The 135,891-nt window shown below is 51.8% G+C and overlaps 40 protein-coding genes across 40 annotated transcripts in view; 16 read left to right on the top strand and 24 right to left on the bottom strand.

Moving 5' to 3' along the window:
* The window catches only part of CLAFUR5_10804 (uncharacterized protein), a gene marked incomplete at both ends in the record, with an annotated part of 708 nt that extends 198 nt beyond the window's left edge, over positions 1-510 (bottom strand). The window contains one exon of the mRNA XM_047909952.1: positions 1-510. This exon is cut by the window's left edge and continues 198 nt beyond it. Coding sequence (XP_047765406.1) covers positions 1-510 — 510 coding nt within the window.
* Positions 511-974: 464 nt separating this feature from the next.
* CLAFUR5_10803 (uncharacterized protein) lies at positions 975-1,638 on the bottom strand (the record flags this gene model as incomplete). Its single annotated transcript, XM_047909951.1, has 2 exons — positions 975-1,394; positions 1,441-1,638. The coding sequence occupies 2 exons, from the start codon at positions 1,636-1,638 to the stop codon at positions 975-977; spliced, it is 618 nt and encodes a 205-aa protein (XP_047765400.1).
* A 364-nt stretch (positions 1,639-2,002) lies between these two features.
* On the bottom strand, positions 2,003-2,642 carry CLAFUR5_10802 (uncharacterized protein; the record flags this gene model as incomplete). The annotated part of the gene is made up of 2 exons (XM_047909950.1): positions 2,003-2,162; positions 2,233-2,642. The coding sequence occupies 2 exons, from the start codon at positions 2,640-2,642 to the stop codon at positions 2,003-2,005; spliced, it is 570 nt and encodes a 189-aa protein (XP_047765332.1).
* Positions 2,643-3,076: 434 nt separating this feature from the next.
* On the bottom strand, positions 3,077-3,875 carry CLAFUR5_10801 (Vesicle-associated membrane protein; the record flags this gene model as incomplete). Its single annotated transcript, XM_047909949.1, has 2 exons — positions 3,077-3,099; positions 3,152-3,875. The coding sequence occupies 2 exons, from the start codon at positions 3,873-3,875 to the stop codon at positions 3,077-3,079; spliced, it is 747 nt and encodes a 248-aa protein (XP_047765401.1).
* Positions 3,876-4,695: 820 nt separating this feature from the next.
* Positions 4,696-5,865, top strand: CLAFUR5_10800 (uncharacterized protein; the record flags this gene model as incomplete). The annotated part of the gene is made up of 2 exons (XM_047909948.1): positions 4,696-5,613; positions 5,665-5,865. The coding sequence occupies 2 exons, from the start codon at positions 4,696-4,698 to the stop codon at positions 5,863-5,865; spliced, it is 1,119 nt and encodes a 372-aa protein (XP_047765402.1).
* Positions 5,866-7,108: 1,243 nt separating this feature from the next.
* CLAFUR5_10799 (Notoamide biosynthesis cluster protein) lies at positions 7,109-8,606 on the bottom strand (the record flags this gene model as incomplete). The annotated part of the gene is made up of 2 exons (XM_047909947.1): positions 7,109-7,700; positions 7,771-8,606. 2 exons carry the CDS (start codon positions 8,604-8,606, stop codon positions 7,109-7,111), a joined length of 1,428 nt encoding a protein of 475 aa, XP_047765202.1.
* A 1,461-nt stretch (positions 8,607-10,067) lies between these two features.
* Positions 10,068-11,621, top strand: CLAFUR5_10798 (Xylooligosaccharide oxidase; the record flags this gene model as incomplete). The annotated part of the gene is made up of 1 exon (XM_047909946.1): positions 10,068-11,621. One exon carries the CDS (start codon positions 10,068-10,070, stop codon positions 11,619-11,621), a length of 1,554 nt encoding a protein of 517 aa, XP_047765203.1.
* Positions 11,622-12,113: 492 nt separating this feature from the next.
* On the top strand, positions 12,114-13,483 carry CLAFUR5_10797 (Oxidoreductase; the record flags this gene model as incomplete). The annotated part of the gene is made up of 2 exons (XM_047909945.1): positions 12,114-12,306; positions 12,363-13,483. The coding sequence occupies 2 exons, from the start codon at positions 12,114-12,116 to the stop codon at positions 13,481-13,483; spliced, it is 1,314 nt and encodes a 437-aa protein (XP_047765198.1).
* Positions 13,484-14,628: 1,145 nt separating this feature from the next.
* On the bottom strand, positions 14,629-15,912 carry CLAFUR5_10796 (uncharacterized protein; the record flags this gene model as incomplete). The annotated part of the gene is made up of 2 exons (XM_047909944.1): positions 14,629-15,074; positions 15,126-15,912. 2 exons carry the CDS (start codon positions 15,910-15,912, stop codon positions 14,629-14,631), a joined length of 1,233 nt encoding a protein of 410 aa, XP_047765199.1.
* Positions 15,913-16,238: 326 nt separating this feature from the next.
* On the bottom strand, positions 16,239-21,458 carry CLAFUR5_10795 (Polyphosphoinositide phosphatase; the record flags this gene model as incomplete). Its single annotated transcript, XM_047909943.1, has 2 exons — positions 16,239-19,375; positions 19,790-21,458. The coding sequence occupies 2 exons, from the start codon at positions 21,456-21,458 to the stop codon at positions 16,239-16,241; spliced, it is 4,806 nt and encodes a 1,601-aa protein (XP_047765200.1).
* A 1,275-nt stretch (positions 21,459-22,733) lies between these two features.
* CLAFUR5_10794 (Transcription factor) lies at positions 22,734-25,143 on the top strand (the record flags this gene model as incomplete). Its single annotated transcript, XM_047909942.1, has 2 exons — positions 22,734-24,538; positions 24,588-25,143. 2 exons carry the CDS (start codon positions 22,734-22,736, stop codon positions 25,141-25,143), a joined length of 2,361 nt encoding a protein of 786 aa, XP_047765201.1.
* A 583-nt stretch (positions 25,144-25,726) lies between these two features.
* On the top strand, positions 25,727-28,132 carry CLAFUR5_10793 (Glycerol-3-phosphate acyltransferase; the record flags this gene model as incomplete). The annotated part of the gene is made up of 1 exon (XM_047909941.1): positions 25,727-28,132. One exon carries the CDS (start codon positions 25,727-25,729, stop codon positions 28,130-28,132), a length of 2,406 nt encoding a protein of 801 aa, XP_047765194.1.
* Positions 28,133-29,147: 1,015 nt separating this feature from the next.
* On the top strand, positions 29,148-32,388 carry CLAFUR5_10792 (Ubiquitin-activating enzyme E1 1; the record flags this gene model as incomplete). The annotated part of the gene is made up of 2 exons (XM_047909940.1): positions 29,148-32,194; positions 32,250-32,388. The coding sequence occupies 2 exons, from the start codon at positions 29,148-29,150 to the stop codon at positions 32,386-32,388; spliced, it is 3,186 nt and encodes a 1,061-aa protein (XP_047765195.1).
* Positions 32,389-33,961: 1,573 nt separating this feature from the next.
* CLAFUR5_10791 (Transcription factor) lies at positions 33,962-36,079 on the top strand (the record flags this gene model as incomplete). The annotated part of the gene is made up of 3 exons (XM_047909939.1): positions 33,962-33,968; positions 34,080-34,798; positions 34,850-36,079. The coding sequence occupies 3 exons, from the start codon at positions 33,962-33,964 to the stop codon at positions 36,077-36,079; spliced, it is 1,956 nt and encodes a 651-aa protein (XP_047765196.1).
* A 192-nt stretch (positions 36,080-36,271) lies between these two features.
* On the bottom strand, positions 36,272-37,025 carry CLAFUR5_10790 (uncharacterized protein; the record flags this gene model as incomplete). The annotated part of the gene is made up of 2 exons (XM_047909938.1): positions 36,272-36,553; positions 36,609-37,025. 2 exons carry the CDS (start codon positions 37,023-37,025, stop codon positions 36,272-36,274), a joined length of 699 nt encoding a protein of 232 aa, XP_047765197.1.
* A 40-nt stretch (positions 37,026-37,065) lies between these two features.
* On the top strand, positions 37,066-38,877 carry CLAFUR5_10789 (Lariat debranching enzyme; the record flags this gene model as incomplete). Its single annotated transcript, XM_047909937.1, has 1 exon — positions 37,066-38,877. The coding sequence occupies one exon, from the start codon at positions 37,066-37,068 to the stop codon at positions 38,875-38,877; it is 1,812 nt and encodes a 603-aa protein (XP_047765504.1).
* Positions 38,878-39,129: 252 nt separating this feature from the next.
* Positions 39,130-40,050, bottom strand: CLAFUR5_10788 (uncharacterized protein; the record flags this gene model as incomplete). Its single annotated transcript, XM_047909936.1, has 3 exons — positions 39,130-39,747; positions 39,815-39,941; positions 39,989-40,050. 3 exons carry the CDS (start codon positions 40,048-40,050, stop codon positions 39,130-39,132), a joined length of 807 nt encoding a protein of 268 aa, XP_047765671.1.
* An 865-nt stretch (positions 40,051-40,915) lies between these two features.
* Positions 40,916-41,953, bottom strand: CLAFUR5_10787 (5'-hydroxyaverantin dehydrogenase; the record flags this gene model as incomplete). Its single annotated transcript, XM_047909935.1, has 1 exon — positions 40,916-41,953. One exon carries the CDS (start codon positions 41,951-41,953, stop codon positions 40,916-40,918), a length of 1,038 nt encoding a protein of 345 aa, XP_047765675.1.
* Positions 41,954-42,140: 187 nt separating this feature from the next.
* Positions 42,141-43,121, bottom strand: CLAFUR5_10786 (Thiohydrolase; the record flags this gene model as incomplete). Its single annotated transcript, XM_047909934.1, has 2 exons — positions 42,141-42,938; positions 42,993-43,121. 2 exons carry the CDS (start codon positions 43,119-43,121, stop codon positions 42,141-42,143), a joined length of 927 nt encoding a protein of 308 aa, XP_047765674.1.
* A 928-nt stretch (positions 43,122-44,049) lies between these two features.
* CLAFUR5_10785 (Cytochrome P450 monooxygenase) lies at positions 44,050-45,672 on the bottom strand (the record flags this gene model as incomplete). The annotated part of the gene is made up of 2 exons (XM_047909933.1): positions 44,050-44,492; positions 44,553-45,672. 2 exons carry the CDS (start codon positions 45,670-45,672, stop codon positions 44,050-44,052), a joined length of 1,563 nt encoding a protein of 520 aa, XP_047765673.1.
* Positions 45,673-70,535: 24,863 nt separating this feature from the next.
* Positions 70,536-73,670, bottom strand: CLAFUR5_10784 (ABC multidrug transporter I; the record flags this gene model as incomplete). Its single annotated transcript, XM_047909932.1, has 4 exons — positions 70,536-70,605; positions 70,667-70,933; positions 70,993-73,053; positions 73,123-73,670. 4 exons carry the CDS (start codon positions 73,668-73,670, stop codon positions 70,536-70,538), a joined length of 2,946 nt encoding a protein of 981 aa, XP_047765672.1.
* Positions 73,671-75,489: 1,819 nt separating this feature from the next.
* CLAFUR5_10783 (Epoxide hydrolase) lies at positions 75,490-76,715 on the top strand (the record flags this gene model as incomplete). Its single annotated transcript, XM_047909931.1, has 5 exons — positions 75,490-75,561; positions 75,628-76,140; positions 76,217-76,268; positions 76,356-76,401; positions 76,472-76,715. The coding sequence occupies 5 exons, from the start codon at positions 75,490-75,492 to the stop codon at positions 76,713-76,715; spliced, it is 927 nt and encodes a 308-aa protein (XP_047765505.1).
* A 253-nt stretch (positions 76,716-76,968) lies between these two features.
* CLAFUR5_10782 (Short-chain dehydrogenase/reductase) lies at positions 76,969-77,562 on the top strand (the record flags this gene model as incomplete). The annotated part of the gene is made up of 2 exons (XM_047909930.1): positions 76,969-77,472; positions 77,533-77,562. The coding sequence occupies 2 exons, from the start codon at positions 76,969-76,971 to the stop codon at positions 77,560-77,562; spliced, it is 534 nt and encodes a 177-aa protein (XP_047764984.1).
* Positions 77,563-77,733: 171 nt separating this feature from the next.
* Positions 77,734-78,951, bottom strand: CLAFUR5_10781 (Alpha-ketoglutarate-dependent dioxygenase; the record flags this gene model as incomplete). The annotated part of the gene is made up of 2 exons (XM_047909929.1): positions 77,734-78,681; positions 78,751-78,951. The coding sequence occupies 2 exons, from the start codon at positions 78,949-78,951 to the stop codon at positions 77,734-77,736; spliced, it is 1,149 nt and encodes a 382-aa protein (XP_047764983.1).
* Positions 78,952-79,279: 328 nt separating this feature from the next.
* On the top strand, positions 79,280-86,561 carry CLAFUR5_10780 (Highly reducing polyketide synthase; the record flags this gene model as incomplete). The annotated part of the gene is made up of 7 exons (XM_047909928.1): positions 79,280-79,475; positions 79,529-80,094; positions 80,156-80,363; positions 80,426-80,524; positions 80,581-81,449; positions 81,486-82,545; positions 82,606-86,561. 7 exons carry the CDS (start codon positions 79,280-79,282, stop codon positions 86,559-86,561), a joined length of 6,954 nt encoding a protein of 2,317 aa, XP_047765676.1.
* A 482-nt stretch (positions 86,562-87,043) lies between these two features.
* Positions 87,044-87,883, bottom strand: CLAFUR5_10779 (High-affinity methionine permease; the record flags this gene model as incomplete). The annotated part of the gene is made up of 2 exons (XM_047909927.1): positions 87,044-87,179; positions 87,228-87,883. 2 exons carry the CDS (start codon positions 87,881-87,883, stop codon positions 87,044-87,046), a joined length of 792 nt encoding a protein of 263 aa, XP_047765095.1.
* Positions 87,884-89,103: 1,220 nt separating this feature from the next.
* CLAFUR5_10778 (uncharacterized protein) lies at positions 89,104-89,572 on the bottom strand (the record flags this gene model as incomplete). The annotated part of the gene is made up of 2 exons (XM_047909926.1): positions 89,104-89,147; positions 89,224-89,572. The coding sequence occupies 2 exons, from the start codon at positions 89,570-89,572 to the stop codon at positions 89,104-89,106; spliced, it is 393 nt and encodes a 130-aa protein (XP_047765096.1).
* Positions 89,573-90,158: 586 nt separating this feature from the next.
* On the bottom strand, positions 90,159-94,688 carry CLAFUR5_10777 (Nonribisomal peptide synthetase; the record flags this gene model as incomplete). Its single annotated transcript, XM_047909925.1, has 5 exons — positions 90,159-91,112; positions 91,174-91,881; positions 91,929-92,003; positions 92,959-93,353; positions 94,364-94,688. The coding sequence occupies 5 exons, from the start codon at positions 94,686-94,688 to the stop codon at positions 90,159-90,161; spliced, it is 2,457 nt and encodes an 818-aa protein (XP_047765093.1).
* Positions 94,689-94,761: 73 nt separating this feature from the next.
* On the bottom strand, positions 94,762-95,169 carry CLAFUR5_10776 (Nonribisomal peptide synthetase; the record flags this gene model as incomplete). Its single annotated transcript, XM_047909924.1, has 1 exon — positions 94,762-95,169. The coding sequence occupies one exon, from the start codon at positions 95,167-95,169 to the stop codon at positions 94,762-94,764; it is 408 nt and encodes a 135-aa protein (XP_047765094.1).
* Positions 95,170-98,615: 3,446 nt separating this feature from the next.
* CLAFUR5_10775 (Nonribisomal peptide synthetase) lies at positions 98,616-99,249 on the bottom strand (the record flags this gene model as incomplete). The annotated part of the gene is made up of 2 exons (XM_047909923.1): positions 98,616-98,751; positions 98,807-99,249. The coding sequence occupies 2 exons, from the start codon at positions 99,247-99,249 to the stop codon at positions 98,616-98,618; spliced, it is 579 nt and encodes a 192-aa protein (XP_047765091.1).
* Positions 99,250-99,875: 626 nt separating this feature from the next.
* Positions 99,876-100,384, top strand: CLAFUR5_10774 (Highly reducing polyketide synthase; the record flags this gene model as incomplete). Its single annotated transcript, XM_047909922.1, has 4 exons — positions 99,876-99,928; positions 99,981-100,001; positions 100,059-100,154; positions 100,219-100,384. 4 exons carry the CDS (start codon positions 99,876-99,878, stop codon positions 100,382-100,384), a joined length of 336 nt encoding a protein of 111 aa, XP_047765092.1.
* A 3,283-nt stretch (positions 100,385-103,667) lies between these two features.
* CLAFUR5_10773 (Cytochrome P450 monooxygenase) lies at positions 103,668-105,191 on the bottom strand (the record flags this gene model as incomplete). Its single annotated transcript, XM_047909921.1, has 1 exon — positions 103,668-105,191. One exon carries the CDS (start codon positions 105,189-105,191, stop codon positions 103,668-103,670), a length of 1,524 nt encoding a protein of 507 aa, XP_047765089.1.
* Positions 105,192-105,931: 740 nt separating this feature from the next.
* CLAFUR5_10772 (Cytochrome P450 monooxygenase) lies at positions 105,932-107,569 on the top strand (the record flags this gene model as incomplete). The annotated part of the gene is made up of 2 exons (XM_047909920.1): positions 105,932-106,881; positions 106,942-107,569. 2 exons carry the CDS (start codon positions 105,932-105,934, stop codon positions 107,567-107,569), a joined length of 1,578 nt encoding a protein of 525 aa, XP_047765090.1.
* A 9-nt stretch (positions 107,570-107,578) lies between these two features.
* CLAFUR5_10771 (Cytochrome P450 monooxygenase) lies at positions 107,579-109,341 on the bottom strand (the record flags this gene model as incomplete). The annotated part of the gene is made up of 4 exons (XM_047909919.1): positions 107,579-107,705; positions 107,761-108,071; positions 108,128-109,141; positions 109,207-109,341. The coding sequence occupies 4 exons, from the start codon at positions 109,339-109,341 to the stop codon at positions 107,579-107,581; spliced, it is 1,587 nt and encodes a 528-aa protein (XP_047765087.1).
* A 573-nt stretch (positions 109,342-109,914) lies between these two features.
* CLAFUR5_10770 (Terpene cyclase) lies at positions 109,915-111,108 on the top strand (the record flags this gene model as incomplete). The annotated part of the gene is made up of 2 exons (XM_047909918.1): positions 109,915-110,270; positions 110,334-111,108. 2 exons carry the CDS (start codon positions 109,915-109,917, stop codon positions 111,106-111,108), a joined length of 1,131 nt encoding a protein of 376 aa, XP_047765088.1.
* Positions 111,109-111,627: 519 nt separating this feature from the next.
* CLAFUR5_10769 (Short-chain dehydrogenase reductase 3a) lies at positions 111,628-111,981 on the bottom strand (the record flags this gene model as incomplete). The annotated part of the gene is made up of 1 exon (XM_047909917.1): positions 111,628-111,981. One exon carries the CDS (start codon positions 111,979-111,981, stop codon positions 111,628-111,630), a length of 354 nt encoding a protein of 117 aa, XP_047765567.1.
* A 980-nt stretch (positions 111,982-112,961) lies between these two features.
* On the bottom strand, positions 112,962-114,731 carry CLAFUR5_10768 (Alpha-glucosidase; the record flags this gene model as incomplete). The annotated part of the gene is made up of 1 exon (XM_047909916.1): positions 112,962-114,731. One exon carries the CDS (start codon positions 114,729-114,731, stop codon positions 112,962-112,964), a length of 1,770 nt encoding a protein of 589 aa, XP_047765566.1.
* Positions 114,732-115,372: 641 nt separating this feature from the next.
* On the top strand, positions 115,373-116,246 carry CLAFUR5_10767 (Hydrolase FUB4; the record flags this gene model as incomplete). The annotated part of the gene is made up of 2 exons (XM_047909915.1): positions 115,373-115,377; positions 115,418-116,246. 2 exons carry the CDS (start codon positions 115,373-115,375, stop codon positions 116,244-116,246), a joined length of 834 nt encoding a protein of 277 aa, XP_047765563.1.
* Positions 116,247-116,372: 126 nt separating this feature from the next.
* On the bottom strand, positions 116,373-120,279 carry CLAFUR5_10766 (ABC multidrug transporter; the record flags this gene model as incomplete). Its single annotated transcript, XM_047909914.1, has 3 exons — positions 116,373-116,545; positions 116,605-119,271; positions 119,334-120,279. 3 exons carry the CDS (start codon positions 120,277-120,279, stop codon positions 116,373-116,375), a joined length of 3,786 nt encoding a protein of 1,261 aa, XP_047765562.1.
* An 800-nt stretch (positions 120,280-121,079) lies between these two features.
* On the top strand, positions 121,080-129,314 carry CLAFUR5_10765 (6-hydroxymellein synthase; the record flags this gene model as incomplete). The annotated part of the gene is made up of 7 exons (XM_047909913.1): positions 121,080-121,272; positions 121,349-122,234; positions 122,299-127,106; positions 127,160-127,503; positions 127,562-127,693; positions 127,748-128,407; positions 128,460-129,314. The coding sequence occupies 7 exons, from the start codon at positions 121,080-121,082 to the stop codon at positions 129,312-129,314; spliced, it is 7,878 nt and encodes a 2,625-aa protein (XP_047765565.1).
* Between the last annotated feature and the right edge of the window lie 6,577 nt (positions 129,315-135,891).

The raw sequence follows: 135,891 nt of genomic DNA, 5'->3' as shown, positions 1-135,891 counted from the left end.
TTCCATCTGAAACACAGCATGGTAACAATTCCAAGACATCGCAGCTGGAGACAGGTACTGCAGAAGGTACATTCGGTGCCAGCTTGGTTTGGGCCCACCATCCAGCTCGGTCATCTCCCCAAACGGTCCAAAAATATCGCCCCAATAGTCACGCGTGCGAACACGGAAGTTCAGGCGAAGCTCGTTGGGCTTGAACTGCTCGTAGGAGAATGTCACGACGAAGGTGTCATTGTAGTAGACGAGCGGTCGTGAGAAAGAGCTATCCAGGCTGACGAAACTGTTCTCACCACCGTGACCATGGTAGATGTTTCTGTGTGTCGTCTGAAGCCGGGAAAACAAGGCTTCTTGCAGCATGGACGAGTCTGCGATGGTGTCCTTCCATTGCTTCGAGACGCGCTGGGCTAGGAGCAGAGTCTGCATGTCCAGATCTGACAGGATCTGCTCCAGCAGCTCGGTGACACCGAAGGTGCGAAGTGCGGCGGTGTTGCTTGGAGTCGTGGTGGTGGCCATGATGTGGTGCTGGTGGTGATGTCAGTAGTGGTACGTGTATGCGTTGCGAAAGCTGTCTTACACGGTATGGAAATGGTGTGTGACGTTCGGTTGTGGTGTACGACGAGCAGTGATGGTAAACCTGGAAGTTGTTGTTTGCTGTTGGTTGTGTAAGTTCAAGACGCGCAAAGTGAAGCATGAGACAAGCGAGCGCCGCGACAGCCGTTGCCAAGCCGTCCCTGTGAACAAAAAGGCAGGGACGCCATTGTACGGTATGCTATCGGGATGATATTCCTCATTGACCCATTCTTCACAGACAACCAGCTCGACTGATGCTCACCTATAGACGTACCTTGTCCTTCTGTGAACCGTAACATGTGCAGGAGGCTCTACAAACATTGAATGTGTCCGCGACATGCGCCTCGACGTGCGTCCAGCCTGTTGCAGACCGTGATCAGACCCATGTAGGTCGTGCATCCTCAATGTCATCTACACCCAATGTGTATCGCTAGCATCTCTTCAGCTACGCCAGCGACCAAAGTCTCGCAGATCTGGCCTATGGTCTTGCTCTCCAAATCGAACACGGGCGATAAGCTGCCGATGTAGCTTTCAGCCTTGGTGGGTTCGCCTTGTTCGTTCAGAAAATCAAAATAGAAGTCGTATGTGAGCTCGGCAGGCGGTTGCACAAGGTACATGTAGTACCATGACGGCCGATAGTGGCACCACCGGAATTCATTCATGGGTCTGATGGAGAGGTTGATGGCGTATTCGTCGTCGGAGTCACCATGTTGAGGATGGAGGACGATTTTGCATTGTAGGGCAAACCCGTCGTGGCACAGCTGGCTCTGCTGAGCAGGGATCATCTCCAAGCTGATAGCCAAGCTGTTGAAGCCGTCGGTACCAAGCTGGCGACCATCTCCTTGGACTTGACGGAAGTATAGCGCCTCCTACAGCTTCTTGAATCCAGCGATGGTGTTTCTTGATATGAGTGGAGACTTGTTGAGCGCGGAGGATGCTGCGCATGTCGAGCCGCAGAAGCACGTTCTCAAGAAGCTCTGGGGTGTTGAAGACCTGGGCGGCGGCTGATGCAGTAGGTGCGGCGGCGTTGGTCGCGCCTGCGGTTGGTAGAGCAGCGGCGGGTGTAGACATGTGATGGCGCTGTTCGTGGTCAGTCTAGCTTTTCATTGATCAAATCTTTTCGGCGATGGTACCTTGTGCGTGATGTGGTGTTGTCTGTGGAGTGTTGCGTGGTGTACTGTCGCTTCTCTGTGGAAGTATCGTAGCGAGGAGAGTACAAAGAGAAAAGAAAAGAGAGCGAACTATATAACCACAGAGGAGTGAGGAAAGCTCACTTGCCAAGCAGCTCGGGTGAAGAAGCAAGCCAAAAGCATGATGAGCCTGAACCTCACTTGGCACAATGCGAAACGCCAATTGCTGACCAATGGCCCTCTCTGCTTCATACCACAGTCAATTCACTCAAACTTGTCCGGAACTTCCCACTCACAGACCTCACCTAAGCACTATCCCCCCAACCCAGCGCCTCCTCCAACTTCTCCTTCGTACTCTTCCCCGCCCCATTCATCATGCCCCTCTGCTCCACCTCCTCCACCATTTCCTTGAACTCCTCATCACTCTCCGCCTTCATCTTGAACTCGTCCCAGTTATCCTTTATCCTGCAAGCACGTAGTCAGCTCAAGTCTTCACATTCCTTGCACACTTGTGTGCAATGCCCGAAACACTCACCACTGCACATCCCCACCCGCCGGCGGAATCATGAAACCCGCCTCATACCCTCCAATAATCCCCCCAAGCAGAATACAACTCCTCAACGTATGATCCTCATCCGGCGCACTCCTCTTGACCTTCGGCATGGGCACAATGCGATTCCACTCGCTCATAATCTCGTGGCACAGGCTATCCCAATCTTTCTGCGTGCGACTCGGTCCTGCACGAACGTTTGCGATGATGTGGTTTCCCTGCCGACGCTTGCCGCCGACGTAGGTGATGTGGGAGGTGGCATCGGTGAATTTTACATTGACGAACATCTTTGGGGTGGTGAACTTTGTGCTGTGGATGCGGGTTATGGCGAGGGCGAGGTCGTCTTGTTGGGAGGGGGTTAGGGGGCAGATGTGTTGGATTTCGTAGAGGGGCATGGTGGTGACTGTGTGAGATGGTGTTTTGCTGTGGTGATGTTGGTGGTTGTGGGATTTGGTCTCGCTCTGTCGATGTTGCAATTGGGTCGTGGTATTCCTCGGCACTGTTCCTGTAGGTATAAGTACATGTAGTGCTAGAGAGGAAGTGTAGTTCAGTAATCAGAGCTCATCGAGTTGGAGCTGGAAGGGAATTCGGCACATGCAGTATGACGAAAGCTGGGGAGAGCTTCAGAGAAGCTTCCTGGTACCCAAACTCGAAAGCTTCCATGAGAGGTGGTACCAGTCTGTAGAGGGTTACCTTTCAGTATACAATATCAGTACATGCCGAACCATTAGAAAGCAATGCTGTTCAGTAACCCAACTCCGCGCCTTTTTCATGCTAACGTCGTCTTGTGTCAAATCGTGATATCATCGCTCGGCTCAAAGCATCTGCATCAACCGATGCACCTGCCCCATGCTGTTTCGTTGTCAGTCAGTATCCCCTCTGGGAGAGAGAATGTATCACTTACCAGGCAGACCACATCCAAACCCAACAAAAAGATACACCAAAAACACAATGACCACCGCCAGCAGCACCATCAACCTAACGTTCTTCCACCACATCTTCCTCCTCAACCCACGACTCCTCACCCTGAAGTCCGCAGCACTGCCTCCCAGTCTGTCCGTCTTATCAACCAAAAGATCAATCCTCTCGCCTCTTTCAAGTACCCTCTCGATGTTCTCCGTCATGATGCCCCTGACATTATCAATCTCGCTCTGCACATTCTTGAACGCATCAGCCTGCCCTGCCTTCGTCGTGCCATAATGCACCATAATCTCCTTCAGCGTCGCATTGAACGCCGCTGCGCCATAGCTCGGAAGGCTGGAGAAGTTCGTTCGCTCAGGATCAAATTCCTTCAAGAAGCGCTTCTTGATCTCGACGAGGTAGCCGAATGGTACACGTCGTCCAAGATCTGCGCGTGCGACTACGAGATATGTGAGGCCATCGGCAGACAGTGAGTCGGGATTTGAGCTCGAGGGCGAGGCGTCGGCGATGTAGTGGATGAAGGTATCGTTGGTCTTGTCGGTGAAGGTGAGCTTTTGGGGTGAGTCGTGAGAGATCTTGGGGAGCACGACGGAGGCGACGTTCGAGGTCTTCGAGGCTGCTGCGGTCGTGTGCTCGGCGAGGACGGTGTTGTGGTAGGCGATGCAGCTGTAGAGGAGTGGCGTTGCTGGCATTGAGCCGGAGGCCATGATTGCTGATTAACTCTTCGTTGGGTATTGTTCGTCCCGATTCGATATCGCTATGGTGCTGAAGTGGTTGCGTGGTGGTTGTTGTTCGATCTCGAAACTGGAAGCCTCGAACACCGCCCGATCCATGCATGTGCTTGGCGATCAGCTCACGTGGCGTGACATCACCTCGGATCTTTCTTGGGTCTCACTTTCCCTTTCTCTTCGTCCTCTCACATACATCTTGGGTGTTGCTCTCACGACGCCTCCCCCTTGCCTCGGTAGCAGCAACAACGACGATAGAAGCTCACACTTCGCGAGAACGAAGAGCGTCAGCGCGACGCATGCGCTTTGTCTTCATCAATGTTCGGGAATCCGAGAGACCTAGATCGTGCTATGTTAATGGCTCCAGCTATCGTTCTCTGGCAATCTGGCGGCCGCCTCCTTCCTCCATAGCCATTACTGCCTGCTCGCGGATGCCAACATACGATGGAACCTCGATCTCAAGAGATCTCTTCTGGATGACAGACTTGGGTTGACTAACCATGTAGGATACACCCAAAGTCTCAGATAAGCTGATACGGTCTTTGCTATTTTCCTGTGAAAAATGAAGCAGACACCGAGAGTATATTGACCTAGACACACAGGTGACCTTCGATGTCTGAGACTTCATACCGTGCACTGATCCACCAGGTCTCGAATGGTCCGGCTTGGTGTCAGCTAGCTGTACACATAAAGCATGAAGAACGACAGCCACAACATAAACCCAAGACTCAACACTGTCATTTTCCATCGGATTTTCTCTTGACTCACTCCTCGGCCCATATCTTGCAAGTCAGCAGCAATGCCCAAGCGCACCGCCAGCGAAGTGGGAACCGAAGATATTCGCGACCACATCAGTAAGCTGAGAGAGCGCAATGTGGACTGTGGCGGACATGATCGATTCCATCTCGGTGCTGGCTTCTACTTGAGTACAGCGAAACCCAAAATCGATACGGTAAGCCAATACCAAGATCGCATCCTCGCTGCCGCCAAAAAAGCGCCACGCTTTCTATTTCGATTCTGGAACAAGGACTCTGGTGGACCGGGTACTTTCAACACCGCGGAGGCCGTCACGCCTCGTGCTTTCGCGGGCGGCAGACATGACCACCTGCTGTTCGACATGCAGCAGACCGAGTTCGACAAAATCGCCACTGACCACTTTGCGGGACGCGATACGGAGACAGTCTTCTCCTCCTGGTCACAAGCGTTATCAATCGTGCTGCAAATCGCTTCTTCTGGCCGCCGAGAAGAGGTAAGGATCGCTATTCTCGACACAAAGTTGCTTGGACCACACAACGTAGTGATGAGCACCAGGACTGCGAACGAAGTATGCCGTTTCGTCGACATCTACGACTGTGAGCTTCCGATATTTGGCGTCATTGATGGGCCAGCATATCAGGCGTGGCCGCTCTTACCACTTGAAGAGGACGGGATATGGACTTTCATCACTCGGTCCGGCAGCCCACGATGCAGCTCTTTGGAAGACTGCATAAGGGATGCCTGGGCTCTTGCGAGCGGAATCGAGCCTTCACACTTCCAGGTCCCTTTCGCAGCCCATATAATGGCTCTACATCCTCGAGAGCATCCAGGCCCTTGCAAACGAAAGGAAGACGAGCAAGAAATATTGAGATTCCTCTCATGCTTGAAAAACAACACGCTACACCATTTCATCGAGGATGCCACTATCATGACACCCGGGTATGCAAACAACTACGCCTATGTAGAGGCAGATCGAGCTCATACGTAAATGCGTGACCTCGTTTTCCTTCAGTTTGGCACAGACAGGGTCAATGCATTGCAGCAGATTGCTACGCCAGCTGATGAGACACCCTACGAACGAGAGGAGAGATACAAAGCGGCCCAAGGAGGCAGCAAGGGTAACGTCACCACTTCGACAGCCACTGACAGTAGCCCACGCGCCGATGGCGACAGTCTCTTCGCAAGTTTGCTCAAGTACATTGGGTTCAAGTAGCCAGATGGACATAGCTCGTAAGCATGATCCCCTGATATAAAACCCGCACAAGCTCCGTTCCATCTCGATACAGTATCTTGATTCTTACTTTCTTTTCCATCATCTGACATACATGCACCAATTTCCATCAGCAAAAGATGACTAGTTACATATCATTCCTCTTTGGTGAAGACGTATCTGCCGCAGCAGGACGACTGCTCGCAACGCGATGGCGCTGAAGCGTGCCTCTCTCTACAACAATGCATGGATCAACCGCAGACGGCGCGGGCCTATGTTGGACAGCCCCTCATCACTACTGCGCCTTGAAGCGCGACGGCAATCTGCATCATGTCGAGTTATCACGATAGGGGACTTCAAACTTTCGGTTGAGACTCAGTAGTGATGATCGTGGTGAGAGCCGCCATACGGGGCACAGGTAACAGGACACGTTTCGATCTCGTCCGCGAGCATAGTCGTGAAGAAGGAAGATCGTGCTATCTAGCGAAGCTTTCGATCCTACAACCCTAGTAAACAGCCTTTCGTTCTCCATATTGACTTTGTGCTGCACCTTCGATCCCTTCGTCCGTCAATGAACCATGACAAACACTAGGACTCTGCTTGAGAAGCTCCCTCAAGAGCTTTACGACATGATCTACGAGTTCTTCCTCTCAATGAATGCAGGCGAGGTCTACATCAACAACCGCTACCTTCCCCCAGTGCTGCTGCGGCTGAATGCTAGTATACGAGCAGCCTCCGCCAGCCTCTACTACAGCCGTATGACTTTCGTGGCTGACGACATCGGGTGCCTAGTTGCCTGGTTGAAAAGGTTGCATGTCAGCCACGTTGCTATGCTGACTTCTCTTCGCCTGGATGGCTCTCCACTGCGATATCGAAATCCGAGCGAAGCATGGAGAAAGTTCAACAGTGACGCAGGGTATGCACTGGCCATACTAGTCAATGGGCTTGACATGCGTACCGGTCGTTCTGTGTTCAACCGACTAGAGTGCAATGCGATACGGCCAGTGCCGGGCGGGCGTATGGAGGTAGTCTGGGTGCCGGCTGTGGTGTCGAGCGCGGACGGTATACGAATGCTGGATGATGGTGGGAGTTTTGAGGTAAGAACTCGTCTGTAAGAGAAACAACAGAATGTCAAGACTTGTCATATGATCACGTTGGACAGTATATTTGCCATCGATAAAGTGTTCAAAGCCCAGGCCATCAACGATCGTTCGGGCGGTCCGGATTGATCTCATGCTCACCCACCTCAGCTGCTGCCGGGTACTTCTCTGTCTCGACTGGTACATGGTTCCTCATCGCTAGCCAAGTAGGCACGACAGCAATAGCTGCGAGAAGAATCAGTCATTGACCATGTTGAGTGCTTCGTGTTACTTGACCAGCAAAATAGTGTTGACCGCCAACGGCACTCTCCCGCCTGTCCACTCGTATTGAAACCAAAGGACACTGCCTGAGCGAAACTCTCCTGCCCTCTAAGCACACCCGAGAATCGTGCCAACTCCGAGCTGTTATCGGTACTTGTCGACAAGAAGTAGTAAAGCCAGTTCTGCAGTGCTTGCTGAGCGAACTGCCAAAGCAACAGCACGAAGAAGCCTTCGACGAAACCTTTGTCGACCCAGTCGAAGACAGGCTTGGTACGGGTGTACTTTTCCTGGATGACCCAGCCGTAGACCCAGGCAATGATGTGGATGACCACAACATAGTAGTAGCCGATTGTGATGCGCTTCTTGACGGTAAATCCTTTGTAGTCCAGTAGGGTGCTGATGATCTGGGAGGACAAGAGGGTGCCGAAGTTGCTGACGAAGCCGATGAGAGCTCTCGCTCGGACGCCAAAGTAGTATCTACACGATTGGGTGTTAGCCATGCTCGAAAAACACATGGTGGTGACTCGTGATTGTTGCTGAGACGCACGTTTGGAGGGTGCCACTGTACTGATTGGAGTACGCCGCCCGAAATACCGGCAGCAGCAGTAAGATCTCCTTCCTCTTCGTCACCTGCCACAATGCATAGAACTCCGCCTTGAAGCTCTTCTCAGCCCGCACGACGACTCTGCTGCCATCAGCTCTCTGCACCTTCTCCGGCGGGCTGAGCAATAGTGCGATGGGCACAGCCAAGCACTGCAGCGCGATGAACACCAGATACGTCTGGTAGCCAACCTTTCCCTTCGTCTTGGCTCCAACATCACTGTTCAGACCCAGCACAATCGCACCACCAAGGATCGGCCCTCCAGTGCGGAACCACAGCCAGATGTTCATGTATCTGCCACGCTTGCCAGGCTCAGGATATCCCAAAGCAACGGCACCCTCGCTGGCCCAGAAGAGACCAGCAGACAAGCCACACGTCACTGCACCGACCAGTACCAACCAGACGTTGCCATAGCGGTTGTTGCAGTAAAGGCCAGCAGAGTAGATAGGATAGCCGACAGCCCCAAGCAGCAAAGTCTTGTTCAGCCCAATCCGATTGGCGATTGGACCGCCGAAGAGGCATAGAAATCCCATCAGGCCGAAGACAAGAGCGTTCGCGGCGTTGACAAGGTATGGCGACTGTGCTCCTCCAGCTCCGAGAGAGTTCATGGCATTCCATAGACCTGGAGCGATGAAGCCGACTGCACCGATGACGAAGGCATTGAAGAGAGTCGTCCGATAGCAAGTCCGCTTGACAGGCTTGATCGGTTCATCGAAGGGCAGTACTGGGTCTGCCACTGTTGTCGTGATCGTAGGGACCTTTGCAGGTACTAAGTCTGCCATGGTGGAGGATTGCCAGGAGTTCGAACAGCATCAACTCGCAAGGTAACGCCATGATAAATCAAGTCGCAACCCTCCGTCTCGTGGGCTTCTTACGCCATGTGTTGAGCCGTACTGTTGCATTAGATCAATCGCTTAAGTTCGATTTTGCACGGGTGAAGTTGCGAATCTCAAAGGGCGATGTCGCCATGTTCCTGGTAGGTCCACATCGTGCCTTGGCAATGCAACGCTGTGATTTGTAGGATCCGCCATCGTGCATACCATGGTCGGCGGCACCCGTTGTTGCAGACTGATCTTCTGAAAAGGCTCCATGTCCTTTTCTCGTTTCCGTGCTCATTGTTGCCGTTGTAGACTCTTCCCAATCTCCTCCACCTGCACGGCAGCATCCACGGAGCACGACCTCGACCGAGAATTGCCAGAGCAGACCATACCGCGGTCTTCGCCTCTTGCCATTGGCTTCATGCCAGCTGCCTTGGTCCCACGGCCAATCGGACTCGACGAGCGATGAGCTCAAAAATCAAGAGGTAGAAGAAGAACGCAACAGCTGCCAGGACCATAATCGCCACCGGTAAGCATACATCGCTCATAAAGAGCTGTTCCAGCGTCGCACCAGACAGCACCATGCTGAGTGGGAGAATACCAGGCGTGATGCTCTGGAGCTGCGCAGATCGGCATACAGCTCTCGAAGTTGGTCACAGAGCTTCTCGAAAGCCTTGAGCGTCGTGCCTTGTCCAGACCTTCAGTGCGGGGGAACGATTTGGTTAGTTGCACACTTTCGCCACGTGTGGTCGTGCTGTTACAGATGCTGCATGGCTTCCACGTTGTGTCAACTCGACGACCTCTTCGCGTCACGCGCTCCTAGGAGCAACCTCCGCGGGCAGCCGCAATTGACTTTGAGCCTTGCAAGGTCCAGGTATCAGACCAAGACAGCTCGTATGCCGTCGATCCGTGGTTTGCCATTCGTAGACCAACTTGCCTGAAATTTGAGAAGTGATATCTACTTCTAGTAAGAAGTAGTCGCTCAACGACGACTTCAAGTTGCAAAGCATGGCAGCGTCGTTACATATATGCAAGGCTGAGCGCATACCGGAGGCCACGTTGTTCCGAGCATTGTCCAAAGAAGACATCGTGACACGCTGCCAAGCCACAGCTCAGCCGCTATACAAGATCATAAGCCGGGAACTCCTGTTAGAACGATTGTCGAGCGACTCGGAAGATTTCCTCGCAGGCTATTCGAGTCTTGTCTTACTCGGAATAGACTGCCCATCGCTCGAATCCGAGGCATCTGCTGTAATGCGTGACCTAACTTCGTCACGCGATCGAGGCAAACCGAAGTTCTAAGCCACAGCAAACGCAGTAGTGAATGCATGTGAAAGAGACGTCTGTGCTCAAATACGCACTTCAACAAATTCTTTTCCTGGCTTCCGCAACCTTCCAAAACATCCACCAAACACAACCGCCAACATGGCATTCAAGTCGCTCGTTCGAGGAAGCATCCTGCTCAGCTTAGCATCTAACACACTATCAGCAGAGTCAGCAGCATCAGACTCACTACAAGACTGCCTGCAGAACGCACAAGCAACAGTCTTCTACCCACAATCGACAGGTTACAACGACACAGCCAAATCACAGAACACCAACTACAACTACCAACCAGCCGCGATCCTACAACCCAACTCGACCGAAGAGACTGCCGCCATCGTCAAGTGTGTCGTCGCAGAGCAGGGCGCCACCAAGTTGTCGAGTTTCGGCGGAGGACATGGCTACGCATCTTACGCACTCGGCGGCACTGATGGCTTCGTGGTCATCGACGCGAGCAAGCTCCAGGACATTGAGATCGACGAGGCCGGAAGCACTGTTACTGTCGGCGCAGGTACCAAGATCGGACCAGTCGCAGCGCGCATTGGTGAGAAGGGCTTCGGTCTTCCACATGGCACCTGCTCCAGCGTCGGCGTCGTCGGCCATTCTCTTGGAGGTGGTTGGGGCTTCTCGAGTCGCAAGTGGGGATGGCTCTTGGACCACATTGTCTTCCTAACCATTGTTGACGCCAAGGGCGAGATCAGAGATGTTCTCCCATCTTCCACCGGCGCTGATGCGGACCTCTGGTGGGCGATGCGCGGCGCTGGAGCCAACAACTTCGGCGTTGTCACATCCATCACCTTCAATGTGGAGAAAGCACCAGCAAAGTCCGTCAACTACAAGGCTATCTTCCAGACCAACGACGAGTGCGCTGAGGCATTGGTCGGCTTCCAAGAGTTGAGTCTTTACCCTGCCGATGACAATGGTCTTTCCTCGAAGCTGGGTGCCCAGCTTCTTCTGTATGGCGAAGGAGGAAGTGATCCGGGTGCATGCCGATTCCTTGGACAGTATCTTGGTCCACTCGAGGAGTTCCTGGAGATCAAGAAGAGAATTGTGGACAACTTTGAGGGTAGAGGTATCAAGATTGGCGAGTTCAACAACACCGAATCTGACAGCTGGGTGAAGACTCTGACAGACCTGATGGGTGACCTCAACGCCCCACCAACCAAGGTCCCGTACTACGCGCAGTCGCTGATGGACGATGGCTCACCTGGATACTCCAAGGAGAGTGCTTTAGCCATCACTCAAGCTGTCCAGAGGACTGTCGGCCTCCATGGCATTGGCACATCAATCGCCTTCGACCTGAACGGCGTCGGCTCCGGTACCAACGCCGAGCAGCCTCACGGTGACTCTGCATTCGCTGTTGCCGGTCATCGCAAAGCACTCTTCCTCAGCCAGATCTATGTCAACGGCTACCCAGGCTTCGACAAGCCACAGGAGCAGGAGGAAGTGAACCGAGCAGTGGATGGCGTGGTTGGCGCAGTCAAGGCTGCGAATCCTTACGACACCTGGCAGGCGTACGTCAACTACGTTGACCCTCGTCTGCAGGATTGGGCACAGCAGTACTATGGCCAGGCTTTGGCTCGTCTGAAGTCCATCAAGAAGGCCGAGGACCCGAACACTGTGTTCGACTATGCCCAGGGCTTGGCTCACGCATAGTGTGCGTCCGACGAAGCGGCTGACGCCGGATGAAGGATGCCAGGGCCTCGATCGTCTGTACAGTTGGATCCAGAAAGTTGGACACAGGAGTTCTCCATGCGTCTAGGCGAAAGCAATGCAATCAAACTCCATGGTCAGAACATTTCCCTCCCTCTTCATCTCTGATCCTGGCCGTGCCCGTGAAGTCGTTGCCTGAGTTCGTATGTCCTCGGCCCTTCATTGTGCTCCGATTCTCCAAGTGATGCTGCTGAAGTCGAACGCTGGCGGAACGAACCATTCGCGAACATGAACCCGAATCATGTGATACCAAAACACCACAACGCGTCCAACGCGAAGGAGCAGCGACATCGGCTTGTACGTAACATCTTCGCACCCACCCCAGCAAAATCGTCCCACATCTGTCTCAGCTTGGCAGATCTGATAAAACGAAAGCCCGAGTTATCAGATGTCTCCTCTTCCAGCAAATCCCATACATAAATTCCAAAATCCACCATGTCTTGCTACGTTACACCTATCAAAGTTCTGGTCGCTGGCTGCTCATATGGCGGTATTGCGGCTGTCGTCAATCTCCTGGATCTATGTGCTGCAAGGCCGGCGAGAGGAGCGCCGGATAAGGTGCCGCACGAGGTTGCGTCGAGGGGTGTGCCGGTTGAGATTCATGTTGTTGATGAGAGGGATGGATACTGTGAGTGTTTTCGATCTGTGGAAGTGGTATGGCATGTGATACTGATGTGATGATAGTACATCTGATCGGCTGCCCGCTGGCCTTCGCTTCGAATGAACATGCCCCAAAGATGTGGGTGAAGTTCGGAGACATTCCTGCACTGCAGGATTCGCGGGTACGGTGGACTCAAGGAAGCCTGATGAAAGTTGACCCCGAAACAAAAGTGGCGAATGTCAAGATTGCAAAGTCCGGAGAGGTGTTTGAAGAGTCGTACGACTTCTTCCTCGCCGCAACCGGGCTGCAGAGGAACTACCCGGTTGTGCCCCAGAAGCTGTCGAGAGATCAGTACCTCCTGGAGACCGCGGATCATGTCGACTCGATCAAAGCCGCCGATACTGGCATCGTAGTCATCGGTGGAGGTGCTGTTGGCATCGAGATGGCAGCAGAGCTGAAAGTCGCTGAGCCATCGACGAAAGTGACCCTAATCCAATCGCGAGACAAACTCCTCTCCGCCGAGCCTCTCCCAGATGCATTCCGCGAAGTCGCCCTCTCGGCTCTCACGGACATCGACGTCGAAGTCATCCTTGGCCGTGGCCGCGTCATCGCCACGGAAACAATCCCAGCAGAGAACGGCAAGACAATGCAACGACTCACCTTCCCAGACGGCTCCCACATCGACGCAGCACATGTCATCAACGCCGTCTCCACCCAGATCCCTACAACATCCTATCTCCCACCATCAACATTAAACGACGAAGGTCTCGTCATAATCAACAACCTCCTCCGCTTCGGTGACTCTCCTCGCCATTACGCCGTCGGCGACATAGCAGCATGGTCCGGCATAAAGCGCTGCGGCGCAGCAATCCACATGGGTTATCTCGCAGCCGAAGGGATGCATCAGCAGATGATGCACGAACTGCATGCTATTGAGCCGAACTTCACGATATGGCCGGAAGTGGTGCCCATGATCGCATTGGCAATCGGGAAGAAGGCTGCGACGTATTCACCAGACGGCGGTGTGGCATGTAGTGAGGAGCTGATGAGGTTGTTCTTCTCTGATGATCTGGGTTTCAGTGGGTGTTGGAACCATATGAAGCTGTCGGAGCCACCGGCTAGCGAGGCAGTAGGGAAGTACAGTGTTTTGCCGCAGTCTGCGCCGTATAGAGAGATGCGAGGGTCGAATGCGATAGCGGCGTAGATGTCTAGGGCACTGGAAGTCGCAGATAGCTGCTTTTATAACTACTCTCTAAGCAAGCTCGGTCGTTCGTCTTCGTTCTTGCAGATAAGCTCGCGTATCCTTTGCACGACGCTCAATCTCGAGCGAACTAGTCGCCTCCAAGCCCTGCTCTTCGCATCCTTGCGGCCTTGGAACAAAGGAGCAAGACTATTTCATGCCACCTGGCTCTTCCCGGCAGCAGATGTCATGATGATAACGAAAAAGACGGTCGAAAGCAGTGCCAAGGACGCCAGATGGGCTATCTACTGTAAGGCCAGCTGGCTAGTATATGGATCTCATTGGACAGTGGCTCCAGCATGGAGTCGGTGTTGTTCTGGCTCACACGCAGGCGTTCCGCCATGCTATCAGCCACGATTCCCAGAGTCCGTGGAAACTCGCCATCGTTAGTGCTGTGCAGCTCCTGAGTCAGACCCGTGGAGCGTGACTTCTCATGGTGCCCAGAGCTTGCCTGGAGGCATCGCATCTGGTATTCACCACGACTGACAGTGTTTCCTGATCCTCTACCACACAGCATATGCAGTGGGCGAGTGACATTCTTTTCTTTCGGCCCTATTACGCACTCATGAATGAAGAATTTGACAGGCCATGCTCCGCCAGTGTCGCATCTGGTGGCAACGGTGGCCTATGACCACCAGCACCCTCCACTATTTCAGAGCCATCGGTTTCATGGCCAGCATTCAGGTACGGGACAAGAGCGAGAGAGTCTTACAACAGGGACAGGTAATTCCACTGCTCGGTGAGGAAGTTCAAGTCTCGCAAAGCTACCTTTTGCAGGAGGCCACCAAACGCTGTGCGCCTGCATGGCCCAAAGTCGACGGTTATGGATATACCCGCCACGGTGACCTACCTTGTCGCGGAAAGCAGACATCATGCCCGCGAAAAATAAGATATCGCAGGTCGGTACACATAGCCCGACCGATCCGTTCCTGAGATGGAAATAGTCATATCCGCGAATATCCAAGCGGATGTCCGGGTCAATGACTATGCCATAGCCGATTAATTGATACATCGACGTCGTCGGATCTTTGCATCTCAGGACCATAGTTGATGGCATTTCATAAGACCCGCTTGGAAATACCGGGTTGTCGAAGATCAGATCGCCAGGTCTAGTGTCTGCGCATAGCCACGCGAGGGTAGCGGCCGGAAAACAGGGGCTGTGGTGGGACCCTTTCTCGGGCGGCTGTGATGGGGACGTCTTCCAAACCGATAATACTCTTCAAGTGATCGGGATACAGAGGCTGGATTCTCGCGTTACGTGCTGCAAGGTTTGGAATGACCAGGCAGCCTGACGAATCGACGTGAACACTGCCAAAGAACCGCGGCTTTTCGCTAGAATTCCACAGAGGACGAGCAAGGCGCAGATGCGGTTCTGGATGCGGACTCTCTGCCTCCGTCGTGTTGCGCTCGGACCTTGCGTTCAACACGGCCTGCATCTCATTATAAGAGTCCTCGAGTCCCAGGGTATGGATCAATGGAGGAAGCGAAGAAAGTGGCAGCCAGGAGCACATCTCCAGTGCGAGATCCCAAGGAGACTTGTTGTAATCCGGACGAACTGCTAGATTGCTAATGGATAAGTTTCCAAGCCTGATCAGTGCATACACACGATCAAGAATATTGCTGCACTCGAAGCCGTCGAAACGCTTGACAGCATCGGCGAGCTCTATGGGATTCGCGCAGACAAGGGTTATTTGACGTATAGTCTGCTTCTTGGGATCGGGGTAATCTTGCTCTTCGTCAAGGGTTACTGCTCGTGATGCGCCCGCCACGACAAGGCGCCAAGGCAATAGCATATGTCCACAGAGAACCTGCACGTTCTCCTCGTTGCGACGAGCTGCTGCTACAATCTCTTGCACGATCCACAGTCTTCTCCAATAGCGTCGCCGAGCAAATGAACGCCAGGCCTCGCCATGAGTATCGGAGTAGGGGATTACAGAACACGTGGAGTCCGGGTCCATAGTCGTAGAAGCTAGCATTTCACTCCCGTTCGCATGTGGACCAACGCACGCGAGGACCTTTGCAGCAGTTCCATAGATCTCAAACCTCATAGCGACTTGGTGACTTTTCTCCGCAAGGTCAGATTGGTTGATGCATATAGACCCGATCCATAGCCTACAGCCCGGATAGTGATATCGCACCTGTGATAGCGCATACCAGCAATTCCATCGTACGGGCCATCTCGAACCATTGACCGAGACGTGCGCTGGGATACTCTCCTTGCCCCATGTGTACGAAATCGCAAAGTATTCTGGAGCCTCCGTGAGCTGATATCGCTCGACTGATAGCTCGATCACGTCGGATCCGGTTCCAGGCTCGAGCCGAAGCAAGCGAGTCTGCTTTTCCGCATCATCGAGAGATGTATGCACGACCGTGTTGTTAGGCCTCGACTCCATGCTTCGGTATCGTGGTTGGGAGTCATACCGGCAGTCGAGCAACACGAGTTCGACGCAACAGCTTCTCAGCTGCACTGGCTGCGCCACCACTAAAATTAGTCGAAGTCGCACAAGTATGCGCGCAACTGAGGATCCACACCGCGTCATGGTCAAGCGGGCACAGAGGTCGACCAGGGAGTCCCGACTATGGCGGATGCTATGACATGGCACCCGGCCATCTTTCAGAGTGCCTGGACGCCGTTGCTGTCCTCCGTTTGCCTGACTCTAGCCAGAAGAGCGTCGAAAGTGAGATAGATGGTGACGAACCAACTGCATCTGCTGGATCACTAAGCACCCTCCTTCACAAACTCCGGATCCATCTTCGCCTGCTTAAACAAACTCTTCCCTCTCAACCACTGCCGATACGCCTTATACCTCTTCTTCGGCAAATCATCCACCATAACAGTCAGCGGATCCACCTTCTCCTTAACAAAGTCTGCATAATCCTCCAGATCAGCAGCCCCTACGCCGCCGCCGAACATGCTTGCTTCTTCGTCATCAAAGTCGTCGAATGTGCTGCCGCCGGCTTTGTTGACGTATTCGAGGTAGTCTATGTTGGCATCGGAGGGGAGGTCTGTCGATGTGACGAGTGGCAGGTTCTGAGGGTGTCGGATGTAGAAGTTGTATTCATCGATCTCCTTCTCCGAGACGTGGGGGTTGAGGGACTGCGTGTGGAACTGGTTGAGAGTCCAATTGTGCATCTGCTCTTTGTCGGCGGGTTGGAAGGCCTTAGTGCCTGAAGACGTGATCGCTTCTTCTGGTTTCAGTGGTGGGAGAATCTTCTCATACACGGTCTCACGCAAGATGCTAGGCTTCTCTTCACCAGCCGTCAACGGTCGAGGACCACAATCAGCTGACGGTGGTGGTTCCTCAGGAGGCTGCTCATGTGGATCCACGATCTTCACACCTTTGCGTGGTGGCTTCTGTTTCTCAGGCGAATCGTGATGGCGGTGTGGATCAGCTCGTCGCACGAATGGGCTGAAGTCCCATTTGTTGTCGCCGTATGGTCGTTCCGGTAGGTAGTTTTGAGTCGAAGTCATGCGGTATGAGTAGACTTTCTGCAGAGAGGATAGCGCGGCTGGTCTGTAGCATTCTCGCCAGTAGTCATCGAACGCGCTGACGCCTTCGACAGACAAATCGTTGATGGGACACGCCAATCGAGCTGGCATGACTCGTGGCCGAAGATGCTCTGGGGTGTACCAGTATATATAGTTTCTGCGCGTTCGCTCCAGCCAGGCCTTCGGGTCACTGTGGTGCAGATGGTAGTCCGTGGCCAGATCCCACAGCATCGGCTGACCTTGGGCCCAGATGTAGTTACCAAGGAACAAGTTGTACGCCTCTTGCCGCTGGCTGTCGAGGAATGAATTGTGGTAGTATCGCTTGAAGCTCTCGACCATGTCTCGGGAAGAGCTTTGCCAGTGGCTTAGCTTCCGATAGGTAGCCATCGTGTTGACAAGATGCGAGCCTCCATACTGCATGGCGATATTATCGCCGTGGTCGTGGAACATCGAAGTGAACAAGTTGACAGCATCTGTATCATATTCGAGCTCTTCCTTGTCGATGACACCCAGCACTTTGAGCTGAAGTGCGAAGGCATGCTTGCCGATCACGAACTGTGCCGCATTCGTACGATCAAGACAGTCGATACAATTCGTTCTTGCAATTCCGTTCTGTATCTGTGGCTCCTGGCAGCTATCGCCGCCGTTGTGGAAGAAGCCAGTCTTCTCAAGAATCTCCTTGGCGATGACTTCCAGCCCACCTATCACGTTGCTGTTCCTCGTCTTTGCTGCTCTTGCCATATCGTACGCCTTGTACATGATCCTGCCATCTTCTGGCAATGACTGATTCAGGTACTCGATACAGCTCTTGAATTCGTGCAACAGCTTAGACTCACGAGGTACCTTCTCACGAGCTTTGATGAGGTTCAACACATAGAGCGGACAACCGTATCTTTCGAACAGGTGATCAAAGTGCAGTGCAGCGGGCTGATAGAATGGATCGGCCAGGTTGACTTCAATGCCCGGCTTCGGCGTCACCCCACTGTTGTCCTGTGTCCAGTAAAGCGGTATGCTGCCTCTGTTATGCAGGTAGGAAGTGTACGTAGGGTTTGAGTATAGTCTTGGTCCCGGTGCATGGAAGGACGTGGTAAGCTTTTCCGCCACGATCTGCTCAGTCTCAACATCGTTGGCTACATAACCTAGGTCGTTGACTCCTCGCTTCAGAAAACGGGCGCCTGCGAAATGGCGGGATCGTCGGCCAATGATAGTTACGTACACAGTACGCCCAAAGATGTCGAGTGCCGCTTGATCCAGAAATCCATGAATGATTGGCAGACACCAGTCGTAAGGGTGTTTCAGTGCTGCGACTGCTGGCTTAAGCAGGTGGTGGTTCCACACAAACATGCCATTGTAGTCATGTAAAGCCAAAGCACGACCTTCATTGAGTGCTTCCCTCTGCCTGATGATATTGGTCTGCAACGCATGTGTGATGTCATACGAGTAGCTGAAGTAGAACGACTTGGTCAGATCGAGGTTGTTCAATATGCTCAAAAATCGTGCCTCTTCCGGGTTACGGTCTCGAAGGAAAGAGCTACTAGCTCCTGTCGTCAACGGTACCAACTCGGTACCTTCAATCTGGTACAGATAATGACCACCAACCATGGCAACTTGTCTTCTCTTCGTGATGATGAGCATGTAATATGCTTCTGTGAATCTGATGAAGCCAAGCAGACCCCAGAAGCTGTACTTCAATCGCAGACCATTGGTAGTTTTATTGCCCTGGTCGATGGTGTTGAGCACATCATTCATCTGCTTCCGATCGTAAACTGTTTCATCTTCGAACAGCATGATCTGTCCCGGTGGCGAGTTGCGGTCGATCCTCAAAAGACGATAGTATTTGTCTGTAATGTCGGCACCAGTGATCCAGTACCGAGTATTCGTCTCATACAAAGTGAACTTGTACATCCTGTGTGGCCTCGACTCCTGGTCCTGGACCGGCTTGCTCTCTTCATCTTCCTTCATGTGCATGTCGTCGCCCACACAGACCTCGCCCGCAAGTTCCTCCGCAGTAGCGCCAATTCGAGGATACAATGGCGGGTCAGCATACGAAGCGCTATCGTCCTCTGGAGTCCTCTGCCCATTTGTCTTCACACTTTCAGCAGTAGTGGTCTCCTCGGGCTTGTTCTTCCTCCGGACAGAAGGGCTGCGGAAGCCAGAAGGCGTTCGCGAAGGTGCGCGACCCTGCCGTGGCCGCGATTGAGCACGATCCTGCGGTACCCGTGACAGAGCCCTCTCCAGCCGTGGCCCCGACGCAGCTCTCTCCTGCCGTGGCCGTGGCCCTGACGCAGCTCTCTCCAGCCGTGGCGAATACGCCCGCCCGCCATCGTCGTAATCACCGCTGCCCGCGGGACCTGCATCAACGTCGCCTAGATCCATGGTAGGCTACATGTACACAGGCTACCGTGTGCATGTCATGTCATGCATGCGTTGTTCGCCGGTAAAGCAGTGAGCGGGCGTACCAGATTGCTGGAACGAGGTGACACGCATGACCGGCCGGCTTCAGCTTCAGCCCCGCTTGGTGGTGCTTGCTACGGCACGTGTTGGGTATCTGCAGTGGTGTACACTGTGTACCGGTGACGGTGTAGAATCGTGGGGAGATTTGAAGGTTTGATGGCAAGGTGATGGACAAACACAGCAGCAGAGTTGGAAGTAGCTACCGCCAAGAAAACTAACCAATGTTTGGTACAGCAAGTATACTGTACGCGAGAGACTAAGTTCAAGAACAATTGCTTGACGCGACATCATCTATTGTATCTAAGTCATGTACACGAAGTGACTACCAGGCGCATGCTGTGCGCCCTTCCATCCCCAATTCCTGTTCTCTCTGATGAGCACGACTCGTAGCACAAATGCCAGGACCGCCACCATCGCCATCGCGACAGCACAGATGGTCATGCCTTTCACGAAGTAGGGCCCATCACTATCTGGATACAACCTTGTCCCGAGAAATGGGCCGCATTGTCCGATCATGTTCAAGACTGCCATACCTGTACCTTTGGCTTCGTCGGAGGGCTGGTTGTTGACTGTCCAGGTGATTACGATCGTGACGGCTGAGAAGAACCCAACGCAGATCGGCAAGACGGCTAGGTATCGTAGAGTATGCCCAAACTCAAAGTAGCCTGCAATGGCCAAGATCACATAGCCGCTCATCGCCAGCAAGGCATGCAAGATCATGGGTATGCTCCTTGACTTGACCCTGTCCGAGACGAATGCGGTAATCAAGACACCGAAGAAAGCGCAAAAGAATGGTATTGCCGAGAGCCCTTGCGCGGCATGTTTCGTATAGCCCATGGAGTTGAGTATGGTCGGTAGAAACACAGGCATACTGCTGAAAGCCACATTGCAGCAGAAGAACATGCCGGCCGTGAGGTATGACTTTGGATCTGTGAGCACAGTCTCGACCTCGTTCCACTTGAACTTCTGCTTGTGACGTGGCTTGTTCGTCTGCGAGGAGCTTGACTTGCCTGCTTTGGCATTGATGGTCGACTCTTTGCGCATACGTAGAGTAGCGATCCTCCGCTCACGAAGGGTGAGCCAACGTGCAGTAGCGGGTGAGTCGGGCAGCCAGTACCAGGTCCATACTGCAACTATAGTCGCTGGAAACGCCTCGAGAAGGAAGAGCAGTCGCCAGCTTGCGATGCCAGCAATGTCGCCCAGGCTTACTATGCCGTAAGCGAGAGTGCTAGCGAAAGTCGTTGCCAGAGGTGCGGCAGCAATGAAGATCCCGATACGGAATGCTAGCTCCTCCCGCCGGAAGAAGAACGATAGATAGAAAGGCATGCCAACGAAGGCTGCCTCGCCGATCCCTAGCATGATTCGAAGGACCAGCATGAATGGGAAGCTTGTAGCCAGGGCTTGCAGCGATGCGAGTACGCCCCATGCGAAGACGCATACGCTGACATAGATGTGGGGTGGGAAGATCTTGTAGCATATGGTCATCCACTCAAACAGGACGTAAGAAGTGTAAAATGCTTCGAGGATCCAGCTGAATTGATCGTCGGAAAGGTGAAGGTCGTGTGACAGGCCAGCGACTTTCGCGTTGCCAATGTTCGATCGATCGAGGAATGCCATCATGTATAGCAGTGCAACGAAGAGGACCAGCCTGGTGTCGAGTTTGCTCTTCACCGCGCGCTCTTCGTCGGGTGTATACAGCTCGAATGACTGTGCGCTCGACCGACGCCGTCTACGATGACCACCAGCCAACGGCACCTGATCGTCTTCGCTATCCTGATCATCGTCCTCGGCAGCGCCAGCTCTTGCCTGCTCGTAGCCATCACCATGGTGGCTGGGATCTATTGTTCTGAGCTCATAGCCATCTTCGGCTTCGAGCTCGTTCAGTGCAACGTCATCATCCGAGTCTGAGTCTGGTGTCAGCCTGGTGGAGGTGGACGACTCGTCGATCGGTTTGTCGTCCTTGCCGTCGATGGGCGCGTACTGGGATGCAGACATGGCATTGGGGCGGAGTCGATGGTTGATAGCGATAGCCTCTGCGGGCCGGAAGTCGATATCCTCAGTGCATCGTCGGAGATAGCGTTGGTTCTCACATACGGCTGTGGGTAGTCAATAGCTTCGCGACCAAGATGCGAGATCCAACGGTATGATTCAAGACGTGGAGAGTGAGATGTGGGATGAGAGAACGAGCACACCCACGGGGCACGTGCGGGGTTCTTAAGTAAGATAACTCTCACAAGGTGGAGTGCGCATCTCGCTGCTGCCACGACGAAATCAAATCACGACTTCGGCATGTGCATACATGTATCCGAACGGAAGATGCGCTTGTTTGCTGACGACGGCGGCGCCCTGCCTCAGCGTATGAGACGTGAGGAAGCGGCCTTTTCATATGCAGCTTCAAGCAGGACAGTCCATCTTCGGCGCCGTGTCTCCATGCATCTGGCACGCCGCGAAGCCACACTCGCATTGTCGTTCTACCGAGGAGACAGGAAGTTAGTGCAGGCGACTCTTCGCTGCACCTCCGTTTTCTCTCCCACCACCTGCTGCCGTATCACTTGCATAGCATACTGCATCTATTCTCGACCTTTTACTCCATGTGCTAGCTCCATGTGCCACGCTATCAGCGCCCCTCACGTTTCCCAACTGCCAGGACGTCAGCCTTGACCCGAGCATTCCTACGAACAGGGATCCGCGACACTCCACACTCGATCGGTGCTGCTGCTTGACAGCACTCTGTCTCGCATTGACAGCAGCAGAGCGAAGTAGGGCGGTGGTTCATTGTGTTTGCTCTTATACTTGCTCTCTACCGTGCAGCGTGCGAAGTCGACGTCTTTGTCCCTCGCACAGACACTTCCGGCCGAGCAGACAAAGCGTTTCTGATCGACCTGGTCCAGACGAGGTCTAGGCCCAAGGGAAACGGCCAAGGTCGTTGCATATCCACCTGCCCTCGACGTTGCTATTCCACTCTGCGTAGGGCAGACGTGCAGGTTCCACAGCAGCCGCCGAGGACTTTCGCGACAACAAGCCACAACGACGCGACCACCGAGCGTCCCGACTCCCATCCCTAGGAAACCCGGCATACACTGAAACACTCACATACGGTATCTCACGCGACGATCATCAGCGTCTACCATATGCGCCGCGACATCCGAAGCCAACAGCGATTCGCCTCGGCAGGCCTTCGGGCCACACATCCATACGCTGGCCGGCATAGTGGACCAGACTGCGTACCTGCAGCCTGGATATGAATATGCGGCCTACAACAGTGCGGAGATGTCTCCGACTGCCGTGCACCCCGCCATGAGTCTCCCACGGACGAACAGTGATTCTCCTAATCAGAAACGGAAAGAGCCACCCAATCCATCAGGTGTCAAGCCTGTGAAGAAGGTAAAAAGAGTTGGGCCCAGGTCAGACAGTGTACCGAATGGCGACGCTGACAAGGACGGCGAGGGTGCAGCCAAGCCGAAGCGGGTGCGCACAGGATGTCTGACCTGTCGAGAACGACATCTGAAGTGTGATGAGGGCATGCCACACTGCAACAATTGCAAGAAGAGCAACAGAACATGTCGGCGTGGCGTGAGGTTGAACTTTATCGATACTTGGGCAGAGAGGCCTCCTACACTCGTGACTACCTACGGCACTCATGACTGGAGAGTAGAGTTCCTGGACGAGTCGCGAGAGATCGCTAGTGAGTACCAGGGAGGAATACAGCGCTACAAACACATCAAGGCGCCTGACCCGAATCCCAGTTCAGCTCAGCCATTGGACTCGGCTGTGGCATTCGAATTTCCTAATCATGGAGCGCAGGTGCCTGGCATGATTGAGCAACCTCTATCACCGATCCAAGGCATGATGGCGGATGGATATACAGATCAGCAAGCTCAGGCTCAGGCTCATCAGGCGAACATGAACAGCCTGTACGATGTGCAACCGAAGCAGGATCCCAGCCCGTACCACAGCCAGCAAGTCCAGCAGATCCAGCAACAACCACTGTCAGGGACGACGCAACATTCAGCTTACCCGGATTCTGGCACGAACAATCATAGCGGTTCTGTGGCAAGCTTCAGCAACTTGGATGCTAGTATGCTAGAGCAGGAACCAGAGAAGGAGAGGAAAGAGTTTCTTGACAATCAAGAGGAGACCTTGTTCATGCAAGTGTTCGTGGAAGAGGTAGGCCTCTGGATGGATAGCATGGACTCGCAGAAGCACTTTTCGAGGCTCCTGCCTTTCCACTCGCTGAGCGAGCCGATGCTGCTGAACGCTTTCCTAGCGTGCGGTGCGCGGCATCTGACACTGGTCAACCCTGTGTACACCGAAGAGAAGGCCTTGCATTACTACGATACCGCGACCAGGTATCTGCTGAAGAACCTGCAGAACCCAAATCGTGACACAGTCATCTGTGCAACCACTGCCGTGATCCTCAATGTCTACGAGATCATGTCGGAACGAGCGCTGCAGCGGATGAACCACATTGCTGGAGCTCGAGCACTAATCAAGGAGTGCGGCTGGAATGCTAGAGCGCAGGGCATTGGATCTGCATGTTTCTGGCTTAATGTTGGCCTAGAAGTGCTATCATGCCTGCACTTCAACTGGCAGGTGGCGTGGGATCCGGATGATTGGCAGGTCGACCTTGACTTTCATCGAGAACTCATGAACGGTCGGGAAGAGGTCTGGACACACCGCATGCTGTACATTATCGCCAAGATCTGCAACTTCCGCGCAACCATGCCGCGGGAGACACTTCCAACCCAACGAGACGAGCAGATCCGCGCACAGCATAGACACGAAGAGTGGACACGCCTGAAGTCGATGTGCGCTGCTTGGGAAGCCGGTATACCGAGAACGATGCATGCCGTGGCCTACCTGCAAGCGTACCAGACCAGCTCGAAGTCCGTCTTTCCGGAGGTCTGGCTGGTAAAGCGGTCTACCATTGTGGCGCGATTGTTCTTCCACACGGCGATGCTTCTGATGGCGCAGATACATCCATACTACTACGTCTCGAACAACCCGGAAATGGCAGACATGCAGCACCGACACTCGCAGATGATTTGCGGTATCGTTGCACATGTCAAGGATCGGTAAGTTTGCTCATTCACGTCATGAAGACGTACACTAACATCACTCTAGTGGCGTTGCCTCCGTGGCGATCCGATCGCTAGCTCACGCTGCTGAGGTGCTGACCAGCCGTGTTGAGCAGGAAGAAGTACTTCAGATCTTTGATAAAATCAACAAAGAAACAGGCTGGCGCATCGGCTTCGTCTACAAAGAGCTCAAGGAGAAATGGGGTTGGAACGAGGGTCCTTCGCCGCAGGAGATCCAGCAGACGCATACAGCCGCCAAGCAGGCACAGGACGCACAGCAGCGACAAATGGAAGAGCAAGCACAGCGAAGCGCTTCCATGCAGCTGGCTCAAGGGTTCGACTTCAACAACAGGCAAAGCATTGTCTCGATGCAAGCCCAGCAGACGACACCGACACAACATCTACAACCTACGCCTCCGCAGCCTCAGCAGAAAGCGCAGTCGAAACAGAAGCCGCAACGGCCGCCTGCTGGCATACCGAATCCGCTGTATGTGAAGGCTGACTTCAACCTACCACAACATCCTTACCAGAACTTTTACGTACCGCCGAACAATGTCGGCTTTCCACAGCAGCAGCAGGGCTCTATGTATTATGGTCAGTAGTTGGGAGAAATCTCTGGGACTCCTGCATTCAACAGTCCATGTTGTACGATCATTTGGAGGAGGGGCATCTTGAGATTTGGAGGCGTTGATATGGCTTGGGAGGCACAGATGATTGGCCTGTATGGTGAAAGATACCCAGATGTACTTCTACTTCGATTTGGGTGGTAGCGAGACGTAGCTGTAACAGGAATCAGGACTCGTTTGGCTGTGTCGTTTACCTGATTGTCTAGACTTGGTGCCTATCGCGTTCGTTACGGTACGTCGGCAATATAGTTGCCTTGAGGCCGAGCCGAGGTCTTTCCCCACAATGTTGATGCTGCAGGGACGACCAGGACCTGGACCAGGTTCACCTCATCAGATCTCGACCTTGACCTGCATCTCATCCTTCTGCAGGATAGGTTGCACGACAGCTTGCATTCAGTCAACAAGTACCGTCTCCAGACCGTACCGAAGACTGCCAATAACGCAGAATCACATCAATACAGCCTCGGGCGGCTCCCTAAACAACACCACCACCGAACGATGGATCGCAACACAGCTCGATAGCATACTTCACGTCAAGAACACAGCTTTCATACCCACAATGTCTCGTCCAGACTCGGACCCCGAGAATCTCCAATCTGATCTCGCCATCGTCGGCTCCGGCGACCTCAAACTCGTCGACAGCGAACAAGAACTCCTAGAGCCTTATGCGAAGTTCCGTGAGAACCCCGTGAATGCCATCCAAGAACTCGGCCTTCACGTTCTAGGCACAGCATGGCGCTCCTACGACAAGATCCTCGGCCGCGAGATTTTCTACCCCGGCTATAGCGATAAGATTAAGGACAATGTTCTCGCGCAGCCGATGCTGAGATCCAAGATCCGGGAATTGGCGAAGAAGAGGGTGGAAGTTGAGATCCATGAAGATCTGCTTGGGGAGAAGGGGTTGGAGGGGGAGGCGAATAGGGAGAGGAGGGATAAGAGGAGGAAGGAGATTGAAGCGCAACTTTTGGAGATTGCGGAGGAGTGGACGGGGCAGATGATCTGTAAGATGGATTCGAAGTATTTCATCCGAGGGGCGTACTACATGTGCACGCAGCTCCTTACGCGGGCGTATCATCAGGGGATTCACGTTTCGAGCCAGGAGGTGTTGCAGTTGCGACAGGTTGCGGAGGAGGCGGCGAAGAAGAGGCAGGGGATTATTTTCTTGCCGTGTCATCGGAGTCATGTTGACTATGTCTCGCTGCAGCTGATCTGCTACCGTCTGGGTCTGGCATTGCCGGTTGTCGTCGCGGGCGATAATTTGAACTTCCCGCTGGTGGGACCTTTCCTACAGCATGCTGGTGCGATGTGGATACGACGGAGCTTTGGGGATGATCAGCTTTATACGACGCTCGTGCAGAGTTATATCGATACTTTGCTGCAGAATGGGCATAACTTTGAATGTTTCGTCGAAGGAGGAAGGAGCAGAACGGGAAAGCTTCTGCAGCCGAAGTTTGGCATCTTGAGCTTCCTGCTCGATAGCGTCATGTCAGGACGGGTTGAGGATGCCATGGTATGTCCTGTCAGCACGCAGTATGACAAGGTCATCGAGGTGGACTCGTACATCTCGGAACTGCTGGGCCAGCCGAAGAAGAAGGAGGATCTGTCGCAGTTCTTGTCGGCGAGTAATGTGTTGAGTCTGAAGTTGGGACGGGTGGATGTTAGGTTCCATAAGCCGTGGAGCTTGAGGCAGTTCATTGATGAGCAGAGGCCGAGACTTTCGCAGCGAGGGCCGAGCGTGGAGAGTAATTTTGATCAGACGTTGAGGAGGAGGTTGTTGACGACGTTTGGGTATAAGGTCTTGTCGGAGATTAATGATGTGTCGGTGGTTATGCCTACAGCGCTGGTAGGCACTGTTCTACTCACATTGGCCGGCCGAAGCGTCGGACGCAGCGAGCTAATCCGACGAGTCGAATGGCTCAGCCTCCGTGTCCGCGCTGCTGGAGGGCGAGTCGCTCACTTCGCTGAAAGTGCCATCGAAGGTGTCATCGACAAAGCACTGGACGTTCTGGGTCCCAACATGGTAGGCCGCATCATCGAGAACGGCGCACCGGAGGAGATGTACTACGCCGAGGACCGCTTCCAGCTCAGCTTCTACCGGAATATGACGATCCACCTCTTCATCTCACAGGCCCTGGTGTGCGCGGCGATGTACACCCGCGTGAAGATTGGCGAGGAGAGGATGTCGTATCAGGAGTTGTTCGACTATACTTACTTCCTTAGTCAGCTCTTCCGGGCGGAGTTCATCTTTCCTACTGCGCCGTTTGAGGAGAATTTGCAGACGATGCTTCAAGGACTTGTTGATGATCAAGTCCTCACTGTTCTTCGAGGTCAGGATGGGAAGATTGAGTTCATTGAGATTCACGCTGAGGAGCGTGGTCTCGATCTTGAGAACTTTGACTTCTATAACTTCTTGATCTGGCCATTCATCGAAGCGTCCTGGCTCGGTGCGATTGCCATCTTCATGCTTGCGCAACGGTCCACTTCACCTAATGCTGAAGCTTGGGTCGAGATGAAGGCATTCCAAGACAAGGCACAACTTCTCGGGAAGACGCTATACCATCGCGGCGACCTGTCGTACTACGAAGCTGTCAACAAGGAGGCCCTCAAGAACGCCATCTCCCGCTCAGAGGAAGAAGGTATCATCCTCGTGACCAGACCACCCAAGGACAGCAAAGCACCGCAACGAACCAAGCTGGACGCTGACTGGATGCCACAGCACACATCACAAGGCGAGCTCGTGCCTGAAGGCAAGCTGTGGGAGTTCTGTGAACATGTCAACAAGAGTCGACGAGACGCGCCAGGCAAGAAAGAGGGCGCCACGGTGAGGAGGAGGATTCAGGGCTTGGCTCAGGTTATTGGTGAAGGGCTGTGGGAGGATGCGGTGCTGGAGCCGGATGGTGTGCCGATGAAGATCAGGAGGAGGCAGGGGATACAGACGGGTGGGCAGGTTGGGGCGAAGTTGTGATGGGATGAGAAAGCAGGCATTGGTAAGGGAGGGAATATGAGAGAGATGGAAGGTGGAAGGAGGATGTGATACCCCGGATTATGATGTGTACATACAGATATTATGGAAGATGGGTTCGTTTTCGGCCGCTATTTGGCGCTTTGGTTGGTGTTCTGTGGTCTGACGGTTAATGATGAACAGGATGTGCGGACCGCGTGCCTTGTGGCGATACGTCGTTGATCGCTTGTGCTGGGAGATGCCTTCGGCTGGGAAGACTGGTTGCGCGAAGTATGCCGCGTGTGGAGCCATCGCCATCACCATCGCCGGCGGAGGCGAAGCAATGCCCGTGCATGTGATTGTTTGGTGATTGATCGCGGAGTCATGACCAAAGTCTTCGATAAGGAGAGCTGGGTCGCTCAACGATGATGACGGAGAAGTGTGATCGAGATGGGACGCATTGTTGTTGTTCCTTGGATGCTGCCATGACCGAGAGCATGGCTTCGCCACTGCTCACAAAGTAGGATCGTTCGAGCGTGTCGATGTCGGTGAACATTTACTTTAGATCAGGGTGCTCGGGGCCACTTGCGGACTGGCAGCTATGACTTTGCAACGTGACGAACACCTTTCCGCCAAGAATGGTCGTGGTATATGATCGATGTTGGCGTGGTGGTCGGGTTCGTGAAGAATGCATCGTTGAAGTTGTCGTGAAGCAATTCCCCCGTCAGGCCACCAGGCAGCAATCCGTCCGGGAGGAGCCGTGGTGGTGATGTAACTTTGGGCGCGGCGTTTGGTGTTGCCTCTTGACGCGAGCTCGGAGCTTCTGCTTAACACAACCATCACCCACTCTGTCCAATACACTTCCTCCCTTTCCATACAATCTTGCATCATCCTGGTCCGCACTGCACAGCCACCACCACCACCACCACCACCACCACTACCACCACACACAGCGGATTCACAGCGGAGATCCGGCTTGGAGGAGGAGGGACATCGCAGTACATATCCCCCCGACTACTCCCCCCTCGACACTCTGCTCATGAAGAGACGAGCAGAGTCCCCTCCTCTCGACGCCACCGACTCGCCCAACAAGAAAGTCATGACCGGTAATAACGGTTCCAAGATGGACATCGACAAGCCGCTGGCCGGCGCAGAGCAGCTGAAGGAGGTGACAAACGGCGGCAGCAACGGCGAGATTGATGAGTCGCTCTACTCCCGCCAGCTGTACGTGCTGGGTCACGAGGCCATGAAGCGTATGGGCTCATCCAACGTGCTCGTTGTTGGTCTGCGTGGTCTGGGTGTGGAGATTGCAAAGAACATCGCTCTCGCTGGTGTCAAGAGTCTGACACTGTACGACCCCAAGCCAGCCAAGATCGAAGACCTCTCAGCACAGTTCTTCCTCACTCCTGCAGATGTTGGCAAGCCACGCGCTGCAGTCACTCAGCCACGCATCTCGGAGCTCAACCCATACACACCCGTCGACCTCCACCCAACCGACAACCTCACAAACGACCTTAGCCAGCTCAAGCGCTACCAGGTAGTGGTGCTGACAGACACGCCACTCCACGATCAGCTCAAGATCGCAGACTTCTGCCACGAGAACGGCATCTTCGTCGTCATCGCAGATACCTATGGCCTGTTCGGCTCCATCTTCACTGACTTTGGCAAGAACTTCACGTGCGGTGACCCAACTGGCGAGAACCCACTGCAGGGTATCGTTGCTGGCATCGACAACGAAGGTCTGGTGTCGGCATTGGATGAGACGAGACACGGTCTGGAAGATGGAGACTACGTCACATTTTCCGAGGTGGAGGGCATGGATACGCTGAACGATGGCACACCTCGCAAGATCACCGTAAAGGGCCCATACACTTTCTCGATCGGCGATGTCTCGAGCATGGGACAGTACAAGCGCGGTGGTCTGTACCAGCAGGTCAAGATGCCCAAGATCATGGACTTTGAGCCGCTGAGCAAGCAGCTCCAGAAGCCAGAACTTCTGATCTCCGACTTTGCGAAGTTTGACCGACCTGGTCAGCTCCACGTCGCCTTCCAGGCGCTTCACAAATTCGCCGAGCAGCACAACGGCGGCTACCCGCGACCACACAACGATAGTGATGCAGCGGAGGTATTGAAGTTGGCGCAAGAGATTGCAAAGAGCGTGGAAGAGACACCCGAGTTGGATGAGAAGCTCATCAAGGAGGTATCATACCAGGCACGTGGTGACTTGTGCCCAATGGCAGCGTTCTTTGGAGGTCTGGCGGCGCAAGAGGTACTCAAGTCAGTGTCGGGAAAGTTCCACCCTGTCAAGCAGTGGCTGTACTTTGACTCGCTCGAATCTTTGCCAGTGAACACCAAGCGTACCGAAGAGCTGTGTAAGCCGCTCGGCACACGATACGATGGCCAAATCGCAGTGTTTGGCAAGGAGTACCAGGACAAGCTCAGCAATGTCAAGCAGTTCCTTGTTGGTGCCGGTGCCATTGGCTGCGAAATGCTGAAGAACTGGGCGATGATCGGTCTTGCGACAGGACCGAACGGCAAGATCAGTGTGACGGACCCAGATCAGATTGAGAAGAGCAACTTGAACCGACAATTCCTCTTCCGATCGAAGGATGTGGGCCACCTCAAGAGCGAGTGCGCATCAGCTGCAGTACAGGTCATGAACCCTGACCTCAAGGGCAAGATCGAGGTGATGAGGGACAGAGTTGGCCAAGACACCGAGCACATCTTCAACGAGAAGTTCTGGGGGAGCTTGGACGGTGTGACGAACGCGCTGGACAATGTCGAAGCGCGTACATACATCGATCGTCGATGTGTCTTCTTCCACAAGCCTTTGCTCGACAGCGGCACTCTCGGCACCAAGGGCAACACCCAAGTTGTGCTCCCACGCATCACAGAATCATACTCTAGCTCCCAGGATCCTCCTGAACAATCCTTCCCTATGTGCACTCTGCGCTCGTTCCCGAACCGCGTTGAGCATACCATTGCATGGGCGAAGGAGCTGTTCCACAGTCTGTTTGCAGGACCTCCAGAAATCGTCAACACTTACATCACCCAGCCAGACTACCTCGGATCGGCGCTCAAGCAGTCTGGCAACGAGAAGCAGACTCTGGAGACACTCCAAGAGTACCTTGTCACGGAGAAGCCACAGAGCTGGGATGACTGCATCGAGTGGGCTCGCAAGCAATTCGAGAAGCAGTACAACAACGCCATCCAGCAGCTGCTGTACAACTTCCCCAAAGACTCCAAGACATCGTCCGGCCAGCCGTTCTGGTCAGGACCAAAGCGTGCACCCGATGCAGCACAGTTCGACCCCAAGAATGAAACTCACTACTCCTTCATCCTCGCCGCTGCCAATCTGCACGCCTTCAACTACCACATCAAGCCAAATAACGACCGCAAGCACATTACCGAAGTTCTATCGCACCAGGTCATTCCAGACTTCAACCCAGACTCGAACGTCAAGATCCAGGCCGATGACAAGGAGCCAGATCCGAACGCTGGAGCAGACCTTGGCGACGACTCTGCGAAGCTTCAAGCGATTATTGCTTCGCTGCCACCACCAAAGAGCCTTGGCGACTTCCGCCTCGAGGCAGTAGAGTTCGAGAAGGACGATGACACCAACTTCCACATCGACTTCATCACAGCTGCATCCAACCTTCGTGCAGAGAACTACAAGATCACGCCAGCTGACCGACACAAGACGAAGTTCATTGCCGGCAAGATCATTCCCGCCATCGCAACCACCACCGCACTGGTCACTGGTCTCGTCATTCTCGAGCTTTACAAGCTGATCGATGGCAAAGATGACATTGAGCAGTACAAGAACGGCTTCGTCAACCTGGCGCTGCCATTCTTCGGCTTCTCAGAGCCCATCGCTAGTCCGAAGGGCAAGTACCTGGGTCCAGACGGCGAGGTTACCATCGACAAGCTATGGGACCGCTTCGAGACCGAGGATGTCACGCTTCAGCAGTTCATTGACGACTTCAGCAAGAAGGGTCTGGACATCACCATGATCAGCAGCGGGGTCAGCCTTCTGTACGCGAGCTTCTACGCTCCCAGCAAGCTCAAGGACAGGCTACCGATGCAGTGAGTACTCCTCACAACTAAAGTGATTGAAGGGCGCATGCTAACCACTCTCTAGGCTCTCCGCCCTCGTGGAGCACATCTCCAAGAAGAAGGTCCCCGAGCACCAGCGTAACGTCATCCTAGAAGTCACCGTCGACGACCAGACTGGCGAGGACGTCGAAGTTCCGTATGTCATGGTCAAGCTGGCGAAGTAGGACAAGCAGCACGCCGCGGAGTTGAGGAGAAGACTGAGCATTGTCAAGTCTGTCGATGCATTGGACGGAGCTAGATTAGGCGTATGAACGAGATGGTGGGGGGGTTACCTCGGATGGGGTTTCACTATATGGGCGATAGATTGCTGACGCAACTCACTTGGCCAACGATGCCATTACTCGCGAAGAGTAGAGATAGGGTGCGTATATATGCTGCCTTGTGTAGCTGCTAAAGCATTTTCAACACAATGTCACGGCATTGCCAAAAAAGCGAGCCTCTAAAATGGTGCCTACTGGTCCGGAGAGTTGATCGCAATACAAGTGTCCCACGATAGCGTCAGCAAGAATGCAGACACAAGACCAAAAGAACGTACAGATGGAACTGTCCTTGAAGAGAGCCCCTCGGCAAGTCACGACGTCGACCACGTCACTGACATTGACTGTGGAAGACATGGACTCTTGTAACATTGACTTGGGCAGTGAATAACTCACTACAGAACACAGTGTTGACTTTCAACTCCGGCAGCGGCCATGTCAGACCCCAGCACCCGACCCCAACGCCCGGGGCACAAGGTGGTCTCTATAAACTCACAATCCACGCCCGTCGCCCGCGAAGATATCTCAGAAGAAGGATTCCATACCTATTGGACGCATTCTCATCTCATGCTCCCGGGATTAGCGCGTTTTTGAGGGAGGATGGGGTTGTGGGGTATACGCAGGTTCGCCTTTTCGCCCTAGATCTCGTTGAATGGAGGACCATGGCTTATGTTTGAACAGTATCACACTCCCTCCTGGATTCGCGATGAGATGAAGGTGCAATTGAAAAAGCAGGTGTAGCAAGACCGCTGAAGCCGCAGCTTGTGATGTGCCATCAGTCCATGGTCGAGCCCTTGCTTCCATCAACCAGATCGGGCGCCTCTTCAGAGCGCCCTAAGCCTGGAAACGAAAAAGCGGCAGCCCATCGAAGAACGAAGCTGATGTTGTCTCGTCGTTGTTGGTGTTGATAATGCTGGCCAGACCAGAACGCGAGGAGAAGAGGGAGGAGTAGAGTTGCCAAAAGAGATAGTCTCAGCCCCGGCAGCTGAGTTCATGATGTCTTGCCCTGACTACCAGCGATTGGCTAGATGCGTTATGTTTTACATATCCGAAGACAGATCTGCCGGACCGCGCGAAGCATAAATGATTGGAGATCTGGACTTTGTGCTGCGCTGTTGCAATGTGCTCGTGTAAGTGACTAGCATCTGGGAGACTGAGCGGAGCCATATCTGTAGCATGAAGGTCTGAGATGTCATGTAGCAAGTGAAAGGAGAAGAACCGCTCTCTGGCGTGGAAATAAAAGCAAGAGGTTGGTCAAAGTTCCAGGGAAGTAGTGTCGCTTGATTACAGATATCAAAAGTCCTGGGACTGCTTTCGCCAAATGTCGTGTCAGTGGTCGTCGTTCTGAGCCCTACATGTCTACAAACGGATGAACCCAATACCCTGCACATCTGATAGCCTGCGAAAACATATCGTGCAACCCCGAGCCGGTGCCCTACAAGCAGTGAGCTAGGGCTCAGCACGTCCAGGCTTCGACAACATGGAAGGTGAGAAGCATCTCGCATCAATCCAGCCTGTCTTCGGCCACTGCTTTATTCAACATGTCACGCCACTTGCCCTCGATGAGGGCTTCCGCTAACTGCCCTGCACCTGTACAGTCGTGTCATCGTATCCCTACGTTGGCCCTCCAGGTCCTGCCATCATGCAGGATGGAGGCCCTGCACGAGGAGGTGGCCGCAGCGGTGACCGTCTGACCAAGAGACGCCGTATTGACGATACCGGTGGAGATGCTGCCCCAACCAACCCGGAGGCCTTTGAGCAGTGGGACAATGATGCACAGAACCGGGCGTCGCAGCAGTATATTTCAGGTCAGGATGGAGCGTCCTTGAGCACCGGCCAAGCAGATTTCAGTAATCCGGCTGCGGCACCAGGAGCCCTGAGTACGACGGAGGGCTCGTCCTGGCAGCCTCCGGACACGACTGCGTACCCCGATCTTGCGTCTTATCAGCAGCAGCCCTACTTTTACGGGCAGAATAACACTGCTGCTGCTGGCTACAACGCCAACTGGGCACACGCCACAACTCAGGCCTATGGTGCTACTTATGTGGGCTACTCCGTGAATGGACAGACTGCTACTGCGAGCATGCCCTTCTTTCCTCCCTCAACTGCGAATGTTGGCGACCCTGCCGATGGGCTTGACGGCGCCACTGCTTTCAACTATCCGGACGTCGAACATGCCTCGCAGTATGCATCGTATACCCAACCCAGCGCCACGGCAGCGTTGGCTCAGCGGGAAGCGGCCAAGTCATCGGCATACTACTTTGATGATGCGAGCATGCACTTGAAGATCCAGAGTCTTCCAATACTGGACAACTTAGTATGTTTTATTGCTTGCGATTCTATGACCTCATACACTAATATTTCCTAGGCGACCCAGCTCATTCACACCATTTCAAAAGCCAGCTTTCCACAAATCCAGGATCTGATGCGAGGAGCCGACAACGAGGACAGCCAAGCATACAAAACATTGAAGAACCTCTTCGACCAGACACGGAAAGTGTACAGCAGGGAGACACCTTTCATCGATGCCATTGCCATACAAATGTTCCAACCCAACCAGCAGGAGATCATTCGGAAAGCCAACATCGCCACCTTTATCTCTAGCATCCTGGGCGCGCACGATGTCAGTTTCTTCCACCTCAATGAGTTCTTCATGGAGACTTTCGTACCTCTGGGTCATCGTCTGCTTAAGTGGCAGGGTGCGATTTACTTGGAACTGAAGACGCAAATTTACATTTCAGCATTGATGAACAGTGACGGCAGTCCTGAGGCAATGCTGGATGAGCTCTTTCCACCTGATCTTGACGCTCAGATCCTGACAAGACATCCGGATGCACCAAGCTTGTCGCCCAGCGAGCAAGATTTCATTGATCGCAGCAGAGCTAGGAAGAGCTACCTACTGGCGGAGCCCTCTTCAGACGAGGCATTGAAGGAATTGCCGAAGAAGTATCAATGGAACGACTTTGTCCGCGAGTTCGCCTCCTGCATCTCCAAGAACGTTGACGGAATCATGAACGTACCTGTACGATCCCAAGCTGGTGGCGCAGCGAACAAGAATGTAGTTCAAGACATCGTGGTCGGTGCCAATGGTGCCTCCGGCGTGGCCATCCCAGGCGTGTCATCAACTGGCAACAAGTCCAGTGGATCTGCCAACAGATCAGCCCCAGCAGCATCAACAATACGACAGCCCTGGACGAAGCCCGAAGAAGACGCACTACTCGCTGGTCTCGAGCGTGTCAACGGACCGCATTGGTCCCAGATCCTCGCACTCTATGGTCGTGGTGGCTCAGTCAGTGAGGTACTGAAAGACCGCAATCAAGTGCAGCTCAAGGACAAGGCTAGAAACTTGAAATTGTGGTACCTCAAGACTGGCAAAGAAGTGCCACCGTCGTTGCGGGGTGTTACTGGTGAGCTCAGGAAGCGAGGCGGTGCGAGAGCGAGGGCTGCGTTGGGGATGATGGATGAGGAGACGAATCATGATGGCGGCGGTGGCGGGCAGGATGATGATGGGGATGGGGATGGTGGTGGTGATACGGGCGTGGATAAGAATACGACTACGAGGTCTGGGAGGAGTTCGAAGAAGAAGGGGAAACGTTAGGGATGTTTTTTGTGCTTTGAAAAAGAACGGCTTGGATGGTTTTGTACCTTGGACAGATCCATGTGGAGGTCTTTGTAGGGTCTTATTCGTTGTTGTTTGATGAGCGGGACTGAGCGAGAGGCAAAGCTAGCCCGGATATTAGTGATACCATAGGTCGAGATTGGAGTCTGGTGTACTAGGTTTGTGATCTTGTCATGATGAACTTTCTGGTTTGGGTCGTATAGTAAGATTTAACATTGGACTTGATACCGCTTCTGCATTTCCTTCGTGCCCTTGACCTGTTACTTGCTTACGATCAGCAGCAGAAGTACCGTCTTCACTCTGATCAAGCCTCTGCCTCGTCTTGGCAATATTCGTCGTCTTTCCTTTGCGTTTCATATCATTAAGATGGTCCTCCACTACTTTTCTGATATTTTCGTATGGAGGGGTTCCTTCGCCGAAGGTTGTGGCTGCGTTGTGGAGGTTACGAAGAAGCTTTCAGAGTCAGTTGATGTTGTTCGATATTAGGAGTAGGTTTAGTGTGGCATACGATTAAGAGGAGTTCATCGTCGAAATCTGCCATGTCTGGAACCGGCTTAGTAGATGATGATGATGATGGCTTGGATTTTGGCCTTTTGGAGACGCGGCTCTTGTCTCGGAGCATGGAGGTGTAGGTCATTGTGAAAGGTGATGTGGATTGTGGTGAGGAAGGTGGGTGTGGGAAGAGGGAGATGGATGCATGGATGGGTGGGTGAGAGCAGGGGTGGTGATTTGTTCGGTTAGATCCGCTGCTAGCGGAAGTCTTGGAAACTGTCAAGTTTTGGAAAGGTTGTTGAACAAGAGATGTTTTGCGCCTGCCTGCTTGTGACCCCAAGAGAGCACGACATTGAGAGTGACTGAGTGTCGCAGCGCGCCGATCCGCATTCCGGACCAAATATGGACGCCTGAAACAACTCCTCCTTCCCATCAACACCTCCTTCCCATCAACACTTCATCAACAACCCACCATGTCCATACACCTCGAAGAACAGCAAGGCATCCGCCTCGCCATCGAAGGCTGCGGCCACGGCACGCTCCACGCCATCTACGCCTCCATCACAGAAGCCTGCAAACAAAAGCAATGGCCCGGCGTCGACCTTCTCATCATCGGCGGCGACTTCCAATCAGTCCGCAATGCCTTCGACCTCAACTGCGTCTCAATGCCGGCCAAGTACCGCGAAATGTGTGACTTTCACGAATACTACTCTGGCCAGCGGACTGCACCCTACTTGACGATCTTCGTGGGAGGCAACCACGAAGCATCGAATTACCTCTTTGAGTTGTATTACGGTGGATGGGTCGTGCCGAATATCTACTACATGGGCGCTGCCAACGTCCTCCGACTGGGCGACTTGCGCATCGCGGGGTTGAGTGGGATCTGGAAAGGTTTCGATTACCGCAAACCGCATTTCGAAAGGTTACCGTATAATGAGAGTGATGTGAAGAGTATCTACCACGTGCGCGAGATGGATGTGAGGAAGTTACTGCAGGTGCGCACGCAGGTTGATGTGGGGATCAGTCATGATTGGCCGCAGGGCGTGGAGTGGAAGGGGAATTGGAGGCAGTTGTTTAGGTTCAAGAAGCATTTTGAGGAGGATGCGAGGAGTGGTAGGTTGGGGAGTGTGGCGGCTAAGCAGGTGCTGGAGAGGCTGAGGCCGAGGTTTTGGTTTAGTGCGCATTTGCATTGTAAGTTTGCCGCGAAGGTGGCGCATGAAGGACGGCAGGAGGGGAGGAAAGAGGGGACGGCGGGCAATGGGGCGACAAAGGGAGCGAAGAATGGGGATGAGATTGAGCTTGATGATGATCTGAATGGTGGTGCGGTGGCGGAGCCTATGAAGAACGCAGATGAGATTGACCTCGATATGGATGACGACGATGATACTCCAGCGACAAGCGAAGTCAAGCAGGGGTTGAGCACAACTCCAGCGGCTGCCGTGACAACTGCGCCCGCAAATGCTGACGAGATGGACCTGGAACTCGACAAGGACGAGGCGCCGAGCGCTGTCCCAACCACAGCCACCACATCACAGACCAACAACAACGTCCAATCCAGTACTGCAATATCCGAGCCATCCAATACACTCGCAGACGCTCGTGCGGCTCTTCCAGCAGCTTTCGCACCAAGAAAGGCGCCCGAGCCTATCGAGCATCCTCCTGAGATCACCAACCAAGAAACCAGCTTCCTCGCGCTCGACAAGTGTCTACCAAATCGACACTTTCTGCAGCTACTTTCTGTTCCGACCACTCCAGAAATCGACCAGCGCCGCCCGCTCAAACTCGAATACGACCGCGAATGGCTCGCCATAACCCGAGCCTTCGCACTCAGCGAACCCACTCCCTTCGGCGACTCAGACGCTCGAGTCCCTCAAGCCAAAGCCCAATCAGAATACCACTCCCTCATCCAAGAACAAAGCAAATGGATAGACGAGCACCTCAGCGACTCTGATCTCACCATCCCAGAGAATTTCCAGATCCTGGCACCAGTGTACGACGGCGGCAATTTCCAGCATCCGCAGTATCAGCAGGTGCGAGAGTACCCCAACCCGCAGACGGCGCAGTTCTGTCAGATGTTGCAGATTCTTAACACGCATGAGATTGGTGAGGATGAAATTAATGAGAGGCTTGCTGTGGGTCCTAGGCCGGAGCCGGAGATGCATATGCAGGGTGGCTTTAGGGGTAGGGGAGGGTTTGATCGAGGGAGGGGGAGGGGTGGAAGAGGGGCAAGAGGCGGGAGGGGGAGAGGTGGTGGGAGGGGTAGGGGACGAGGGAGGGGAGGATGAAGACGGGGACTGCGCCTACAGCTACAGATCCACGTGCGTGGAACTGAAGCCCCATGGAAGGATACAGCGCTCGAGGGTCACACATCATGCTGCCATTGACTGAGACTCCGTCCTCTTCTGCGACACAATCTATATGCTCCTACCTGCGATTTGGCGCTGGCTCCGTTCTCTAAAGCTTTCCTGAATTCTGCCATCGACCACGCGTATCACTCATCGAGACGAGTGCACGACCTCCGAATCCAGATATCCCGCTCACATACGTGGGCCTTCGCGGTCGAGAACGTCCCGTATTGTCATGCGATGCTTGTACCACTCTCCCGCGGACAGATCATGTCTCTGTTCACACCGCATGCACTGAACGACGGCGCTTCGTGCAGTGCGCAGCGTGGAGATACTGAAGTGCTGATCGCAGCCGTCGGTGGGACACTTGAAGATCGTGTGCTCGCTATTCGGCGGAGGAATACACCTCACCACACGTAGGATGTCGAGCATGAAGGCGGGCACATCCAGCATCCACTCGTCCTTCGATCGCTCGAGAGGGAAGGAACGGATGGACCGAGCTAGGGTGTCCTGTAGAATGATCTCGCGGATGGTGTTGTTGGCGTCGGACATGCCGGAGTATACTAGGTTGACTGCGGTCTTGAAGTCGTTGTGCGAGTCGCCGTTTTTGAGGTGTTTGCGGAACTGGTCTGCGGCGTAGGATTGTAGTGCTTCCATCAAGTACTTCTCGCCGATGGCGAACATGCGCGCATCGAAGGTGAGTGGTGACTCGCGGGGTGCTGGGTACTCGAGTGTGTAGCAGAAATTAAGCATGGCTTCGACTTCGTCGAGGTCGTCGTCGGGTAACTCGATGGTAGAGGCTCCTGATTCCTGGACATGTGTGTTAGTTGAAAACTCACCCGTGGCGGGACCGATACAGACGAATCTGCGCGCTTACCTTGAACCCGCCTGCGCATGCTTTGAGAAACCAGTCCGAGTGCGCGGCGACTACAGTGCGATGGACATTGATCTCTGTCTCACCGCACTTGATGGTGAGGTCGCAGAGCTGATCCTGTTCGCGTAGCCTAATCGAGTCAGTATATGTAGGCAGCGCGAAGGACGTGTTACTTACTTGGTGAGCTTGAGCAGGATGTTTGCTTGCTGCAGCTGCTTGTCGAAGTCGGTGGAAGCCATGTTGACTGCTCGATGTGGTGTCACGAGAGGAAGAGCTGGAATGAGATTTGCGAGGGAAATACTTTTCGGGAACCATATCCGAGCTTTCGGTTGCCTTGATCACATGCAAATCTAGGACAGCCAATCATTGAACTTGCTAGAATTTGTGACTCGAATCTATGGACAATGCTCGATGTACAGACCCTTTCATGGTATCGCAAAACGCCCAGCTGCCAGATCGAACATTGACCTGATGTGCCTCCGCCAAGCGCTTCCATCCATGATGATCCAAGTTGTACAGACCCTCAAGCAGATCGCCCGCGATGAACATCCCACTCCCGCCCAAGCATAACGAAGTCTTCGGCCATCTTGCAGCACGTGTGATAGTACTTCTCTCCTGCATGCATCGCGGCATAGAACCACCGATCACAAGCGGTGCCGGGACAACTGTACACCCACTTCTTCGCCTGGTGCCACACGACCTTCGTCTTCGTCTTCGCCATAGCCCGCAAGCTGTCCGCGGCAAAACCTGGTACAGTGTCAAGCAACTTGCTCAACTCAACACTCCACGACTCTTCGAGCTGATCACCTCGCTTCACCATAGCCTCCACAACAATATCATGCAGAACCCTGTCAACATCACTCGTGGCGTTGTACACACTCTTGACAGCACTAATGAAGTCCGTCTCATCCAAAGTGTGCTCGAGGTGGTACTGGAAGCGATCTGCTACGAACTTCTAAAATGCGAAGATGGCGACGCTGAAGGTACTAGGTTTATCGTTGGCATTTTAGAGAGCGTCTTCCTATGTCAAGTCGTAGTAGAAGTCGATTATAGTAGTAATTTTATCTTCGTTACTATCGTAGAGATTGATAGACTAGAATCCTCTTAGACATTGTTCGCGACTTCTTGCTGCCTCAGCGCTTCGATAAGCCGTCGAGTGAAAGCCTGAACCTTTAGGTAGTCATCCGCATAGCAATCCCAAATTCGGATTTCGTCTGCTTCTCCGGGATCATAATCAGGTGCAAGGAGCCCATGTTCGTCAGATCTTTGTAGTGGCGGAGCGACGACCAAAGCACGACCGGAGATGCGCTCGTCGGTTACCAGTCGCGTCGCCGCTTCGACAACATCATGCATTTCCGCCAACTTTGTGCCTTCGAGTAGTGGCTTGATATGAGACGCCACCAAATCGCTTTCCACAAAGTAGGAGCACAAAAGCGTGACCCTTATCCCAGACAGGAAACTCGTTGCCCTCAACGACCGAAAGATGCCGAGAACAGCGTGTTTGGAACCAGTGTATTGAGGTCTTCCAACCACTGGTGCCAAAGAAGCGATAGAGCCCACCAAAAGCAGGTGGCGATCGCGCAATGTATGAGTGCTGCCCGTTCGAGGCCCCGGCGAGTGCTCTGCTGACCATGGGTTACGCGACAAGTAGTAGGAAGCGAGATGGGCGGTGTAGAGGACGCCGATGTAGTTGACCATGGTGGTGTTGATGTCTGGGGGAGCATTGGGATCGGGTTCCTTTCTGGTTGGCACCCCAAAGACATCTGGACCGCCAGCACCAGCATTGGCAACAACTGTATCAATACCATGGTGAGGGCTCAGCCGAACGGCTTCTTGGAACAGGTGGACCTGCGACTCCCACTGAGCGACGTCGCACTCTACAAAAAAGGCAGCGTCGTCTCTTCCAAGGCTTTGTCGTATCTCGGCTACCAGTTGCGAGCCTTTCTCGACGTCGCGATCTCCAATGACCACCGTTGCGCCGGCCCCCGCCCATCTGCGCGCGAAACTGGATCCCAGCGCTCCCGCGCCGCCGGTGAGAAGAATGTGTCGACCCTTGAGCCAGTCATCCGAGAAGGCGTCCGAAAGCTCAAGATGCCCCGAAAGATGGATCACGCTTTCGAATGATGTTTCAGTGCTGGCCATGACCACTCCCCAACTTGCAGCTTGAAGGCGCTCTTTGCAGAAGGGAAATGGAGGGGCACGGCGTTCGATCACTCGTGATATTGCTGCGGTACTCTAGTCCTGACTTATCGCTAACCTTAACCCAATGTCGTGCTTGCTGGGATGGTTTGCAGAATATGTCGACGCTGGAAAGTGGCCAACAGCTAAACTATGACGATTCACGCTCGCAAGTCGATTCCAGGACGAAATCACGTTGCACCTGGCACAGCGCATCGAAGCCATCGCCGCTCAAGATGTCCATGTGATTCCTCCCGGGTGCTATGTACATTTTCTTGGGACCTCGCAAGCTTTCCACCATTGCAATCTGCTCTTCCGCTGGAGATAGGGTATCAAGTTCAGGAACGATAATGAGCGAAGGAGTGCTTTCCAGACGCGCAATCATCGAAAGCGGAGACCAGGTAATGATCTTGTAGTAAGACTGGATTGTCACACGATTCTCGTAGTTGACAGCACCCAGCTCCTTCAGTCTGCGCATGTAATCTGCTTCCGACGATTTGATACCGTTCGACATGCCTCCAGGGCGTTCGTGATTGATGTCCAGTACCGGCAGGTAATATGGATCGTTGCCTGCCAGTTGAGATTCTCGGTCCTGCATGGACTTGGCGAGGGCGATCTTGTATTTGTTCCAATCGCGATCGAACTTCAAGTTCGGGCACACAGCAACGACTGCTTTTGCTCGATGGTCGAGAGCTGCAGCGCAGAGCGCTGCAGTTCCGGCAAAGGACTGGCCCCAGAAGACGATCTGACCGGAGTCGACGATGGGATTGCTCTTGAGGAAGGTCAGAGCGTCCGAGTAGTCGGAAATTTGCTTGAGTGGATCGATGTCGTTCCGAGGAGAGCCTTCACTCTCCCCAAGATTGCGTGGGTCGTACGCAAAGGCTGTGATGCCAGCCCTTTGCAGATACTCGGCGACCTCTGGGACGAACATCTCCTTCACGCATCCCATCTTGGATCACATGGTCAGCTAGGGCACACTTGCAATGACTAGGTGAACTACTACACCCGGATTGATGATGACTGCGGGGCCGCGCTTTGCTGCAGGATAGAGGTTGCCGCATAGTCGCAAGCCGTCCAACGTTCGAAAGAATACCTTTTCGACTGGACGATGGGATGCGTCGGAATGCGACATTTGGTTTGTAGTTCGGTGTCGTTGTCAAACAGGATTTTCAGTAGACGATACACGATCGTTCTCCAGCACGAGGACACAATCGAGCAAGTAAATAGATTGCTTGTCAGCTATACACGGAAAAGGAGCTTGAGCTCTATTTGTTGCGTGATGGCGGAAGCCTAGTTAGTGAAGTTTATCAAAAATAGCGGTGTAGAGTCTGTTTAACTTATCTGTTTGTCTACTAGTCGATAACATATCAATAACTATATCGTGTAGTTAGCTTATAGACTAGCTAGTATATCGTTTAGTCGATATATCCACTATATATTAAGTACTTACCTAGGTCGTATTATAAGATATAACTATGGTATAAGCTAAAGGTAAGAAGTTTTAAGAAGTAGATTAAGAAGTATTCACTCGTAGCAGCTTATAAAGAATATTAAAGAAGTATATACTTATAGTAGAGCTAAAGGTAAGTATATATCGACTCAACGACCTACTAATACGTTATTTTTAATAGATACAATATATTAGGCTACTAGGGTAATTACTATTCGAAGTAAGGCCAACGCTATCCTAGTTATAACGTGGCGCTATATCGTCAAGGGAATAGCTATCGGTCGGGGCAAGCATTGTATCTTACTTTATTATATGTATTAGATACTAGGACTACCGTTCAGCGCCAGTGAGCCTCGTTGTCACGCCATAGCATGGATTCATGACGCAGTACAACTATACCGATGCTCGTATGAATTTCCCAGAGACTAAGACGACGCCAAACCTTAGTTATTAACAACACCTCCTGCACGTACATAGTTTGAACCCCGACGGTCGGAGACGGATCCCGCCTCGCACTGAATCTCATGAGCAGAGGAGCGAGCAACGCCATACATACTGCTCCGCTCCGCTTTGCTTCTGCCACTCTCTGCTCCATTGCTCCATGATCAGCCTATGTATGAACCCCGGTGACCTCCATCCGGATTCCTGGAGTGCCTTTACGCGGCCGCGGTGCCAGCCTGTCGCGATCGAAGGCGAAATGAGCACGAGGTGTCTCAAACATCTCATAGTCGAACCGCCGCACGAATGTAGCCAGTCCAAGGCATGCTTCTGCATGCGCCAGATGACGCCCAATGCAAGCTCGGGGACCGCGTCCGAAAACTACGAGGTGTCGGGAGAGTTGACTGCGAGACTCTTGACCATCCTGTGGAACGTCCTCTAGCCAACGTTCTGGTCGAAATTCGTGGCTTTGGTGGAAAATTGTCTCGTCATGGCAAACGTCATAAATGTCCATACCGATTTCTGTTCCGGCGTCTATCACAAACTGCCCGTACGTGATTGGCTGATCAAAGACCCGTATCAGACGCTGAGAGGCCCCGTATGACAACCGCATGGCTAGCATCAGGTCAGAGCTCATACTATGTCGTAGTGACTGTGCTGTGGACTGAGACATACCTTCATTCACACAACCTGCAAGGTAGGGAAGCTTCGCCAGAACATCCCAATGGGGGATGATATTTGGATCAGGTATTGCTCCCTTTAGCTCGGCCATAAGCTTAGCTTTCACCGAGGGCTGTTCCCAGAGAAAGTATAGCCCGATTGAGAGTGTACGCATCGTTGTCTCGGTTCCGACACCCAGAAGCCCAATTCCCTCGTCCTTGAGGCGCTCATCGGAGGTTTCGGATGATGGAAGGTCTGAGGTGAGCATAGTGCCAAAGATAGTGCCGGCGTGGTCCCCATCAGGGAGTCGACGAACGTTGGCCCTGATAGTCTGGATACGACTCAGGATGCCATTCTTCATGGCAACGGCTGGTCGCGCAGCCGGGTAGACTGCCAGTACAAACCACTGAGGAAGACTGAACAGAATGTTCTTCAGGATCGGGCACTGCGTGATCCAGTGCATTGGTTCGAGAAGTTCGTTCATTGCCTCTCTCAGCGGCGATCTGAATCTTGGCAGAGCAATCATGTTGTCATTGGTGGCGAACGAGTATCCTGAGATGATATCGGAAGTCCAGCAACTCCACATATCATCTGTGTAGAGTATCGCATCCGTTCCAAGGTACTCATCCCGCACTGTCTGGCATAAGCGATCTAGATGCTCCTGCATCTCGACACTCCGGTCAGAAATACGTTTTCTAGAGAAGAAGACTTCCAGAACGGCGCGACGTCGTGCGTGCAGCAGATGTTGCGATGTATCGAATATCGAAGTCTTGCAATCGAATCGATTGTTGAGCCTGTCCGCTTTTGCTTGAGGCTTATGCTGGTAGAGTTTGTCGTAAAACTCCGAGTCTCGAACGTGGACTTCATTGGGCGCGACACGAATGATGGGCCCGTAAACGTCGTGCCATTTTGAATACGCCCATCGAAATTGCCCTCCTTGCTCGTTGAAGCACTCGTAGTATGTTTCCACCCATCTCGTCATGGCCGCTAGCTTTGGACCTGGTATCTTGGCCAATGGGCTGAAGAAAAGATTGTACGCCACGCGCCAGATACCGTAGATCATGGCGGCGGCAGCTGCAACGCACAGGATATCATTTGGGTTGAATTGCTCGAGGGTCCAGATGTGGAAGGACATACTTGGCTGTGGTAGGTCGCAAGATATTCACTGAGCAGTAGTTGGACGAAACTTGCTAAGAGCGATCAATATCACGGACTTGATGCTAACCAGCTACTCAAAAGCGACTGGCGACATCGAAGCATTCATCCCGATCGATAGCAGCTTTTGCGTCTTGTGCGGCGGCTGCTGGTAAAGGTGCAATCGAGTGAAGGACAGGCACCGCAACGGCTGGACAGAATTCCATGATCGCACACAACATCAAACTTTTATGTTGTGCTTACATGTAGGGAGTCAGAGCTTAGGGTATGATGATCCCTGTACCTGCTAATGGAGAAATATGGCCATGTGCAGAGATCTGCACGGGCAAGTCCTGTATTTAAGCTTCGAAACGCGATTGATCCCTCCGGTGGCGGAATAAATACTCCTGCGCTAGCCGGACGTTCTGCGAGCTGGCCTGCACTTGGTCCTAGAACTAACAGAGCGGTGAATTACTCCGACAGGGACAATTATGTCAAGAATTACTACGACAGGGACCATTATGTATTTCTTACTCCGACAGGGACTTGCACGGTATCTATATTACTGCCATAGGGACCATTATCGCCAACGACACAAATGGAGTACTATAGCCAGGTAGAGCTTCCTATATCGCTTTAACCTGCTCACATGTTCTTGTAGAGCAGGTTAAAGCGATATAGGAGCAACAAATCAAGTAGTATAGGTAGGTAAAGGAGAGTTAATAGCTATGTCCGTATAACCGTACTTTACTTCGTTCTCTTATTACCTAGACCTTATCTAGTTATAGGCGCCTTCCCTATACGATTTAACCTGCTCTATAAGAACAGGTAAGCAGGTTATATAATATAGGAAAGTAGCATAATACATTTGATCGCCTAGCTTATAGCCCTCCCTCGGCGTTCTTATTCCTTAGACCTTATATAGTTATAGGCACTATGTCTAGTATGATTTTACCTGCTCACTTGTCCTTACGGATGTTGAAGTGAATGCCCGTATACTAGCGTATATAGTTACGTATAGCTACGGACTAGGGTTGTATCTCTACTATTAGACACCTAGTGACCTATAACAAATACTAACTATTAATCTATAACGCCCACCTAGAGCGGACCCTAAGCCAAGACACGAAGCAAGTACTCCTCGGCGACTTCAACCTCCACCACCCACAGTGGGGACTCGAATTCACTCCCCCGTACGCATTTCTAGGGGGGAAGCTACTAGACATAACCGCACGCTACGGAATGGCCTTAGTAACACTAAAGGGAATAGAGACGTAGAAGGCCCGTACTAGTGTAAGCACGATCGACCTATGCTTTCTATCACGAGAACTTGAAGAGAGACTAGTCCAATGCCGACCGAACTACGCGCTAGAAGCCTCCTCAGACCATATCCCTATCTAAACGACGCTAGGGGTGAAGGCGATAGAGGAGCTAGCAAACGAACTACGCCGTAACTGGAAGAAGGCACGCTGGGACGACATAAGAGGCTTCCTAATAGCGAACCTACCACAGCATAGAGAACTCGAGACGACAGCTCAGCTAGATCAAGCAGCGGAACAGATTACCTCGGTTATATGGCAAGCAGCGGAACAATACACGCCGTTACTCCGGCCCTCAACGCAGCAGAAGGCCTTCTAGACCCCTAAATGCTCTACGAAGGTAAGGGAGGCTAGAAGGGCAAGGCGACAGTGGACGAAGGAGCATACCTAAGAGACGTAGGAGCAATACTGCCACGCGACACAAGAGAAGAAGGCACAGATAAGACGCGATAAGCTGCAGGACTAGAGAGCGACGATCGGGCTCGTTACAGAAAACCCGGAATAGATATAGAGACTTGCCAAATGGGCACGACTACCTGAAGAGCAACAAGCCCCTCACTTCCCCCCAATCGTAGACCGCGAAGGGATTGCCTAGGCTACGCCCCGGGGCAAGGCAAAAGCGTTAGCCGACCATTTCTTTTCGACGTAAGTAGAGGCAGACCTTACGGACATCGACCCGAGCACATACCCGGAACCCCTAGACATAGATTAGGCGGTTAGCTCTAATACAGTAACAGGAGTCATAAGTAAGCTAAAGGGACGAAAAGCCCTAGGCCTAGACAGGATACCAAACGTACTGCTAAAAGAGTATAGAGAAGAGATCGCGCCGAGCCTTGCAAACCTATTTACCGCGTGCCTACGGCTAGGGTATCACCCGAAGCCGTACAGAGAGTCTATAACAGTAGTGCTACGCAAGCCATAGAAGGAAGACTATACTCAGCCCAAGTCGTACAGACCAATAGCACTTCTAAATACGATAGGGAAGGTCCTAGAAAAGATAGTAGCCTAGAGACTTACGCAGCTTGCCGAGGACAACTACGTACTCCTAGCAACATAGATAGGGGGAAGAAGCTAGCGATCGACACTAACAGCAATGGAGCTAATTACGGAGCAAATTCAGACCCTCTGGCACTACGGCAGGAACCGAGCGGCGTCCTTACTATCCCTCGACATCGTAGGGGCCTTCGACAACGTCTTATACCAAAGGCTAATACATATCCTACAGCAGAAAGGCATCCCCTAGTAGGCAACGTCGTTCGTCTTCTCCTTCCTCTAGGAACGGACGACATACCTAGTCCTAGGAAGGTACACGTCCGACCCGGTGAAGGCAGAGACTAGAATACCTTAGGGATCTACTCTCTCCCCTATCCTGTTTCTGATATTTATGTCGGATCTAATCCCCCTACTCACCTCTCCGCAAACCTCAGCATCGGGGTTCGTAGACGATACAAACATCCTAGCCTAGTCAGACTCGACAGAAGAGAACTGTCGCCTCCTTGAAGATAGGCACAAGAAATGCGAGGAGTAGGCAAAGAAGCATAGTGCCCGGTTCGCCCCTAAAAAGTACCAACTTATACACTTCAGTAAAGCGAGAACACACTATAATATGAAGGCGGCGGTAAGAATCCAAGGCTACGAGACCAAGCCATTAGCGGAGCTACGAGTACTAGGGATCTGGCTCGACCCGAAGCTAAGCTAGAATGTACAGATTAAGAAAGCCCAGAGTCGAGCGCAAGTCAATGAAGCCTCGATAAAGAGGCTTACGGCATCTATATAGGGAGCAACATTCGACAAGGCAAGAGTAATGTATAAGGCGATCGTTAGACCAGCTATATTGTACGGGGCACAGATTTAGGGAACAGGAGGCGCAGGCAAGCCGATCCCGAAACGGATAGAGCAACCCCTAAACAGGACATAGGTAGGCAACCTACGTAGGGTACTAGGCGCATACAAGACAACGTCAATAAGCACGGTAGAAATGGAGACAGGAATACCACTAATCGGCCAGTACATCCGGGGAATAAGAATTCAATACGCGGCAAAGACGACAGGTTACCTAGTACAAACCACGATCTAGGAGGCAAAGAATAAGATAGAAAGCCGCTACCGGAGAGGGGCAGGATATAGGACAAGCCAAAAAGAGGATGACCTTACTACCTTTACGGCCGTACAGACAAGCACCGAATGGCTAGCACGAAAGGAGGAGGAGCGTAGGACTCGCCAGGCCGGCGGGAGCAAGGCTAAGACCTAAAACCTAGCGGAACAGATAGCGAGCTGCCTATGGGAGCAGGACTGGAAAAGGAAGCCCCCTAAGACAACAGGCCCGATAGCGCTCCGAGCCTTCTAGAGACACAATTACCAGCTATATAGGGACCTGACAAGGGCCGAAGCAAGCATAGCGATCCAAATTAGGTCCGAACATATTGGATTAAGGGCCTACCTGTTCAGGAGACGCGCACTAGACATCTATAGCCCAGCCTGCCAGTGTGGCTACCTATCGCAAAACCTAGAACATATGCTACTACGATGCCCGCAGTAGGCGAGAGGCAGGGGAAATTGGAGGCACCAAGCGGGAAGGAGAGACTACAAGTCAATTATTAGGGACAAAGGCAACATTCGCCGAATCTCTCGGTAGATACTATAGCAGGGATACCTCTAGCAGTTTAGCCTCGCGAGCGAGACGGAGGAGTGGATAGACAAGAGGCGGAAGCGAGGGGGGTTACAGATAGGGTAGTCATTAGGGCAGGCCTATGACACTAGCGTACCCCTAATAAGGGAAATTTAAGACGACAACGAGGAGGAAAAGACAGGCGGGAAGGAGGAGGGGTTTTCACCAACACGGTTTCCCCTCTATATATACAAAAACAAGATAGCATAGCTGCATAGGCCAAAGGGCACTACAACAGCTTAATGAAATATCTATCTATCTATCTATTAATCTATAACTAATAGGTTATGAGCCCGGGGGGCGTTATCCGACACCTATAGATGTACTAGACACTACTAATACGTGCTACAGTACTGTAAATGACCTTTAGAGGTACTATCGTCGCCGCCGTAACGTTACTGTCGCTATCGTATATACGCTAAGGCCGGAAATCAGAATTTTTACTAGACCCTTCGAGCGACACGACCGTAGGCTACGGCTATACGACAAGCCCTATACATATATACACGATTAGCAATACTAGTTACACTACGTACTAAGGCCGACGCGCCTATAAATAAGCGGTGTCGTTATAGCTATCGCTAAATAAGGAGGTTGTTAAGGTATAGCATCTTAAAGGGAGTCAACAATTAGGAAGTGATCTAGCAGCCTAAGGCATCCACAATGACTTAGCTTATAGGGAGATACCTTCTCTCCCCTTTAGCTTAGATAGACATCTAACACAATCAATATATTGGTTCCTAATATATTGCTACATGCTCGTGCTATTAGTTAGTTAAAGATTGATCTCTTACTCCACTCCGCTACTATCTACCCGTACCTATTTAACAGGTTATAAGCCCGGGTTTGTATAGGAATAAGAGCAAACTATATCAGTATAGGTTACTTATATCCCTTGCTATTATAGTAGAAAACATCTGGGAATCAGAAGTCTACCCCGTCTATCCTATTAAGGAGCTTAGTTTAATCCTAAGTAATAGGTGACCTAGACAAGGACTCTATACGGCTTACTTAAAGCCAATACCTTAAAGATACTCTATAGGCAGAACTGTATCGAGATACTATTAAGAAGGACTTTAAGTAAGTCATTTGAAGCTCTACTAGGAGAGACAGACCTATGTCCTAGCCCCGAGACCTTATACCGCTCCTTCTTTACTTTACTAAGCAGGCCTTAGTATCCACACCTACGAACTTTCCTATTCTACACTAGAAGCCTTAGCAGGATCTAAGCCACTACCTTAGAACATACACACCTTGTTTTATTACATCCAATTTATTATAGATTTATACTAAGAGAAGATAGAGGAGAAGGGAGGCAAAATCCCAATTCTTAGGAGGGACAATTAGAAGAGATGGTTCAACCTTTAGAGATACAAGATAGAGAGCTAATTAGCATTCTTTGGAATTAATGACCTAATAGAAGTGTCTTTTAACAACATTAAGGGCAAGACTCTAAAACTCTAAGAAGAGGCTATAACTAAAGAGATCCTTAATACGCTAATATAGACAAGATACAATATAGTATACAACTTCAGTATCCTTAGTAGGATTATAGAAGAAGATGAATTTAAGCTTAAGGGCTTATATAAATCTAGAAGAGCTACTAAGAAGTAGGTGTATCTCTGGAATAAGTATAGCCAGGTGCTACTAACCTATACACATGAGCTTATAAAGCAATTTGTGACCTTTAAGATGAGTGAAGAGTTCACTATCAGATCTGTATAGACACACCTAGTTTCTCTTAGAAAAAGGATTGCTAATGTTGACCTAGAGGGTCAGTATTATAGGAAAGCTGATATGAGGATGACCTAGCTCTTAAGCTTACTGCCACCTAACTACTATATAGCTAGGGATACTATTATGGCTTAGCTAAAGATGGATCATAAAAGGACCTTAAAGATCCTTAAAGCTTAAGAAGCCAGGTTGGATCCCTCTAAGGCCAAGTATAGTATAGCAGCCACCTAGGTCAAGCCCTTAGGTCTAGTAAGACCACTCTCCTGCCTTCTCTATAAGAAGGATCATCTGATTAAGGACTGCCGTAGCTTGCCTAAGGCAAGAAAGGTCCTTAGATCTCATTCCTAACTACTATCTTCCTAGAATATAACATATATCAAGAAGAAGAGAACTCTACTACCCACTTTAAGGAGGACACTAAGAGAGAAGTCCTCTATAGAAGAACTTAAGAAAATGGTAAAGAAACTTAGCTCTAATATACTGTCACTCTAGAAGAAATAGGCCCAGTCTTATACCTCTAAAGCAAAGAAGACTAGAAAAGGTTTTTCCGCCCAAGAGTCACGTGACTTATACAGCTCATCCCTAGAGACAATGTCTAATAATAATGAGTATAATGAAGTGGCTCACTTAACTGTAGAAGTCTAAGGCAAGTTCCCCTCGTTAGAGTGGTTACTTAACTCCTATACTTTATCCTATATAACTAACCAAAGCTGCCTCTTTAGATCTATAACCCCCTTAATAAGGAAGAAATAGATCAAAGTGGGAGGTAGGTTTTTATTGGCCACTTATATTAGGAATGTAGAGATGAGTAGGAGAGCTAGTAGAAAAGTTGTTTTAGAAGATGTCCTGCTTATACCTAAGCTAGGAGTAAACCTGGTTTTATAGAACTAGTTTAGTAACTAGTTTAGTGTGCAACCTCTATCATTTTCTCTTGTTTCCCCCTCTAGTGAGACTGTTGTCTAGACAAAGCTCCTTAGGGGGGTCCTACTTATTAACAAGATTTCTCCTCTCCTATAAGAACGGGCACATTACTCATTATATGCACTACTAATAGAGAATGCCTTTGTGACTGCTCAATTAGAGACCGACCTGAAGTAGTAGGAGCTTTGGCATAGAAGATTTGCATACTTTAGGAAGAATTTGCTCTAGAATCTTTATAAGGTAATAAACTTAAAAGAACCTATTCCTATCCCTAAGGATAGCTTTTACTAGTACAGAGTATGTTCAATAGTAAAGATGAAGAAGTACAAAGGCAAAGTTATAGAGAGAAGACCTAAAAGACTTGCCCTTGTATCTATTGACATATATAGCCCACTACTAATCTTAAGACTAGGATTCAAATACTGGCTTGAGATTATTAACAACTTCTCTAGGAACAAGTGGACCTTTCCTCTTAGGAAAAGAGAAGATGCTCTAGTTGCTCTCTAGAACTAGAAGATCAAAGCAGAGAGGAAATCATTAGCGTAGTGTTAGGGCGAGAGCCTGGCCTATAAGATGTAAGGGTGAAAGCGAGAATACAGGTACGAAGTGTAGATATAAAGGGTGTAGTATAATTGCTACACAAAACGAAAGACGAAGAAAGCAAGAGAGGCCTAGAGAAGGCCAGATATTTATACGCGACCCTCGCGAGTACGTGTCCCCGCATTAACAGGGCTAACCCGTACGAAGCCGCGCTTAGTAGCTTTGCTCAAAACCTTATTCTAACCTACCCTACGTTCCGAGTCTTCTACGTGCTTCTTCTAGGGTCTAGCGTAAACGCGGGTGCTCGCGGGAGTGCCGTAAGTCACATAGTCACGAGCCGAAGTGAATCTATTAAGGTTTAGTAGAGGGGTGAATTTGGAGGGCTGGGTCCCGTAGTGAATGTTACGGGGTATATGATTTTTGGCGCTTATACACTAAGCTAGACTGTCACTTCTTAACAACTTCTAAGCACTCTAAGGCTCTTCTGTCCCCACCTTCTATATACTCTATAGGGAGACTATAATAGTAGCCCCCCCGAACAAAGCTAAGTTCCTACGAACCCGTAGTAGTTCTATATATCGAGGATGTTCAGCTTCAGTACTAGGCCTAGGCCTAATGTTATAGTCGATATACTATTAGTAAGCCCCGTCGAAGAGCTTAGATTCGAAGAGCCTACCGATATTGACTTCTAGGCCGTCTACGCGGGCGTAGTATTCTTCGATTGCTTAACGATTAAAGATGATATATTAGATAGGTTCCTATAAGGTATCCTACTTAGGGCAACCTTACTATTCGACTTTATACTTGATCGGCGGTAGTCCTTTAACGTCGTTAGGCTCTACGCAGATTCCCCGGATCTTACGGACGGTATAGTCGTCAGAAGGTAGGTTAATAGGCTCGTCGACTTCTACTTTATCGGGAGGACCTAGTATGTCTTAGTTTTGGTTCGGGAATAGGTCCTTAGCCGACGGCCGAAGGCGTACGGGATAGAAGACGTCGTAGATCTTTATGTTTGTAGGAAGAGCTAGACGGTAGGCGTGTAAACTAATACGCTCGGTGATCTCAAAAGGACCTAGGTTCTTCTAGTTCAGCTTCTTAGAGGGGCGGTCCGTCTTAATGTTCTTAGAGTTAAGGTAGACTATATCGCCTACTTAGTAGTCGGGAGCTAGCTAGCGACGACGATTAGCTTGATCCTCGTAGATTACTTATACGTACACTATCTCGTCGTGAACTTCTTTATAGATCTATAAGAGCATAGTAGCGAACTCGTCTACTACTTGCTCGTTTGCGTCTTCGGTAGGCGGGAGAGGTTCTTCTAGTTCTATACCTATACGAGGGTAGTAACCTCTCGTAGTATAGAAGGGAGAGTAGCTAGTAGTCTCCGAGTCCTAGTTACGAGTAGCGAACTCTACCGTAGGGATATGCTAAGGCCAATCCTTCTAGTAGTAGTCGACGAAGTAACGAAGGACCTACTCGAGGATAGCGTTCGTAATTTCGGTCTAGCCGTCGGTCTGTAGCTAAAAACTGGTCGAGAGGTTATGCTTGATACCTAGGATAGCACATAGACGTTTCTAGAAGTACGAGATGAACTAGGTGCCCCTATTAGAGGTGATACTATCCGGGAGGCCTTAAAAGCGCTAGACGAATTCGTAGAACAAGCGAGTAGTCTCCTTTACGGTTATACTCTAGTACGGGATTATATACCGGTCCTTAGAGTGCCGGTCCACGATCACTAGAAGGGCCTTTGCTTTTACGCCGCTAAAGGTCTTACCGTAAGGAAGATCGGTAATAAAGTCTATCGTGATGTACTTCTACGGACGATTAGGAGCCGGGAGAGGGTATAAGAGACCGTAGGGGCGGTAGCGGTTAGCTTTAGCTCTTCGGCAAGTAGCGTAGTTTAGTACGTAGCGGCGGACGTCCTTCTAGGAATACGGCCACTAGTAATACCTAGCGAGGAGCTTGTAGGTCTTAGCTACGCCTAGGTGACCCCTAGAGGCGGAGTCGTGGACGATTTGAAGAATCTTAGCTCGGATATTAGAGCCTTCGGGCTACGGTACGTAAAGCTTCTTACGGAAGTAGACGACACCTTCCTAGAGCTCGTACTCGGACAGCGAGAAGCCCGGGAATGTCCTCGCGCTAGATTTAAGGGCCTAAACTAACTCTTAGGCGTCTGGGTCGGCATCGTACGCTATTCGTACTCGTACTATAATGCCTTCGGGCTGCTCCTTATTATTAAACCCCTTAAAGTCTAATTCGGATAAGCCGTCGGTCGTTACTAAGCCCTCTTTATCGTCGTTTAAGTCCTTAGCGTCCGAGGCGTATTCTTTAGGCTCGGATTCATCGTCACTCTCGTTAAGGTAGGTAGGAGCGAGTACGAGAGTAGTAAAGGAAGCGGCGAGCGTAGGCTAGCCGTTCGATAGGTACTCTCGAAGCTCGGAAGAGAGGTTGTGCTCTTTAATAACTTGTTACTCTACGATTTGCCGGCCCCCTCTTCGATCAACTAGAGAGTTACTAGGGCGGCGGGTAAGGGCGTCGGCTATCGAGTTAGCCTTACCGGGCGTATACGAGATCACAAAGTTGAACCGGGAGAGGAACTCGCTCTAGCGGGCCTAGCGACGATTAAGCAGCTTGCTCTTTATAAAGTAGACGAGGTTCTTATAGTCGGAGCTTACTTAGACGGGCATAGTAGAGCCTTCGAGCTCGGGGCGCTACTCTTCGAAAGCTTTAACGATAGCGAGAAGCTCCTTATCGTAGATCTCGTAGTTATACTCCGTAGCGGTCATCTTCTTAGAGAGGAAGGCGACAGGTAACTAGGGGGATTTAGGCGAGCGGCGTTATAGCAGGACACCGCCTACTACGCCGTCGGATGCGTCGGTCTCTATACGGGTCTCTAGTTCGAAATCGAAGTGCTATAGAAGCGGGTTCTTAACAAACTTCGCTTTGAGCAAGTTAAAAGCCTCCTAGCATTCGTCGGTCTAGGCGAACTTCTTACCCTTGCGCGTAAGCTTCGTTAAAGGGCGTACTACGCCCGAGAATGCGTAGATAAAGCGGCGGTAGAAGTTAGCAAAGCCTAGGAAACCCTAGACCTCTTTGACGTTCGTAGGAGCATCCTATTCGACGATAGCGTCGATCTTCTCTTAGTCCATCTTAATGCCGTCTACGGTGATGATTAAACTAAGGAACTTGACTTCGGTCTTCTTAAACTCGTACTTGTCGATGTCGAGCTATAAGCCGGCGTCTACGAGCTTCTAAAGGACCTTATAGACGTACTCGCGGTGCTCCTCCTTAGTCTCGCTATAGACTAGGATGTCGTCGATGTAGGTAGTGTAGAACTAATCGAGGAACTCTTAAAGGATGTCGTTAATGAAGTTCTAGAAGGTACTAGGCCCGTTACAAACGCCGAAGGGCATAACGAGCGACTCGAATAGCCCGTAGCGAGTACGGAAGGCTATAAGATACTCGTGTCCTTCTACTATTCGTAACTTGTTGAACGTAGCGATAACATCGAGCTTAGTGAAGTACTTGGCCTTAGAGAGGCGCTCGAGCGTCTCCTAAATCAACGGTATTAGGTAGCGGTTCTTCTTTATAACAGCGTTTAAGCCTCGGTAGTCTACGTAGAAGCGTAGGCTACCGCCGGACTTCTTAACGAACATGACGGGACTACTAGCGCTAGAACGGCTCGCTCGAATAAACCCCTTCTTTAGGTTCTCTTCGAGGTATCTCTTAAGGACGATAAGCTCTTCTCGGGACATAGAATATAGCGGTCCGAACGGTGTCTCTACACCTTCTTCTAGCTCAATCTTGTGGTCGTAAGGGCGATAAGGAGGCAGCTCGTCTACGGCTTTAGTATCGAATACGTAGAGGATGTAGTGTGCCTAAGGAGGGACCTTCGTAGTAGGGTCGGTAGGTATACGCTTCTTATCGAGCTTCTCGAGGGCGATGTCGATATCGCGGAGAGAGGCGGCGAAGACTTAAGCTTTAGGATGCTTAGTAGTAGTAGTAAAGGTAGCGGCGTTTACCTAGAAGATCTTAGTATACTTAGGACCGCGCTAAGGCGGCGGAGAAGGCGGAGGTGCCGGAGGAACTTCTAGAGGGAAGCTAATAGCAAGGGAAGTCTAGTCGATAATAGGTCGGTATCGTCTAAAATAGGGGAGGCCGAGGATAAACTTCTAATGCGGTAGGGACGTAAGGAAGCTAGTGATCGACATACGCTTGCCTCCGAGGGTGATTAACGTATATACAACATAAGTAATCTTACTAGTAGTAGTCTCCGTGCCGTTAAAGAGTTCAAGGGTACGAGGGTACTTTAGTTCCTAGGGTTCGAGGTTAAGAGAGGTCGCGAGTTTATAGTCTATAAAAGACTCGCCTAGTGCGCCAGTGTCTATAAGAGTAAGATTGGAAGAAGAGAGTTTCTTTGAGCCGATATTTATATTCGTAACGAACGGTTTATAAGCGTAGTCCTTACCCGTCTCGTCGTATAGGTCTAGCTATACTATATTGATCCTCAACTTCCTTCCTCTCTTTACTTTCGGTAAACGTTATTCTTAGTCTTCCTCGCGTCGACAAGGAAGACCTAGGCTTTTTCCTACTTAGCGGGAGTAGTAGGAGTAGGCTCGATAGCGCCGATAGCGCCGCGAACCGGGTTGCGGGCGTTACGGGTAGCGAGCTACGGATAGTTAGCTACGATATAGCCTAGACCGCCGTAGTAGGTATAGAGTCCGGCCTAGCGACGGCGAAGCTTCTCTTCGGGAGTGAGCTTACCGTTAACGAGGCCCTAGACTCGAGGGACGGCGGCACTAGCGCTAAGATCTATAGCGTTACCTATAGAGACGGGAGGGAGAGCCGTAGGAGCGGCGGCGCCTAGTAGAGTAGCGAAGTGGCTTCCGGGACTACGAGGCTAACGACCTTAAGAACGGGAAGCGAGGAGAGAGGCGGTATATTTTATGTTAGAGTCGAGGCGCTAGTAGGTCTCGACGAGCTTACGGAAGCTTATAGCACCGACGTCCTTATCCTCGAGGGCTCGAAGAAGCTCTACTAACAAACTACGGCGGAGAGTACTCTTCTTAGTCTCTTCGTTATAGCCGGTAAACCCGATGTCGCGGTTAAAGGCCGCGAGGTACTCGGCGAAGCTCTTGTTCTTCTAGAGGAGGTTATAGATAGCGTTCTAGGCGGTAGCTCTACGGTCTAGATCACTAAAGGCAGCACGGAGGTCCTATATTAAGGTAAGGACGTCCGGGCAGCCGATAGTCTACGTGGCGTTGTCGATATAGTGTTGTACCTAAGCCGCGGCGTCCCCCCGAAGGAGGGAGAAGACGTACGTAACTTTGTCCTTCTCTTACGGAAAGTAGTCGGTATTAGCTAATAGCTTAATAGTGAGCTGTGTCTCAAATGCCTTAAACTTGCTCTTGTTGCCGTCGAACTCGTCTAGGTCGTTAACCTTCTTAGAGAAGTGCTAGCGGCGGTTGTCGTCGGCGTACGGGGCGAGGTTCTAGAAGGTGTTCACAATACCTTAAAGGTATGTTACTTAGTTGTTCGCTTGCTCGACCTACTAGGCGGTCTCGCGGAAAGAGGAGACGGTGCGGTTAATAAGAGCGTAGGCGGTGTCGGGGTTAGCGTTTGCCTAGGCACCGAAGGTAGCGGCGTTCGAGAAGGGGATGTTAGTCTACTCGCTAAAGTGGAATAGAGTGTCCTAGTTATCGAGGTTAACACCTCTATCGGTGGCGTAGTCACCTATAAGGATGACTCGAGTAGTTGACGGTTTGTTAGTCTTTCGTGATGTCAGGGCGAGAGCCTAGCCTATAAGATATAAGGGTAAAAGCGAGAATGTAGGTACGAAGTGTAGATGTAAAGGGTGTAGTATAATTGCTACACAAAACGAAAGACGAAGAAAGCAAGAGAGGCCTAGGGAAGGCCAGATATTTATACGCGACCCTCGCGAGTACGTGTCCCCGCATTAACAGGGCTAACCCGTACGAAGCCGCGCTTAGTAGCTTTACTCAAAACCTTATTCTAACCTACCCTACGTTCCGAGTCTTCTACGTGCTTCTTCTAGGGTTTAGCGTAGTCGCGGGTGCTCGCGGGAGTGCCGTAAGTCACATAGTCACGAGCCGAAGTGAATCTGTTAAGGTTTAGTAGAGGGGTGAATTTGGAGGGCTAGGTCCCGCAGTGAATGTTATAGGGCATATGATTCTTAGCGCTCACACACTAAGCTAGACTATCACTTCTTAACGACTTCTAAGCACTCTAAGGCTCTTCTGTCCCTACCTTCTGTACACTCTATAGGGAGACTATGACACGTAGCTAAAAGCAGTAAGACTTAACAATACAAAAGAACTTATTGTATTAGTGAAGTAGTAGGAGAAGGATTTAGGGATTAGGCTCGAGCCGACTAAGGTATACAACTCTCTATAGAATGGACTAGTTGAGAGGTCAATATAAACCTTAGAGGACTCTATAAGGGCAATGCTTAAAGAGGCTAAAATGCCGGTTAAATTTTGGCCTAAAGTACTAGAGGCCCAAACCTATATAAGGAACAAACTACTAAATGGCCTAGATTACGATAGGTTCAAGGTTTTACTAGATAAGGCTTTTGATAGTATCAAACCGACTATCAACCATTTGAAAGTTTAGGGATGTAAAGCTATTGTCTATATAGACATAAGATCCTAACCTAAATAGGCAAGAAGTGACAAGCTAATAAATAGGGGTAAAGAAGCAGTGTTTATTTAGTATATTAAGAACACAGCTAAAGCCTAGCTCTTTTAGGAACCAGACATAAGAGCTGTTAAACAATATATATATGTAGACTTCTTTAAGGACCAGCCTAGAGGTAATATAGGTCTTAATGTTCTAATATTAAATCTACTAAGTAGTACACTAGCTAGGAAGCCCTTAGGAAGGCCGAGGAAGAACGTATCCTTAGGACAATCTACCTACTATTTAGGCGTCCATTAGAGCACCCCCGAAATAGATTAGCTAATTGAGAGCCCTAAAGTCGCTTAGCCGAGAAAGCTGTTTGTGTAACTTCCCTTACCTCCGGAGAACGTAGGGGAATTTCAGAAAATCGATTAGCTAATTAAGAGAAGCTCCCTAGATCCCTAGGAAATAGACGTTACTAGGTCATAGGTAACGGTCCCTAAATCATCCCTTAGAAAGAGAAAGGCTAACTATAATGTTAAGGGCTATGACATGAAACAGAAAGCCCTAAAATCTATAGTCCCTAAGCCCGAACTAACCACTAAAGTAGGAGAAGCAATAGACCTCTTAGAGAACCTTGCTGCTTTTCACTAAGCTTTCTTTATAGCTATATAATTAGTGGACAGTTCAATACTATAGGATAGCGAATTCCTAGAAGAAGTTGAGGAAATGGCCTTTATAGTAACTGTAGAAGCTATTATATACAAGCAAGAGGTCCTAATTCCAAAATCCTACAAGGATGCTATAAATGACAAGAAATAGGGACATCTTTAGAAGGAAGCAATCTAAAAGGAACTAGATGCTCTATAGAGTAACAACACCTAGGAAAATTCTGTTCTACTAAAAGGAGCAAATCTAGTTACATTAAGATAGGTCTTTGATATTAAGAGAAGCATTAGTAGAGCTATTGAAAAGTTTAAGGCTAGACTAGTTGTAAGGGGCTTCTTACAGAAGTTTGGTGTTGACTTTATAGAGACATTTGCACCTATAGTAAGATAGGACACCCTTAGGGTGTTTATAGCTATTGTGTATAAGAAGGATCTTCATCTTTACTAAGTGGATGTGAACAATGCATTCATAGAAAGCACCCTCTATAAAGACATCTTTATGTTACTACTACTAGGAGTTGAGCTTCTACTAAATATAGTGTTCAAAATCCTTAAAAGCTTGTATATATTAAATAGGTACGAGTTACGTAGTAGTAGAAGACGGCGGATTACACTAAAGACGAAGAAGGACCTAATAGGATAGCGTATATCTACATATAGTATCGCCGGTATTAGTGTAGGTAGATGCTAGGTGTCCGGATATTTGCTAGCCTATAGGCTAGCAAACCCTAGTCACGTGATCTAATCACATGACACACCCACACCTATATGCTTGTCCTACGGCCTGTATGTTCTTAACAGTATAGACTTAAGTAAGTAGCTAGAGATTCGAATCAACTCTATATGTCAAAGCTTAGAGAGATTAGATTTATATAGTTAGAAGTAGATCTATGCCTACTTATCTATAAGAAGAGGGAGATCATAATCCTTATACATATAGATGATATTCTAATTACTGTACTAAAGTTAATAGATGTTCTCTAGTTCAAACGAGAACTTGGTAAGATCTTCAAGATTAAAGATCTAGGTGAACCTAAAAAGATCCTTAGTATAAGAGTCATAAGGGATAGGAAGAGAGGAATCCTAAAACTTGACTAAGGACACTTTATTAGGGACAGCCTAGCTAAGATAGGAATGAACTATAAGAAGGCAGCACCTACACACTCACCTATAGACAGCTATGAGGCCCTCAAACCTTCAAGCTATATAGATAAGAGGTGTGACAAGGCAGAGTACCAGAGTATTAATAGTACTTAGATGTGGCTAGTAACAATCACAAGGCTAGACATTGCTTTTGCCCTAGGAAGGATAAGCTTATTTGTAAGTGACCCATCCACCTACTACATAAAGGCTTTAAAGAAGATCACTAGGTACCTAAGATCATACCCTAATCTAGGACTTCAGTTCTTAAAGTCTAGAAAAGGACACCTTATTAGATACTATAATTCTGATTATGTAATAGACAAAGTAGACAGAGTCTCAATCCTTAGGTATGTCTTCTTCCTCTATAGGGCACCAGTTTCTTAGATAAGCAAGAAGCAAAAGTCTATAGCAACATCCACAATAGAGGCTAAATATATAGCTATAAATGTATATACGAAGCAGTCCTAATTCCTAGCTTCACTACTAAGAGAAATGGATTGTCTAGAGTTGGTAGGAGACTGTTCCTAATAACTAAGAATCACTAGAAACTAGGAGACTGTATCAAATTTAAGACCAGTCCAATTAAGAGGTGACAATCAAGCTGCCCTCACCCTAGTGAAAGATGCACATATTTATAACAAGTCGAAGCACATTGACATTGCCTATAACGCTGTTAGGAAACTTTGGTAGAGGAGGCTTATTACTATTGAGTACACCCCAACCTCTAAGATAGTTGCAGACGGGTTTACAAAACTAAAGACTAGTCTACACTTCTAGAGGTTTATAAGCCAGCTGAACCTGTTATAAAAAGGTCTAAGTACTATTGATAGGAAGTAAGCAGACTGTAACCTCCTATACGAGATAAGTAGGAGTGTTAAGATGTAGCATCTCAAAGGGAGTCAACAATTAGGAAGTGATCTGGTAGCCTAAGGCATCTACAATGACTCAGCTTGTAGGGAGATACCTTCTCTCCCCTTTAGCTTAGATAGACATCTAACACAATCAATATATTGGTTCCTAATATATTGCTACATACTCGTACTATTAGTTAGTTAAAGATTGATCTCTTACTCCACTCCGCTACTATCTACCCGTACCTATTTAATAGAGGTAACGGTAAAAGAACCGATATCCGACCTTTACGGCCTATATATCTCCCTTAGTAAAACAGGTCTATAGTACTACGGCACTTATATAATAGACATATATACAAGGGATCAGATCATATAGTCATATATATATATATTAGGCTAAGTAGCTATAACATATAGAGTATAAGTACTCGTCCCTTCTTAGAGTATAAGCACTCGTTATCCTCTTTAGCTATTATGTCCTCGTCAATTAACGTCACTACTGTCAAGGTTACTAAGAACAAGCGTATCGAGCTACTAACTCGCCTAGAACAAATCACTAGATAGATACGCTCTATCGACATACTACTTATTAAGAGCGGGTATTATTAATAACTCTATAAGGCTAGACCTACTTAAGACATAGATATAGGCGAAACCGACGCTATATATAACAAGCGGGCAGAGCCGTAGGATAAGAAGCGCTTCTAGGCCTACGCCGAGGTCCTTAATAGATATAGTACTACGGCCTACGAGATAGTTCTTAAGGCACGAGAAGCGAACAAGTTAGTACGACAGGCCCTCGACGACCTTAAGGCATAGTTTAAGAAGGATAAAATGAACTAGGCTCGGTAAGTACTTAAGAAGCTACTTACGACTCACCTCGCGTCCTTAAATAGCGACATTATAGTACTCGGTAACGTAATTAAGACACTATTAGTAGAACTAAAGGACATCGATATACTAGTAACTATACTAGACATCCTTCTAGTCTACTAGTTCCTACGAGCCCTATCCGACAAATATAACCAATTTATTATTAGCTACGTTAATAGTCACTCCTACTTCCTAGGCGAGCCGAATAGACTATAAGCGACACTAAACAATATAATAGCGGTAGTAGCTAACTTCTAGCTAAGTATATAGTAGAATGCCGCCTTCTACTATAATGACAATAACGATAGCCGCCCCTAGCGCCGCCGCGAGAGGCGCTTCGATTACCCTAAATATATACACTACCGTAAGCACTATAAAGGGGAGTACTAGAAGAAGAACCCCTCGCTTACGCTAGTAGGCTAGGCCGAGAAACAACAGTAGTAGCGATAGGACAATAAGCGGCGCCGTATCGACGATAATAATAGCGATAGTATATTAGTAATCGGCCTACTAACACCTATATAAGGGAAGCAACACCGTATATTTATCTAGAGTAGCGGACATAAGACCTACTTCTAATAGAACGGCTAAGAGGCTATAGCTATCTACTATAACCGTAACCTATACGATGTCTTTATCTAGGATAGTAGTACTAACGGCAGCCTTATCGGTAGAAAGGACCTCTTTATCTAAGGGACCTACTAAGAACTAGCGTCTACCCTAGTATCTTAGGGTATAGGGGGGTCAGTCACGCCGGTTAGTAAGGGCACTATTAAGTTGCTATATAAGATAACAACTAGTAAGCGTCGCCTTTAAATACTAGAAGTCTACTACTCGTCTACGGTTAGGGTGAACCTAATCGTAATAAGCCAATTCTAGCTATATATCCGCGACATTATATAAGCTAAAGATAGACTTACCTTCTAGTAGGGGGAACACTAACTTAGTATATCCTAGATAGATAGACTGCTCGTACTCGATATATAACTCCTATAGCTATATACCGTATATACGGTCGACCTAAAGCTAAAGCTCTAGTATAAGCGGCTTACGTACCTATTAGACGACAATATTAAGAAGCTTATAACTATGTCTACCGGTATATAGCGAATAAGGGATAGAAACTGTATCTACCGCGTATATACTCTAGGGCGTATAAAGGAACGGCTATATAGTAGTCACCTACGTAAGGGAACCTATATAAATAACCTTACCTATATCGATATTACTAGTCTATTCGAGCCTAGCTTCGGTAGGTATAGGTACTAGCTATTAGTTCTTGACGATGCTACGTAATAGGCAGATAATATCCCTACGCGTATAAAAGACGAGCTCCTCTACTATATATAATATATCGTACTAAACCGCGAAACGCTAGAACGTCCCTTCCGTACCTTTCACCTCGATAGGGTAGGGGAGAACTCGTCGTATAAGCTGTTCGCTTTTACGTACGATAAGGGCATCGAATACGAATATATAGGCACCGAGTAACACTAGCAAAATAGTGCCGTTAAGAGGCTTTAAGGAGTATAGCGTTATAAGCTAACTCTAATACTAATAATAGCGGAGATAGAGCACTAGCTCGACCCGTACTAGTAGCCAGAGGTGCTATAGTATAGTATTACCTACATTCGTCACCGCTTACTAAGTATACGACTAGGGTGTACGCCGTTCGAAGTACGGTACGGCGAGAAGCTAAACATTAGTAATATCCGTAAGATTAGAAGTAAGGCGTATATACTACAGCCTAGCCGGAAGAGGCCTAAAGCGGCTCTAAGTAAGGAGCGGATATATAACGGCTTAATACTCGGCTTTAAAGGCAATAGCTAATATCGAGTCGCTAAAGCCGATAGTAAGGCCGAATAGCGCAATAACGTTATAGTAGATAAGACACGGGCCTATACTAAAAGTAAGGCGCTAGTACTATAGACTATCACTATAGAACTAGTGCCTAAATAGCTAACTAAGATTACTATTTACCGGGTCTATTAGTAGTACGACGAGAGTAACGACGACAGCTCGCTACCCTCTATACCTAGTCATCTCGAGACACTAGAACAATCGCCGCTACTAGAGCGCTTACCGTTACTAGAGCGACTACTACCGTAGGCCGGGCCGAGCTACGAATAGTAGCCTATTCCGGCGGAAGAGGCATTATATCCGTACGACCGCCGATTACGCCTAGATAAGACTAATATCGTAATAGGAAAACAAAAGCGTATACTAAGGAACGACTAGTATATACTACTCTTCTACGTCCTTATACTAGCGGTAGTAACTAACGCTTTCGACCTATAGACAAGGCTCTAGGTATAGCGGTTAGGTCACTAGACCGAATAGTAACTCGCGGAAGACAATAAGGTCCGTTTACTAAAAGAGAACCGTATATAGGTCCTTCGTAGACGTGATCAGATTAAGGGTAAGCGAATACTACGCGGTAAGTAGGTCTATAAGCTTAAGAGAGATACGAATAGTAAGATATAGAAGTAAAAGGCTAGATAGGTAGTCCGCGGCTTCGAATAGGTCGCCGGTAGTAACTATTCTAGCACCTTCGCGTTAGTAGTAAAGCTAATGACCTATAAACTTATCTTTACTATAGTATACGCGTACGACTAGGAGATCGAACAGATAGATGTTAAGATAGCCTTTCTATATAGAGAAGCGGATGCCGATATCTACGTCGAACAACCTACTAGTTATAAGGAAGGCGAAGACATAGGGTGCTAGCTTAATAAGGCACTATATAGCCTTAAGTAGTTACTACGTATCTAGTATTTTACACTTGCTACGCTTCTTAAATCATAGGGGCTTACTACTCTAGATAGCGACTATAGTATTTTCGCGAAGGACTACACCTTCGTAGCCGTGTATATAGACGACCTGCTTATTATAGGGCCTAATAAGTACGAGATCTTATAACTTAAGACAGCTCTTAGCTAGAGGTTTTAAATGACCGACCTAGGCCCTTATTACTATTATCTCGGTATAACTATCCGTCGCGACCGTACTAATAGACGCCTATACCTTGGCTAGCGTGCCTACCTAGAGTCAGTACTAAAGCAATATAGTATATAGGACTACAAGCCTGACTATACCCTAATAGACAGTAATACGAGACTCCGTAAGGCGGACGGCGGCTACGTCGCTATAGCTGAGTTTAAGCTATAGTATTAGTAAGTAGTAGGCTTACTAATGTATGCTATATTTAGTACTAGGCCTAACATAGTATATACTATGTCAGTGGTTAGTTACTATTCCTCTAACCCCGACGAGACCTATTAGAGGGTAGTTAAAGGGATTTTTCGCTACCTTCGCGGTACTATTAACTATAAGCTAATATACGGTAACTTTACGCACCTCGCTAGTTATACCGACTCCGATTAGGCTAGTGATATAGACTTACGCCGCTCTATAGCGGGTTACGCTTTTAATATCGGATTAGTAGTCGTAAGCTAGTCTAGTAAGCGACAAGCGACGGTAGCGCTATCTACCTACGAAGTAGAGTATATAGGTTAGACTTAGGCTATAAAAGAGGCTATATAGCTACGCGTACTGCTTAAGGAACTTAGTAAAGAACAGCTTATAGCTACGGTTATATATAGTAATAACTAGGGTACTATCGTGATAGCTAAGAATCTAGTCTACTATAGACGTAGCAAGTATATTAATATCTAATAGTACTACGTCCGCAAAAAAGTTAAAGACAATATAGTCGAAATGCGATATATTAGTACTAAGGAGTAGGTCGCGAATAGGCTTACTAAGCTACTAGCTAAGCGAGCCTTCGAACAGTTTAGAAAGGCTATTAGTCTCGTACCTACGTAGAGCGTAGCGAGCAAGGGGGTCGATAGTATTATATACTCGTAACGCTATTAAAGGCAGATAAGTAGGGGGACTACGAGTAAATAAGTAGGGGGACTGACTTACGTCATACTAATAGCCGGACGAAAGTACTAGCGTTACTACATACGAGACAGTATATAATAGAATAACGCGTAAGGGGGATGTTAAAGTAAATACCCGTGTACTAGCGTATATAGTTACGTATAGCTACGGACTAGGGTTGCATCTCTACTATTAGACACCTAGTGACCTATAACAAATATCAACTATTAATCTATAACTAATAACGGAGTAGGTTAAATCATACTAGACGGGGCAATGCTATAACGTATATAATCGCCGAGCCTACTAGCCCTATAATCGAGCGTTACTATTGTCGTAACGTAGGTAGTAAAGAGGCTATATACTTATAACGACGACGACGACTAGACTGCTAGCGGCTAGTAATTGTATATCGAGCTGCTTCGTATTATGCATTCGGCATTAATCTAATATGCTACTAGCAACAATGACGACGACGACGACGACATAGTCGGTGGCTCCGGCTAGAATATATAAGTCAGACTCGTGTCTTAATTGATCTTAGTTAAGGCACTCACCTCACGTTAAGTATCGAGTAACGATCTGACATGTTTCTAGCACACCTAACGACGATAACGACGACGATGAAGTCGGCGGCGGCGACTTCGACATAGGCTCCGGCCACAATATATATGTCAAATTATGTCCTCGGCTTTAATTAAGACACTTTATATTAAGCATCGAGCAACGATCTAACATATTGCTAGCACTAACGACGACGACGAAGACGATACGGCTAGTCCCTCCTCTGCGTAAGTCTCACTCCTTAGCCTCGAACACGACAAGCGAGCTTGTCGTTCTCTTAACCCTTTATAACCTCGAAGCTAACATGTCTTAGCGCACCGCTACCTGCTCCTAAGAAGAAGAGAGGTCGTCCTACGGGTACGACGAAAGTCACTCGTAGGCAACCTATAGTCGCTAGCAAGTAGTAGTCGTGGTCTGCTACGAAGTGGGCAGCTTACGAGCTAAATGCTCATCTTAATAAGAACGCTACTAGCGAGCTTCGTGAAGCTACGTACGTCGGCAACATTATAGAGCGCCCTGAGCTTCGTGAAGCTCGCCTAACACTATGCCGTCGCTATGTTGGCCGTGTCGCCGAGGGTGACACGAGTAATAGGTGCTAGCGTTACTCTATGGCTAGTCGTTCTGCTATCGGCGTTCACGTCGACGCTATAAATCGGTGTGCCTAGTGCCGCTACTAAGGCAAGGATTGTGATTAGCTTTAGGGTGTGTCTGTCTGTCTCTACTCTGCTCGAATGAACTCTCTTGGCCGCGTATCGTCTTATTAACCTGCTCTCATTGTGTTATTAACCTGCTCGCATCGTCTTATTGCCATACTCGTGCCTCTCGTTTATTCACCTCTACTAAACTAACCTGCTCGCGCTGCTCGTGCCTCTCGTGCATTTATCTCTACGATTAACCTGCTCACATAGTCTCATTGCCCTGCTCGTGCCTCTCGTGCATTCACCTCCACGATTAACCTGCTCGCGCTGCTCGTGCCTCTCGTTCATTCACCTCTACGATTAACCTGCTTATGGCTCAGTAGCTCACGATCATTCGCCTTTATAAGGCCATGCGTTTCTGGCCTTGCCCTAACTCATTTAACGTGCTCTGCTGGAATGGGAGAGCAGGTTAAATGAGTTGGGGTGAGAATACGACGATGTGGCAATAATGGTCCCTGTGGCAGTAATATGGATACCGTGTAGGTCCCTGTCGTAGTAATTCTTGACATAATTGTCCCTGTCGGAGTAATTCACCGACTAACAGAGTGTATCTCCAAGCAAGTCATTATCCATAAATCATAAGCTCCGATACGCACGCAATTCCAACCCTCTGAAGCACCTTACCTGCCACTAGGATACGCGGACAACTTCGGAGCTGGTCGATGTCTGCTCTTCCAACATGGGCTTCGTGAACCACCTATCCGTGCTCCTACATGGGCTCCAAGATCGGCGATGAGCTATCATCAGTGGCATGGTGGTTCAGTACACGTGGCCGGACTCAGGCTAGCGATATCCGCCAGCACATCGCGCAGGTGTGCCGCGGCGTGATTGCTTCCGCGCATGCAGTCGTCGTGGGGGGGGGGGGGGGGGCAGGATGGCGGTACACAGCAGCATCGGGTTTCGGACATGTTGAAACAGCCGTGGTAAGAGATGTGCAAAGTCGCAACAGAAGTTGCGCCATCGTGAATCAGTCGGACTGTCACGGGCGAAGGTAGACTATTGTATGCCCGGGCGCTCCTCACCTGTGCATTACTTACTCCACGACGGAAGAACAAGCATCTCAACGACCACGACGGTAAGCAACTTTGTCGTCGTAATAATAACATCGATCAACATGGCCAGACGAGAGTAGCAGCAACAACAGCACCCTCCGCGGCACAGCTGGGCAAAAAAAAGAAAAAAACCCCCAACCGAGAAACTTCAACGCGCTGTCGTGACTCCGGATATGAGGGCGCAGCTTATACAACCGTGCTCCGCAATCACACCTACGAATACATCAGATAAATCCTCGATAGGTCGAGCTCGCCGCACGCTAACTCATCACTAGCGCATGATAGGGCTTGGATCTGGCCACCATGCGTTACGCGGCAGCCGGGTACTGCACTTATGCCCTTGCCTGTGCGGACCTCGCTGCGAGCTGCAGAGGCGGCCATTGTTGCCTGCGGCGGCCAAAGTGGGGAGTCCTCCTCGCGCCCTTTGGTGCTAAAAAGGTTGTGTCGACGTGGACAGATTGGGAAAAGAGCGTTACTAAGATGTGAGTAAAGAAAAGAAAAGGGGTGCAGTGGATTGCCGCCATCGTGGACCCTTTGCTTCTACCTCTTGTGGAACGGGTATTTCTGCACTGTCAAGTCCACAAAACGGTGGCCCCGCTTGTCTAGTTCTACTGGCCGCATCAACTCTCGGCAGGTGAGAGGAATTCGGCGGCCGCGATATCGTCGTCAGATGATGCTGGCTATCTAGCAGACTGCAAGACGTATCGCAGTAGCGATGGAACTTCACTATTTCCCTCATTCTTATGCAGCGGAAGAAGGATGGCTGGTAAGTTAATCTAATCGGTCCATCTCACGCGCGACCCAGGCGTTTCTGCCCTCGGATCATGAGGGGTGAGGGCTTGGGAGACTTGTGTGAGCGTCACCGCAGTAGCGGCGCAGTCGATATTGCCTAGAGGCAGTGACTACTCTGCAAGGGGGATGGTCCTGTTCAGCTTTGTGTTCCACCCTGGTAGTGTCTAAACGTGACTGAGCGACGGTTGTGCCGGATGCTCTACGATCCGTCATCGCGAACGCGCCTGGATCAGGTGCAGATAGGATAGCTTAGTGTAGTTGAGTACGCAGTGACTAGAGGGGCTGCGAAGTAGGTACATATCTGCAAGTTAGGATCTCGAAGAAGTCCAGATAGGTGCCTCCCGGTGGGCTGAGGACTGTCGCTACGGGTAAAAAAGATCTCAAAAGTTACGTAGAACCAATCGAGAGTCCGAATGCGAACACGAAAGGGTGGGTAGTCAACCTGTCAACGAGTCTTACCGTCGATTGATTAAGATGCATGTTGCTACTTCCACGTATGCATTGTCTGTATCTTTTCCTACTGTCCTTGACGTCGAAACAGTTGCGTGATGAGTATCAAGCCTATGTTGCTCATACAGAAGGCGGAGCTATCTGTGTTGTCAGCAGCCCCCCACAACAAAAGAGGTCTTCGAGGCTCTTAGCACTCACAAAATACCCATATACTTCCATCTCTGGCCATAACTGAGCCCAAGAGATTCGTAGTACTGATCTCCCGTGCTCAGTGGACAATAGTGGCAGACTTGCGAGGTGTTGCCGGCTATGTAACCTGGATCCTGCAGGGTGAGAGGTAGAGACATGACTTGCTGACATGTCTGGCCAAGGGGAACAGTGAAATCGATGAGCTCGTTTTGAGTGCACTTGACCTCGAATTCGTGCATCGCATTCGTGACAAGCCCATTCATAAGCCAAGTGTACCTGTAGGCGGGGTCAGCGTCGTCGTTTGACGTGTCTCAATGCCACCGTACGATACTCACGGGTTGAGATAGTACAGCCAGTCGCGCAGCCAGACGGGCAGTTGGCCACGAGGAACGGAGATGCCGCAGAAAAGGGCAAAGACAGTGATAGTTGGCGTGTTGAGCAGCGTCGCAAAGCGTTCATGTGGTGTGAGGGTGGCGATGGCCTGCGCAAAGGTAACGCAGAATATCTGCACCAGGAATACGCCAAGAACAAAGTACACGATTCGCGTGCCGAGAACTGGACCAACGAGGGAGAAGAGCGGAAGCGCAAAGCCTGCCGTGCACAGGACACAGTACGGCAACTCCGACAACATTACCGAGACTGCAAGCGCGGTATTGGTGTAGGTGGCTGTGGCGCCCTCCCTACGAGCGAGGCGTCGGAGAGCATGGAAGCGATATTCCACACCGGTGAGGATGAAGGCGGGGAGCATGGTGACCTGCCAGAGAGCCAGAATCCTGTGCGTCATGTCACGTAGCGAATGGCCGGCATGAGGGAGGACCGCCCTCACGATGACGGCGATGGCGACATGGTTGAAGAAGCGAGCAGTGGCATAGTCCGGTGTTCGCCACAAGGCTCTACTGTTTCGAAGAGTGAGTTGGAAGATCTGGCACCAGATGGATGCTTGACACGGAAGCTGCCCTCTCACCGATTTTGCTCCCGAGACTGTTGCCGACGATGACACGGCGGGCTCCAGGCTGATGCGAAGCAGCTTGGCCTCTTCGGCGCTGGCCCATGCATCGGCCCACGTCTCATGGCTGCCTGGAGAGCGATCGATGACCTGCTGGGTCATCCACTCAATGGGCGCCTGGTCTGCAGGACAGGCGGAGGAGGTGTGCCGTGCAACGTATTCCACGGGATGACAAAGTCCCGGTCCCAAGGGCCCGAAGTAGACGACCGCGCCCTGGTGCAAGAACAAGAGCCGATCGAAGTGGGCGAGTGTACTCGTGCTGGGTTGATGTATGCTGCAGGCTATGGCCTGGCCACTGTCGGCGAGTCTTCGAAGCAGGCGCGCGATCGTTTGTGCACCCTCACTGCCCAGCCCCGTGGTGGGTTCGTCGAGGAACAGGATGTCTGGTCTGGCGGCCACTTCCACGGCGATGGTCACCCGCTTGCGGTCACTGGGACACAGCCCCCAGCCCGATCCCGCCGCACCGATCACAGCATCGGCACGGCCTTCCAGCTCCAACATGGAAAGCACGCGGTCCACCCACGCCCTTTTCTCCGCGTCCGGTACATGCTTGGGCTGTCGGAGGCGCGCGGAAAACAGCATAGCTTCCCGCACTGTGGACGCCGGTTCATGAATGTCCATCTGCTCCGCATAGCCTACCGACGGTGCCTGCCCGGACGCCGAGCATGATGCGGTGACGTGCCCACGTCCAAGTCCCGTGCTGTCGCGACCGCTGAGGAGATTGAGCAGCGTCGTCTTGCCTGCGCCGGACGCTCCCATCATGGCCAGCAACTGGCCTGATTCCAGGACACCAGTCACGTGGTCGAGAATCCGCTTCGGCATCCGTCGTTTCGGCATATGTTTCCGGTTCCATTTCCATTTCCATGGTTCTACCGCATGATGACGATGACTGCAAGTGGCGGGAACATGGTAGCCGAGTTCGCAAAAGACAACACGACACGAACGACGAGTCTCCTGCGTCCATTCTGCTGCTGTGGCTGTGGCTGTGGCTGTGGCTGTGGCTGTGGCTGCGGCTGGCGGTGCGGCTCGATGACGTTTGCCAATGCCGTCTTCTTGCACAACTACATGTAACATGCTGCCACTGTTGTTCGTGTTCGGTGAAGACTGCCGCCGATGGACAAACGTCTCGGCAAGCACCAGGTTGGCACCGAAGAACATGAGCCCCAAAGCCACGAGTATGAGGACTGTGCGCCGCTTGTCGTGGATGTGGTGGTCGAAGTGCAGCTGCAAATACGTCGGCCCCGCGACGACGGCGGTGTGGGTGTGGGTGTCGACGGCGGCACGATTGCACGTCACGCTGCTACGCGGCGAGTCCGCGCGTCGTGAATGCGTCGGAGGGAAGCATAGGATGCTGGGTTGGCAATCGATGGCAACGTACTGGAATTCATTGCTGCGTGAGACGTCAGCCACAGCAGCGGGACGCGTAGTTCTGCATGTCCATGTATTGTGCACGACTCACATGACCAAGGCCGGGTATGCGAGCGCCAGTGGGTTCAGATAGTGCGTCCAGCGCAGCCACGCCGGCTGCGCCGCGGGTGACACGATGAAGCCAGCGCTGATCATGTAGAAGGTGAAGACGAAGCCGGCGACTCGCAGGGCACGGTCAAAGGTGCTGCACATGCAGCCAATGGCGCGGTTCATCAGCACATTGCACAGGTACAGCAGCAGCAGCACGGCCAGGAAGAACAGGAAGGCGGGAGCGCTGCGGTGCAGGCCGGAGAGGAAGTAGACGCAGAGGGCGAAGACGGAGACACGCATGCTCTCCATCATCACGTCGACCGCCATCTGCGCCGTCCAGAAGGCGGCCGCGCTGTCCAGAAGGCGGCCGCGCTCTCGAAGCGGTAGCCAACGACCTTGCGAAGCAGCGGCCGGCCCAGGCTGCTCTTGGCCACTTCGACCTGCGCCGACACGGCGACGGAGAGCACACACGTGTACAGAAGACCCGCGCGCGCCTCCGCCCCGGCCGCCGTCGCTGGGAGCTGGAAACAGGCGATGCCGATCGTCCATCCGAGCACGAGGAACAGACTCCACGACACGGCCACCGCGAAACGGTCTTTCCACGCCAGCAGCACCTGCCGTTGCAGTAACGCCATCACTCTCCCCGCCTGCACTCGCAATCGCGGCCGCAGCCGCAGCCGCACTCGCACTCGTTGCCTCACCACGAATGCTGCCTGCATGTGATTGAGAGAGTCTGCCGTGCGGCTTTTGCTTTTGCTTTCGCCTTTGCCTTCGCCTTCGCTATGCTGTCCGGTGCCTAGGAAGACGTCGGCCATTCTGCCCTCCGCGTGCGCACCAATGCAGGCATGTAACTGCTCAAAGCACGACCCTTCCGATGCCAGCATGGCATCGCCTGCATCCCTCGACATGGCCGCCAATGCCGCAAGGGGCGGCCCGCATACCACTGGACGGCCATCACGAATGACCACAATCTGGTCGAAGGCCGTGTAAACGGCATCCGAGCCGGCCGAGAGGCTGACAAAGACGGTCAGCTGGTAGGTGCTGGCGACGTAGCACAGGCACCGCACGCATTGTAATGCCGTCGTCGAATCGAGCCCGCGCGTCAGGTCATCGAAGCACAAGACATCAGCGCCGCTAAGCAGGGCTTCCGCCACGGATAGCCTACGACGCTCGCCGCCCGAGATGCCGCGTACGAATGTGTTGCCGATGAGCGTGTGCCGAATATGGCTGAGGTGAAAGGCTTCCAGCAGCAGCTCTACGGCCTCGTCTTCGTCGTGCCTTGAGCGCACCGCTCGCGCGCGCAGCCGGAAGCGCAGCAACTGCTCCACCGTCAGCACGTGCGGGTGGACGTCTTCGGCGCTGCAGAAGACGGCGAAGCCTGGAGTAGAGGCGGACACGTGCCGTGCGATTGCAGACAAGAACTGTGTACACTCCCCTGGCACGGCGCTGGCCACCAGGACCATATCACCCGGCCGCGCACCACCGCGGAAGGCGGGTTCAAGGACGACGGCCGGCCGCCGCCGCCGCCGCCACATGAGTTGGAGCAAACGACGGCCGATGCGCCAAGGAAGCGACACGGTCGACACCACAGTGGACCCAAATGTGGAAATAGGAACAGTGGTGGCTCGTTCGAACACGTCCGCGCGGATGGCGTTGTATGCCACGGTAGTAGGTGTGGCGCTGGTGCCGACGAACACCTTGAGCCATGGGTCTGCTCGTCCGGTCTCTTCTAGACCGACAGCGGCGTCGGCTTGCGCTCGGGACGCATGGGGGCCAGACGCCATGAAATGGTGCGTCGATGTGTCGGACTTCATAGAGGTCGTCTGGGCCTGAGGGTGCTGATGCTCTATATATAGTCGCCGTCAGATTAATGGTGTTGTTGTAGTCCTCCACCCGAATATGGCGCATTTCGGGCGATGCCATCACGTCATCGCCAGCTACCTCCAGGAAGACAAGGGAGAGAGACACGTACACATGGCCGACAAGATTTTATATGCAGCGTGCTTTCCGTCTTGCTTGGAAGGGTCATGATCATGATCCCTTCCTTCATTTTTCTTGCACTGTTGGACACGAGATGAGCACCATCTTCACCGACCCCCGAGTGCGGCAAGAGCTTCGAAACCTCAATGGTCATCGATATGGTTCGTAGGCCATGCACTCTGCGAGCACACGCTCTTCTTGACACCGCATTGCTCAGCCTGCTACATCGGTCACCCAGAGCGTCCCGACCCTATCGCCACTGTCGTTTTGGTTCGCCGCCCCCTTCTAGAAACACTTGTTCCATCGCAATTCATTTCCACTGAGACTTCCCTCCTGCTAGCTGCACGGATGGCCAGATCTTGCCTTTGGTTGGCGACGACAGTTTCCAATGCTACTCGACGGTGGCTTCCGCGTAGTCGCGCCCGACATGTTGGGCTACGGTGACTCGGCACGTCTCCCCGTGGACCTGCGCAGTCCTCTCTCTCCCTCTCTCCCTCTCTCTCAACCCTCTGACTGGGCTCTATAGGACGCGCCTGGCGTTCCCCCGGAGTCGATTCGTGTCTACGCCTACAAAAACGTTGCCGACGATATTCGCGAATTGGCCAGACAGTTGGAATGCACCACGATCATCCTCGGAGGGCATGATTGGTACTACTCTCTGGCCCCGTTTCTGCCTTCGTCGCCCGCTCGCTCATCGCTTGTGAATGATAGGGGTGCTCAGGTCGCATGGCGTGTCGCACAATGGCACCCATCCTTAGTCTCGCGACTGTTCACCATCGCCGGCCCATATCGCCGGCCTACCTCGCATTGGACTTCCTTTGACGACCTGGTCAAGGCCGTGCCTCAACTCGCATACCAAAAGCAGATTGCTAGCGGCATACTCGAGCAGACATTCTGCACGACGGAAGGTATCAGGGACTTTTTGAAGATACTGGATTTCAGTGGCGATGCGCAGAATCAGACTGCCTTCGAGCCTACGCGAGGTTTCGACCTGGAGCACCTGCAACGACTGGGCAAGGGCAGCCTTCTGACCGATCAGGTAATCTTCTCTCCCCACTCTTGTTCGTGTCTCTCTCGGTGTCGTGTCGATGCTGACGGAAATGTTCCCCCGGCAGGAACTCGAGGTCTACGTGGCGAAGTACTCCCGAAACGGCTTGCACGGGCCATGTATGTGCTCTTTTCTTCCCATAAACCCCCCAATGCCCGACGGCACGATCTAAGCGACATGGACTGACCCTTTTCCCACCCAACCAGGCAACTGGTATCGGACGCGCCGCGCAAACTTCGAAGACGATCAGTCGTGGGTTGTCCCCCCCGCCAGATGATGGATATACGTAATATGAGCATTACTAATCACTGCCGTGTCGCAGTCTCCTGGGCTCCACCATCGACATTCCTGTCCTCTACATTGCGGCCGCGCGCGATCGTGTCTTCTCGCCTTCACTCACGCACGATATGGAGCAATGTGTTCCCCAGTTGCTCCGGGCTTCTGTTGATGCGCACCACTATGCTCACGTGGAGAAGTGGCAGGATGTGAACGGCATTCTCTCCGCGTGGCTTCGCGCGGAGTTTCATGGTTCGGCTAGTCTAGTGGCTAGAACTAGCTTAGCATGAGTGGACGGTGAATGTAGCATCAATGCCTTACTTATTAAGCAGTCGTTAGGACTGAAACCGTCCCTTGCCTTGGGCTCACCTGTACCGTAGTTGTTTGCACTCCTTGATATCTACATGATACTTTTGGGTGCGTGTACACCACTAGACAACAGACACATACACGTGCAATGCCATGCCATGCCTGTGCTCGGTAAGCTTTCGCACCTTGTTCCCACGACAATGTCGTGCTAGCTTGGATGGATTTTGGTTTCCAATGCATTGTCTCGCTCCACCTCCCGACGACTTCACGTCCACGTTTCACCTGCACACCACAGCCGTCTTCTCTTCGGCCATGGCATTCCTGCCGTTGTTGCACGCGGGCAACCAGCGCAAAAACACGCCCCAAGACGCTCAGATTCTAGTCACGTCTTCCAAAGAAGGCTACTCGCGCCAGCTGGGCCACAGCTTTGCATACTCGACTTCGAAAGCGGCCGTGAATCACTTGGTCAGGATGTTGGCGCGCACGTTTGCACAAGACCACTTCCGCATTCGTGTCAATCTCATCGCGCCGGGGTTTTTCCCTTCGGCCATGACGGAGCCGCTCACTCGCTCCTTGCCCGCGTATCAGGACAGCCACGGTGCCTTTGCCGGTGCATCTTGCCTTCCGAGCAGCAAGAATCCGAGCGAGCGGACTGGCAGCGAGGAAGACTTTGCCGCGGCCGTCCTCTTCTTCGCAAGCCCCGCCGGCGCCTATCTAAATGGCGCAGAGCTCCTGCTCGTATGTGTGCAAAAGAACAAGACGAACGTATACAGGAACCTGGCTAACCGAGACTCGCAGGATGGAGGACAGAATCTAATCTCCAGTTGATCAATAATCATGCGGAGTGGAAGGGTATGATGATGATGATGATGATGATGATGATGATGATGATGATGATGACAATGATGATGCCAGATGTCATGAAGTAGCTCAATTTTGTGGGCTCAATCGAACATCAACACCAAAACCGCTCCTTCAACTCGCTACTGATCTTTCAATTTAAACTCCCACTTTTGCCCCAAGTCCGCCCGGGTCCTGACCATCTTTGAACGGATTCCCGATCTCCTCACCTGCAAGCGCTTCTCTGCGCGACTTGGACGTTGGATCCAAGTATGGCTTCTCCCCGATGCCAACGGCCCGATTGCCACTACGTTCTCCAAGCCCATCAAAATCGTACGTTGCGGTGTGAAAAGTGCAGCGATTGTCCCAGATGGCCATGTCATTAACATTCTGCCAGCGAAAGCGCACTTGCAGGTCGTGATTGTGCAGCAGCAACGCCTTGAACCACTGCAGTAAGCCCTCACTCTCCTCCGCCGTGAGGCCATTGATGAATCGTACATTCTGGCCCACGGGATACAAACTCTTCCAGCCTGTCACCGGGTTCGTGCGCACGACCGGGTGCACCGCCGTCAGCGAACCCCCGACGTTCAGTGGAGACCCGCGCGGCTGCGTGAACAGTTTGTACCCGTGGCTGGTGACGGCAGCGAGAAAATCCGGCCGACTGAAGGTCGCCGTGAGGCTTTCGAGAAACTGCTGATACGCGGACGAGATCCGATCATAGATCTCGTAACCGGATGCCCATACCGTGTCACCTCCCGTCTTGGGCAATTGCACCAGCCGCAGGCTGGTGTAGTCAGCGGGCACGACTTCATAGCCAATATCAGAGTGCCATTGGCCCGTACTCGTCTGCTTTTTGTCGCTGAGGCCTGCCTCGTGGCCGCGCCACGAGCCCAGCTGACGGATGAAGCTGGAAGAGATTGTGGAGATCTCCTGGTCCGGGTCACGGTCCTGCGAGACGTCGCTGGACGTGTTGAGTACCGGGTGGATATGTAACCCCGAGTCAGCAGGCTTCCCAGACAGCTCTCCAAGACGTTGCATCAGCTGCTTTTGGAGGTCGTTGGTCAGCTGGTCTTGTGCGCGGAAGAATACGACGCCTCGGGAGGAGATTAGGCGAGCTTTGTTAGCTTTGATATGGATCGTGGAAGATGGCGATTTAATTCCACAGGGCGACCTACTGGTGTATGCGAGCTCCCTCAGCAGCTCATCCGCGTTCGTGGCATTGATCCAACCTACCAACTTGGCTGTCGGGAACTCGCGGCCGATCACCGGAGTCAGGTCGATGTGATCGACTCCATCGAGGACTCCCGTGGGTTGCAGTGGCCGGCGGCGTGAGGAGCCACTGAGAGCAGCTGGTTGCGCTTCGTGTGTAGTGACCATGGTTTGTCCAATTGATCAGAACTGTGCTTTGCTTTTCCTGCGAAACGCAGGCGTGCGTGCAGCGGGAAGGTGTCTTCTGTTCCATTGAATTTCGAGTGACTACTATTCGACACGATGCGGTCCTTGGATGGCGTGATTGCAGCGGGGTTATGAGCAGAGTGCGCCATTGGAGGCATACTTCGACTGGGATTCCACCAACATCACGAAGCTGCACAACCTTCTCCAGGCAGGGCGAATTGCATCTATCGATGTACCCAAGTCCAGGTTCATTCGAGCTGGTTTCTACGCGGGTCCGAATCGGCCAGGCTCGATCCGCTCTCCGGGTGGTATGTTCATCGAGGACATCGATCCCAAGACTTTCGACGCGGCCTTTTTCGGCATCAACAAGCAAGCAGCGGTCGCAATGGATCCCCAACAGCGCCAGCTCCTAGAGGTTGTGTATGAAGCACTGGAGAACGCTGGGATTCGGTTGGAAGACGTGAACAAGAAGGCTATTGGGACTTTTGTAGGGTCTTATGCAGTCGGCAAGGATATTCGACTGATCGCAAACGACAATCACTGACTGTGGTGCATGTAGATTATGCTGATGTCCGAGCTCGAGACCCGACGGACAGAGCTCCCGGTGTGACAGTGGGCGTTGGGAGGGCGATTCTCAGCAATCGCATCAGCTATTTCCTCAACACCCAAGGTCCAAGTATGACCATTGACACGGCATGCTCGGGGAGCTTGGTCGGCCTGGACGTTGCCTGTCGCTATTTGTCCAACGGTGAGATCGACGGTGCGATTGTGGCTGCGGCAAACATTTACCTCAGTCCGGAGCACGCCATGGACACGGGAGTGATCAACGGGGCAATGTCAATCACGGGGAGGTGCCATAGCTTTGATGCACGGGCTGATGGATATATCAAGGCCGAGGCCGTGAATGCCGTTGTTATCAAACGTCTTGCCGATGCGATCCGGGATGGAGACCCTATTCGAGCGATTATCCGTGGCTCTGCTACCAACAATGACGGGAGAACTGGTGGAATCACAGCTCCTAGTCCAGAGGCGCAAGCAGTAGCCATACGAAATGCCTATGCAAATGCAGGTATCACGGATTTGAATGAGACGACCTACGTCGAGTGCCATGGCACGGGAACACAAGTATTCTTCCGGCCGCCTTTCCTACCTTTACTGTTGTCCATCTGCTGACAGCTTTTGTGAGGCCGGCGATCCTGCTGAAGCGCAGGGAGTTGCCTCTGTGTTTTCCGAAACGCGAGATCCACGACGTCCACTCACTATCGGCTCTGCCAAGGCGAACATCGGTCACTCCGAGCCGGCGGCTGGGATCACGGGACTCATCAAGGCCGTTCTCACGCTGGAGAGTGACTCCATACCTGGCCTGCCGTCTCTCCAAACTCCGAATCCTCAAAGTGAGTGCTGGGTCCTTGGTTGTTCCGCACGATGGGCAAACGCACTGATGCATTCGTTGCAGTCGATTTCGAGGGATCCAAGCTGAAGATCTCACGTGATGCAATCCCGTGGCCTGAGGTACAGTTTCGAAGGGCAAGTGTCAACTCGTTTGGGTACGGAGGTCGGTTTCCTGTGCTTGTGTGACAGTGAGACGTGGCGAGCTGAAAGGCGACCTAGGGTCCAATGTGCATGTCGTGCTCGACGCCCCAACCCATGAGCAACGACAGTCATTCCAGTTCTCGCATCAAAGCCATTACACCGGACAACTGCTGGACAACGGGCGACCACGAGAGCGGCATCAATTGCTTGTCCTGAGCGCAAATGATGCAGAAGCTTTGCACCGGAAATTCCAGGCGCTTGCCAATCATGTGCTGAATCCTAGCGTATCGATAGATATGCGCTCACTGAGTTACACGCTGTCAGAGCGTAGAAGCCACCTGTTCCACCGAGGTTTCATCGTCACGGACACCACAGCCTTGGACGTGGGCCGTCTCGTGACAGGCAAGAGGCGCAGCAAGCCGCCCGCGATTGCCTTCATCTACACTGGGCAAGGCGCCCAATGGCCGCAGCAAGGAAAAGCGCTGCTCGAGCTGTATCCGCAGCTGACGCAGCTAATACTCGACTTGGACGATGTCTTGGCCGGGCTACCGCACCCACCTGCTTGGAAGTTGATCGATGAACTGACACTTCCACGAACCGCCGAAGAAGTGCAGCGGCCGGAGCTCTCGCAAACGCTCGTGACCGCTCTGCAGTTGGCTCTGCATCACCTTCTTCGAGAATGGAACGTTCTCCCGACCGCCGTGCTTGGTCACTCGTCGGGAGAGATCGCCGCTGCCGCGGCAGCTGGTCTGATAACTAATGCTCAGGCGATCACTCTTGCGTACTATCGGGGATATGCCGCAGAGGGAGCTGCACAGTCAAGTGGTTATGGTATGTTAGCCACAGGCGCTGGTGCTGTTGATGTGCAACCATTTCTGGAGGGCCTAGAAGACAGCATTCGGATTGCATGCCACAACAGTGCCAAAAGCACCACGCTATCTGGTAGAGTTTAGCAACTGCGTACAGTACAGTCCCGGCTGGAGGCAGCCGGAGTGTTCGCTCGACCACTGCACGTCAATGTGGCTTACCACTCTCACTTCATCGGAGAGGTCACCAGCCGTTACCAAGAACTCATCACGCCGCACCTCTCCGAATTCGATTGTCAAAGTGCTGGGCCGCTCATGTTCTCCTCCTTGACAGGCAGGATACGAGACTTGGAAGTTGATGCTCACTACTGGGCGAAAAATATGGCGTCTATTGTGCGCTTTGACGAAGCTTTGACCCAGCTGGTCCTGGACACCAACGTGTCCATTGACTTCTTGGTAGAGATAGGGCCCTCAGGGGCGCTCGCCGGCCCGGTGAAACAGGTTTTGGAACAGGCTGGACGACATCAAGACGTGACTTACACCCCGGCATTTGCACGGGGCAAAGATGCAATCAGAAGCCTTGTCGAATGCGCAGGTCGAGCGTTCATTGCTGGGACTGATGTAAACATTCTTCGAGTGAACGCCATCGACGAGCGGAGCAGACCTGCGGTGCTCGTCGACTTGCCGAATTACTCTTGGGACCGCTCTCAAGAGTACTGGTACGAGAGCGAATCCAGCGCGGACTGGCGGAACCGCCTGCACCCACATCACGAGCTACTCGGGAGCAAAGTTTTGGGAACAAGTTGGCAGGAGCCGACCTGGAAGAACACGCTGCGACTGCAAGATCTTCCTTGGTTGGCGGACCACAGGGCAAGTCGTTCCCCCTGGCTCATGATGTTTCGAGCTGACATTGAGGCGCAGATTGGAAGTGACATCCTTTTCCCAGCGACTGGATTCATTGCGATGGCCATCGAGGCGATACAGCAGCAGCATGAGGCGTTGACTGGGCTGACATCGCAGACTTCCTTGCATGGTGTTCGCCTTCGCGATGTGAAGTTCGACCGTGCACTTCCCTTTTTACCTGGATCAGATGTTAGAATAAGGCTCACATTGCGGCCACGCACAGGAGGCAAATCGGAATGGCACGAGTATAATATCGCTTCCTTTGCCCTCGAGAAGTGGCAAGAACATAGCTCTGGTCTAATCCGACGAGCGCACTCAGAAGAGGCTTCTCACTGTACGTCCAATCACGGACTTTCTGACATGTTCTGGATGCTTTGCTGATCCCTGGTTCTAGATGCGGAGGGCGCAGCGGCCCAGCCACTTGATCGACCGGTCCCCGGCACCCTCTGGTACAAGGCGATGCGTGATGTTGGATATAACTTTGGCCCGAGCTTTCGAACCCAGAAAGCCATATCGGCACACATCGGCCAGCGCCGCAGCCGTTCATTGGTATCGCTTCAGGAGCCCGCGCTGCAAAGGCCAGCATCACGTTACTTGATCCACCCGGCTCCTTTTGATGGATGCATCCAGAGCACGGCCCCTGCGATGTGGGAAGGTGTGCGGTGGCATGTGAACGAGCTCCTGGTCCCGGTCAGTATCAATGACATCTTCGTCTCCTCGCAATTGACAAGTAGCATCGATGAGGCACGAGTCGAAGCCACTGCAGACTATTCGGGAGCCGGCAGGCCTGAGAGCGCGAAGAGCCACGTGTATCACGTTTCTGTCCACGACGCGAGCTCGCAACAATTGGTACTGCAGGTGTCGGGGTTGAGTCACAGCATCATCGAACGTCCTCCTTCGGTCTATGACAACCATAGATACAGCCAAATGCACTGGAAGCCAGACATCTCTTTCGACCGCCCGGTGTACAAAGCTAGCTCCTTATCACCCATGCATGAGTACATCGAACTGATACTGCATAAGCACTCCAGACTGTCCGTATTAGAAATCGTGCATGCTCAAGATGTGGCCCAGAGCCTCTGGCTGGACTTCCCAAGCAAATTTCGCGAAGCGGCTAGCAGTTTCGTCCTCGCTGTCCCTGGATTGGACGAGCTCATCGACTTCCAAACCAGGTACTCGACAGAACCCGCAGTTGAAGATTTTGTCGTGATCGAACGCACACTGGAAGCCATGGGGGCTTCGGCTCTCACAAAGAGAGGGAATTCCAAATTCGATCTTGTCATCTATCGGTCTGACCTGGATCGCGATGCTGAGCTCGTAAAGTCAGCTTCGAGATACGTCGAACGCGGGGGATACCTTCTGTGGAGCCAAGAACATGCTGCATCATTGGACACAGATCATGTCAGGATTGATGGCCACGATAGTCCACAAGAGCTGGGAGAATCTCACGAGAAGTTGACGGACGATAGCACTGACACTATCCGCAAAGCAAACTTTGAAACCCTCCGGCAGGTGGGACTGCGTCGCATACAGCTGGACATCCCCGAGATCTTGCTCCGCGGTAGCCATACTCTCTGGGCCGACGATTCCGAATCGAGATTGGCCGACGTAGGGGGCACCTTGAGACTTTCTGCGCTGACGCAACCTGGCACAGCAGTAGATGGTCTGCTTGATGGCTTAGCTCAGGCAGGCTGGATTGTGGTACCAGATGATCAAGATCTTACTGAAAGGAACTCCAGTCCCATCTCCCTGGTCATTGAGGCTGGAGAACCCATTCTACCGGACATATCCAAAGAGGACTGGAGTTCCTTGCAGCAACTGCTCACCAGTGGAGTGCCAATACTCTGGGTTACAGAAGGCTCGCAACTTGAAGCAGGTAAACCACACAAAGCTCTTATACACGGTCTTCGCAGATCAGCACATGCCGAAGACCCGTCGCTAGAGCTCATCACCTTGGACGTGGAGCAAATCGACGGGCCAAACACTGTCTCTGCTGTACTGGAAGTCTTGCGCCGTTACCAAGCTGGGAGTCTGAAGGGAAAGGGCGAAGACTTTGAGTTTGCTGAGCGCGAAGGCGCGATCTATGTCCCTCGAGTGGTGCCAGATGCACAACTAAATACGGCCGCAGCAGAGCGTGGAAGATCAGGCAGGGGCGCTCCACCGATACAGAAGCCATTTTCATCGTTCGACGCACGAGTCGCGTTACATTGCGAGAGGCCGGGCGACCTTGACTCACTCACGTGGCAGGAAGAAGATGTGACGGTGGAGCTAGCAACGGGGACTGTTGAAGTTGAGATCATGGCAGTTTCTCTGGCATTCAAAGATGTGGCCGTGGCCATGGGGCTCGTACCAGAGAATGAGCATGTCATGGGTCTTGATGGGGCAGGCATTGTGCGACGAGTGGCCGGCAGCGGAGTCATCAACCTCAGACCAGGACAGCGGGTCGTCGTTTCCGGCCACGGAGTCTTGGCCAATCGTGTCATCAAGCCAGCGTGCAGGGTGTGCGAACTGCCAGACTGGATGACCTTCGAGCAGGTTGCCACCACGCCTTTCGTCACCGCTTTATATTCATTAGAAGGGCTCGCTCGGTTGCGAAAGGGAAGTCGGGTGCTAATCCACTCGGCATCCGGAGCGCTCGGAGCGGCCGTCATCCAGCTCTGTCGTGTGGCTCAGGCCGAAGTGTTCGCCACTGTCGGCAGCACGGAGAAGAAGGAGTTCCTGACTCGCGAATATGGCATCCCAGAGGACCACATTTTCAGTTCCCGAGACACGGCCTTTGCCTACGGCATCCAAAAGATCACTGCGGGCCGGGGCGTCGACATTGTGCTCAATTCACTCACGGGGGAGCTGCTCGAAGAGTCATGGCGATGCATTGCCGAAGGAGGCACATTCATCGAGTTGGGGAAGCGAGACTTGCTGGATCGGGGATACCTGCCACTACACCCGTTCCTACGGAACTCATCCTACCGATGCGTCGACTTTGGTCACCGTGAAATGCCAGATGAGCTGATTGGCGAGACGCTGCAGAAGGCAGTCACCCTCCTTGACCAAGGAGTGCTGAAGCCTATCGAACCAGTCACTGTGTTTGGGTTCGATCAGATCTCGGCTGCATTTCGTGCCATGGGCGGGTATCATATCGGGCGTGTCGTGGTCTCGAGATCCGCAGACCGTGATGTGGTGCTCCCCGTGCGACCTGGTCTACGGCATCTGAGTCTGGACTCCGAAGCAGCATATGTGCTCATTGGTGGTCTGAAGGGTCTCAATGGCGGCATTGCTGTGCAACTAGCCCTTTGGGGGGCGAAGACACTCGTGGTCCTGGGGAGAAGTGGCTACAATGATGAAAAGTCACAATCGGTCTTGCGAGAGCTTGAGCTCCTGAGTGTCCGAGTCGTGCTAATCCAAGGCGACATTGCCGAGTACAGCGACGCTCGCCGCTGCCTCGACGCCGCTGGACCGCCAATTCGCGGCATCATACACGCAGCAATGGTGCTACGAGATCGAGTCTTCGCTTCCATGACGCACGATGAGTACCATCAGACTTTGCGATCCAAAGTTCAAGGGGCGTGGAATCTGCATCGTGCAGCTGAGGAATTGGACCTCCCGCTGGATTTCTTCACGCTATTCTCATCCATCTCCGGTTTGATTGGACAAAAGGGCCAGGCCAACTATGCTGCCGCCAATGCCTTCCTGGACGCCTTGGCTGACTATCGAAGGGTACGTGGCCTACCTGCTTGCTCCATCGACCTGGGCGCTGTCGATGATGTCGGATACATGAGCGAACATGTGGATCTCCTGAAGGCGTTGGACACCAACGCGTGGACTCCGATCAACCAATCTCTTCTGCACGAGATCCTGCGCTTCGCCATCGAGCAGCAAGACAAGGACGCCCAGATCAACCCGTCCAGCTCCGCGCAGCTAGTGACAAGTATCTCGCATCGTCAAAAGCCCGGCTACGGATTGTTGTCTGACGCTCGCTTTGGTGCCCTTGGCCGCGGTCAAGCTGGCACAGATGGTGCTGCAGCGGACGGGATCGCAGCTGAGGCTGTAGAGGTGCGTGCTTTCCAAACGTTGATTCGCAATGGCCCCAATAGCCCTACCGTCTCTCTCCAGCTGGCAGCCGTGGCTGCGATCAAGGCGCAAATCGCAAAGATTCTCCAAAGCACGCAAGCGATTGAGGAAGAACGCTCGCTGGGCGACTACGGCATTGATTCGTTAGCTGGAGTCGAGCTGCGTAATTGGATCCGGAGCCGCCTTGGAGTGGAAATGTCTACGATTCAGGTCACGCAGACGCCGTCGTTGACTGCGCTAGGAAGTGAAGTTGCAAGACTAGCGAGTCGTACGGTCGATTAGTAGCATATCTAGATTGGCTTTTTATTACGTATACATACGAAGTCGGAGGCATACACATGTATTAAAACTAGATGGATGGATTTGTCATTCATCCGATCTGTAGCCCGCATGTCCAGGGCTTCCTTCAAGGATTAGCGTCCACACGCAAGTTCGTGCGATGGCAGATTGGAAATCCATCTGTGGTCCACGCGCGTCATCGCATGCGGTCGCTCGAGAGATGTGTTTGCATATTGATCCAACGTGCAGTACATGTCGATCACGTTTCAGCAGCTCATTGTGCAAGCACAACGCAGCAACGATGCATAGGTTCCAAGGTGCGACAAGAGATGAAGCGAGCGAGAGATCGAAAGAGCAATAGCAACGGAACTTGGAAATCAGTCATGCCGATCCAATGAGTAGTCATGGATCTCACTGTGTACTGTAGCTTGCGCCGCAGCGTGATCTATCTGTTGCCTGCAAAACGGACGCGAGAGATGTGCCTGTCACAACGGAACATGCGCAATTTTGGTGATGGTGGTGCCATCAGCCAGCAACTCCGTCTGATCTGCGAGCTTGTATCCGCGCCAGTGTGGGAGCAGCTTCGCAAACACGTACCAGTACAGCGCGCCGAAAAGGAGACTAGTGAGTATCAGCATGGTCCATTTCGGGCACGTGGATGAGACTTACATGGCGATTCCAGCGAGAGCATATGCCGTTCCACCGATCAGACCTTTCGCCTTCTGTATCTCACTGGGGAAGAAGGGCGCCAGCAGTAACGCTACTGCGATACATGACCGCACAAGCACGCCGGGTATCCAAGCTTTGTAAGGACGATGAAGATCTGGACGGTTGAACCTCAACCAGATGCGACCAATCGCTGTAGCAAGTGCGACGATCTGACCCGGACACCCTTCCACTTCCAGGATGAAAGAGTAGACGTCGCCGCTTGGGATTGTCAGGACTAGAGCTGATGGTATCCAATGTATGATGAGGCCGCCGAGAGGTGAGCCAAACGGCTTGGTTGTCGAGAGCAGTCGGCCACCAGGGATGAGTCCTGTTCGGGCGATCTCTTGGTTGAGACGAGCCAGTGCAAACGTCACTACCATAACATTCCCAACACCACTCAAAGCCACCATGAGTGGGAGTATTCGGCGGCCGAAGGCTTGGCCAAAGACTCGTTCGAAGAATAGGGCAGCGATGAGTTCTCCACTGCTACGCACCTCGTCCAATGGCACAACCAGGAAGTATGCCACGTTGACCAGCGCGTACATCGCGCATGCGGTCGCCAGTGCTGTCAGAGACACTGATTTCAAGGTTCGTACCGGATCCTTGACCTCGTTCATGACGTTGTTGACGTTGCTGGGACCGGAAAACGAGTAGAAGACTTTCAAGATCGATGTTGCGGTGGCGCCCCACGACCAGATTGAGCCAACCCAGATGCCCGACCAAGACCAGTCTACTGCAGTAGTACCAGCGAGCGATGTGATGCGCTCAGTGCTTCGCTGTCGATCGATCCATGGTTATTGCTGCCTCGGCCGGCTCCTGAAGGCAGCAGTGGTGCCTTTGCCTGTGTTGCGATGGCTGCCATCTCCTCGACTTGGTGGCGAAATGCTAGTCAATAGGCAAAAGGTGTATCTCAAAGCGAACGCCAGCAACAAGTCCTGCAACACCTCACTCCATATCGCCAAGACGTGCTGTAGTCAGCAGGCACACTGCAAATTGCTCACAGCATGGCACCAATCACCCCATGAGGCGAGTGGGACAGGAACGCGTTCGTGAGACGCAGGTGTTGGTGGAAGAGCAATTCCAGGCAGTCAGGAGTTGGCTCCACGGATGTCGGATGGGTGCAGGCTGTGTGACGATGATAGGTCAGAGGCGGATGGGATGTGTGTTCCGTGGCAGCACGCAATCCAGGGACGCTTGACGTGCGAAAGGTGAGACCGGCGTCGGCATGATTGGCATGACTCGCTCGTAGGAGACGGAATGCCGGAGAGCATTATCATCGGGGTGTCGATAGTGGAGCGGGAATGGAAGGATACACGCAAAGTTGTCATGTCGACAGAAGACGAAGGTGAAGCAGCAACGATGAAGTGGGACGTGTGGCTTCAGCCTGACGCGTCAGTTTCGTGCTGCAACAAGCGCGTCAGTTTCGTGCTGCAACAAGCGCGTCAGTTTCGTGTTGCAACAAGAGTTTCGTGTTGCAACAAGCGCGTCTCAACGCGTTGAAGCTAGGTCCTATTAGCTTCATTATCATCCATCACCACCACCGCCACCACCGCTGCTCTGGAAGATCTGACCACTACACCTCCGTCCACGCTGAGGCCAAGCGCTCCAGGTACTGAGCGATGATAACAGCAACGACATCCCCTGGCCCTCCCCCAGCGCTACAACGGCCGCCCTCATCGCCATCAGGCTCGGTCTACCAGGGAGCAATGATTCGTAAGAGGACGATGGACGCGCAGACATGCCAGAGACGGAGGTCATGGGGGTGTAGACGGAAGAAGCGGTGCTGCTTGATGCGGTTGGGATTCCATGGCTGTCTGCTGAAGTCGATGACATGGTGTTACGGACTGACTTGGAACCCGAAGAGATGGAGTGGCTTTGTTGCTCGACTGTGATGAGGTGAGTAGGCGCCGTGGCGAAGCATCAAGTATCAAGCAACAGGACGAAGACGTTGACTTACCGGTGCTGATATCGGTGAATTGATACTTCCTCACCATCGTCGAGCTCACGTAGGAGCCAAGACTAGTCTCTGTGAACGCAAACCCCATGCCGAGGACGCCCGCTTCGACGAGAGGCTCGTCGATCTGTCGGCCGTCGATGAAGACTTTGAAGGCTAGCTCGGAACCTTTGAAGACGGTGTCTGGAGCGACTGTCATTTGAACCTTAAAGATCTGCTGTGACCGTGCTTGCACTAGATGGTTCACGGTGCGCTCTTCGGGGTCAAGGTCGGGAAAGTCTTGTTCGGGGAGGGCTTGCTTGTCGATGGTGAGGGCGATGGTTACGCCGTTGAGGTCCGGGGAGATTGCCATGTCTGGTGTGGTTGTGGAGATGAAGGATCAGCGAGTATCGACTGAGCTTTTAAGTGGGAAGTAAAATGAACAAGCAGGCTGCATAGATACGGATTGTGAGACTGGCATACAGTGACAAACAACAGGAACAAAGCGACCGGCAGGCTTCTTCGTACTGGCCATGCAAGCCTGGAAACTTCCAGCGCCATCCTCCCGCTCACGCCGACGCATTCACCCCGGCGACTTGCATACTGCTCAGGAGCTTGACCTGCTCAGCTTGGCCCGGGTTGGCGATCATGTCGAGTGTGTTGACCGAGAAGCCCTTATTTTGGTAGTGCTCAGACTGTGTCTGGACCAATATGACTCGTGTTCGTCCGAATCGCAGACCGCTAAATCCAGTAGACCAACATCACGCCAAGCCTGGCGCACCAGGTCTATGTGGTCGGTCATGATGACGCTGCTCGAAGGAAGAAGATTATCCCTCTCCATAGAAAGATTCGCTGGCATCTCATAGCCGGACATTGCCTCCGCCATGGCCCGGATCAACTCCAGGCTGATCTAATCAGCAAACGCCTCCAATACCATCTCCAACCGGCGCATCAGCCACTCAGCTTGTGGTCGTGGTCCCCGTTCGGGGGAAAACACCATCTGGCATAGCCACGACCCAGACATCCGCAGAATCGCCATTGTAGCTTAACCGCTCGAGCTGGCACATTACACCACCGACATTACGTTCGGCCTGCAGAGCTCCGTGGTTCTGTAAGATCATCATCGAGCTGAACCGGGTCCAGGCAGGCCAAGGCGTGCAGTCTCTGATGATGGATCTGGATCTTATGTCCAGGTGGTGATGGGGTGTCGCGTCTAGGGAGTGCGACTGGATTTGTGCTGCGAGTGAGGCACTTGTGTGATGGTCTTCGAGTTTGACACGGACGGGGAGGTCGTTCACGGATGGTCCGCAGGTTGAGTCGATTTCGGGGAATGTGGATGGGCGTACTGTTTGGATCTCTCCGAAGACGATGTCGTTTGATTTGACGGCTTGTGGGAACACGGTCGCCCAGGCTGCCTTGAAGACGTTTGCTGGTGTCACTTCGGCGATTTGCAGCGAGTGTGCGGGCATTGTAATCTCTATCGAGGACTCTGCTGCTGAGCACCTGGTTGGCGGCTCGGCTGGGGTCAGAGATGTCATCGACGAGCCCTGCAGGGCTTTGGCCCAGAAGTTGATAGCCGATGTAGTGTCAAGGCTTCGTACGTGGGAGACCCGTGAGTGGTAGTTGGGTCGTGGAGTGAGTGTTTGCTCGGCGTAGGCTGCGGATATGTCTTGCAGTATCACATCCATCGAGAAAGCATTATACAGAGCGTGATGTATACGGATCTCGAGGACCACTTCATCTTTCGTCGATGCAAAGATGTGGAACGTTGGCAGATATTTGGTTGGTGAAAAGCCAGAATGGTCCGTCACAACCGCTGGGCTCAGATACACTTGCTCGATCGGGGCCTCTTGAAGGACGACTTGGAGCACCTCTTGCCCATCTTGTACGAATACTGTTCGAAGAATGGGATGCTGTCGAATTATATCTCCACCCGGCCGCTATCGCTGTCGAGAAGTTCGAGTGGATGAGCACGATGCCTTTCGGAGTGCCTGAAGAGCCACTAGTGTAGATGACTGCACACGCATTCGAAGGTGTTGAGGAATCGCTTTGAACGTCGTGGTCGGCGGGCAGTCGCTCGTAGTACCCCATGTCGATTGGAAGAACAGTCTGACATAGCTTCTCGACCTGGTTCATACAGCTTGCAGTGGTGATAGCCAGGAGTGCGCCGCAGTCGTGGACAATGGCAGCAAGCCTTTCCGATGGATGACTTGGATCGAGCGGCAGGAGTGCTGCACCAGCTTTCATGATCGCGAGACAGCATACGACCGCCACACTTGACTTCTCGCAAAGCATGGGGACTATGATCTCTGCCCGCACGCCTTTCTGCTGCAGCTTGCGAGCAAGGCGGTCAGATAGGTCGTCTAACTTCTCGTAAGTAAGGTCGTTATCCGAAGAATGGATGGCAGGTCGCTCTGGCTGAGCAAGAGCGACCTCTCGAAACTGCTCGTGGACGCAGGCTTCCAGCGCTAGCGGTGCTTCGAGGTTCCATCTTTGCAGGAGTGATCGTGCCAGTTCGAGGCTCGCTGTTGGCGTTTGGAGATCATCCAATATCGCTGTGATCGCTGATGATACTGCATCTGCAATGTGTGATGCGATAGAGTCGAGCACGCTAGTCGACTTGTACTGGATTTCACCGTGGAAGTAGTCTTTTGAAGTAGTAACGTGGAAGGAAAGAGGATACTGATGATGTTAGTAGGGTGGTTGACAAGAACAATTTAAACACTTACCTCTGTCGATAGCTCGCCTGCTACATGCTGAAATTTCAGGTCGCCCGAGTCTGAGATAGGCGACGCAGTAGCGTGCTGCACCGTAACACAAGTATTGAAAAGAGGACTTTTAATTCAAGTTCGAGGGCGTCTTGAATACAAGCCAGCGAGCATGCCGAATGTTCGAGGGCAAGTCCTAAATCGTGCTGGAGGATACTAAGTAGACTTCTTATGGTGGTCTGCGTTGTGATGTTGGCCTTGCATGTCAGTACCGACATCAGCGGTCCAACAATCTGTTCGGCGTCCTCCAAGGTGTCCCGTCCAGAGTACAGAAGGCCGAAGCACACTTGAGACTGGCCCGTGAGTATCTGCAGCACGATGCTCCACGCAGCTTGTACCACGCGAGTGATGGTAAGGTCCTGTTCGATGCAGAACCGGGGCAGTTTGTTGGCATTGTGGTAAGGAACCTCTGCTTTGTTTGTCCGCGATTTCGCTATACTTCCAGGATGCTTCATGCCAAGATGAACGACGCATGATGCCGCATCACTGAGGTATGAGGTCCAGTAGCTCTTTGCAGTATCTCGTCGACTCTGAGCACATGTTATATAGTCAACGAGCCCTGGACCACTGCGTAGTGGGAGTGCTCGTCTTGTGTAGGCGTCGTTTAGCGCAGCAACCATCAGATCCATTGACACAGCATCGTATAGGACGTGGTCTATGTCAAAGACGATATAGGTTCCATCAGTCAGACTACGAAATATACTGAATCTGTGTCGTGGTTGGCTTGGCGCAAACTTTGGCAGAGTCCATTGTTCGAAGGCAGTTTCGAAACACGTATCGAGCGTTTTAGTGACTGTCCAAGGCTGTGATTGATGCAGAACCACTTGCTGAAAGCCTTCACCTGAAGAATTGCTGCAAAACACAGTTCGAAGTATCGTGAATGCTTCACAAACAATGCACCAAGCATCAATGAGTCGCTCCGCGTCGACAGTCTGCTGTGCCTGGTTCTCAATCTTCATGGCAAAGCTTGCCAGGTAGTCACTTCTCTCACCCTTGCCTGCGAAAGCAAGATACCCTCCTGCAAAGGTGCGCAAGCATATGAGCCTCGGAATTCGGCAGAGCCCAGTCCTAGCTCTTCCTTGATGTGTGCTGCCTCGTCTGCTGGCATGATATACTTCTGTCGCAAACCCGGCGCTCCAACATGATGTGGAGTGCAATGCGTCGCCGCTTGGAGTAAGCTCCTACTGCGAAGCATATCCGACATCTTGAGCAAGACTCCTCGCTTGCCGCAACGCGAAACATCCTGCATGCCTGTGATGCTATCTCCGCCCAGGCTGATGAACGAGGTCTCTTTACCAATCTTGTCGACGGGAATGTCGAGTACAGATGCCCAAGTCTCTTGGAGAAGTCTCTCGTCGGCTGTGGATGGCGGTGTTAAGGACTCACCTGCTCCTATTAGTCGCTTTGATTCCACTGCATCAATATTCTAAGTCGAGATCCATTTCGCGATGGCGACTCGATCCAGCTTGTTAGATTGCGAAAGAGGTAAACGCTTTACGAATAGCCAAGCCGAAGGAGTCATGCAGGATGGCAACCGTTCCTGTGTCTCGTCCGCAATTCGCCCCCGATGCTGATGTATAACATCGTCAGCTACTCGCACAAATGGCTCGTCGTTGTCAACGTTAGAGCCGGGCAAGCTGATCACGGCGACGAGACGCTTGTTGTGTGACAACGCCGCCACCTGCTGAACAATGGTAGACTCTGTGAGAGCACGCTCTGCTTCGCTAAGATCAAATCGCTGCCCAGCAACCTTGACCGGATTGTCTTGCCGTCCAACGAAGGACAGGCTCCCATCGGGCTCGTAGCGTACAAAATCACCAGTTCTGTACATGTGCCCACGCTGACGACTAGGTACCCAAGCCGGTGGCTGTATGAAAGCGGCAGCCGTCCTGTCTGTATCACCCAGGTAACGTCGTGCAACACCAGGACCATCAATAACAGCTTCGCCAAACGGCTCCAATGGGCTGAAGCTTGCTAATGTCATCTAGATAGACGATCCAAGAACCACATCCCACGGGCGTGCCAATAGTTGCGTGGGAGATCGACTCAGACGTCAGCTCGGCCAGCAGCATTGAAGAAGCGCAATCTTTCCCTTGACCCCTATGTCTTGGCCGAAGAAGGATCGATGGACTCACCCACGGAGCACAGAAAGCGCAGGTTTGGCACATCCTCTGGACTCAAAGTCCGAAGCACAGATGCAGTCAATGACATCCAGTCGATATGATGGGCGTCGATGTAGTCTACGAGAGCTGCCTCGCGCTCAGTCTCAGAGGGCATACAGATCGTGCCGCCAAGTAGTAGTGGCGTCCAAGTTTCCGCGATGCTCGAATCCCACACAAATGATGCAAACTAGAGAACCCTTGGACTTGTGATTTCAGCGAGACTGAGGCGCTCACCGTAGGCCATGAGAGAGGTGGTGAGGTTGCGATGTTCCAAGACGACCCCTTTGAGCGTTCCAGTACTGCCACTCGTATGCAGGATATAAGCGGCTTGATCTGTACCGACGGAGACTTCCTGCAGACCATCGTCCTGAAGCATACCGATCGTACTTTCATCCACTACAAGCACGTTCGCGACAAGGTCTGCGCATTCGGCGTAGTGCACGCGTGAAGTGAGCAGAACCGTCGCTCGCACGTTCGAGGTGATCATTTCTTTGCTGCGCAGTCGTGGGTGCTCCGGCGCAAGTGGTACGCACGCTGCCCCTGCCTTCAAGATTGCCATGACTGCAACTATTGCCCACTTGGACTTATCGAAGCAAAGCGGTACCGAACAGCCCGTGGAAATCGCCTTGTTTCTAGGCTTCGGCTCCCAAGCGGTCGGAGAAATCATTCAGTTGCTTATAGGTGAACTTTCCATCTGGCGCTTCAAGAGCCACGGATACATGTGGCATAGTCGGTGCACGCCGTCTGAAGAATTCATGTAGAGGGTGCTCGGCGTAGGTGGGTATACTCTTGTTCCACTGCAGAAGTTCTTGACGATCCTTTGGGCTCACGCGTGGAATTTGATTTGGCTTAAGCTGCAAAGGAGCTCGCAGCAGTAAACGCAAAAAGTTTTGGAATTGTTGTAGTACTCGCTGCATTTGTCTTTCGGGCAGAAGATGGTCGTCGTAGCGTGCCTCGAGTTGCACATCAGTTGGGTTGATAGTACACTGCAGACTTAGGGCGTATGGTTGGGGAGCATCGTGAACATAGTCCAGTGTCATGCCGAGCACGCTGTACGGATCTGCGACCCCTCTGCTTCGGATGTTGAGGTCTGTCTGGAACTCAGTGAGTGTATTGGTATGGTTACCGGTACTAATCTTGTCCATACCATACCAATAACCTATAGCTGAATAAGCCTACCAATACATACCAGTTGGTGACCACTTTCCTAATTAGGAAGGTCTGTATCTTCACAAGGTGTTGCTGCCGCTGCTGCTGCTTGCTGTCACTACAACCTCCGGTCCAGGCTCTATAGCTCGTATGAAGAAGTTGTCCTTATAGTCATTCTCGATAGCCACCTCATCGTCCACATCGTCACTACCTGGTGCTCCGTACCAGCTGCGTAGACAGCTACAGGCTTCAATGATGGTGTCTATAAGGTTTGAGCGTCTGTATGTAATCATATCACGGCCTGAGCTGAAGGAGCGCTCTAGAGAGTCCGACATAAGCGGAATAGCGAGTGTATCGAACGCAAACCTCGCTAGCTCCGGCTCTATCTCACGGTGTCGGTACTAGTATCTAAGGGTATCGTATAGAGCTAAATTGTCGGCCTTAATCTGCTTAGTAGACTTGTTAGCTTGTGGATTAATCTCACAAGTGCTAGCCAGGTACTTCTTAAGCGAGTCACGCTTGATAGTAGGTGTAAGAAGCTCGTTAACCCTCCGCCGCTTGTACTTGTTATTAAGCACGCTTCGAAGGTCGTCATTGTCCTTAACAATAACCGGTTGTGAAGGCTGAGATTGAGATGCCGCTAGTGCCTTGCCCTTCTTATTCTTACGCTTCGTAGACGCCGGCTCTTCAGTAGGTGTTATAGCCATCTAATCGGCTGGCTTATAGAAGTCTGTCTAGAGCTCTTACACTTGCGCGAGGGTAGTATTGATCCAATTCTGCTACTCTTTAGTGCCGGCCGACTATATGTCTTTAAACCACTCCTACTTCTAGATAGGATTGAGCATTATAGCGGCGTAATAGACAGGCATCTGATCTGCGAGTCCGAAGTACTTCTCGGCCTTAGACCAGCTTGTAGCGTAACACGCGGAGAGATATTCGTAGGAGTCGTCATTCCTTGCTTCCTCTTCAAATTGCTCTTCGTACCTATCGGGTGTATTAAGCACGAAGCATAGAGTCGGATACCAGTCGTATAGGTGCTTCTTCTCGCCCTACGTATCCATCGTGCCTATCTCGAAGACCTAGAGGGTGTTGTAGAGGGAATCTAGCTGGGCCTAATCGTTCGGGGAGAGTATGTTCTTTCGGATGGTCGTATCGTCGCGGTGTCGTATACAAAACGTGTCGACACGTTCCTTGATAGTAAGCGGCTCGTCCGATTATGTAATAGAAGCTGTTCTATCGTGTGGAGTTGTCTTGAATGAGCTATAAGATAATAGGTTAGCTAGGAGGTGTTTTTGGGGAGATATTCGAAGTTACGAAGTGCCGCCGGTAGAGCGTCGGAGGCGTTTAGGAGTAGCCGAAAGCCAATAGATAAGCTTGGATAAGTCTTAGCGTCATCACGTGCAAGATCCTACTCACCTTTAGCTTATCGAATTCCTCTAATCCTTTACCACCTACTACCTCTGAGAACTCATCTAACCTCTGTGTTAAGGCCCTAATCCACCTTATTATATTGTGCAGCTTGCCAACCGCTCCTCGCTCCAACTAGAACTCGTATACTACGTCAATAGCGCCGCGTTCGACATCTAATTCGCGCTCCTTAAGCGCCCTTCCCGAGCCTTCTCCTAGGAGCAGCGATTTGGCGTAGAGATTAGCGATATGACCGAAACAACGAAGGCCGCGGCCCTTACGATGATAGGCCTTCATCTCTAGATATATCCGTTGTAGCAGGACCTTAATCGCCGTGTCGTTATTAGTAGCATTATCCGCGACAAAGAATCCGATCTTACCTAAGAGCCGGTACTCCTAGAACACCTCCTATAGGGCTGATGCGATATTCTCGCCTATATAGTCACTACGCAGTCTTCTGAAGGCTAAGAGCTTAGTACAACGCTTGCCGCTACGGCAGATGTAATGGCTATAAACACTCACGATAGAGTAATAGTTAGGCGAGGTCTAGACGTCGAAAGAGATGTGAATATCGCTAAGGGCATACAGTAGCTCCACTACTAGCTAAGCCTTCCAATTCTCGTATTCATAGATAACCTACTTTCGAATCGTAGTACTAGCCTTCGGTAGGTATATACCGATCTTGGATAATAAGCAAGATACTAGCTCTCGAAAGTAGGTGTTCTCCACTATACGGAAGGCTATATGACAATACACAATCCACCGGATAAGTAGGCGCTAAAATTCATCGAACTTTCGAACTAGGGTAAAGTTGATGAAGGTCTGCGACTACGAGCTCTCTTTAGGCTCTTCAATAACGGTAATAGGCTCACCACGCTTGTTCATCTGATGGCTCTGAAGATAGACAAGTGGGCCTTGATTGCCGTTCATCATAGGCAGCGATTGCGGCCTATTCTCGAGCTTATAGTTGTAGCAGTAATACACCTCTCTTAAATCGCTATTACGCACCAACGCCTCTCTATAGGCCTATATTAGAGAGGTCTTCGTACGCCCTTTCTTCAGCTGCTGGAGGGCGTTCTTGCGCGTGTACGCAACACTATCGATATTGAACTCGTCGAGCCGCAATTCAGCGTCGAACTTGGGGTTCTTAAGGCATAGAGTCACCTTCGTGGTGTTCTTCGAAGGCAAGGTGAATGGCCATCGAAAGGCTGGCATATTGGCGGTAGTGAGGTGAATAGATAATCAGAAAGAGAGGTACGAGAACACACACAACACGCGTATTTACGCGACTCCGGCAACATGCTATTTTGGTGGTGACCCACTGCGGGTAGCCATCCGACTGGAGCGCAGTGGATACCTCATCTGGATCTGGTTACCGGTGCCAGTGAGGTGAGAATACCATACCACTACCACTAGCGACGACGGCGATACCGTACCTACCAACAACCGCGTGGTAACCAGTATTAACCAATAGGATACCATACCATTTCACTCACTGCTGGAACTGACACGCGGCATTAGCCTCTGCACTGACTCGAGCGATTTTAGCAAGGCCGTATTGGAGCGCAGGGCTGGCCAGAAGTCTCCTTCGTGCTTCAGTGCGATTGCGAATGAGCTCCTCAACCGTGATGTCAGGTTGCAGCAGTACTTGTACAGGTGATATCACGATGGTGGGACCAAGCGTGGACTCGAGCCCTGAGGCGTTAGGAGAGCGCCCCGACAACACGTTTCCGAAGGTAACACTGTCGCTTCCACTGTAGCTCTGTGTTGTCAAGGCCCAGGCTGCCTCGATGTAGGATGGCAGCAGAGTCACGGACACTGCTCCAGCTTGTGACGTCGCAATAGTGCTGCTCATTACTGACGTAGCCATGGGGCTTTCCCCTGGACGGATCGCGGGATATGGCACAGCTTCGTAATGGAATTGGGACTCCTAGAACGCCACCGAGGCATCTTTGTCGATGTTGCTGCAATGGCGGACGTAATCTTTGAAAGCCGCACGTGGGAATGCAGATTCATTCAAGTAAGCTCGCATGACATCGGCCATGAAGAACTGCAAGGCAGAGTCACTATCGTGCGGATCCCGTTAGTATCTCGAAATGGAGATCCTGGTGAGTGACTGACTCTCTCGTGGCGTGATGCGTCAAGCATACCAATTTACGTTCGACGATGGTCACAGTACCCAATAGCGTCCCTAGCCACATGTGCCGCTTCTTCTCTTTCTGCAGATAGTGTTCAAGGCCATCAGTCGGTCTCCGGATCTCCAGGTCTTCGTCGATGACAGCTTGAACAATTCCAAGGCTGCATTCCACGATGCGGGTTCGCAATACTGCGTTGGCCCGGTAGACGTGACGTAGCGCGGCGCAGAAGCGGCATTGGTCGATTGAAGACTCCAATGAGCTGACCGATAAAGTCTGGTATGCGCCGTCGCACTTTGCGGACTCTGCAAACATGCCCAACTGCGTGGCAGTACATTCGTAGAAGTCCTCGATCTGCTCTGTAAGTACATTGCAGGCATCTGCGATTTCACCACGGATGGCATCAGTGGATACCTCGAAGGATGACATGATGGCGATGGTTATGTTGCCAGTCGCTCTAGTTGTTGACGGTTATCCCTGGCTGGTATGGCTGATGCGAGTTTGCCACATGGTATACACCTTCAAGGTCGCGGCCGCATTTGTGAGCACCACGCCGGCACACGAGGTGAGCATGATGCTCTAGGTCGTGGTATCCCCAGACGGCATTATGCGAGATCATAGATGATGAGGTTTCAGATGCTATGACTTGCCGAGATAATGGAAGCCGGAGTTGTGCACAGAAGCGCGGGAAAGGCTCTTTGCCACATCCGAGAGACATTGTTCGTTGGGAAGCAGTTCGCTCGACGGTACATCAGCGTTACTGTCGGCGTAATAAGTCTGGGTCTGATGGAGAGCACGACAGGTGAAATGGGAAGAAGGAAGGACGACACGGCGAAGAGCGGAGATGAGGTGGGAACAAGAACTGTGCCGTCACGTGCGCCAAGAAAAACATCCCCCACACCGTCCTCTCGTGACAAGGCACATCGCCGGCTAATGTAGTCCCGCAGAAGGAACCGATTGATCAAGTAGTCAAGTATGATGCGAGCACCTTCGAACACCACCCGTGCCTCCACGTCTAGATCCGGCGCTGAGCGTGGCACCATGGCATTGATGTGATGACTGAGAGTAGCTCCATGACCGGTCCTATGACACTGCTACCTTTGTTGAGGTATGTTAGGAAGCCATAATAGGCTGACCGATGCACTACTGACAGATCACAGGGCCATGGAACTGGAGCACCTGTTGGGTAACCAACAATACACACAGACCACATTATGAGCGATGCTAATGACAAGCAGTGATCCAGTCGAGGCAGGCGCCTTTGCAGCAGTCATCGGTGTCAATCGCTCGCCGGAAGATCCGCTGTACATCGGATCGGTGAAGTCAAACTTCGGGTAAGCCTCTCTGAGTGTGATTGGAGCATAATGAGCCGTCAAGGATCTGATAAATGCGCAACAGACATCTCGAAGGTGCGAGTGGCATCAATGCCATGATCAAAGCTTTACTCATGCTCGAGCATGATGTTCTACTGCCGAATGCCGACTTTCGAGAGATGGCGGCCAACATAGAGTACTACAAGAAACTATTCTTTGGCCAGGGATCAAGAAGCGACGGATATGTTTGACGAACTTTGGACAGTCTCTGAGACACCTATCAAGACCTTGAAATCACTAACAGTGGATCGGCTTTGGCGGAAGCAACGCTGCAGTCATCCTGGACTCACGCCAGCAAGCCCTTCAAGATTTGTTGCCATTGCAGGAGCACATTGGTGACAAGAGCGGCATTCATTCAGTCCAGGTGCCAGGTGTGGCTAAGGGCAATATCTTCGAGTCACGACTGCCGCAAAGACTGTTCTTGTTCTCTGCGAAATCAGCGGCTAGTCTATCGTCTTACCTCGAAGCCTCGAACCGATTCCCGTATCGACGATGTCGAGATCAGCCAGCCGGCGTGTACAGCTGTCCCGCTCGCGCTCGTTGATCTGCTTCGGGAATGGGGCGTCACAGCTCCCATGTCGTTAGCCATTCAAGTGGAGAGATCGCAGCTGCGTACGCGGCTGGTATCGTGTCATTCCAAACCGCGATGGCGATTGCGTACTTCCGCGGCCTGGCTGCGGCAAAAGTGCTCCGCGACCAAAGTCTTCAAGGTGCGATGCTGGCTGTTGGTGCAAGTGCTGAAGAAGCTCAAAGGCTACGACTGGCAGTGGCCGCTATGCTGCTATTGCTGCAATCAACAGCCCCTCCGCTGTGACCGTCTCGAGAGACCCAACAACGATCGATAGCGTACGGCCAGCTGCTGAGGCTAGAGGTCTCTTCGTTCGAAAACTGAACTCAGCGGTTGCGTACCACTCTCAACATACGGAGACAGTGGCTACTCCCTATCGAGCTGCCATCGGGCCGTTCTACAACACTTCGTTCGAGGCCGAGCGGTCTGGACCATTGCTACTGTCATCAGTCACTGGTCAGGTAGTATCATCAGCTACGGTTGATGCCGACTACTGGGTCCAGAATCTCGTCAGGCCGGTCAGATACTCAGATGCGATCACAATAATTTTAACGCTTGACCAGCAATCAGCTGAGAGCCCCAACATCTTGGTTGAAATTGGCCCACACCCTGCGCTGAAGAACCCAACGAAGCAGATACTGCAATCACCCCAGGCAACCAAATCACTGACGAAAATCTAGCTGCCCTCGCTTTCCCGGGAAGTCGGCGCCGGAGATGCCATCTTTGCTCTAGCAGCCAGCCTGTATGAGAGAAGAGTGGACCTGACCTTGCAAAAAGTGAGAACAGCGACTGTGTCGATGCTCCATTGCTCATCTCTCTGCCGGCATACGCGTGGAACAAGACACGCCTCATCGACTTGCCTCGGATCGTTCACGAGAAGCTCCACAATGGCCTGCCATACGACCCACCGCTTGGCTGGAAGAGCCCCTGCGCAGAAGGCGGAGAAGAGACCTTCCGAAATGTGTCCGCCCAAAACGAAATGCTATGGCTTCGAGACCACAACATCGAAGGAGAGATTCTGTTACCGTTCACTGGCTTCATAACGCAAGTCATTAGAGCGTTGCGAACGCTTCATGCTGAGTTAACTCCCGGTGTGGGCGTGCGAGAGCTGTACATCAAACGAGCGTTGAGGATTGAAGAAGATGGGAGGGTGGACATCACAACAAGACTGAGGCCAGCTGGAACTGGGACTGAGGCTGTGTCGTCGTCCACGTGGAAGTTCGAGATTTTCACCTGGTCCGAGGCCGAGGGGTGGGTGTCACACTGTCATGGTCTGATCGAGGCAGAGTCGCAGGGTAAGTACGTGAGCGTTCCGGTCACTAGGACAGCTATCCAAGCCCTGAACGATGTCAAAAGCGGCGGAGCGATTCACATCGAGGCGGAAGCCGAATACAATATCATGCGCGACAGTGGTCTGCTGTACGAATCAGCATTCGCACGCATGAGATCGCTATGGGAGTTTCCAGATGACCCGTCGATATTGGTCGGGGAGATCGAGATTGGCGACTTCCGCGACTACAGAGCAGAGCAACCCTCGCCAGTAAAAGTCGATGCGGCCACACTGGATGCATGTCTCCACCTCGCATCTCGCATCCAGGGACCGCGGATTCCGCGCCCAATGTGCATACCAAGCCATGTACACCGTTTGCGCATCTCGAACAACATTCCATTGTCGACTGGCGATCGGGCGACGTTTGTGGCTAAGTTGCATTATAGGGACGAGAAGTCTGGTGATATGGGTATCAGTTGTGTCACCTTTGCTCATGTGGGCAAAGAGCGGATCCCGGTTGCTGCTACTGAGGACGTCACTTTCAAGTGCATTGCCAGGCCTCAGGCTGACGACAGCAGAGGTGCTGCGGAACACTGGACAACTGAGCACGTAGCTTTGGCAGATGTGATGGAGCCGAACAGCACTAATGTGGTGACCGAACAAGACAGCAAAGTCGTATCTCCAAGCGACCAGACGATCGTCATCTGTGGCCAGTTCGACGTCGACGCAGAACTGGAGTTCGCCGAGACTGTCGCGGAAGCACTCGAACAGCATACTCGCTGCATCTGCACTGTCCAGCATATCGACGAGCTAGACCTGAGCGATTCGCCTTTCTGCATTTTCATTGACAGTCATAGCCAGAGCATCTTGACAGATTTCGACCCACAAGCCTTCGAGATGCTGGAGTCCTTCTCTTTGGATGCAGCCGGTCTGCTATGGATAGCACCCGAGAACCCCCCCCCCCCCCCCCTCCCCGAGGCGCGCTTCATAGGGGGCTTCTTACGTACTCTGCTCAATGGCACCGACTACGTCTGGACAGATATTGGCTCTGTGAAAGCTGATAGAGAAGCTCATGCCGGATGCCAAAACTATGAAAGATTACGCCGAGCACTACTCATCAGCATTCTGCAACGGCGACCGCAGTTTCTACGAAGCTGTGGGCTGTCTGAAGCCTGTTTCACCCATCATGCAAGCGCTCGACCAAAGAGGTTTCCGAGAAGGAGCCCACGACTTCACTGCTCCTGAACGTCGCCCGGGGCAGATCCGACGGCAGTACAGAGTCGGCCGCTTTCGAAGAAGCGCTGGTCGACACAAAGGTGTCTTACAACTTCGACTCCGTCACCTTCTCCCATCGATGCAAGGAGCTTATCGTCAAGCTTGCCCAGGACGAGAACAAGGCACTCTACCGGCTGACTAACATGTACAAGCGGTCTTTCGAAGAGGTGGGTCTACCGTAGGTTATGGGGGACGAAAAGGGACATTTGAGATGTCCTTCACATCTTCAACAGCGCCCGCACCTCGCCTTGCGCAACGTACTTAAGTGCGCCTACCATACCGCAACCGACGCCTCGACCATGCCGCCCTTGGTAGCGAGTGAAGTGGAAAGAGAATGGATTTCAAATTAGTTTCTTCTCAACTACAAAAGAGATCTACTTTGTTCAACGTTGGCTCTCTGTATCTGAACCACCAAAGGCTTCTTTTCCCAAATACCGTAGATTTTCAAGTCACTCCAGTTGTTAGACACCGCACATAGGCTCAAATCGAAGTGTAGTAGAACTGTGGCGAGGATAAGCCTAATCTCGTGCCACGCAAGAGCTTTGCCTAGGCAATCGTGCGAGCCGATGCTGAATGGTTCGAGTACACCGAGATGGTCATTTTTGTACTTTGAATCTCCCATCCAACGCTCTGGGCGAAACTCGGATCCATCTTGCCAGTACTTGGGGTTCCTGTAAGCTGAAAGATGATGGAACCCTACAGTAGTGCCTGGAGAAACCCTTTTCCCTGCTATCGTAGCTCCTTCCCTCGGGACCTTTCGAGCCAGCATAGAGGGTACCGGCGGAAGCATTCGCAACCCCTCTTGAATGACACAGTGCAAGAACTTCATACGAACAAGTGATTCAAGAGACATGTCGTCGAATTTCGAATACGTACTGCGTATCTCTTCCACTAGCTTGGCAAGGTACTCTGGATTCTTCAGCAGGTAAAAAGTAATGCCACTCAACGCTGTAGCAGTAGTCTCGCTGCCGGCAAACAGGAAGAATCCGGAGTTGGCGTAATGTTCGCCTTCAGCTAGACCATCTGGGCTCTTCTCCAATATCCTCGTCCACAGGTCCGGCTCACCAGGTTCGCAGGCAAGCCGCCGCCGCATCCTGGCTGTAGAAGATTCCCGGTGTTCGTTTTCATGTTTCCCGCGAGCCTGGGGGAGAATCTGTAGTAAAAGATCAACCAGCCACCCGAATGGTTTTCCGCAAGTCTTGATCGCTATAAACCGTGACGCTGTCTTGATACTCTCAAAAGCAGCTCGTAGCCAACTTGCGTACTCCCCATTTTTGAGCATCCCTAGGTCTTCGCTGAAACACAAGTCGCCCATGATGTCGAAGGTAGTGCAGTTGTAGTACTCAACCATATCGCAACTCTTGCCTGCCTCTGCCTCTTCCTCGAGCTTCGATCGCAGTCTCTGAGCCCATGATTTCAGTCTCGGTTCGAGTTCTCGCAGGTTCCTAGCAGAGAAGGGCTGGGCAAGAACTTTGCGTTGCCGCGAGTGCTCGTCTTTGGCTGCCGAGACGATTGGACTGAACCCGCTTGCCGGCTTTCCATAGAAGAAGAAGTCCTTGGGAAGATTTGCTTTCGCGCCGTATATGTCTCTGAAAGCGTCCTGTCCGGTGTACGACAGCTTGGTCGAAGCTACTCTGACCACTGGACCGTACGTTTCATGCAGTGCCAGATAGACCTTCCCTTCTTCCCCCCTCAGTAGAGTCAGTGCTTCTGGTATGTTACTAATGGCTCTCCACCATGGTCCCGGGTAGATGCTTAATGGTCCAAAGAAGGCATCGTAGATTGCCCTGCTAAGAACGAACAAGAGATAGGTTAGAAGTATCGGGAAGAGCCATGCCGCCCAGTCCTGCCTTCTGAGCACGCTCAGTATCGTTTCTTCCAACATCGTGCAAGTTTCGCCTGGTTGAGTCAGCTTGAATGAGCTGCTGCGAAGTGTAGAGGATTCATGTGACCGATGCTAATTTTGAGGGCGGGGGAACAATCGCATACCCCCCGGGCAGACAAGCGGTAGCAGTTGCGCGGAAGAATGGTTCGGCTTCTCCGCATACTACGATGTGTCTTCGCCGTCGGAGCTAGACTTATACTCTAGGAGAAAGGAACATCCTAGCACTCTATGTACCTCGGCGAAGACGGGGCCAGAAAGCTACCACCTCGTATCTTGTTAGGCGCAAGTACCCCGGGAACCCTTGTTACGACACATTTACTAGTTGCGGACACGTCGCGGCCGCGTCTGAATTATGCATGGGAGGAAGTATCACAGGGTTCAGGATGTCACTGAACAATAAGAGCATTAGTCGTTCGCTTACTGCAGCGACACTCGGATTGTACCAGGATACCGGATATGTCCACGGAGATACACCCCTCGCGACAGGCTTTATAGAAGCTAGAACACACTTTTTAACACACTTTGTGACACACTTCTCAGACAGTAAAGTATCTACAGCGTCTTGTCGTATAGCTGTTTAGCCGCCAGTAGGCTAAAGTGAGTTCTAAGCAAGGGGGCCAACTAGGATAGAGGGCGGGAGTTCTCACTGTCCTGCTGTGTTTTGGACTGGCGTGTTCATTAGTGAGAGGACCGATCAGGACGTTGGAAATCAGCAGAGAAACTGTAGCCACGCCTACACAATGGACGTCTCTGCAACAGAAAGGCTTGGAATTCCTCCAGTCTGGGTTCTCCTGCTCTGCCTCCTATGTGCTACAGTCGCCATCGTCCGCCTATCTTCATGGCCACAAAGCGGGACTCGGACGCCTAGCCATAGGAGTGAACCGCCAGTTCTTCCACATTGGATACCATATCTGCAACATCTTCCTTACTTTCTCTGGAATCCAGGAGCCTTGTATAAAGCTGGGAAAAGGACGTTTCCAAACACGCCTTTTACTTTGGTCCTGAATGGGACGAAATTCCACGTCTTCGACTCGCCAGACACTGTCAAGCGTGTGTTCAGTGAATCGAGAAAGTTGTCCTTTGCGCCTGTCATTGCCAGTATGATGGAAAATGGTATGAGCCTCCCGATTCCGGACCGACCTAAGTTCTTGTCCAAAGACGCATCTCCAGGAGAGCCCAAGTTCGTCACGGAGAACCATAATATTTGGGTCCAGAACCTGTCGGGAAAAGCTTTAGATGATATCATGACGATTTACATGAAGAATTTCCGGGCTGTGCTCGCTGAGCAAGTAGCAATGCACTCGACCGATGTGATCAGAGTCAATTTGTTTCAATTTATGCGGAGGTTGATCTTCGAGACTTCAGCTCTGACATTCTTCGGTCCCCGTCTCAGAGACATATGGCCCAGTATGTGGGAAGACTGGAGGCGGTATGATGATGCAACATACATTGGCATACGGTCCAATCTGGCATACTACTTACAGCCTGGAGCGCATGCTGCGAAGGAGAAGATGCTTAAGTCTTTTGAGAAATGGATTGAAACTGCTGGCGAAGAGGATTGGAGCGATACGGACGGAGTCTGGTGCGAAAGATGGGGCTTCAAAATGAATTGGCAGAGGGACAAGCTTGCTAGTAAGAGAGGATTCACATCTCGGGGGAGGGCCTGTCTGCAGGCTAGCTTTCTATTTGTGTAAGTCGACAAGATGTTCGTCGACACAAAGGGACCAGGGATCCTACTAACGGGGAGCAGTATCGTGACGAATGCCGCGCCGATGGCAAGCTGGTTCATGTGGTGCGCAGCTGGCACGCCAGAACGATTGGCATTATACCGGGCTGCGGCAACCCAAGCGAAAGGAACAAAGTCCGGTGACATCGATGATGGGTTCCCCAACTTGGACATGGCTGCAGTAAGACAAAGCCCCTACATCCATGGTCTCTGGCTTGAAGCGCTGCGTTTAGGAACTGCGAGTGCCGCCGCTCGGGTCGTGATGCAGGAAGACATGGAATTAGAAGGTTTCCTGGTACAGCGCGGCAGCGTTGTGTTGATACCTGTGCAGCTCATGCACTTGAAGGAGGAAGTTTTCCAAGATGCTAACCATGTCCGACCTGAGAGATGGATGAGAAGCGACCAAGACCAGCTTAAGCGCATGAATGACCACATGCGACCCTTTGGTGGAGGCACGTCTATATGCTCTGGCAGACACGTTGCTGAAAGCGAGGTCACTGGCGTGGTAACAAGTCTGCTTTTAATGTTTGACGTCACGTTCGAGATGGGCCTGAAGGAATGGGAGTTCAATCCACGAAGTTTAGGTGTTATGGCACCAAAGAATGATCCAGTTGTGAACTTGCAACGTAAACGAGATGCTTGTGGAGTATGAAGCACCTCATTAGATCTCGTACTCTTGCAAAATACTCTCAGCCTCTCGTCTTTCTCGCGTGATCGTTCGCGCTATCTCTCTGCTGCGTGGCGTGAACTTGCATCTGAATGGCTTTGGGCGAATGTTGAATCCGCTCCTGCAGGAAGTGTACTGTAAGCTTCTGAACCCTCAAACGGGTTCGAATCACTCACGTATAATCGAATATGTTCAACTTCAATGGCTTCCCTGTTGTTCCATCCATGTCGCCTTCGATATCGAAGGCCCAGAGTAAGCGCGCGATCTGGGTAAGGACTCCTTGCTCCGCCAGATCTGCGCCGGCACACATACGACGGCCCCATCCAAAAGCCATGTGCCGCTTTGGCGTGGGATTTTGGCGATAGAGATCGTGGTCTGGAAAATGACGCCCCGGGCAGAAGAGATCAGGCTCTGGAAAGTCTCGCTCATTCCGATGAATGGCCCAAAGATTCCCTGTTACCGATGACCCTCTAGGTATGAGGAAACCCTGTTCAGACGCGATGAGCACTTCTCTTTGTCACTGGGCGGTACAGTACGACTCACCTCAATGTAGTCGTCTTCCAGGGGCGCATGCGGTTGTCCTCCAAGGACAGCGGGAGCTCTCCATCGAAAGACTTCTTTCATGACTGCTTGGACGTGTGGCATGTCTGCCGTGTCTTCAATTCGTGGGCTTCTTGCCACTCCACAGACGGAAGCGATCTCTTCTCTTGCCTTGGCCAAAGAATCTGGAAAGCAACAAGCGGCTAGTAGAAATGAAAGCATCGTGTATGTAGATGTTTCCACCCCAGCTCCGAAAAGATTTCCAGTCAGCGAGGTCACTTCGGACTTGGAGAGTCCATATTTCGCTTGTGACTGATAGACGTCCTTGAAGTAGCAGTCTTTGGGACGTTTGGATGCCTCTTCAGCCATGCAGTAATACATATCCGCGTCTTCAGATCCTGAGCAGAACATGTTCTTGATGGGAGGGAGACTGGCCATCCACGGGAATGTTTCCAATATCATGGGGAAGTGCCTGCCGACGACTACTTTCTCTCCAGCTTCTGCTGTCACTTGCATCACTCTGAGAGTCAAAGGATCGTTAAGCTTGGTAACGCGTTTGCCAGTACCGATGATGGACATGACGCTTGTCGCAGAACGTTCCAAGTGAGCTACGTAATCTCCAGGGTCTTCGAGAAGACGGAACGTTGTGACTTTGCTCTCGGCGTCCTGGATCACACGATAGCATTGGAGCTTCTGCTTACCAACGACTCCGTGAGTAAGCCTTCGATGGAGACGCCATCGCTCGCCATAGTACATGGATGCAATGTTGTCGAGACCGCCAAGTAGCTCGCCAAGGACCACCTGGCGTGGTCTACTGGCATAGTTTGCAGCACGTTTATTAAGAAGCTCGTGCGCCGTCCAGCAGTCGTTCAAGTAGAATGTTGGCTGCCGTCCGACCCAGAACGTGATGATGGGTGATTTGTACTGTTTGGATATCTGTTCGAACAGAATCCATGGCTTTTCGGCAGGAAACGAGAGGGTATTTCCAAACAAAGGCAATGGTAGCGGTCCTGGTGGCTGTCGTTGAGTTCAGTACGTGCGTCGTGATATCGACGGTTGCCACAAGTGCTTGCATGACTTACGAGCTTTGCTCGCAACAGAAGTACTCTTAAATAGTCGAACAACAACAGTCCAACAGCAAGCGACAGCACATATGCCGATGGAACTAGCAGCACCGCAGCCACTGCTTTTGTGGCAGCATTCTGCATTCCGTGCATGGTTTGGAGGGCAACAAGCCGACTGTATGATGCACCTTGTCAGGAACAAGGCTTGAGAGGAGACAACTTCTGAGACGGTAAGTGTTCACGTTGTGTGTTCTGTGTAGCGCGAAACTGCCAGAGCAACTCGAAATCAACGAGGTTTGGCTCTTGCGTCCCAGCTGCCTCCGGCGTTGACCCACAAGCCAAAGTCACCACGACACCACTGACCAGCTCTTCATATGGGCAGGGAAGCACTGGAACTTTGTTCGCGAGAGCTCTGAATTATTATTGCCGCCTCGGCCGCGCCCCAAGGTGCCCGCTCATCACCTGAACCCAAAGTTTCTCCACAGTCAGCTTGTCCCCTGCCAGCTGCGTCCTCATATAATACGTCAACGACAGGCACATGGGGGTCGCACGGACTGTGACGGACATGAACTTACACCTCGAACAGGTATAGTAAGGCGGAAGATGCTGATCGTAGAAGAAGACTCTTTTGTGTACGAGTTTGCAAAGGGATAAACCTCGATCAATACTTGAGGTCGAATGCTCCGAGAGAGGTCTGATTCTCGCACAGTACTACACTACACCACCATGCCAACTCACCTCCTCCCCATCACATTCCTCCTCTCCCTCTCTGCATTCGGCCTCAGATCGCTCCACCTTTTCGCCATCTCCAACGGTTTCCTCATACATCTCGAGAAATGCATTACGAACGGCACAACACCCGGTGGCAAGCCGCTTCGCACTCTAACAACAAACGGACGCTGGCCGAAGCTTGATCTTCAGTTGCGTGCCGTGGCCGTCTTCCTTCTCATCTTCTGTGAGGATATGCAGCATGCAGATGCGGATGTTGTGGGATTCAGTTTTGCGGCAAACTGGGGAGCGTCGTGGATCTTGATTGTCTTGGAAGGGTTGAGAGCGTACAGTCGACCGAGGTTCATGAGCTGGTAAATGAACTTTTGAGTGCAGCAAGTAGTAGTTCTGGCATGCTGATCATGATCCACTTGCAGGACCATGATTCCAGGCATATTGATTTTCAACCAGTCCAACGCAGTTTTCACGCCGCTTTATTTGGCAGCCAGGCTCGCAGTGGCATCTCCGTCAATTTCTGCACCAAGTCTGTTGGTCAGCCCTTTAGACCTGGACTTGATACCTTGGAGCTTCCTGCTGGCCTATGTGATACCGCTAGTTGCAATGGCGATGCCTTGTCTCTTGATCAAGGGCTTCAATACTAAGCATGTTATTGCCTCTTGGTACCAGCAGTGGAATGTCTACATAGCTCTGATCCACACTTTGCTGGCATGGACGTGGATTGCTAGCGGCTACGACCAGAACTCAAGCGATGCGACCATGGAGGACTTCCTTGGCCGTTTGCGGCCTGTTTACACCTTTACCATGGTCTTTGCTGGAGCTTCGCTATGGATTCCCGTAATCATCTCTGCTCTCGCCATGTTCTCCGGACGACGAAGTCAACAGAGGCTGGACATCAAGCACATATTCGTCCCGCCTTCTCCATGGAGCAAAGTCAAATGTAGGAGCGCCTTCGAAGGGGGTAAATGGCTTCTACAGTGGGACGGCATCATTGGGAGCTCAGCAAGCGCCGTGTGGGCATTGTCCTTGTTCAACGAGAGTCGTGCCATGTTGGCGCCCGATCTGCCTTTGAAGACGATATTGGAGAAGATCGCGCTGTATCTGGTAATGGGTGGTCCAATGGCAGTCGCCACAGGGTTCTTGTGGGAAAGAGACGCGTTGGTGCTTTCCGGGAATTCAGGTTCTCTAGTCTAGAAATAGAACCTCCAGCCTATGCTGTCGTGAAGCCATGGTCAACAGCCAGCTCCGCTCCATTTAACCCCGGGGCAGTGAGAAGGTGCAACAAAGATGGCATGATGTCCCCCACCTGCAACACCCCAGGCACAAGCTTTCCGTAAAGCTGTACGCGCTCAAAGCCAGCCTCGTCTGGGTCTTTTGCCGTTTTCGTTATATTGGTGCCGGCCGTAGGCCCTATCAGTAGGGCATTACACTTCACTCCATGTTCGGCGTACTGCCAAGCTGTTGAACGAGACAGACCAAGGAGTGCATGTTTTGAAGCAGTGTATGCAGCGCCACACGCAGCTCCTCTGATAGACGCTGTGGAGCACAAGTTCACGATTCGGCCTTTGCTTTCCTGCCTCAGGAAAAAAGGCATGCACGATCGCATCAAAAACATTGGGCCTTCGACATTGACGGCAAAGGACTCGCGCCAATCTTTTGTCACCATGCTCCCAACGGCAGCTACGATAACTGTCAAATAAGCGCCTCCCGTCCTTATCCTGATAGGAACTTACCAAAGCGGTCCAATACACCAGCGCAATTGACGAGAATGTCGATGCGTCCCCACTGGGCTGCCACCATCGCCACAGCGTTTTCGACTTGCGCTTCATCCGATACATCGCACCTGACGAGGAGTAGTTCTTGATCGTTTGAGGCGGCCATCTGCGTGATGTCGAAAGAGGCGACCTTTGCTCCTCTGGATCGTAGACATTGGACAGCACACTGGCCAATGCCAGAAGCACCACCGGTCACTACGGCAACCTTGAAATTCGTAAACTCATCAAGTGTACTCAAAGCTAGCATGCGATTCGGTATGCGTACCTTGCCCTTGAGCCGCTCATCCAGCATAATGCGACGGAACGACAAGATTTTGCCGCTACAAAGCGCGACAGATATGTAGACCGAGCAGTAGATATTACGAGGGGGGGTTTCGACTGGGAAGCGAAGAGCATCGCATGACCTAAAACTTGGAACAAGGCTCCCATACGACTCAAGTTGCCGGATACAGGCTAGCCATCATAGCGTATACAGTTGCCCCAGATTGTCACGTTTCCTGGTCCGGAGAACCCTTGCGCGAAACAATGCAGGTAGAAAACGAGCGTCCTACTAAAAAACTCTATGCCTCGCGCACGGGGCAGTGTCTAGAAGGGTGGATCCAAGTCTGTACATAGACGAATCCATGAAGTACGTTACACAAGAGCGGAGGGTCTCGTTCCGTAGAACTATACCTTGCACGACATCTCACGGCATGGTCCTCGTCTTATCTCTTAGCCGATAGTAAGGTCTCCTTGTATAAGAGCTTTTTCCTACGCAGGTATAGCTTAGCGTCGCTTGGCCTCCCGGGTAAATTGTCGCCCTTCGCGAGCCCTAGCTCGCCGACCGAGCCCTATTATCTCTTCGAATATTATTACTATCGCTTCGACTCTATTACGGGATCTCGTAGCCTAAGGCACCGACCCTAAGGCACATTCTCGCTATACTCGAGGGTACTAAAGGTTATCTTGCGTATAAGCATAGGTTATTCGCGTGCATTCCCGTAGCGAATAGCGTTCATCGCATAGCTCGCATTCTCGCAGTAAGGAACCCTAGATGTTTCGGCTGGCAACTATTGGGAGCTTGACGGTGATGGTGTTCAAATCGCCGATCAATTTGGTACACGGTATTGGACAAGGGATTTGCGGCTGGATACGAAGCAGAACGAAGCAGAAACCCATTGCTTGACTATTGTAGTGCAAGAACAGCCGGGCTGCGTGGCAACTCCGTCCCGACCTTTTTTCTGCTCTCAAAAGAGACAGCCGAATCCATTCGCTTGAAGTCACACATCTGTCTCACACTTGAAGTCGTCCTCCAGCTTTTGACTCATCAGGCGGAGCGCCTTGGTATAGTCTGCCCTCCCACGGCTGCAGCTTGACTACGCCCTCCGGCTCCTCCTCAGCCGATGCACACGTGCTTATTAGAAGTTTAAAGCGGTCCCCATCAATGCTCACCGACGCTTCGTCGGCCGAAAAGTTCAAGACCACAAGCAACTGCTCCGTCTTCTCATCGTTCGTCTTGATATAGGACATAGTCTGCTGTTCGTCTCTATCAAGCAGTTGAAATCGTCCACGTCCGAGGAACTCCCAGTAATCCTTTCGAACTCTCACGAGATGTTTCCAGAATGCGAGCACGCTATCCTGGCGATCGATTTGGTTGGTAACATTGACTTCCTGATAGTTGTCGTTGACCCCGATCCAGGGCTCACCTTCGCTGAATCCAGCGTGAGTCTCGCCCGACCACTGCATCAATGTTCTCCCATTATCCCTTCCCCAAGTGACCAATGCCTTCTCTGACTTCTCTCTCAGTCCTGGGGCTTTCTTCTCGTCGATATCCTCGATATTGTCAAGGTCCGCATTATCCCTGAACTCGGACTTTCTCCAGTGTGGAGGGACGTTCGTCATGCCAATCTCCTGTCCCTGATAGATGAAAAGTGTTCCTGAGAGTGTGCATGCCATGAGAGCCAACATTTTTGCGGCATCGTCTCTATGCGGCCCATCTCCAGGGCCAAATCTAGATACACTCCGGGCAAAGTCGTGGTTTTCGAGGAATACAGTCGGCCACGCTCCCTCGTCCAACATGCTCTGCGTTTTGAGCACTGCATCTTTCAGTAAAGGCAGCTCGGGCTTCTTCAACTCGTAAAGTGCATCGACCCAATTGTTGCCAGTGATGAAGATATCCGTGTCCAGCGCCATGTCCAATTCCTCAGTACCTGGCGCAATGAACCTCAAGAACTCATCCCGTCCTGTGCCGGGCAATTCCCCTATCAAGACAATGTCTTGCCCAAAGTCTTGATGGACCTTTCGTCTCCACTCTTTCAACCACACATGCACATCGCTTCCGTTGTGGCAGTACTGCCCGTCTAATGGCTGCAGCCTCTCGTCCGGATAGACAACTTTCGCATCTGGAAAGTTCGAGTCTTTCCAATAGAATCCGACCAGGTCCATTCGAAAGCCGTCCACCCCTCTTCTCAGCCAGAAAGCCGCCGCACTTTCATATATCTCCTCCCTTGTCTCATGCGTACTCCAATTCAAGTTCGGCTGGTGCGGCGCCCCGAAGTGAAAATAATACTGATCTCGCTCGTCTACGTACGTCCAACAGCTCTTGCCATATCTCGATCCAGTTCTCCAGTTGTTTGGTGGATGTCGCTTGCCTTCAGCATCATACTTGGGACATCTCCAGTGATAGAAGTCTGCGTATTTACCCGCTCTATTTCGCTTGCTTTCCAGGAACCACTTATGTTGGTCGCTGGTATGATTGACTACCAGGTCCATCACGACCCTGATTCCCCTGTCTTTGCACTCTCTTACTAAGCGAGCGAAATCATCGAGTGTGCCGTATTTGTGGTAGATTGATTCATAGTCAGACACATCGTAGCCCATATCTTTCTGCGGGGAATCGTAGATTGGCGACAGCCAGAGCATGTCGATTGATAGTGTTTCCTTTAGATACGATAACTTGCTGATGATGCCTTCAATGTCGCCCACACCATCGCCATTGGAATCTCTAAAAGATGCGGGCCAAATTTGATACGCAATACTCTTGTGGAACCACTTTGTGGCCATGACAAGTCGTCCTAGTTAGAAGCGACTCGGGGTTGTCTCGTGCTTGGAAGAAGCTGATTCAGAGCGGTCTAGGTTCGATTCGAACGAGTGTGCGTAGAAGGAGGAGCATTAGTGTGGTCGATGAACAAACAAACCTTGGTTGTTTATCTGGACGCTCCGCCCTACCCTGTTCGTTTCAAAAGGCAGGGCAAGAGAATTTGTACGCTAGAATTTGCCACTTAGGCAGATCCGGTGAGTCAAATAAAACACTTTGGAGCAGGATTCCATGTCCGAAGACTTTGGAAGTCGTGTTTGTTTGCCCGTCCACCTCGGCGCTTCAATACCGCAAACACGTCTGGAGGCTTTTTACTGACCAGCCCAGCCTAGCATGCATGGAGAGTTGCAAGGGTAACATAATACCTCAATACATTTACGTTCATAGGGTCGTATTCATCGTGATTCAGGCTGCTGGAAATACTGCAACCTGGAACCATGAGGTATACGGCGGCTATACGGCGGCTAGACGGCGGCTATACGGCGGCCATTAATACTAATCAGCCAAGTGGCTTTCCAGTTAATGTTCGAAATGATCTCCTCTACCTTACACGACCTATAAACCAGCAGGATGAAGATTTTGTGTCTCCACGGACGAGGCTCCAATAATGAGGTCAGCGTCGTGAGGAAGTCTAGCGTAGCCTAACTGACAGTAAGAACGTCAAGATCTTTAACATGCAAACAAGCTCCATTCGCGCCTCACTAGAAGACTTTGATTTCACCTTTGTTCAAGGCACGGTTCGTCATACAGAGGGCAATTGGTCTCTTCATACGACTCAATTCTCAGCACTACCATTGTACACTTACTACAATCCCCTGGATCCCACATCCATACGCCAGACTCATTCCGAACTACGGGACATCATCGCCAATGAAGGTCCGTTTGATGGCGTTCTTGGTTACTCTGGTGGAGCAGCGCTTGCAGCAGAGTTATTAATCGAACAAGATCCTTTTGCTCTATATCCAACCTTCAGGTTCGCGGTATTCGTCAACGGCGCATCGCCTCTGCGGGTGTTCAACTTGGCGGACGTGGAGATGGCAGAGCAGGGGTTCGACCCTACTGCGGCCTTGGATGACGCCAGGAGTATGTTCCTTCGTCCAAGCGCCTTGAGGCACAAAGCTGGCGTGGATGAAGAGGACCAAGCTGATCATGCGAAACTGCTGGGTTTGCTTGAGAAGTTAGAAGGGAAGATGCTAAGGGACGGTACGGCATTTCTTAGTAATGGCATTCATGGACTCACGCGGTGGCAGAGAGGGGCGGATGGCGTCCCTTTGATTGACATTCCAACTGTGCATGTACGGAGCACGGCAGATGATGACAACGACCCACATCATGGGTTGCACCTGCTTCAGTTGTGTGATGAGAATAAGACGTGTGAGATCCATCACGAGTTTGGGCATGACTTTCCAAGAGGAAGACGTTTGATGACACAAATTGCAGAGGCAATCAGGGATACGGCTGAAGCGGCAACAGGTCTTTAGACATAGTGTCATAGCTCCAAGAATCCCTTTCTGAATGTCGCTATAGGCTCGTGGGCTGCCATCTGTGCAATGTCAGGTCTGGTTTGTTTGAAGTGCCTGCTTCCGTATCGAAGCAGTGCCGCAAAATTACCAACGTACTTCCCCGTTCTGCGTCTGTACTAGCTCAGAATACTTTCCTCTTCGGTCCATCAGTTCTTCATGGCTTCCAGACTCTACCACCTGGCCTTCGTCCAAGACATAAATGACATCGGCTTTTTGTATCGTCGACAGTCGGTGGGCAATGGCGATGGTTGTGAGACCTACAAACATCAACATTCAACGAGGATTCCCGGTTTCCGCACAATACTGTCTTACTTACCACGACGAGTCTTGTCCAGTGCGGCCTGTACCGCTTCTTCAGAGATAGCATCAACGGCACTCGTGACTTCGTCTAGAAGAAGAATGGACGGGTTACGTACGAATGCTCGAGCAAGCGCAATGCGCTGCTTCTGTCCACCAGACAGCATGACAGCCTTGCTCCCGACATTCGTTTCGAAGCCGTCTGGCAATGACATGATGAAGTCGTAGATATTTGCATCACGACAAGCTTGTTCGAGAGCTCCATCGGAGACGGGTGTTGCGCCTACGCTCAGAAGGATATTGTCCTTGATCGTACCCTGGTACAATCGCGGCTCTTGCGATACCAGCGCAATATGGCTGCGATATGTCTTCACATCGAGGCTGCGAATGTCTTTGCCATCGACGAGGACTTGACCAATCAGAGGATCATAGAACCGTTCAATCATCGAGATGGTCGTCGTCTTCCCGCAGCCGCTTGAGCCGACCAATGCCACATACTGACCTGCCCGTATCTTCAAATCGAGCCCTCTCAGAACCATATTCTCGCGATTTCGGTATCGAAAATGTACGTTGCGAAACTCGACGTCGCCTTGCACTGACAAAACCGGGTCCCCGCCAGCTTTCTCAATCGGGGAAATGCGCTCGAGGAGAACCTTGATTTCAGCAGCAGCATGCTTCGCCTTGCCTATATCCGGTGCAAAGCTGAACACTGTACCAGCTGCTTCTGAGCCGTTTACAACGGCCATGAAAGCAGCAAAGAATTGAAATATCGTGTACTCGCCTTCACCCATCAGTCTACCTCCAAACCAGAAGCCCAGCGCGACGCAAAGAGTCATCAAGCCTTCGGCAGCTCCATACAAAGCGCTGGTCCAGAGCGTGGACTTAAGAGTGCGGCATTGCTTTGTCAATTGATCACGGTAGCGTTTGGTGACTTGCTCTTCAAGCGCGAGGGAGCTTATAGTGCGAATTGCGGAAATGCTTTCACAAGCATACGAAGCCGATGCGCTGTATGCTTTCATAGCAGTACTGTGTAGTCGACTCGTGGCCCAAAATCGGAGGAATGCGCAACTCAAGACGATAGGCATCGTTGTCATGCAGACCAGTGCAAGCTTCCAGCCGATGACGACGGCAATGATACAGCCAATGCACAGTGTAGATACGGCATTGGTAATCGTTCCTAACGTGACTCCGGACATGCCTGCTAGATATGTTGTTTCTGTGCTGAGGAAGGACGTAAGGGATCCAGCGGAGCGCTCTTCGAAATACGCCGTCTCTTGCCCAAGTATAATGCGGAAAGACTGCTCCCTTGCTCGACGAACGAGCTTCTCACTGCACCAGGCGAACGAGATGCCTTCAGACACATGGAAACACAGTTCTACCAGAGCCAAAACAAGAAAGAGGATGGTCCAACGGTAGATCTCTGAGCGTAGCTCGCCAAAGCGAGTAGCTGGGAGAGACAATGCTGCGATGCACTTGGCAAAGAGGATGGCCTGAACTGGATTGCCGGCACCACAGAATATCGAGCAGAATACGCCCACGAGCAGAATGTGCCACTCCGGCTTATTGAGAGAAGCGACGAACTTGATAAGTGACCACAGGGACGGCTGCTCCACAAGTATGGGGATTGACGACGCAGGCGTTCTGGGCTCGAAATCGGTGGAGAGCCCGCTCAACGGCTTTTCAGTCAGATCTTCTTCGTTCGCCTCGCTTGCTGCAAGAGCCTCGTCATTGTTGTATCCTTGCCGTGGAGGAATCTCTGGTCGACTATGGAGCTGGGTTTTGGCCAACCGTGAATAGGCTCCTTGCCGCTGTAACAGTTGCTCGTGTGTCCCCTGTTCCACGACGCAGCCCTGTTCCATGACCACAATGTTGTCAGCATCACAGATAGTGCTCAATCGATGCGACACAATCACTGTCGTTCTGCCGCTTCCCGCGTTTCTCAGGGCAGTCTGGACAGCTTGTTCGCTCTTATTGTCTAACGCTGAAGTGGGTTCATCAAGTATGAGGATCTTTGGATTCGACACAATTGCTCTGGCAATCGCGATGCGCTGCTTCTGTCCACAAGAGAGTAGATCGTCGTTGATCATGGTGCGATAGCCGTTAGGAAGCTGGCGAATGAACTCATCAGCATTGCATATTTTGGCAGCCTCTTGGACCATTTCCATGGCCTGGTCATCGGAAAGTGAGTAACGCGGTGTGGTCTCCAAGCTATCGTATCCAGTAAGCCCGAAGCCTATGTTCTCTGCTACTGTGGTGTCGAAAAGTACCGGTTCTTGAGTTACCAATCCGACCTGCTGTCGAAGGCATCGTATGTTGACGTCCTGAATATTGACACCATCCAGTAATATCTGCCCACCAACTGGATTGTAAAAGCGTTCGAGGAGGCCAACGATGGTACTCTTCCCGGATCCCGAGGGACCTAGTATCGCAGTGGTCTTCCCGGCCGGCAGGATGAGGTTTAGATCTTCGAGGACAACGGCATGTGGTCTCGACGGATAAATATGTCTTACACCACGGAACTCAATGGCACCCTGTAGGGTCAAGGGGTCAATGCTGAGACCCTGCACAGATGCTGGATCCAGAGGGGAACGCCTAGCAATCGTACTGTAAATCTTGGACGCGGCGGCTCTGGCTGTCCCAAAGGTTTGCAGATATGGTATGGCATGTCCGACAGCGAATGCGCCGCCTGAAAGAAGGAAAGTCAGCGGAATTGAGTCAAGACGACCGGGGATTGTGATGATGACTGACTCGTGATCGAAAGAAGGACGGTGAGAATATCCTTCAAGTTCGCCTCACCCGCGACTAGATAACGACTTCCAACCCAAAATGCCAAAGCATACGTCGAATAGATGCAGAACATGAGAATGCCCGCCATGACAGCCACGGAACTCCTCATCCGAAAACCAAATTTCTCCGCTGTTTGCAGGTGATGGTCATATTGGCCTGCCAGTCTCTCCTGCATACCGAATGCCAGAACGTTGCGCATCGATCCTGGACCCATGACCTCTTCTGCAAGAGATCCGCCCTCAGCATAGCAAGACAAAGACTTCCTGCTCCATCTTATCACGAAATGGCCCAGTCCGCCCAGAGTTCCAGAAATCGCCAGAACTGCCGATGTGAGCACCAAGGTCAACCTCCATTGTACAGTGAACCCCACCGCATACGCAGTGACGAGGGTCGAAATGCCTTTGATTGACATTCCCAATTTCTCCGATATCCCATCTTGCACCATGTTCATGTCGCTGGTAATCCTCGTTGTGATCTCTCCAGCACCAGTCTGATCGAAAAACCCAACGTTCTGCCTCAACAAGCTTGTCAGATAGTGATAGCGCATCTGGCTGGTAATCTTCTCGGCGCTAGAAGTGAATCCCAGGACCGTGATTGATATCGCGCAGAATTGTCCGATTGCGAGGTACACGAGGTAGAGAGTCAGCCGGCTCATGTCTGGGGCGAAGTTAGATGTCTGTCCTTGGTAAAGCCCGGCGAGATTCCCAACGATAGAAGCAATGACGAGGTTCATGATAGGTAGCGAAGCACCTCCAACAATAGCACAGCATGTGCTAATGGAAATGACGACGAGGTCCCTTCGAGTCGCATAGCGGAAAAGACTGAAGTAGCTGATCTCCGTTGCCGGTGGATTGTTGATCTGTTCATTGATGATAGCAGTCTCCTGGTCCGACAGGCGAATATTCATATTTCTTCCCCTGCTGCAACTTGCTGCGGGCTCGTCCAACAGTATTATTGCCCACTTCGAAGCGTTGGCCAACTACGGCTTGATTGGTGTGCTTTTGTAACCACCGCCTTGATCTTTTCGGGTCCTAGAGTCGGACGCAGGTCGCACTAGACAGACTGGCCGAGCCCCCCTACTCACGAGCAGAGACTGCCGAGTCAGTGATCAGACATTTTCGTAGATTCGGTGAAGTGTTAGTCCTTCTAGTGTAACAAACGACTAGGCGCTTGTCAGTGGGGGATTCGAAGGCTAGGGGACACGGCGATACGCGAGGTTTCCAAGGCTAGTAGTTAGAGTCTGACTAGGTACCAGCTCTACGACGACATATTAAAGGGATGTGGCATGTAGTACGGGGGCTAGATAGCGACAGGGTGTTGTTACGAGCGTGCTAGGATTTGCATAGAAGCAGCACAGCAGGGGGTATATTGTACCACCCCGCATTTCCCCGCTCTGAGCCTTACCGACTACCCCGTCTTCTTCCCTGTTAGATATCGGAGTCCAACATCGCAGGGTACTTGGCTTCGAGCTTATCCAGGGTATTTTAATTTCTCCGAGCCTAGCACTGACACAGCCATCGGTCTCTGACTAGCTGTTGGATTCCTATGGCAGGGATGAAGAGGGTGTATCTGCTTACAGTCAAGACATAGAAGATGGTGGTCGGTACTTGGTGAGTTGTGGTACCTCAAGTGTATTACCTTGCTTGGCTCCTCTACGCGCATTTTCCCTCTCACCTCAGTCCCCATTTTTTATCCCGACCATCAGTCATGAGAGACTGTGCAGAGCCTTTGGCCATTATCGGCCTCGCTACTCGCTTCCCCGATGACGCCAACAGCACAGAGAATCTTTGGCAGTTCCTGCTGGAGAGACGATGCGCTCACTCTCCTTTTCCGGCAGACAAGATCGGGGCTGGTCATTACCACCCCGACCCCGACCATGGAGGAACGTTCGCCGTCAAAGGTCTGTGCATACCCAAACATCTCACAATCGTCATGAACGTGAAGTCTCCAACCTCACCCTATCTGACACTTCTCAGGCGGTCATTTTCTGAAGGAAGACCCAGCCTATTTTGATGCTCCCTTCTTCGGCATCACGAAAGGAGAAGCCCTATGCTTGGACCCGCAACAGCGGATCGTCTTAGAGAATGTGTATCTGGCGCTAGAGAACAGTGGTCTGTCCTTGGAACAGGTGGCAGGAACTAATACTTGCGTCTACGTTTCTGGCTTCAATCATGATCACCTATCCATCCTCAACAGTGATCCGGAATCGACACTGCGACACCGTGTGACTGGACTGACTAATTCCATGCACAGCAATCGAGTATCGTGGTTTTTTGATTTTCGGGGTCCGAGTGTGACCATCGACACGGCATGCTCCAGCTCCATGGCTGCTTTACATCTGGGTGCGCAGAGCGTGCGGACCGGGGAGAGCGACATGGCTGTAGTGACGGGAGTGACGATAATCAACTATCCGGGCGATGTTGCGGGAATGAGCCATCAGGGGTTTCTGAGCCCAGATGGCAAATGTTTCAGCTTCGACCATCGAGCCAATGGATTTGCAAGAGGAGAAGGAGTCGGTACAGTGATTCTCAAGCGCCTGAGCGCTGCGGTAAGGGACGCCGACACCATTCGTGCGGTCGTTAGAGGGACTGGAATCAACCAAGACGGGAAGACTCCCGGGCTCACATTGCCGAGCAGTGATGCGCAGGCGGACCTGATCAAGGCAGTGTACAAGTCTGCGTCATTGGGCTTTGATCAGACAATGCTGGTAGAGGCGCACGGCACTGGCACAACCCAAGGAGACGCCATTGAAGCCCGCGGCATCGCACAGGCATTCGCAGCGAGAAGCAAGGAGAACCCGCTCTATTTAGCCTCTGTCAAGGCCAGCATTGGACACTTAGAAGGCGCAGCCGGTATCGCGGGGTGAGTTGCTTCACCGTTCTACTCTCCACAAAGCACAAGGATGGTAATTTAATCCTTTGCGTAGAGTCATCAAGTCCGTCCTCGCCCTGGAGCACGGCATTATACCTCCTCAGGCCAACTTCGAGAGGCACAATCCAAAGATTCAGTTTGAATCTTGGAATTTGCAGATTCCAAGGCACGCAACGCCCTGGCCGTGCGAGGGTTTACGAAGAGTGTCAATCAACTCCTTTGGTGTCGGAGGCACAAACGCACACGCGATTCTCGACGATGCATATCATTTTGTGAAACAATGTGGCCTCTCTGGACGGCATCGCACAGCAATCAAAGTACCAACCCCCGACGAGATAGCCAAACTTCCGCAATTGTCGCCAATCAAGGCTAACTCGGTGACTGATCAATCCCCCCTAAACGGCGACAAGGGGGCAGGCACGACTGCAACGAATGGCGACCGTCCGCATCGAGAGTGGAAGGTTTTGGAAGAGATGGCGACACCGCCTCAACTCGTTGGTCTTTCCGCTTTTGACGAGGGAGGAGTGGCCAGAAACTGCACGACACTGTCAAAGCATCTCAATCTGAAGGAATGTGATGGTCAACATGACCCAGGCTTTGTCCGCGACTTTGCATTCACAATGCACAAGAGATCCAAACTTGGCTGGAGACGTACATTCCTCGCGAACAATAGATCAGAGCTGGCCTCGAGCCTGTGTTCTTTGCAAGCTAAACCGATGCGGGCTCGCCGGACTGTGTCGGTGGCATATGTTTTCACGGGTCAAGGTTGTCAGTACGCGCAGATGAGCCGCGAGTTGTACGGATATCCTGTCTTTCGGCGCAGTCTGGAAGCAGCATCCGTGTTCTTCCAGTCACTGGGGGCAGAGTGGTCGCTACTTGATGAGCTCGCAATGGGTGAGGAAGAAAGCCATGTCGATCAACCATGGCTCGCGCAGCCGTCTTGTACAGCCATCCAAGTGGCCCTGACAGAGCTTCTCAGCTCATGGGGCATTTCGCCTGCAAGAGTGGTCGGCCACAGCTCGGGCGAGATTGCAGCCGCCTTTGCCGCGGGAAAGCTGAACAGAGAGTCCGCATGGCGGGTAGCATACTATCGTGGCCTGGTCTGCGCCAAGCAGACGAAGAGCGAAGGTGCCATGGCCGCCGTTGCTCTGTCTCAGCCTGACGTGGAAGCACGGCTGGAAGTGTTGAATGGCCATGGCAATGGCAAAGCCGTGGTCGCGTGCATCAACAGCCCTCGGAACTGCACAGTCTCTGGGGATACTCGGATTGTCTCAGAGCTGTGCGACCATCTGCAAGCTGAAGGTGTTTTCGCCCGTAAATTGCGGGTGAACAAAGCATACCACTCACACCATATGGAACAGATTGCCGGCGAATACTGTGCTCTACTCCAGGGCATCACGGCAGGAGAGCCGAGCAAGACGTACATGTTTTCGACCGTGACGGGAACACTGGTCGCAGAAGCCTTCCTAGGGGCCGGATATTGGGTCACGAACCTGGTATCTCCAGTCAGATTCTCCGACTGCCTTGGCACTGCGCTGTTTCGCCCCGCTCAGAAGGGCCAGGCCTCACTGCAAATAGATTCGAATGCCGGCAACGTATTCGTGGATGCTGTCTTGGAGCTCGGTCCGCACGGAGCACTCCAGAGTGTGATCAAGGAGGCTCTGGCAAGCCGGCCAGGAGGTTCTGGCGTCAATTCTCGTGCGGTCCTGAGCCGCCACGAACCAGGGCCAGAGTCACTTCTACGTTCAGTCGGCCATCTCTGGAGTAGAGGTTACCCGATCGACCTGCAGACCGTGAACACCAGCTGGAGCGTCGGAATGGCAGTTGATGCCCCGTCGTTTCTGGTCGAGGTACCAGGTTATGTCTTCAATCGCTCTCAGAAACTTTGGTACGAAAGTCGACTGTCACGCAACCATCGTCTCCGGCAAGCTCCCCGGCATGATTTATTCGGCGCGCCCGTTGCAGACTGGGATAGAGAAGTCCCTCGGTGGAGGAACTTCTTGCGAATAGGCGAACAGCCCTGGCTTCGCGATCATGTTGTCACCAACTCTTACGTGTACCCAGGCGTCGGATACATCATCGCCGCTGTGGAAGCAGTGCGTCAGATCGCCGAGGTTGCTTTACCCATTACCGGGTTTCGGTTGAAGGATGTTTCCATCAAACGAGCGCTGATTGTTCCAGATAGCAAAGAGGGCATTGAGGTTATGCTGAGTATGAGCCGTGTAGATGATTCGAGTGTTGGAGTCTCTTCGACATGGAGAAGATTTCGAATCGCCTCGTACAATCCCGCAGCTGATGAATGGGTGGAGCATTGCACCGGGTACGTCGCTGTTGACTACGATGTCGCCACTGGACCACTTGATGCTGGCAGGGAAGCCAAGGAAGAGGCCAACGTCAGGAAACAGCAGCTTCTGGAGGCGGAGACCAGGTGCACTACCCCCTTCGACATCGGGAGAGCGTACGAGAACATGTCTACTGTCGGGTTGAAGTTTGGACCTCTATTCTGCAACGTGTCTGAGACCGCAGGAACAGGCAATCGAGGTGGAGCCATACTGGGCAAGGTGACGGTACCCAATATTGTAAAGGCCATGCCAAAGGAGCACATGTCACCGCACCTCATCCACCCGGCGACAATGGACAGCATGATGCATCTTGCCCTGTGCGCAATTATGGATCTTTTCGGTGGAGAAACTCTGCAAGGCCCAGCTGTTCCGACTTTCATCAAGGGTGTTTGGTTGTCTGCGAAGCTGGACGCTCGTCCTGGCGCTCAATACCGCGTTCATGCGCAAACGAAACGTATTGCTTTCGAGAAGTATGACAACGAAATCGTGGTCTGGGACGCCGAGTCGGGCGAGGGACGTATCTCCATCAGTGGCATCCGTGCCACTCCTTTGGACTCTACTGACCGAGAATACGGAGTCGCACGAAAGTTGTGTCATGATCTAACTTGGACGCCGTACCTCGACACCATCAGTGTCGCTGATCTCCAATGCAACGAGAGAGCTTCACGAGCCGATGACTTGACGATCGTGTGGGTGCAGCGACTGCAGCTCGCGACGCTATTATTAATTCATGACGCTGTCGAGCAGCTGGAGACGGCAGAACCACCGGTAGTCCCTCAGGGTCATCTCGCTCGGTACTTCGAATGGTTGAAGCAGGTTCGAACGTGGATCCAAGAGGACAAAGTTTCTGGGGTTACAAAATCGGAATTCGACGAAGTGAAAGACGACGCACTCGCCAAGCTGAAGCTCTATGGCCAGATTCAAGGGTACAAAGCAGAAGGGAGACTCGCATACCGCATGGGCTCCAATATCGTTCCAGTATTGAAGCAGGAAATTGATCCTCTCCACCTCATGTTCGGACAGGACGATATTCTCGACCATGTCTACGCTGATTTGGCGGATCTGGGAAATTTGCCAAGCCAGCAGGAGCAATTCTTGAAATGCTTGGCTCAGAACCGCACAGGTTTGAAAGTTCTGGAGGTGGGTGCCGGTGTAGGTTCTAGCACCAAAAAAGTCTTGGAATGCCTCGCGCCGCTTGCTGAGGACGGCCGGGTCATCTGGTCGAGTGTCGCCCAGTACACATATACTGACATATCGGCTGCCTTCTTCGAGAGGGCGAGGAAGAAGTTTCCGGCTTACCAGGGCATCATGAGCTACGAAGTGCTCGACGCCGAGAAGGATGTTGCCCACCAGGGTTTCGATCTCGGCGGTTACGATCTGATTGTTGCGCAAAATGTCATTCACGCTACGGCAAACCTCACATCTACACTGAGCAATTTGAGGAAGCTGCTTAAGCCTGGTGGCAGATTCTTGATACAAGAGGGAACGCGACAGGATTATTTCTGGTCTTCCCTTGCGTTTGGTCAACTTCCCGGCTGGTGGCTCAGCATCGAGGACGACAGAAAGTGGTGTCCGTTCATCTCAGTCTCCCAGTGGGATGATCTGTTGAAGAACTCGGGCTTCAGTGGCGTTGAGCTGGACATGCCAAATAGCCAAGACAAGAGACTTCAAATCCAAAGTCTGCTTCTCACGCGAGCCGTAGAAGTTGAAGTCAAGCAGCCTAGGTCCAGTAACCAAACGGCTATCATCACCGGTCTTCCCGTTGGCGAGGCTCACAAAGAGTTGATCTTCCAGCTGCAAAGGAGCGTCGTGAGAACGTTGCGGACCGAACAAATCGCTGTCTTGCATGTTGATGAGCTCAAAGACGCGGACCTCCGCGAGACATTATGCATCTGCATAGCCGAGCTCGATCGTCCCGTACTAGCAACATTGACAGCAGACCAATACGAGGGTGTCCGTCAAATGCTGACGGTCTGCAAAGGACTTCTGTGGGTCACGGGGGATACCTCCGAGACACCGGATTATGGCATGGCCACCGGATTGATTCGCACAGTCCGTTGGGAACGAGACCTGGACCATGTCAATCTAGTGACACTCTCAGTAGTCGAGCCCAGGCCAGACGTGGAAGCCCTGGCCCATTCTATTAGTCAATTGTGCGAGCACCAATTCACCGATACGCTTTGCACCCAGGAGTTGAATGGAGAATTTGAACTTCGTGCTAGCAAGTTCACCACGAGTCGGCTCATGGAAAGCTCAGGTGCGAACCGCTTCCTTACTGCCAGGTTTAGCACCTCCACACCAGTCATGATGCCCTGGAAGGACGCGGGAAGGCCGGTCAAACTGTCCTCCGCATCGCCTGGCGTCCTGAGCAAGCTTGGGTGGGTGACAGATGCCGTTTACGATACTCCTCTAGATCCGACGCACGTTGAGATTGAAGTAAAAGCAATGGGTCTCAACTTCCGGGACCTGATGATTGCGATGGGCGAGCACATGGCATATAGCATTGGCTGTGAGGCATCGGGTATGATTTGGTGCTGCACTTTGGCGGACTCGTGACTGACTGTCAATGTATAGGCACCATCTCTCGCATCGGTTCCGACGTTACTGACGTGCAGGTCGGCGATCGCGTGACGTACATTACCGGGTTGGATCACGTAGGTTGTTTCCACACGTTTGGACGAGTGGACCAGTCTGTCGTCACCATCATCCCGGATGAGCTAAGCTACGAAGAGGCCGCTGGGCTCCCTGCGGTCTACGTTACCGTGCTCTACGCTCTGCGCGATGTTGCACGTCTGGCAAAGGGTGAAAAAATTCTAATTCATGCTGCTGCTGGAGGCGTAGGTCAGGCTGCTATCAACTATGCGAAGCATGTTGGCGCTGAAATTTATGCGACCGTCTCGACGCCGAAGAAGCGGAGTGTGGGTTTTCCATCGAGTGCTTCTCGCCTGTGTGAAGACCGTAGCTGACTATCGTTAGATCTTGGTCGACGAGCACGGCATTCCGGAAGACCACATATTCTCCAGCAGGGATCTCACCTTCGCTGCTGGAGTGCGCAGAGCGACCGCTGATGAAGGGGTGGATGTCGTCCTCAACTCACTCGCCGGAGATGTAAGAAGCTGTGCTCACATCTCCAATCCGCTTACTGACTGCCCAAACTAACAGGCCCTCCGAGCTTCCTTGGATCTCTTGGCTCCCTTCGGCCGCTTCATTGAAATCGGCAAGAAAGACATTCAATCCAACTCGAAGATCGGCATGCATCCGCTACTACACGCCACGTCTGTCACCTGCGTGGACTTGGTCACGATGATGAAGAAACGTCCGAAACTGGTGAAGGGGCTCATTGATGACACCGTAAAGCTCTGGACCGAGGGCATCGTGAAATCAGCTCGGCCGACGACCGTCTGGCCTTTGTCGAAACTTCAAGAAGGCTTTCAGCTCCTGCAATCAGGCAAAGGGGAGGGTAAAATGGTCTTCGTGCCACAGCCAGACGATATCGTGCCTATTGTGCCTGCACAACCGCCAGAATTCCGCCTGAAGTCGGACGTCACGTATGTTCTCAGCGGGGGTCTCGGTGGCCTTGGCAGAAGTATTGCTCGTTGGATGAGTGGGAAAGGGGCGAGGCATTTCTTGTTTTTGTCCAGCAGTGGACGTATCACGCCAGCTGTGGCGGATATGAAAGCGGACCTGGAAGCGGTTGGATGCAAAATCTGCATTTGCAAGTGCGACGTCGGTGACGCGACCCGCCTACGCTCAGTGTTGGACGAGCACAAAACCATCTTGCCGCCGATCAAAGGTGTCGTGCAAGGCGCAATGAAGCTCTCGGTAAGCCCATTCTGTGACACATGTATTTCGATAAGACTGCTGACCTCCGTAGGATTCAATCTTCGAAAACATGACCTTCGAAGCATACAGGGCTGCAGTTCACCCCAAAGTCGCGGGCTCATGGAATCTACACAATCAACTTCCCTCTGACCTAGATCACTTCGTGATGCTGTCGTCAGCAACTGGCATCATTGGCAACCGCGGCCAAGCCAACTACGCCGCTGGTAATACCTTCCAAGACGCTCTCGCTCACTCTCGCCGCCGCCAAGGCCTTGTTGCATCCAGCATTGATGTCGGCGCTATCCTCTCAGTCGGCTACGTCGCCGAGCATAATGAACGAGTTGCGATTACCAAGGGCATGTCTGTGGAGCTGGAACACATTAGAGAGGAAGAGCTCCTTGCCATCATCGAACACGCCATGGATAGTCGACAGCAAGCTGCCGCCCAAATCGTTACTGGACTTACGAACAGAGATCACTACAGAGTAAAGGGTATGCCGACTCCCACGTACATGGATTTCCCGCTGTTCGCTCGCCTGAATGCGGGGAGCGTCAATGGAAATGCAGCATCTGGAGAGAGCATCGAAATGGCCGTTGACGCTCTTTTGAGCGCCGCCAAAACACTAGAGGAAGCGATAAACATCGTCACCGATGCTGTTGTCGCCAAGCTTTCCGGCCTGCTCTCCGTGTCTATAGAGGATATCGACGCTGAGAAGAGCATAAGTGCGAACGGCATTGACTCTTTAGTTGCGATGGAGCTGAGGACATTCTTGGTGAGAGACGTCAAGGCTGATGTACCTATGCTAGACATTATGGGTACCTCTAGCATTAAGGTCCTGTCAAGGAAAATTGCGACTTTGAGCCGGGCTGTTCAGCTCGAAGGTAGCGGAGGCGATGTGGAAAGTTGAAGGGAGGTACCGTGGGTGATCAGTCAATACAATCTCTATCGAATGCAAGCTACCCCCGAACTAGACTTGTTAGACTATCGGGAGTAGTCGTGAGCACAGCACCGCGGCCGCCCGCTATCTCCTAAGTTAGACCGCGGCTATCGCTCGTCGTGGTGTTGAAATGAAGCAACCACTCGCTCCGCCAAGAAGCTTGCTGAGGGTTGCGTGTGAATCCTTGCACGTGCTTCGAGGGTGGAGTAAACGCCTGACTTGGGAGGTAGGCCGCCCGCTCATACACCAAATGCATTGATTACACCGACGAGGAAGTCTCCTCGTACAATGTAAGTCGCAACGCAACTCGCGACGGCCTCTGTGCGAGACTGCACTAACACCATCGCAGGAGAAAGTTCTTTCTAAGCCATCCTACGAGCGTGACAATATCGGCGTCAACGAAGAGAACGAGTACCGAGAGGCCGCGGAGAAGTTCCTGAGAGCCTAACGCGACGAGGTCGAGAGATCTCGGCAGAAGTACACCGGCACGAACTGGACCACCGTCCTTGCAGAAGCAGTTCCTCTCCCCGATGAGCCATTCGGACTCCTGGAGTACCAGGATCGACTCAAGATCTTCCAGCAGCACTTCGATCTGGTGATGCCTTCCTGGACCCGTGCCGCAAAGCTGCGTGCTGTGATGGACATCAACGCCGCCTTCGAGAAGACCAACGCCATCGGACAGACGAACACGGTCCGCTTTCTCTTGCGCCATCTCTTTGTGTTCCAGATCATGAAGTGTCACAAGATCGTCGTCAAGGCATGGATCCACGAAGACGATGCCAAGCAGCTCCAAGACCACTACCTGCGCAACGCATACCTCAAGAGCCTTCCGAAAGTCACGAAGAGCGCCATGACATCTCTGATCACCAGCTACAAGGCTCTCTACGCCCACTACAAGAAGGAGGCCCAGGCAAAGGGAGTCCCCGTTGTGGGGTGGCAAGACATCAAGGTCTGGCCCGAGTGCTTCACCGGTCAAGATCGCGACAAGGTTCTGGACCTCGACTCATCTCCTGCTGGTGGATTGCCCGGTCTGCCAGACGAGGTATATATATAACCGCTAGCCTCGAGGTCTAGCCGCGACCTTAGGGTCTATAGACACCTAGACAGTACGCTTAAGAGACAAGGCTACTATATCGTAGTAGGAGACTTTAATAGATAGATTTGTCATTCCCCTGTTCTAGGACCCTATCCGGCCTATATAGGTATATATCTATTGTTATATATAAAGGGAAACCCGAACAGGTGAAAACCCTTCCCGCCCCCGACTACTCCTTGTCTAGTTTAGCTTTCCCTCTGAACGTACGTAGTCTATGTCACTACCCCGTTAGCCCCCGCTCCTAGCCGGTCTCGTCGCGCTACGTCGTGTCCTCTCTTCCTACACTGCTCCTACTAGGCGGTACTGTTCTAGCTAGCCCTTCTCTAGTATCTAGTTCGTAATACGCCGTAGGTCCTCAGCGTTGTTAAGAAGTGCCCTAATCGTCCGGTTCCTCGCCTTTGCGATCCACTCCCCCCTTCCTAGCGACCACCTCGGACAGACGAGGAGTGCGTACCGTACGTTCTAGGAGCGATAGCCGTAGGGGTAGCTAGTATTCGTGTATCCTAGAACCTTCCTCTATAATAGGTACCCCTAGAGGCCGATGTGTTCGCTTCGTAGTGAGGTTGCTATACTACTCTATGCCCTCGTAAGGCGGTAGTAGATAAGCTTCGGGGGTTGCTTGACCGCGGATTTTGTAGCTAACTATTCCTTAGGTTGTCCCGCTAGCTAAGGGCGTCTACTATGCCCTACAACCTAGTTGTTCTACCTCTCTTTCTATAGTTGCTCTATAAACGATTTCTTACCTTCCTATTATATTGCTAGCTATTCGTCCCTTGCCCGGTAGTTCGGCTCGTTTCCGGGTCGAATGCCCTTATACGCTAGTACTAATTCGCGGGCCCTTACGACTATACTAGCGATGACCTTCTATACTAGGTACTGTGCCGACTTGCCTAAGTAGGAGGTCCGTAGTCCCTAGATGTATAGGTCGATCGGCGGTATAGCGGTCTCGTGCTTAAGCATCCTCGTTAGTGTCGACTTATATACCCCGGTGACCTTCCTTAGGCATTAGTTTTAGATCTTCGCTAGCGGCGCGACGAGTCCCTTCGATAGGTAGGCCCTCTCGCCTAAGGACTATACTTAGCTACTATAGGTAAGGACTGGCCGTATAATAGCCGTATATAGAAGTCGTAACTGCCGGAAGTCCGCCCCCTATATAGACGTAGTAAGCCTCTGGCATAATGCTATATTCTGTTCAGCTTTCCGTAACATTGCCTATACGTGCTTCCTCTACCGTAGCGCCGGGTCTACCTATAGTCCGAGGATCCTAAGCTGATTTGCCGGGTTAGTCGTGTGCCCCTATATCTAGATAGAAGCTTACATATTATGGAACCGTGGCCGGCGCGTAAAGTGTATCAGATTATACTTTTCTAGGGCAAACCGAGCCCCGTGCCTCCTAGCCTAGTCCTCGTAGATCTTGTGCTTCTCTTCTAGTAGCCTACAGTTCTACTTAGTCGAGGAAGACTACGCTAGGATGTTTGTGTCGTCTACGAAGCCGCTCGTAGCGGTGTTCTAGGATTCTAGGGCTAGGAGTAGCGTCGCTATAAAGAAGAGGAACAGAATAGGTACTAGCGTTAAGCCTTACGGGATTCTAGTATAGACTACTTGAAATGGGCTTCTATACTAGCCGACTAGGATCGACGTACTACGGTTTTAGAGGTAGGACCGTACGAAGTTGACAAGCCGCTTAGGGAGTCCTTTCGACCTTAGGATATAGAGTAGCCGCGGGTATGACACGTAGTCGAAGGCTCCCGATATATCTAGGCTAAGTAAGGAAGCCACCTTGTCCCTATTCTTATACTAGATGGCCTTTACCTAAGAGGTGATAAGTTCTATCGCGGATAGCGTCGATCGCTATAGGCGCGCACCTATCTAGGTGTCCGGGAGTAGGGAGTGTTCCTCTACTACCTCGGAGAGTCTCGTTATAACCAGCTTCTTAAGCGCCTTCCTAAGAGTATTAAGGAGCGCAATTAGGCAGTACGACTTCACCTACGTATAGTCTTCCTTCTACGGCTTACGTAGGACTACTGTCGTCGATTATTTAAAAGCTATCGGGTGGTATCCGGTCTATAGGTAGGCGTTAAAGATCGCTATAACTACTAGGGCTAGTTGATCTCTACACTTCTTTAGTAGCTCGTTTAGGATCCTATCCGGCCCCGGGGCTTTCTTCGCCGGCAACTTCCTTAGTATAGCGGCAACTTCTCCCTCGGACACCTCCTATTAGACCGCGATACTAGGGGCTAGGGGAGTAGAGCTGTTTATGTCGCTTAGATCAGCCTCGACTAGGGGCGGGAAGAACTTGCTAGCTAGTAGACGCGCCTTGGCCTCGGGGTCGCTAACCGGGCTACTAGGCGATTATAGCGCTAGGATAGAGAAGTAGGGGCCCTATATAGGGTCCTGTCGGGCCCATTTCGCTAGCTTCTGCATCCTCTCTAGCTTGCTAGCGATTTCTTCCACTATAGCCCTCTAGCCGACTACTTTCTCCCTCCGTATTATAGCTTTCTGTTGAGAACATACAGGCCGCAGGACAAGCATGTAGGTGTGGGTGTGTCATGTGATTAGATCACGTGACTAGGGTTTGCCAGCCTATAGGCTGGCCAACATCCGGACACCTAGCATCTACCTACACCAACACCGGCGATACTGTATGTAGATACACGCTATCCCATTGGGTCCTTCTTCGTCTTTTGTGTGATCCGCCGTCTTCCACTGCTGCGCAACTCGTACCTGTTTAACAGGTTATGAGCCCGAGTTAGCAACTCGGTGTTTCACCCTCGACAAAGTCGTATTGGAGTTATTCCTCTTCAGAACAAAAGGAAGGCAGACTGGAGGCCGCACCCGCATTGCACAGGAAGCTACAGCCGCGCTGTAGGTGCATATAAGACGTGAAAGAGCCTAGTGAGGCACTGTCAGACTCCGAGTCAGGGAGCCTGTGCCAATACCTCAGACAAGTGGGCGAGCTTACTGAGAAGAGTCGCTCTCCGGACATCGCGTTCGCATCGACTAACTGTTCCATCTGAGAGAGCCGCAGTGTCTCAGAAACCCCCTCTGCTGAGAGAGTTACGCTACAGTGTCTCAGCACCAACACGATCCTTACCGACCGACTTTCCTCCTCTTCCCGGCGGATAGCCATCCTCTCCGCTATCAACCTCGCGTTCGGTTTATCCCATTTCGATCCGATCGCGTACGACCGAATACATCCTTTTACCTGAGGGCAGCCAACCTGTCCCTCAACTTACAAAAAATGGAGAACGAGACTGGGTTTATAAGAAAGAGAGCAGCACCTCTTCTGACAAGAGAGAACCACGAAACATGGTTCAAGCTGATGAGAATACACCTGGTATCAAAGCAGGTTGACTGGGTCCTCGAAGACATCATCACGGACATTCCCGCTGCAACCCCATCTATAGCGACACCCTCTACATCATCGGAGTCATCCCTTCCTTTGGATCAAGCGATAAGGAAGGCATCGTACAGACGGCACAATGCAACGGCCCTGTATGAGATGTACATCTGTCTGTCGACAGATGACCAAGAGATGACATACGAGATCCGGCATGCGAAGGAGTTGTGGGAATGGGCTGAAGCTAAATATAAGAGAAGACTTCTCGCTACTGGAAGAAGTTTGCTTCAGCAATACACCAATTTCGTGATGACAGAAGACCAGTCTATAGATGACGCCTGGCAGGAGCTTAGCTCAATTGCAAGGAGGGCTGTTTCAATCTCGCCTCAGTTCCAAGACATCAAGACTGAGGACAGAAAGATCCAGCAACTCTTAGCAGCTCTGCCAGACTCATTTGGCTCAATTCGCGATGCAATTGATGCCCAGGTGAATCTCTCACCACAAGACATTCTTGCAATTCTTGGGGAGAAGCAAGAATCAATGATTCATCAAGGGACAGCCATGTTCGCTAAGAAGGGTTTCCAGGGCAAGCTCACGTGCCATCTCTGCGGTGGTGACCATTTTATGAGCAAGTGCCCACACCTTTCTGCAGCTCAGCAGGCTGTTAGGAACAAGGACAAACTAGCTAGGGTTACCTACCCTGCTAAGAGACAACCGTCACCACCTCGTAGGAGGTCATCATCACCAAACCTTCGTGATGTCCTCAAGGTGATGACGGACCTTGCAAAGCAGATGAAGGAGAGCCGCAAGCCAAAGGCCTCCTCTAGTAAGCCTGCAAGGGCCCATGCGACCCAGGAAGACGCATCAGACCCTGAGATACCATCAGAAGATGATGATGTTGATGAGGTTGCCCATTCCACTGTGGAAGCCAAAGGCAAGTACCCCTCGTCCGAGTGGTTGCTTGACTCTTGTGCATCATCACATATGACTGACCAAGATTCACTATTCAGGACACTGAAGCCTCTTCAAAAGAGGAAGTGGATCAAGGTTGGGGGTGGCTATCTACAAGCTACACATATGGGAAGTGCAGTAATGGGTGGTCCTTCTGGAAAGCAAATTGTCTTAGAAAATGTCCTGTTTGTTCCTGGCCTTGGAGTTAGTCTTGTTTCGTGGAATCAGTTCAGCCAACAGTTTGCTGTCCAACCACCCAGTTTCACCCTAAAATCCTTGTCTGGTAAACCCGTTGTCCAGACCAAACTTCGAGGAGGAGTACCGTTTATCCACTCGATCTCGGAAATTCTTGAGCCACAGCATGCTGGCATACTCTCTCAAGAACGTGACGGTACCGCTATGGCTAACACTGAGTCCGAAGATCAGTGGGAGCTATGGCATAGAAGATGTGCACACCTTGGCAAGGGACTGCTAAGAAACCTGCATAGAGTCACTGACAAGAAAGATCCCATTCCTGTTCCTTCTGAACACCAGAATTGCAAGGTCTGCTCCCTTGCAAACATGAGGAAGTTCAAAGGACCTGCCACAGAGAGGAAAGGGGAGAGGCTGGCCCTCATCTCCATTGACATCTGTGGGCCTTTTCAGGGCGCAGTCTCTAGGCTAGGATACAAATATTGGCTTGAGATTGTAGACAACTTCTCTAGGAAGAAGTGGGTAATCCCTTTGAAGGCCAGGAGCGACGCTCCTGCAGCCCTACGGGATTGGAAGGTCCAGGCAGAACGGCAGTCAAGGTGCTTTCTGTCTGCGATCCGCAGTGATGGTGCAAAGGAAATTCTCGCCTTGCTAAAAGAGTGGGAGAAGGAGTTTGGCACTCAGATGGACACAACTGATGCCTACAACTCTCTTCAAAATGGACCTGTGGAAAGGTCAATTCAAGCCTCTGAGAACACAGTCCGGGCTATGCTTGAAGACTCTGGCATGCCAGTTGAGTTCTGGCCAGAAGCTTTGCAAGCACAGACTGTGATCAGAAACAGACTGCCTAATGGTCCGATCATTGATGGTATTGCTCTTTCACCAGAAGAAGCCTTTACTGGCCAAGTACCGTCAGTCGACCATTTCCGCGTCTGGGGATGCAAAGCTGTGGTCTATGTAGACCCAAG

Source organism: Fulvia fulva, chromosome 8 (assembly GCF_020509005.1).
Source record: "Fulvia fulva chromosome 8, complete sequence".
Lineage (NCBI taxonomy): Eukaryota > Fungi > Ascomycota > Dothideomycetes > Mycosphaerellales > Mycosphaerellaceae > Fulvia > Fulvia fulva.
The sequence above is the reverse complement of the archived record's forward strand: the minus strand, read 5'-3'. Positions and strand labels throughout refer to the sequence as shown.